We start from the raw sequence: 121896 nt of genomic DNA, 5'->3' as shown, positions 1-121896 counted from the left end.
TGCAGGTAAAATGACATCCTTTTGTTGCTCTCTTCAGCCTCTGGAATAAAAAGAAAATTGGGGGGGGGGGGTGTCTTGTCTTACAAAAAATCATGAACAAACATTGAGTTTTTAGCAGGAACATTACTGTGATGCAGTTTCCACAAGTGGTTTTTCCCACAATTCTGGTCAATTCACGCAATCAGCGCGTAACGTTCAGGAAGAATTCCTTATTGACCCTTTGGCAGAAACATGATACACTATCCCATTGTAACTGAAGAAAACAGTGAGAAGAACCTCCATGTGTGATCAAACTTGTCAAAACAAAAAAAAATTTATTTATTTTTTTTTTTTTTTTTTTTTTTTTTTTTTTTTTTTTTTTTTTTTTTTTTTTTTTTTTTTTTTGCTCTTCGTGCAGCTTCCATTAGGATGACTGGGAGGCCTTGGTTTTGATGTCATACCCATGTTGCATAAACTGCTTCACAAGTTCTGGATCATTGTCTACTTCATACAGCAATTTCTGAGCAATATTGTTGGCAAAAATTCCATAGTTTCAGAACAAACTTTACTGCTACATGTTTCATGCCCAAAACATTCTGAAAAATTGCTTGGCACAAGCCAAAGAATATGCTGACATCATCAACCACCTTTCTGATGATGATTCAGCAACTTTCTAAAACTATTTTCTGCAGTTCTTTCATAGTGTTGTCAGTAACTGATATGCCAGGGCAGTCGTCGTCTTCCATATATTCTCATTGAATATTCTCTTTGAAATGTTTATACCAGGCTTAAACTCATGTCTTACTCAGAGTAGTTTTGCCACACTCGACATTTCAAATATGGTGCTGCAATTTATTCAGTTTTTCAAGCAAACCTTAATGCAAATTCTTTGATACATCTAAAAATAAAAATGTGCCGAACAATCGAAAACGTGCATAACCTTTAAAACGGTCAACAACAAACTAAATATTTAAAACAGCTGAGAATGCAAATGTACATCAGGAACCTGCGTACCAACAAGATTTAAAAAAATTACCATAAATTGGACGTACATAAAACCCCCAAAATTAAAAAATTCCTGTTACTTTTTGATTACACCTCATACTGAGGTTTGTTTGACCTGTGGGACAGTTTCAGAGATTCTGAAGAAATTGAACCTGCAGAACATTGAAGATAGATGCAAACTGTCCTGAGAAAGCCTACAGTCATTCTTCCAGCATTCCATATGTGAAGGAAACAGGAAAAGATCTAACAACTAGTACAATGGGAAGTACCCACTGCCACGCACTTCACAATGGGTTGCATAGTGTGATTGTAGATGTAGATATATCAGTTAAGAAGCATGATCTTTTCCCTGACCGAATGTAATTCGAAAGACCTCTGTCTTTCACGATGAGTGCTCTGCGAACTGAACTATGCAAGCTCAACTCACAGCCTGCCCCCACAGCTGTACTTCTCCCAGTACCTCTCTCCTACCCTCCAATCGGCACAGAAGTTTTCTTTCAGACTTGGCATGATTATCACTCTTGGAAGAAAGAATATTTTAGAGAAGTGGGTTAACCATAACTTTGGGGGATTGTTTCCAGTAATATTTTGCACTCTGCAGTGCAATGTGTGCCAATTTGAAATTTTCTGGCAGATTAAAACTATGTATCAGAATGAGACTCGAACCTGAGATCTATGCCTTTGGTGGGCAAATGTTCTACTGACTGAGCTAGCTAAGCACAACTCATGACCCACCCTCACAACTCTACTTCTGCTACTACCTCTCTCCTACCTTCCAAACTTCATAGAGGGTCTCATGTTTGAGTTCCATCCTGGCACCCTGTTTTAATCTGTCAGGATGTTTAAAACCAGTGGTCACACTGCCGTAGAGTGAAAATTAATTCTGGAAACATTCCCCCAAGGCTATAGCTAAGCCATTTCTCTGCAGTGCATTTTCTTCCAGAAGTGGATAGTCCTGGAAGATATGCAGAAAAACTTCTGTGAAGTTTGGAAGGTAAGAGAGACCTAAATGCAAAAGCAGAGCTGTGGAGGTGGGCCATGAGTGTGCTTGGATAGCTCAGCTGGTAGAGCACTTTCCTGCAAAAGGCTAAAGTCCCACAGTTGAGTCCCAGTCTGTACATCTTTTTTAATCTGCCAGAAAGTTTTATCATCAGGCTTGTTAGCTGCAACTGAATGGTCAATACGCATTAGTTCATCGTACAGGACAGCGTTACATCCAGCTGTCTTAAGTGGTTGTAAAATTTGTTGGAGAAATCTTGTACTCTTAGATCTCTGCCTATTTGCTAATGAAGGTATTAGCATGTGTTACTGTGTCTCATGAGGTATTAATTCTTCATCCAGATACGGCAGTCAGATGTAGTCCCACTATGTTCTTGTTTTTGTGGTCTTCAGTCCTGAGACTGGTTTGATGCAGCTCTCCATGCTACTCTATCCTGTGCAAGCTGCTTCATCTCTCAGTACATACTGCAGCCTACATCCTTCTGAATCTGCTTAGTGTATTCATCTCTAGGTCTCCCTCTACGATTTTTACCCTCCATTCTGCCCTCCAATACTAAATTGGTGATCTCTTGATGCCTCAGAACATGTCCTACCAACCAATCCCTTCTTCTAATCAAGTTGTGCCACAAACTTCTCTTCTCCCCAATTCTATTCAATACCTCCTCATTAGTTATGTGATCTACCCATCTAATCTTCAGCATTCTTCCGCAGCACCACATTTCGAAAGCTTCTATTCTCTTCTTGTCCAAACTAAATACTGTCCATGTTTCACTTCCATACATGGCTACACTCCATACAAATACTTTCAGAAACGACTTCCTGACACTTAAATCTATACTCTCAGAAATGCTTTCCTTGCCATTGCCAGTCGGCATTTTATATCCTCTCTACTTCGACCATCATCAGTTATTTTGCTTCCCAAATAGCAAAACACTTTTATTACTTGAAGGGTCTCATTTCCTAATCTAATTCCCTCAGCATCACCTGATTTCTATCAGTATCTTAAGTTGTCCAGACAGTTTGTGCATTACGCGATTTTCTGTTTTCATGTTATGTTGCAGAAGTGAGTCAGTGTCATTACCTTCTGAATTCTGGGAGAACCTCCTTGAAACCTTCCTAACTTGGGCAATAATTCCATTTGTCATCTCAGACTGTATTATTTGATGCATAAGTGGATCATTCACTTGCTGGGTCACAATGAGTTGACCCTTCACACAGTGGCTGTCAGGAATGGCGGGTGATGGGTCTTGAATCTGTGTTATAACTGCTGAGGGGAGAGAAATATAAGGAGAGGGTAGTGCCACCTACTTCCGCAGTGCTGACACCATTATGTCTTATTTTGTGCTTATACAAAAGCAGAGGTGACAAATGCAGAAATATTGGCAGGGCTCAGAGAAAAATTAATATTTTCCAACTAGAGCAGATTTTCTCCACTACTGGCAGCAACAGTAAAAAGGATCAACTTACTGTGGAAAAATAGTACCTGCCAAATTCAACTTTACAATTGTAATATGCTGTATCTATTTGTCTCAGACCTTGCCCTCCTTACTTACAGGTCACATATTGTTTGTACATGACAGCACTGGGGAGTAAAATGACATGCAGCCACTCTGCCCTACCAAAGCTATATTCAAGTGCAGTAATTATCCAGTGGTTCTGTACCTGTAATTATGTTTTTGGCAATAGTTTTACCCTTCTGTGGTATTCTTCAAGAACTCTCATATTGTACGTTTATAGCATTTCCTGGTGAATATTGTACATGAAAGTCTTTTGGGCATGCAGCTTCATCATTGTAGAACATATATTTAACAGTGATAAAGTAACATCAGGATACAACTGCTGACTAATGTCTTCACCACTCCACTCCCATTCTATATGTGTACCACGCAATGCAATGGCCGTGGGGTGGGGGTGGCTTGCTCTCAGCAGTCCAGTTGTGGATGTCAGTCTGGGATCTGCCTTCATGCTGCTCAGTATTCTACTTCCACTATGCAGCTACAGTGTTAGTTTCCATGGTAAATAATTCATTCTGGATGCGTGCCTGAAAGACATTCAAGCAATTTTTTTTCTTCATTGCAATTTTTCTCTATTGCTAGTCCCCCCCGCTTCTACATTTCTAACATTTGTATCTTTACCCAAGTGGGTGTCCTCTGCTTTCACAAGTTTCCCTCTAACTACGCTTAGTTTTATTTTAAATGTTTCATGTAGCTTTATAAGTGGGTGTGTTTTAATCTTTTTCTGTCCACAACATATACCAGCCCGTAACAGGCAAAACATGGACTACCAAAGAGAGCCATTTGGGAAACAACCCACCATGTTCGAGCTATTGTGTAAACCCATTCGGTTTTTTACGTTGGCACGACTATCACCAAGTTGTTAGTGAAGATGAGCAGGCATAGGCAAAGAGTGTAAACTGACAACACACAATATTCTGTTGCAGAGCATGTTCTAAATTATGATAGTTGTGACCTTGGAGGCTGTCTTTCAACAAGTTGTTAGTGAAGATGAGCAGGCATAGGCAAAGAGTGTAAACTGACAACACACAATATTCTGTTGCAGAGCATGTTCTAAATTATGATAGTTGTGACCTTGGAGGCTGTTTCATCACACATGCCATTTCAATTCTTCCCTCAAGAGACAAGTTTCTCACTACTCTGCATGTGGGAACTGGCGTTACAACAGGTCCTTGGTACCCGCCACCCACTTGGCCTTAATTTCCATTAATTTCTTTGGACTCAGTAATCCTTTCTTCACTACCTTTAGTATCTTTTATTTTATGACCTGTCTACTTTTAAGATTTAAGTGTCAGGAAGTCTTTTCTGAAAGTATTTGTATGGAGTGTAGCCCTGTATGGAAGTGAAACATGGATGATACACCGTTTAGACAAGAAGAGAATAGAAGCTTTCAAAATGTGGTGCTACAGAAGAATGCTGAAGATTAGAGGGGTGGATCACGTAACTAATGAGAAGGTACTGAGTAGAATTGGGAAGAAGCGAAATCTGTGGCACAACTTAACTTGAGGAAGGGATCAGTTGATAGGACATGTTCTGAGGCATCAAGGAGTCACCAATTTAGTGTCTGAGGGCAGCATGGAGGATAAAAATCGTAGAGGGAGACCAAGAGATGAATACACTAAGCAGACTCAGAAGGATGTCGGTTGCAGTAGAGAGATGAAGAAGCTTGCACACGGTATAGTAACATGGAGATTCCATTAAACCAGTCTCTGGACTGAAGACCACAATTACTACTTTTCCCCATCCCCCATCTCTACATGTTAACACTCTTAGTAACACATGCACTATATTTTGTCAGGTACCTCTGTATTGCGTATTGCCCTATCTTCCACCTTTAAGCTCCCAGGTTTTCAAATCTCATCCGGTGGAGTCTCCAACAACCAATCTTTCCTTCACATGCCATCCGGTAAGCCTCCCCTGGGTAAGTTTTCCATAAACCTCCCCATTCTTTTTCCTTCATCCCTCTGTCTTCTCCTTCAACCCTCCTGCCAGAAAAGCCACTGACTCAGAAAGCTTCCAAAATTCTATACATACATGCGTTCTCCTGCTGCCACCTGGTGAGTAAACTTTTTATGTATCCAATTACATTACATTTTCAAAAGCAGGTAAATTGTTGTCATTTCTTCCTCTCTTTTTTTCTTTGTCGTTCCTTAGTTGCTTCAAAATTCACGGAGGTGTATTTTGTCTTTGCAACTAAATGAAAGTCAGTTTGGTTTTTGCCATGTGTGTTTCACCTCTTTATTTATGAAGCATCTTCAGTGGCCGGTAATAACCAAATATATGAAAATGTATTATGTAACAAGTATGTTACTATGTCACATTTTCTCATGATTTCAAGTTAGAAACAATTTCTGCAGCACAAGTTTCATGAGATTCAATTATTGTTTGGTGTTACTTATGATGAACTGTGCTATCCAAGCACATTACAATGCGTGGGATGGAGCAATATTGGGGTGAATGTTACCTGCTGCTGTAGATTTTGATTTCATGTATGCACACAGATTTGTACTTTGTAACAAGCTGCCTTTATTTTGATTATTGTTGAATTTCTATTTCACAATAAAATTATTTCATAAAACATACTCTTTCATTTCCTGCTCCCCTTGGATCTATATCCAGACTTTCCAGGTGGAGCAAAACCTTTATGAGCTGTCTTTACTAGCTGAAAAATTCTCCTATCAGAGAACAAAAAAGGCAAATATGCTCCTCTAAAGGACTCTAACAGAAAATTGGGAAATCAGCTGCCTCAATCTTCATTCTGACTTCCTCGCCAAAAATTTGGGCATGTGAACATACTTCTCCTCTTTTAACACAGAAGATCCCAAATCCTTTTAACCCAATCTCTCTTTGTAGTAACACTTCCGTTCTCAACATCTCCCTCTCACTACCATTGTCTGTATGTGTGTCTGTCCCACCGATATTTCTTCCTGTCTGTCTCTCTCTCACTGCCACTGTCTTCGGCCATTTCTCTCGCTCTCCATTACCATTGTCTTCTTCTCTGCCAAATTCACTGTCTCTCTGTCCCACTGCCACTCTCTTTGCCCCATCTTTTTCTTTCCCAGTGTCATTGTCTCTCTCTTTCTCACTTACTGTCTGCTGCCTTTCTCTTCAATCACCACTGTCTCCTCTCTACATGTGCTTGGTGATTCACCATCACTGTCTCCTCTCTCTTTTTTGTGTGTCTTCCACTGGCAGTCCCCTCTCTCTTTCACTGTCACTGTCTCTGGGCTACTCTTTTTCGGCACAAAAAGCACAAATACGATCACATGCCAAAATTTTTGGTAAAGCAGGCAGAATGTGGATCCCAGCAGTTGGTTCCCAATTTTTCTGTCAGAGTCTTTTAAAGAGGAGCACATTCGGCTTTTTGTGCTCTGGCAGCAGCATATTTCAGCTGGTTTCCTCCTTCCTGTTACGCCAGAGTGTGCTGCTTATATAAAGTGAATTCTGTCATCCAGTAAGATTTTAGATTTATGAAATCCCCAAACCACCCTCCCTACCCTCTGGCTCCTACCCTTGTAATCGCCCCCGGTGTAAAACCTGTCCAATGCACCCTCCCACCACCACCTACTCCAGTCCTGTAACCCGGAAGGTGTACACGATCAAAGGCAGAGCCACGTGTGAAAGCACCCACGTGATTTACCAACTGACCTGCCTACACTGTGAAGCTTTCTATGTGAGAATGACCAGCAACAAACTGTCCATTCGCATGAATGGACACAGGCAGACAGTGTTTGTTGGTAATGAGGATCACCCTGTGGCTAAACATGCCTTGGTGCACGGCCAGCACATCTTGGCACAGTGTTACACCGTCCGGGTTATCTGGATACTTCCCACTAACACCAACCTGTCAGAACTCCGGAGATGGGAACTTGCCCTTCAGTATATCCTCTCTTCTCGTTATCCGCCAGGCCTCAACCTCCGCTAATTTCAAGTTGCCGCCAATCATACCTCACCTGTCTTTCAACAACATCTTTGCCTCTTTACTTCTGCCTCGACTGACATCTCTGCCCAAACTCTTTGTCTTTACAAATGTCTGCTTGTGTCTGTGTATGCGCGGATGTGTGTGTGTGTGTGTGTGTGTGTGTGTGTGTGTGTGTGTGTGTGTGTGTGTGCGTGCGCGAGTGTATACCTGTCTTTTTTTTCCCCTAAGGTAAGTCTTTCCGCTTCCGGGATTGGAATGACTCCTTAGCCTCTCCCTTAAAACCCACATCCTTTCGTCTTTCCCTCTCCTTCCCTCTTTCCTGATGAAGCAACCGTTTGTTACGAAAGCTTGAATTTTGTGTGTATGTTTGTGTGTCTATCGACCTGCCAGCGCTTTTGATTGGTAAGTCTCATCATCTTTGTTTTTAGATATAAGTCAATAAATAATGTAACAGCGGAAGAACAATTCCAAATCACTTCCACTTTCAGATGCATACTGCAACGCTAATGCATTAACTTTCTCAACTAAACAAACTCTTAAGCATAAACCGATGATGAAAGGCCAACCAGTCACTTCAAACAAACAAAGGTGAGAAGTGTAACCAGGGAACTGACAAATACTTAGCTGCCAAGACTACCAGCTGGTTCTGTCCTGAAGCATGTTCCATGAGAGAAGACCACACTCGCAGGCTGCTGCACATATGATGTTGCACGAACAGCTGTCAGACAGACAGTGCCCCACATGGAAACTGGTGGAATTTTCATATCGCACAAAGTGGGACCACACAGCATGACAAACCTTCCCCCCCCCCCCCCCCCCCCCTCTCCAAGACGGACCACCACTGGTAGTCCAATTTTAAGTTTAAAGTGCAGTCCACTTATAAGAGCTTTCTCATGAAGAAGTGAGCTTGTGTTGTCATGCCTCCAACTTGTTATAATACGATCGCTTCTGGTGCCTCAAATATGCTACTCAAATACCAGTGATCCCTTTTTCTTCAGCGTATGACAACTACAGGTCAGACACACCACATGAAATGCCAAGAATAACTTTCAAATTGATTACTATACATCCCATCAGCCCAAAGAACCTAGTCTTCCATAACCTCAGCCACTCTCTGCTACCACAGAAACATGCAGAGAGTTCGGGGAAGGGGGAGTGGAGAGTTGAGTGAGTGTTTACAACTGAGGAAATTTGGGCTGACAAATTTTTTTTGTAAAATTTCTTTTTCCTTATTTCTTAAATTCCTTCTGTTTTCAAATGTGTGTCTACAGTTGGCTAGATGCAGCATCCATCCAGACACCCAATGTCCCCTCTTTGACCCAGTTGATGGAAGCAACGACCCCAGCTACTGATATGGCATCGGTGGCAATGATAGGATGCACCCCATCAGCTGCCGAAGGAGCAAGGTGCAGAGAAAGCAGAACTATCTAGCTCTGTAACAGACAACTGAATAAGTTACTAGGTCAGAACTGAATAAGTGAGTATGTGATGCGGCAAGGCACAACACCACTGTTTGATGACATAAAAAAGCCAAAGAGCAAAACATTACTTAAGCACGGGCATAAAACTTAATCAGAAAACCTGAACAAGTTCTGACTTCACTATTATTACTGGGCATTGTCTTATGATATTGAGCATTGTCTTATGCACTGCCATTAAAGTAAACCGGAACTGCATTAATGAAAACCAGGTCACAGTAAATTTTGAACACACACACACACACACACACACACACACACAGAGAGAGAGAGAGAGAGAGAGAGAGAGAGAGAGAGAGAGGGTGGGGTGGGGGGGGGGGGGTCACAAATGAGCATTCACTGTCAAACAGTAACACAGCTAACATTTCTCTACATGTCCAGTTAGTAATTCAAAGTAGTATGCAAGACAAGCAAACAGTGGGCACACCCAAGCTTACTCAAACTAGTGAACTTACAATTAGTATCTTAATTAGCTTGGCAGCACATATGACTACATCAATAGGTCCTTATAACAAACTATGTCTGTTCTTATAGGCACTCTCCTCCCTAGAATTTATGGGAATTAGGTGACTCGTGTGCGGATGTGGTGCCAACTCCCTCCAGCAACCTACCAAGTCCTCATTGCTGCCATGCGATGATTTGTCACGGCTGTTATCTGTGTCAAAGGTGGACATACTGGCTGTTAGGTAGGTGGTCATAATGTCCTGGCTGATCAGTTATCTGTAAATGTCTTCAACACATCTACCACTGTGTCTTCCAGCAGCAAATTTACTCACACACACACACACACACACACACACACACGGCTGCCGATGGATGAAGCTGCCAACTTTTCACGTGATGTTCAATTTGTTTGCATATAAATTAACACGAACAAAATATTTTTCTGTAAACAGTAACAGAATATCCGCACGTAAAATATAAGAAATTTCAATAAATCAGCAGTATGTCAGCACAGCCAAAGAACCATGGAAATATAAACTGACGGCTCAGTGAGTGCCTCTCATGCCTACTTGTATTAGTTGTTTTGTCAGCAAGGCTGTTGACATAAGAAATTGTAGCAATAATTATACTACTATTCTAGTTAATAACCCACTGCAGTACATGAAAGTGACAGCTTGATGAACAAAATGAAGTTGTTTACACAATGTAATCTCCGTTACAACAGGTGTGTTTCTTTCTAGCCCTATTTGTGACATTGCAAGCTAAGTATTAGTTACAAGATACGGCTACAGTAGCATTCATGGTAGTTAACTACACTTGATGATGATGATGATGATGACCTCATACACAATCAGCCAGAACATTATGACCATGTGTACGTGTGTGTGCGTGGGCGTGTGTGTGAGATATTTATTACCAGAGGAGTGGTGTTAACCATAAATCCATATCCAAAATTTAAATATATGGCCCTTTTTCTTGCTCTCTATTCAAGATAAACCAGACAATATTCCAAGAGCCATAGTATACACAGACTCTTCTTTTACTTCGATTGTGAAGCACAAGAATAAAGCTAGCTGTAAACGAATGTTGCAACAACATTTTTGAAATCTATTTCCTTCAACGACAAGTTTTAATCCCCCCACAAACACACACATTATCCATACAAGAAGTACTATCACTAACTCATCACTTGCAGCTTTGTGTTTTAAATAGCAGCTATCTTACAAATGTAAATAATAATCAACGTTCCTAGTACTCAGCAGATAAAAACACAAATAAAACAGGCAAATCGCAGTATAAATATTTACAATTTAGACATTGTGGTGTTCTCTGTTTTATATTTACCATGCTTAAATTATTAAATATATGGTTTTGAGTCCATGTTAAACTGTAAATCATCTATACATGGTTGGGCATGTCAGCTCAGAGGTCAATAGGCACCTTTTTTAGTCAAGCGCTGTACTATTTAAACCAACCTTCATGCTCAGGAGATCTTTACCTAGATTACCCACTTAAATAATAATTAACATGTTAATAATAAAATATTTCTGCTTTGAACTTTATTTCATTTACATCGAATGATAGATAACTTATTTAAAGAAACGGGTCTCAATTGCAAATTATACCTATGTCCCACAACATAATCAATTATAAAGAGAGAAAAAAAATATTATGAGACATGATTATAGTAAATAAACATTTATTGAACAGTTTCACTTTATGTACATAGCTTCTCTTGTTGATATTTTCCCCAAAATATTTCATATTAAAATTGTTACCAAAAATTAATAATTTGATTTATCTTACATAAATAGAAAATAATCTTTTTCTAATTTAAACAATAATATTAAAAATTAAATCCTCAAACTGGACTAAATGTACAAAAAGGCCATGTGAGATAACAAGTCCAAACATGGAGAATATATTGATGGCCAGTTACTCATAAAACTGAACATGAAGTCTAGAACACAGATGACAGAACTCCCCAAGGCACAGAAGTTAACAAATTTAGGAGAAAGGTAGCTGACATCTAGAGAAGTTATGTTTTTTAACAGTCAAATATTATCTATTCCTTAGTATTAATCTCAATTATTATAGTCTCCTCTGTGATCATTGAACATTTCTCAAGCTCCCCTTACACACATTTTTATTCCCTGCTTCTTTTATCTATCTTCTTGAAGAAGGAATGTCACAAGAATTTGAATTTTTTTTCTGTGGTCTTCCACATAGCTGTCATTTTGCTGAATAATGCATCTTACATGTACTTTCTTCTTTAATCTTGGACATTAAATTTAAAAATGGTAGCACATATTTTTAGTTGTATATTGGTGTAAAAAATTACTATACTCCACCTGTGCCTGTCATGTAGCTGTATCACTCTGTATGCGTGAAACAGCTGTCCGTACTTTCTGTATTATATCAGTCATCTTCTCATACTTTCCTGTTGAATCGGGAAGATTTTCAAAATTTATAACATCACAGATGTTGTGAGAGAATTTCTTTGGAGAGGGAAGTCTAGAGTAAGGAGACCTCCCCAATAAAACTGGTGTACCAAGTGCAACAGACTTTATTTTTCCAAGTGTGGGTGTTGCAGCTACCCGAACAGTTTCTCCAGAGCTTCCATCCTCCAGCTCTGCCAGAAGCGACTGTTTCTTTGCTTCCAAGTCAGACAATGATGGTGACTGTGGCCTGGGTGATGAAATACTGCTATGGCCCTGCAACGTAATTAATGTATAATACACTTAAATTAAAGGTTTCTTTATCATACAAAAATTAACTGTACACTGTGGACATAATGTGGCAAAGCAATGTTACACACAATTCCCAAATGTTATAAAAGTGATTTACAGACCTTATTTATAGAAACATGCATGTGGACCCTGCTATTGACATAACCAGGCAATAAACAAATTTATATCTACAAAAATCAGTTAGGTTACTTCTTCGTCTAACTTATTCTTTGGAGCACATGAAATAAATAAAGCAATATTTTTCCTCCTCATGTGTTCTTACACATATTTCACCAAAACTGCAAGTTTTCAAAGTCAGGGCATGTTTATTTAAACTAGCAATTTTTTTCTTCTAGTTATAATTTAATATGTTAATTACAGCCAGCTAACATCCAAACAGAATTAATAAATAAAAATCTAAAACTTTTAAAAGATCAAATACCTTCAGTTACAAATTACAAATGTTTAATATTCTGTGAGACGCTATAAGTCACAAAAATAATCTCTCTTCGCCAATCAGATCAGTTAGGAGTAACTACATCAAGAACAGAGAGGTAACTTTCTTATCCATCTGTGAATACAGATTTTTTCTGTCAAATTTGAATAAATCCATGCAGCTATACCATCTGTCTCATTGATACCATGCTCAGGGAAAGAACTTTTGAAGTGACTACCAGAGAAAGGATTAACTCCTCCAAAATACTCGACAATGGGCTCCCGCTGGGCTCAGTCCTTGCCCCCGCTTTTCTTCAATCTTTGTATTTCCAACGTATCCAACACATAATTCGGTAAGTTCAGCTTTGCAGATGACTGGACTATAGCCACATAACATGAATCATTCAAGCTCTCCATAAATGGGGGAAGATACCGTCTCCAAAATGTGACCATGGAGCCTAAAAGCAAACAACATGACATAGAGGAAGATATCCAAATCAAGCCAATGTGGGACCCTTCACAATTTTCCTTGCAGCAACATATGAAGTGACTGAGTATACCTGATGCTTGGGTGTTATTTTGCAACAAAGTTTGGTACCTTGGGTGTTATTTTGTAACAAAGTTTGGTACATAATATGTACATGTGCTTATGAAATCTCTGCTCATCCAGGACGTAGTATGGCTTTACAACTCTCCTTTATGGTTTTCTCCTCTGCCATTCATATCTCAAGAGTTATGTGCATATTCTCTCTTCACACACCAGCCTCCCTAAGCATTTTCTGTGCAGGTGAGTGGTGAGAAACAAAAAGTTTTTCTCCTTGCACAACACACCTCAGTTTCAACACATCGCAACAGGACTGAGTGCTTTTATTACACTGCACTTCTCAAAATGTTTCCACTGAAACGCTGAGCATCTGCCAACAATAAATTAACTACAACCGGGTTGGAATCTTCTCATAATATACTGCACCGCACTGTTATGCTTAAGTTTATAGTAGTATAATATAAATTAATCATAATTCTGTACCATGAAAAAGTTAAAAAGGAGGACTAAACATTCCAGCCCACACTTAATACAAAATGTTTATAACCTAGTATGTTTTGAAACACAGATTTTATATGGCATGTATAGTCGTTTACACTTACTGTAGAAACAGGTGAACAGGTTTCCTGGCTACGTGTCTCTCCTCCTTCTGAATCACTCTCTGAAGGAGGAGGTGGTGGTGGTGGTGGGGGCGGGGGTGGAGGAGGTGTATCCTTGGGCAGAGGTGGAATGAATCGGCAACCATCATCTGGCAGCAAGCTCACACATTCTGCAAATGGTTTTAATGACTTGTTATTTACATTATAAGACTTAAAAATCAATATAATACTTTGTAGATATTTGATTGTCAAAATTTTCTTAACAAAACAGAAAAGTGTATATTGTGTATTTTTATTTCACCTATAACCTTCTGGTTGTGCTTTCAGTTTGTGGTTATTATGGCTCAGCAATGCACCCACAGTTGTTTATGAAACACCAGCCACAGGTACCTGATATCACTATAACAGTATTTGTTTATAATTTCTATAAACTGCAACATTTGTTCTCTCTTCATTAGTACTACGAAAAAAAGAAAGAACCTTTGATGTTTAACGATAAGTTTATTAGAAACTAAGCACAAGATTCTACTTAACACAACTGGACAGGATATTAGCCATGGCTATTTTGAAGGATCAGTCATCATCAATTTACGTAAAACCATGAAAACTTGAACTTGAGTGGAAAGGGGAGGGGAATTTGTGCTCCACTTTTAGTGTCTCAGTCACTGTGTTCAAGGAATAACTAAACTTGCTATGTCTGATTGTAGCACAAACTTTACACTACTTGCTTTTAGTGCATCACTTGTTTTCATTTCTGCATGTTCCCACCAGGTGGCAGCATCTGCTCAAAAACACCTATTTATCACAGTATCAACATTTCTTCAAGAAATAAAAGTAATTTTGTTTGTTTTTAGTAATTTTGGACCAGACTGTGTTCAGAACATACTGTAGTATGCCAATATACGCTACACTAACGGATAAGGATTGTTTCATCAACAACATCTGGCATGACCTATATTTTCACATTTCAGTTTTTTTCTAACATAAATAGTGTTCACTTTAATTATGACCTAAAATTTTGGTAAATCACATCACTTTTCAAAAATAGTATTTTATTATTATTTGTTGGTTAGCTCAGTAAGACTATGGTGATTTAAAACACACACACACACACACACACACACACACACACACACACACACACACACACACTTGTGTATGGCTACTATTTAGTCAGCAAAAATAAGTCATCCAAAAGCTATCAATTTCTCAGCCTTGTTTAAGTGTCTACATTGACTCAATGAATCTGCTACTTGGATCAGTTACCTTTACTCCTAAATAATTTTACCAAGACCTTTCATTTCAGTATTAGTAATTTACTTGTCTGTCAGTTATAACTAACACACAGTTCTCTAATGTTTGTTCATAAGCTTAACAACAAACAATAATTATGTACAGCTTCTGTAGTCTTTTCAGACCTTTCAATTTTCTCTATCAATTACATCTTATGCAATGACAGAAAAGATCTGCATGTTATGAGAACTAATAGAATAATACAAATGCATGGATCCACTAGACGGTACTTACACACATTTCATTAATGCCAAGAAAGTGCTTACTGATGCAATTTTCTCTGCCTGGTGGGTCACCAGTCCTCAACTAGGGAAAGATTTTAAGGACAAACAGCTATTGCAGTCAAAGTATTTTTAAGACAGACAGTCACATCATCTTTGTCCTTAAACTTTTGTGGGTACTGAAATTTACACTAGCAATAATCACCTTTTGCTCATCTGCCACTTTAAACCCAATTTCTGGCTCAGATGGATGAAATATTTAAATCTTTGTCAGTTGTATATTTTAGCCTGGGCATTTATCTGTCCTCCACATGGAGCACTAGGCATGGCTGTAATTTCTCTCACTGGTAACACTATATGAATGATGCTAAGCTTACCCCCACTGTTCCATATCACCCACTGTGGCACTGTAAATGCTTAACCCCATTTGCAAGCAGCAAAGAAAAAGTACTGGGATAAACAAATAAGTGTGATAAGTGCAAAGATTTGGAATCAATAACCAAGTATAATTAACTGTTTAATATGGTACACATATTGCAGAAAAATCCATTTGTCCCTGCAACAAAAGTGTCCAAGTAATAATGTGCAGGCATTAATACTACAAGAACAACATAAAAAAACCTGGACACAAATGGAAGATATACAAAATCAGATTACTGAGACCAGCTTTTATGCAGCAAATTACATATTGTCTATCCATGTAATGTCTGTTACAAATGTGGAAATTGTTTCAGTAACAACCACGCAGTTATGGTGCAGTTTAAGGCTGTGAATGGCAAGAGAGATTCATTTCTTTAATATTATGGCTCTCCAAGCATTTCCACAACCTCTGTGTACATGGCCATTACTGTCAATAAAAGTAAACTGCAGTCCATGTGTCCGTGCACTTCTGCTGACAACTGATGGCAACATTCTGCACATTGGGGACATAACAGTTGCATTCTGCTGGACTTTTAGCTGATTTATAGTCTCTGCAGAATCTCTGTTGTAAATGCTACAGCTATGTGCATGTCAAAATATTATATGTCATTTCTCTGAACATAAGTTACTGTGTTGGTAAGAATGTCTTTAGGCCTTGTACTAGATACAGACTCAACAACTGAATGAACACAAACAAAATGCACTACATCTCCCAAGTTGTGCAGGCACTGGGCTTTGGAAATTGTTAACAGTGTACCACAAATATCTCAGTTCAGAGAAAATCACTGCTATCAGTGTACAGTGCTGTGGGCAATAATGTATTGAGGAGAGGGGTGGCCATAGACTATTGCAGACTGCAACTGAAGCAACAGTCGCACTCTGATTGAAATCAACAAAGTGGGCTATGAGAGGGAAGAGGGATTAGCATTCAACATCCTGACAATATCAAGGTCGTTAGACAGCATGAGCTCAGCAAATTTCAAAGATGGGGAAGGAAATTGGCTGTTCAAGGATGGGGAGTGCCCTTGCAAAGGAACCATCCTGGCATTTGCTTAGAACAATTTAGGGAAACCACAGAAAACCTAAATTACAATGGCCAATCCCCCTGAAGGCAGGCTACAAGAGTCCTGGCCTTAAAACTTCAGAATGTCTTTGTGTAAGCAGACAATTCACACAACGCCAATGTCTCAAATCCCAAAACTGTGTTATCAACACCACAACACATATGCAGTCATATGCAAGAACAGAAGCAGGAAGTGTAAGCATAACCAAGTTTGCAGTAACTGTCAGTGATAATCCACAACACTCTCACGGATAACAAATTTAAATAAAGGTGTCACAACAAACTAGCAAGTATTTTATAAAGAGTTAGCATAAATTTTAATTTGATGTCTCTGTTACCTTTATACTTCTAATAGGGAATGAAACGCCAACATAATTTCAATCTATGCTGTGGTGCCAGTTACTGAATCATGTACATTGAACATATTTCATTAATAATATTCATTAATTTGATGTTTAACTAATTGAGGAATGTTCATAAATCCTGTACATGTGCACATTTCATACAAGAAATATAATAAGTCAGTTATTTTTGGTTAAACAACACACACTAACAACATAATATTAATTTTTCATGGAACAGGTAAACTTCAATAATCTGTTCAGGCAAAATAAACACCATTACAATGAACAAGTGTGGAGGAAGCAGCTGCAGAGAAAGAAGAAATGGTTGACAATGTGAAGATGCAGTGAAGTAACCCACCAGGAAGGATATATGACATGCCTTTGGTGCTATAACAGTTGTGCCTATCACTACATAATTATGGAGAAGGAGCAACTGATCTTTAGCATTATCTAGCAATAGTACAGGCAGAATCAGATCAGCTGTGAGCTAAAGTTGGCAGCAATAAGATTAGAAAGAGAGTAGATGATTGGACTGTGCACAAATCTGCCATATCAGACGGAAGGTTTCAGAGATGCTAGCTTTAGATTCTGGAATCTGAGAAGACAGAAAAATGTACAAGTTAAGGTAAATAGTAATCAGAGAGTCAACAAGACAAATGAGGTTCTGCTGCTAAGGGAGTAGTTATAGGAGCAAAAAAAAGTACAGAACTCCCGAGGCACCGAATACCAAGTAATATTTTTTTAGCAAAGTGTAGGGTTCAACTATGTCACCGATGATTTAGCTTCTCAGAGAAAAGATCCTCCCAAATAAGACCATGTAGTAATATTCAGAGAAAGGGGGGGTGGGGGGGAGTGGGGATTATTTATTGAAAACATTGGAGAACATTGTGAACACCAATGTTTGCTGACAATACAGGGACACCAATAAAGGGAGCAAATTATCTATGCCAAATGTGATCACAAGAGTAATGGAATAGGATTACAACTGATCCAAGCAAAAAACCTTTATTCCCTATCCAACAAAAACTCATGTTAAGCAATTCCGAACAAATTAAAAAAACTTTAAGGTGCCAAAAAGTGGAGATCAACAGCACAAACTAAATGAAACGCTTATGTGTGACACCTCTTGGCAGCAAGATAGATAATAAACTGAGGAGGCCCTGGCATATGGGCAAGTTAACCAGAAATCTTAGTTCTGCTTGGTGTGCACCTAAGAATTGGTTTCTCACTATGTTGACCTTGAGCAGAACTGCAGGTACACTTTGCATACTTTCACACAATACAGTCCTATGGCATCTTGTGTGACAATGTAGCTACGGTCAAAAAAGTATGTATTCTACAGAAGCATTACGTAAGAATATTGCATAAATGTGGTAATCTAACATCTTGTAGAAGGCCCTTCAAGGACCTATGGATTCTGGCAGTCATCTGCCAATACTTTTACTCCCTATTTTTTTTTTTTTTTTGTGAGTGGCTCTAGGATGAATGTGAAATTCGCGATTACAATTCAATGTAGACTTTGGCGGCAATGTCAAAGATTTAGAATGGCGTTTTATATTCTGGTGTGAAAGCATATAACAGGTTGCTGGTAGACATTAGGCAGGAAATTGGAAATGTCCAGATATTACAAAACAAAGTGAAGGAGTATCTATTTAACCACTACTACAAATTATTAAGATCTGAGGAGCCCAGGATGTACAAACAGAATTAATTTTTACAGTACACAGACAACCGATATTGTTCTTTCTTTGAAATCAATAATACTACACAAATGCTTAGTATATAAAACTGTGTGTGTGTGTGTGTGTGTGTGTGTGTGTGTGTGTGTGTGTGTGTGTGTGTGTGTGTGTAATAAAGCAGTACATCAATTTAAAAAAAAATTGTACACTTTGGGGGTTATAACCTCCTAGATGCATAGTTTCCCAGGTGCGAGAGGGATTGTGTGCAGGTGGAAAAGTAAGAGGGGGGGGGAGTTGGATGTAATGAGGCAGAGGAGGATGTGGACAGAGAAGGAGGAAGGAGGAAGGAGGAAGATATGTTCCAAGAGAGTGCGAGAGTGCAGAAGAGATTGACAGAGAATGGGAGGAGAAAATGGGAAGACAAGAGCATGTGGAGGAGGAGACGGAAAAGATAGAAGTGGGAGGATGAGGTGGGCAGAAATGGTGTCGAGAAGAGGTGGACAGAAATGTGATCAGGGAGAGGGGGACACAGAGAGTGGGCAGGAGGAGGTGTGTGCAGTATGTTTTGAACAAGTACGCAGGCACAGGTGCGGGGAAATGGCTAGCACATGCGCACGTGTGTGTGTGTGTGTAAAGCACAATGTCACCATGTTTGTATGTACATCCAGCATCTCCTCCAAAACACCTGGATCGATTTCAATCGTATCTGAAAAACCAACAACCCCTGCATGACAGGTATTTTGTGTTGAGTAGTATCAGCCAACTTTATCGACCTGTTTTGCAGGGGTTACATGCGTGGATGGGCATGGCTGGGGAGAAGGTTGAGACGGATAGAAGGGTGGATGAAAAGAGAGGGGAGGCAGGAGAGGATGGATAGGGAGAGGGGGGCATGAGGAGAAGACGGCTACACGGAGACGGGCACGAGAAGATGGCTACAGAGAGGCAGGCAGAAGAAAATTGCTAAGGACGAGGAGATGGACAGGGACAAGAGGGGGGGGGGGAGGGGGGGGGAGACAGACATACAGAGATGGAAGGATGAGGTGAACAGAGAGAGCAGGGAGAAGAGTTGGACATAGCAAGGGGGAGGAGGATTCTCTGGTGTTTCAGCAGATATTCACAGTTTCATACTTGCAAAGCATAGTTAGAGTCAGCTCAAACAAATACTACTCATCAGGTCCTTTATGTGACACCCAGCATTGACGGAAAAAGTCAGTTAGTTTCCCATTACAAAGAAAATTATTTTTAAATCTAAATTTTACATGCTAACAGGGACAGTAAACCACTAAGAATAACCAGTACTCCATTTGCGAAAGCATAGCCATGGCACCACTTCTCTGCCACTGCTAGAGTATTTATTATTATTTGTGTTTTACTGTCCCTGTTGGTACATATCAATAACAAGAATATTGCACTAGACTAATTTGAGACTGCCCTGTCTAATGCGCACATAAAATTCTGATTTAAAGATCATTTAGTTTTTAACGGAAAACAAACCAATGCTTTCTGTCAAAACTGGGTGTCACATGAGACACATAATGAGAAGTATATGGATGGGTTGGTTGGGAAAGGAGTGAGACAGGGTTGTAGCCTTTCCCCGATGTTATTCAATCTGTATATTGAGCAAGCAGTAAAGAAAACAAAAGAAAAATTCGGAGTAGGTATTAAAATTCATGGAGAAGAAGTAAAAACTTTGAGGTTCGCCGATGACATTGTAATTCTGTCAGAGACAGCAAAGGACTTGGAAGAGCAGTTGAACGGAATGGACAGTGTCTTGAAAGGAGGATATAAGATGAACATCAACAAAAGCAAAACGAGGATAATGGAATGTAGTCAAATTAAGTCGGGTGATGCTGAGGGAATTAGATTAGGAAATGAGACACTTAGAGTCGATGGTTGAAGCAGAGAGGATATAAAATGTAGACTGGCAATGGCAAGGAAAGCGTTTCTCAAGAAGAGAAACTTGTTAACATCGAGTATAGATTTAAGTGTCAGGAAGTCGTTTCTGAAAGTATTTGTATGGAGTGTAGCCATGTATGGAAGTGAAACATGGACGATACCTAGTTTGGACAAGAAGAGAATAGAAGCTTTCGAAATGTGGTGCTACAGAAGAATGCTGAAGATAAGGTGGGTAGATCACGTAACTAATGAGGAGGTATTGAGTAGGATTGGGGAGAAGAGGAGTTTGTGGCACAGCTTGACTAGAAGAAGGGATCGGTTGGTAGGACATGTTTTGAGGCATCAAGGGATCACAAATTTAGCATTGGAGGGCACCGTGGAGGGTAAAAATCGTAGAGGGAGACCAAGAGATGAATACACTAAGCAGATTCAGAAGGATGTAGGTTGCAGTAGGTACTGGGAGATGAAGAAGCTTGCACAGGATAGAGTAGCATGGAGAGCTGCATCAAACCAGTCTCAGGACTAAAGACCACAACAACAACAACAACAACAATGGATGGGCTGACTACAACAAAAAATTGCAAGAACTAAATTGTAAATATCTGTTGAAACACCAGATAAAATTCCACCGGTGACTCATAAGAGAGACACTCAATTATTAAGCAGCGTGTGTGTGTGTGTGTGTGTGTGTGTGTGTGTGTGTGTGCGCGCGCGCGTGCCAAGCACCACCTTTCATATCCCTTAACTATTGGACCAAATTTTATACATATACAGCAAACTCCACAAGTATCAGCATTTTTGGGGTTAGAACTTCCTAGCTTCCAGAGGAATGGATATACATGTGAAAAAGGGTTTCCTCTTCGACATCTAGGCTGCCGACACAAATGCCATATCATGGGGGCAATATTGGCATGTGATGTAGGGGCTACAGGAGAAGATAGTCACAGCTGAGTAGAGAGACGGAGGAGGAGGGAATGCACACAGAGGGTTGACAGAGAGAGGGGTTTGGTGGAGATGGATGGAGAGAGGGGTGAAGAGATGATCAGAGAGAGAATGGAAGTGGCAGTGGACAGAGAAATGGGAGAACTCAGCATGCAGTACAGTAGAAGAGGAATGGACAGCTCTGTAAAGGGCAATCACAGAAGCTGGAAAGAAAACCATACGTACAAAGACAGTAAGTGCGAAGAAATCATAGGTAACAGAAGAAATACTTCAGTTGATCAATGAAAGAAGGAAGTACAAAATTTTCAGGGAAATTCAGAAATACAAGTCGCTAAGGAAGAAAATAAATAGGAAGTGCAGGGAAATGGCTGCATGGAAAATGTGAAGAAATCGAAAAAGAAATGATTGCCAGAAGGACTGACTCAGCATACAGGACAATCAAAAAAAACCTTCAGTGACAATAAAAGCAAGGGTGGTAGCATAAAGAGTGCAACAGGAATTCCACTGTTAAATGCAGAGGAGAGGACAGATAGGTGGAAAGAATACACTGAAGGCCTCTATGAGGGGGAAGATTAGTCTGATGTGATAAAAGGACAAACAGGAGTCGATTTAGAAGAGTTAGGGGATCCAGTATTAAAATCAAAATTTGAGAGAGCTTTGGAGGACTTAAGATCAAATAAGGCAAAAGGGATAAATAACATTTCATCAGAATTTCTAAAATAATTGGGGGACGTGGCAACAAAACAACTCTTAATGTTGGTGTGTGGAATGTATGAGTCTGGCGCCAAACCATCTGACTTTCGGAAAAATATCATCCACACAATTCCGAAGAATGCAAGAGCTGACAAGTGCAAGAATTATCGCACAATCAGCTTAACAGCTCATGCATCCCAGTTGCTAACAAGGATAATCTACAGAAGAATAGAAAAGAAAATTGAGGATGTGCTAAATGACGATCAGCTAGGCTTTAGAAAAGGTGAAGGCATTCGAGAGGCAATTCTTATGTTGCAGTTGATAATGCAAGCAAGACTAAAGAAAAATCTAGACACATTCACTGGATTTGTCAACCTGAAAAAAGGGTTCTACAATGTAAAATGGTGCAAGACATTTGAAATTCTGATAAAAGTAGGGGTAAGCTACAGGGAGAAAAGGGTGATATACAATATGTACAAGAGCCAAAAGAGAATAGTAAGAGTGATGACCAAGAACGAAGCACTCAGATTAAAAAGGGTGGGAGATAGGGATGTAGTCTTTCCCCCCTACTGTTCAATCTGTACATCAAAGAAGCAATGACAAAAAGAAAAGAAAGGTTCAGGAGTGGAATTATAATTCAAGGTGAAAGGATATCAAAGATACGATCTGCTGATGACGTTCCTATCCCGAGTAAAAGTGAAGAAGAATTACATGATATGCTAAATGGAATGCACAGTCTAATGAGTACAGAATATTGACTGAGAGTAAATTGAAGAAAGACGAAAGTAATGAGAAATAGCAGAAATGAGAACAGTGAGAAACTTAACATCAGGATTGATGGTCATGAAGTAGATGAAGTTAAGGGATGCAGCAAAATAACCAATGATGGACGGAGCAAGGAGGAGATCAAAAGTAGACTAGCACTGGCAAAAAGGGTATTCCTGGCCAAGAAAAGTCTACTAGTATCAAACATAGGCCTTAAATTGAAGAAGAAATTTCTGAGAATGTACGTCTGGAGTACATCATTGTATGGTAGAGAAACATGGACTGTGCGATAACCGGGAAAGAAGAGAATCAAAGCATTTAGGATGTGGTGCTAAATGTGAATGTTGAAAATTACATCAACTGAGAAGGTAAGGAATGAGGAGGTTCTGCGCAGAATCAGAGAGGAAAGGAATATGTGGAAAATACTGACAAGGAGAAGGGACAGCATGATATGACATCTGTTAAGACATCAGAGAATGACTTCCATGGTACTAGAGGGAGCTGTATAGGGCAAAATCTGTAGAGAAAGATAAAGATTGGAACACATCCAGCAAATAACTGAGGACGTAGGTAGCAACTGCTACTCTGAGACAAGGAGGGTGGCACAGGAGAGGAATTTGTGGTGGGCTGTATCAAACCAGTCAGATGACTAATGACCCCTCCCCCAAAAAATAAAAATAAAAGTAGCCTGCAGTGGCTGCTTCTGTTTGTTTAATTTATAACATAATGTATGAATGAAGAGTTAGCAACACCACCCAGTGAATCAACAGAGTAACCAACTCTGCTACAGTTGTGTGCTAATTATGAGGCAGGATCACGAGCTGTTCTGCGCAGAAAGGGATGGAGAATACTTTGCGGGGCACTAATGTGCTTTTTGCCATTAATGGACATGGCACACTTGAGCTGTTCTCCCTCCTCGCAACTGGCAACACTGGGGTAGGAACTATGTAGTAACAGTGTACGTGATTTTGATGCTTAAAAGATTATACACTCAGTGTTTCCTTGATGTCACCCGTAATAAACACTACAATGGTTGAATAGGCACACAATACCTACGCTACCATGAAAACCAACATTAAATGTTCTCTGTAATCACTCAGTAAGGCGTATTTTGCATACTAATCTAAAATTTCATCCCTACAAAATGGCCATTGTGCAAAAATTAAACCCAAGAGATTATGAACAGCATCTAAATTTTGCCCGAGAAATGGAGGCCATATTTGAGCAAAATGACCACATTATTTTGCTTATGAGTGATGAAGCTCATTTCCATATGATTGGAATGGTAAACCAGCAGAACTGTCATTATTGGGCCAGTGAAAACCCAAAACTACTGCATGAGAAACCATTACATAGTCCCAAGGTGACTGTTTGGTTGCTGTGACAGGTACAGATGTTATTGGTCCATACTTTTTCCAAGATGAGAACAGGAACACTGTAACCATAATCTCTGAACGATATAGAGAGATGATCACTGAATTCTTCCTACCTAAATTAAGAAGAAAACATATTCCTATCCGGCGAGTGTGGTTTCAGCAGAATGGAGCTACATCTCACACGGCAAGATTGACTATGGAAGCAATTAAGACTGTTTTTCGTGGTAGAGTTATTTCTCAGTTCAGGGACATTCATTGGCCGCCTCAATCCCCTGATCTATCCATGTGTGACTACTTTTTGCGGGGTTGCTTCAAATCATGTGTGTACCTGCATAAACCATGTACACTTGAAGAACTAAAGGAAGCTGTTCGTGTGAAAATCGTCCACATAGACAGAGGCATGTTGCAGAGAGTTGACACCAACTTCCGAGAGCGCCTTGAGAAGTGCATTGCTGAAAATGGCCGTCACCTAGGAGATGTTGTTTTCAAGCATTAATTTTGTTAAACGGCAACATTATTTGAGTGTTATTCTGTAATTAAAAATGCTTTTAAAGCACTCCTAACGATGTATTGCTGATTTGAATATAGTTCATCCTGTATGCCTCACGCTGTACTAGATAAAAAGGGTGCCTTTACTCACTATTGTTCTCCAAACAAATGTGTTTGCCGCTCTGGTACCGCACACCACGGAATTTGAATCCCCGCCAGACGTCATGGACATTGAAGACCCCTAAGAGGTCTCTGCACCATCATGCTGCAAGCTGTGGCAGCGCGCGCCTCCTGGCCCGCATTTAGGGTGAAGGCACCACAGTGGAACTCTTGGTTGCAGTGGCCAATAGCGGCGTCCCCGATAGAGTACTTAAGCGCTTGCGTCTCGCTCAGCCGGCCAGTCTAACCTTGCGTACATCTCAGGACATGTCGCCTCGCCTTAGACAGTGTATTTACTTTCGTGTTTTGTTTACGAGTGTACGTGGTTGTCTAGTTAGGTTTTCTTGACTCTGTTGTTTCGTTCTTGTTGTTGTCATAAGGTCCTTCATTGGTTGTGTCCGTTCTCTCCCGTTGTGTTGTTGTTTGGGGGGCCGCTCTGCGGGTCCCGCCGTGTTTTCCGTCACTTCAACCCCGTGACTGTTCCAGTCGCCTTTACAACAGCCACTTCTAACAAGTGGCAAGTATTTTCCATCAAAATAAATAATTATGCCATACTGTAAAAGTCTACATTCACGTGACATTTAACAAGAAATAACTGCAAAACAACATCAATAAGAGAAAAGTACTAAACAGGGTGATTATATTACGTGCAACTTCTTCCACTTCCATGTCTGCTGGAGTTACAGTAACTTCCTTTGGCTCTGTTGCCACAGGTGTGATTTTCAGCTTTCTCTTTTTGTACGCAGGACTTGCCTGCAACTGTGACAGCATAGCTTCCTTACTTTGATGGAATGCCATCGGTGGAGAATTATAATGCTCGAACTCCTGCATGAAGAAAGATGCTATATGAACTAGCAATTAATGTACATATTAATGGAACTACAATGTTACATATAAAGTTACTTGACAGTTATCATTGCCATTAGAATTAACAGTACATGCAAACATTGCAATACAGTAAATAGACCAAGAATAAATTAGCATTATCAGCAGGTGCCCACACATTATACACTAAATTATAAGCAATGGGTTAAGGAGTCTGTAAGAATGGCAGACAAAAGCTGAGAAAATAAATATATGACTAAACCTTCTCCCTCAGCCACAAGAATACACATGTTTATTCTCAGTGGAACAAAGTACTTTCAAAACTGCATTAAGTTACTCATAAAAAATTTCATTACAATAAAAAGTTTCCCTACATTCATTTGAGAAAATTAATTCTAATAGTATTTGCAGACATGCTAATTTTCTGAATGATAGCAACTGGCCACACTGACTGAATGGTTGGATTAAAGGATCCTTGTATTTTGTATTCATCAGCACTGCACAATTTCGGCTTTGTTGAATGGTGTTTTGGTAACCACCCTTCTATATGTGCAATATTGAGCCCCTCTGTTAAAAATAATTTCTCATAGATCTCGCTAACAAAAAAACTGTGCCGAGTACTTAGAAGAAAGCACAAGTCACATCCGTCTACAAGAAGGGTAGCAGATGTGATACACAAACTAGTGTCCAATATCCTTGACATCTATTTGTTATGGAATCTTAGAACATACTCTGAGCTCAAAAGTAATGAGTTATCTCCATATCAATGATCTGCTCCTCAAGATCCAAATTTTTGGTAAAATAAAGTCTCATGACATATTTATTGTTAAGCTGAATGCTGCAGTTTCGCAATAACAGTGTTCCTGCTCAAGATGATAGACTGTACAAAATAAGTTCAGTTGTTTCTTACCCGAGAGGGAAGTTCAGAACAGCACTCACTCCACCCAAAAAGTTGGTATTGAAGGAAATCTCCAATTGTTTGAGGGTGCCTGACTCAAAAATTACACTCCATCTAAAAGATGTTGTTCTGGTATAAAAATATTTGTTCTGTGACTCTGTGAAATGGGATTTACACTTGACTTTTTAGTTTATACTGGATAAAAGTGTGATATAGTAGTCAGTGAACACTATTTGGGAATTAGTGGCAATATTAATTGTATGTTGGATTACAATGAGTCTATGGGTGCAGTCGACAAATAAGACTTGCTACTTGACTCAACAGAATGTATTGTGAAACAACGAAATGGTACAAAAAGCTCTTTTTCCATACCTTAAAAATGTGCATACTGAATTAACATGTTATTGACAAGGTTCATACCTGAATGAATACTTCAATCACTGAATTACATCTCACAAGGGAAGGTACCCAGTGGTGTGGGATCGAGTTTTTAAATAATCTATACAGTGGTGTAGGTTAAGGTTCCAGGTATCATACCCTGCAGATGCTCTACAGTTTTAAAAAAGCAAACTTTAACAGACTGGTTGCACAGCACAACATTTAAGGTCCAGGCTTCACATGCAAAGATCGTGGGTTCAAAGTTCGTCAGGCGGTTTGAAAATTTTTATTTTTAATCTTTTACTGAAATGCTGCTAGTCATTGCTTTTATTTAATTACTTGGGTTAAATGTAAAATCTCTATTTCTATTGCTTTGTCACATCATTTTAGTCATCATATTAATTTTTTAATTTGCTCTCATTTTTCTTTCTAGCATTATTTTTACACTTAGACTCTTTGTTTATGAAATTTTAATTACTGATATGTATTAACTTCAATTTAATTTCTTCTGTTTCATCATCCTATATTTTAGTACATATTACAGCATTCAGTATTTCCATTCCTAATTTTCTTTTATTTATAACCCCTTCTTTCATTTAAATCTTCATCTGTGTTGATTTGTCCATAGTGCAATAAGAATTTATGTTTTCAATGTTTGTATAATAATTACCATCCACAAAAATGTACGTCGTGTAAAGGAAAATTCCTTTTGACACCATTATACAGTCAACATAAAAATGAGCATTTGAAAAAGTTAATATATTTGATTAAAATGATGTGACAAAGGAATAGAAATAAAGAAAAATACACTTACAACTCAGATAACTAAATAAAAATAACTACCAAAGTTATTTGTATAAAGATTTAAAAATAAAAAAGTTCAAAGCACCTGACAAAATACAAACCCACAACCTTTCGCGTGAAAGACCAGTTCCTTAACTGTTACACTTCACAACCAGTCTTTTAAACATTGCTTTTCTTCAAACTGTAGAGCCTCACCTGAAATTCGGAAGTTTTTTTAGTCAATTACTCACAAACGAGGGCACACCAGCATGAATGGCTGCAGGTGGGACATTAACCTGCATCACCATACAGACTATTTTAAAAAGTCAATCTCATTGCTAGGGGGTGCTCTCCCTGTCAGTCTCCTTAGTGAGATTTTAAAGACATACCACAAAGAAAGGAAATCATCAGAAGGTCATCAAACACATGAAGAAAATTCATTGTGGCTTCAAGAAAGGCACTTACTAAGCATCATTGAATCATCAGTAAAACAATATGAATTTGTAAGAAAATGCTCCACATGCAGCAAGAACAAAAACTGAAAGGAATCACATTACTGCTGTAAACAAACTGATGTGGAACTTTGTGTTACACCTCATTTCGAAATATATCACACAACACGAGAGAGAGAGAGAGAGAGAGAGAGAGAGAGAGAGAGAGAGAGAGAGAGAGAGAGATACTGACTTTCTGAAATTTGCTACTTTGTAATGTCATCTAGTTTTAGGAACTGCAACAGTGAAGAAAGTTCAAAGTACACTTTATTTTGAGAGCTTACTGGTAGAATAAATATAGAAGAGCCTCCAACAATGATAACCCAGTGCAGCAGGCACTGCAGTGCTCAGTCCAATATTGTGCCCAGCACAGCAGGCACTACCACATCAAGTGTCCCAGCTGCACACAGATGTCCACACTGTTACAGCAAAGTCAGCAGTGAAAGGGTTAATGATTGCCATCCCAGCTCACTTATATCACTGATACTCACTTCCCTATTTTGCAATAACACAAAAAGATCCATCGGTCCTTTGAACTTTTTCAATGTCCTCCATCAATCCTATCTGTCAAGGAGCCCATGTGATAAAAATTTAACTCTTCAAATTCACTCTCATATCACATATCATCATAACTTACGAACTGTAAACCAAGTCTCAAGTGCTCAGCTCACTTGTGCTGAATTCGCAGTAGTCTGAAGACTTTCAAGCCCCAGCTCCCTATTGAGTTGGGCCACAAAAAAGCAATGCATTGTGGAGAAGAAAATTTTTTAGACCTACAGCAATTAAAATACTCAACAACATTCTGTAATCATGAAAATGTGGAAGTATACCCACCAACAATCATTTGCAATCAGAGATTTGACGTTCCTGGATACAATGTAAAAGTTTTGATCCACCCCCCCCCCCCCCCAAAAAAAAGAAAAAGTAAAGTCACATCATCACTAATATTTTCTTTGTTTACAGACACATGTCTGAAGTCCTGGTATACACTGAAATCCCTGTAGCACACCGCTACAGCAACTGAAGCTATATGTGGCAGCCCACTGATGAAGTGAAGACTCTGTTTTGGTTTCTCTAACTGTGGCATGAGGATTTCAGCATGCACCAGGATTGCAGACTGCAAATAAACAAGAAAAATTACATAACTATATTTTCTTGCAGTTATAATTACAACTGCATGTTTACCGTGCCATGAAATCATTAAGAATCTAAACTATATGAACTACAATATTAGCTAGAAAACCTTAATTTCAGTATGGATCTGGTTAATGAACACCGGCTGTCCCTCAATGAATAATGTGTACCATAAGGCTTCGTTAACAAAAAGTTGGAACTATGAAATGATATTATACATGTAAATAATCTTCAAAGGAGGAAAACACTGTGGCTGCAGAGTATTGTTCCTAAAACTAGAAACAAATGCTCTCTCTCTCTCTCTCTCTCTCTCTCTCTCTCTCTCTCTAATATCACCCTCCTAAGTACAATGAAGACTTCTTTATAGAAACACTTGAGGAACTGGTAAAACTACTGATTATGAATAAAAATAAGTTACACAATTTAATGATGTTAATACAGATGTAAGGTTTAAAAGTAGAACTGTAAGCTATTTACTAAATATATTAAAGTCATTCAATTTTTACCATGTAGATGATAAACCCATCAGGTTAATGTCATGTTTCGATAACATTCAGTAACACAGAAGGCAAACTCTATTAAAGTAAGTATCTAAGATTGTGATGGGCTGTGGCTCCAACAACTAGTAAATAATAAAATAAATAGCTGTTACACTCACGATGTAACATTAATCTGAACTATTAATTATTAAAAAACTATTATCAAAAATTAAATGCACAAAAAATCAGATTAAAATTAACAAAATGTAGCAAAAATATCAAACAAGATATGAATGCTAATGCCCCGTAATTTAATTCTCAAAGGTGTTAAAGGAAACTTTTGATTAAACATATTCTACATATTACAAGAACCATTGTTAGAAGTAGCCTCCACCTAAAACTAAAATTCTAGACAATAAATACACAGCAATTAAATAATACAAGAGCACTGACGCTCCTGTGATTCAATAAATCACATCATGATAAATATACAGCTTGGAGGAAGACGTGAGCAAAGCAGAATGGTAACTATAAACAGTAATGGAAGACAAGACAAGCTAAGACAAACAGGTACCCAAGTCAACAAATCTGTAACCAAATGGAGCAACTCAAAAGCCACAGATTATTACAGTGTCTAAACTTCTGTAATCAAATGAATAAAGAAATCATAATGTCATTAATAAATCTCAGAAATAACGACATTAGACGAAGGTGCGAATCCAGAAGGATTAAAAATCTCAGTAATCAAACATGCTTATAAAACAGGAAACATAACCAAATAATTACTGACTCATTTCATTTATTACAATAATATGTAGAAGATAATCAAGTACTGTATGCAGCAAGAGCATAGCCAGAATTCTGAACATAATAACCTCCTCAGTTCTGTACAGTATGGGTTCTGACCTATCTTTGCCACTACCAAAGCTGTAGGCAGTAAAGCTGTGAGGACAGGTTGTGAGTTGTGTTTGGGTGGCTCAGTTGGTAGAACACTTGCCTGCAAAAGGCAAAGGCCCCGAGTTCGAGTTCCAGATTGGACACTGTTTTAATCCATTAGGAAATTTTATTATCAGCACACACTCTGCTGCCACATGAAAAATTCATTCTGGAAACAACCTCCCAGGCCATGACTAAGCCATGTCTCTGAAATATACTTTCTTCTACGAATGCTAGTCCTGTAAGACATGGAGGAGACCTTCTGTGAAGTCTGGAAAGTAGGAGACAATGTACTGGTGCAAGTAAAGCTGTGACAACAGGTCTTGAGTCATGCTTGGATAGCTCAGTTCATAGAGCACTTGCCCGCAAAAGGCAAAGGTCCCGGGTTTGAGTCCCAGTCCGACATACAGTTTTGATCTGCCAGGGAGTTTCAATACCAGTGCAAATTCTGCTGCAAAGTGAAAAATTCATTCTGATCAGATTACATTAAAGTACTCACCCACTTAGTAGATTTCTGAAAATATGATCATGTTAAATTTATCACATTCATCTACAAGTGTTTAGTGTCGAGCCAGAGCCAACGATAGCATCATTGACCTGAACAGGATAGGTTAGAAAATTGCTTAGAAATGGATTGGCACTACTGAAGGTGCGATAAAGCTTACTCTGCTTTGGCTATTTTGATGTAAACAATTGTAATAGTAGGCTTCAGTTGTAGTTTCTCTGGCAACAGATAAATTTTAAAACTTAAGTAGGTGATCACATCCAGAGAGTAGTCTACAAGCACCAACATGCGAACAAGTGTGCCCCATTTTCCAGTAGACGTCATACACTGATTTTAATCCTCTCACTGATGAAGACATGTTCTCTGCTTTCCATGCTGAGGGCAGCTTCTGTAATGGCTGAACCCGCTCGCCTGATGCTGGTGCCTATGCTATAGATGGCGTTCCAGCTGTTATGAGTAATTTTCATCCATTTTTTTGAGAACTATTAGGTGAAAAAATTCGATTTTTACACATCTTACAGTCTGATACCTTCACTCGAAAAATAACTGTATTTCTTTCAACTATCCATCATACTCACTGCACTGCATCAAATTTAGTAAAACATTGCATGAAATTTTAAAGATTTTGCAGAGATACAAATTCACTGCGTAACTTCGTGTTATGGTTGATTTTTAGCTCATACATTGCAGTGAATGACATGTAGATATCGAAATTTTATTTAAAACTGAGAGAAGAACGATATCTCATTTCATTCTTCAGTTATTGGGTTTTACATCTGATGGATGGTCGCACACAACACACCCTTTCATGTCCTTGCGCATCGCAAATCATATGGTCATAACAATCGTCATCTCATGTACATGATTTACGACATCGAAATGACAGCACACAATAAGGCACATATGTTGCATGATAAATACTTGAAACTTTTTTATTCACCAAGATATGGAAGTAACTTGTCCACAGCAATGGGAAGTCAGCAGCTCAGGATGCATACAGATGTCCATAGCACTGTAGGAAGACCCAAGCAGTGTACATATACACATCCACAGCACACAACGAGTCTTGAGAACATGTTTTTCCATAATGGGGACCAGAACTCTTGGTCTTCAAAACATAAATAGACTCAAAGAGATTCACTGGACATGGATGACCTTAACTATGTTCTACTTTTCTTCAAAAGGCTGAAAACACATTCACATTCTACATACTATGGGCTATGGTGAGAATAGAGAGCAGTACTCTAGAAATTCAATTATATTTAAGAAGTCCATCAGCTCCACAAATTCTTTATATTTGCGCCCAGCTGGAATCGCTTGCAGCATCTTGATTTACAGCCAAATTGTCACCTGCCTGAAGAGATGTGAACTGTATCTGAAGCTCGTTTACCACTTCATATGTAATTTCATTCTCTTCCTTGCATAACATGATAGGCAACTTTTCCAATAAAAAATTAATGGAAGAAAACTGTTCCTCTTTAATTTTGTGTAACCTAGCAACTTCCGCATGCTTTAACACATCATCTTGAGTAGAAACTTGTTGATGTAGTCACAGGCAGGACAAAAGTAGTTTCTCACTGATGAAAAGACAAGGGATGTATCTGTATCCTGGAGATCATTCACTATGTTCGAAGTCTGAATGCCAATAACTAACTCATCATCACTTCTTTGATTTTGAATCAAGTTGTACTCAGCGTCAAGAAATTAGGAGCTTTTGATAATTTTGGGCTTAAGAAACTTGGTGAACAACTGCTTTAGCAAATCCAATAGAAGCTCTAATAAAAAGTAAACTTCTTGGGAAGAAGTCTGACGGGCAACATTCAATTTGTCAAATACATGAACAAAGTGCAAAAGGCCTTGTTCAAGTTTGAAGACAGGAACATAAACAATTTATCTGCACATTTTGTAGCAGAAATCTTACTTTTTGGGATGAGTTGGTCACATTTGGAAGGATGTGATAGTCTTTTAGGGGCATGTGTAGTAGCAAACTCAAGAATTCTCATCTTCTGATAATCTTTAATCCACTTTGTGTTCAACTCTAGGTATTCTAAAAGATGTCAAGCTTGTAAAAATGTTTTGGGTTCATAGTATTACTTCCTCTTTCAAGAAAGAAAGCAGCAGATCCCACTGGCACAGTAGTCTAGCCAAACATCTGCCTAAAGGTAATAACCTAGTACATACATGCTTCAGAGTTTTCTTTGTCTGTGCAAGTTCTGCGATTTCTGAAAATATTCTTTCTTTTAACACTCTTCACTAAGAAATAAAATATGTCAACAAGGATCTCATCCACTTTAAGTGGTAATCTTCCAGCACCTTTTTCAGCTGCTAGATTAATCAGGTGACAAATGCAACCTATGATGGCAATACATGGTTGAATTCCCTTCAAAACTGCTGAAATCCCATTTTTGTGTCCTATCATAACAGGAGCATTGTTGGAGCAGAAAGCCACACAGTGTTCAGTTGATATGTTGTGGCAATTCAGCTCTGATAACATTAGGTTACTTATGTTTCACCCTGTTGAATTCCCAACTAACGCTGGTATGGATAGCACAGTGCTCACTACTTTTTCTTGCACAATATCACAGAATGTAACAACAACAGCAGGATACAATTTGGCATTTGTATCATTGCTCCCTCCCGTTGCCAAAGAAAATCGTCCATTCTGAAGGCACTTAATAACTTCAGATGGTGCATTTTTTGCCATTTTATTTACAATGCATGTCGTTTTCGTGTGACCACAGCTATATTTCTTTGCAAATTCTGATGTGGGAAACATCATCTTAAATAAAGCAAATACGGAAGTGGTATGATTATCGAATGTCAATGTTTCAAATTTTTGTCTGCAAAGTCGTAAGATAACACCACCCATCCATGAAACTGTAAAACGCTGCGATTTCTGTAAAATCTCCAGATAAAATGTGAAAGTTGGCAGGTTTGTAAACGGTAATCTTCTCTATGTCTATTCATAAGAATAACTAACAGATGACAGTAAAAGAAGCAAAGCAACATATTAGGAAATGTGTGGCTACAATAATCTGAAGAAGAATCGCAGTAGAGGATATTAATAAATTTGGCTAGCATACATTTGTGCACTGAGTGTAAAGACAATGATAACATTCAGTTACTGCCTTCCAAGAATGGAACAGCTAACATTGTAGGAACTTGAAAACAAAAATGTCAACAGAAAGTCACAAAATTGAAGACTAAATTGGAGTTCTGTAGCCTTGATCGTCTAGCAGGTAGGGCACCATATTCCAGTCCTGGAAGCCTCGGGTTCAATAACAGATGGGAATGAGGCTTTTTCATCTTTCCAGTCCCTCCAGGATGACCTCAAGCCAACTCAGCCCACTGTAAAATGGGTACTGGGGATCTTTCCCAGGAGTAAAAGGCAGCCACTGTGATGGGCCTGCCACTCACTCAATCCTCATGCAGTGACGAAGAATGTCTGCACTTTACCTACTGACGGGCAAATAGCCTGGTCAAAAGTTTGCACCACGTACTTCACTTTTACACTTACCTTTATACTTTGGGTGTATGCATATTGATTGCCCGCAATGTGGGCAATAAACTCAAAAGGCAAGACAACTAAAACTTTCAGACTTTAAATCCAAATCCTAAGGCACCTGGAATGTATTAAACTGAGTGGAAATGAGTTAATATTATCATCAGCCAATCAAATCACCATCAATAGTGTTACAATCTATAGAATACAGCAGTGAAGTCTAGGATTTAACCCAGGACATTGGTACCAAGTCTGCTGATCCAGAAACATACACCACTACCAGTCCTCCCCTTGCTAGACAAATAATTATGAATAAAATTTCTTGACCAACCAGATTTGAAGGATGAAGAAAAATTAAGATTTAATGTCCTGTTCAGAGTGAGGTTGATTGATACATTGCACTAACTTGAATTCAACAAGAATCAGAAATGAAATGAGGTGGACTTTTCACAGAAATTGTCCTGGCATTTACTGCAAGCAATTTGGGAAACCCATATAAAATCTAAATCTAGATGGTCAGATGTGTACAATGACCATATATCTCCTACAGTAAATGAGGTACATTACCCAAGACAAACTTGTTACCTCAAAGATAAGCATTACTGCTTTAATGATTTCAGTTAAAATGCCAAGCTAAGTACGTACTTATATCTCTACAATTACTTTAATTCACTGCAAAAGTGGCACCTTAAAACTGCAAACCACAAACAACAATCGGAACAAAAGCAAAGAAATTTTGACATTCTAGCAAATTAGTCTTAAATATCCTCTCCAGGTTGTTCTTCATTGGTGGATAAGTAAGACACACACGTATACTGTTTATTTCTCTAATGCATTCAGTTTTTCTAGAAAAAAAGTGTCGAGGAGGAAGAAGTGAACAACAACAAGATGAAAATACAAACAGAAATTTCATGTTTTAAAACAACATACAGGATTTGTCTGAGTACTGGGACTGCAAAAACAAAAAGAAATTTATCCGAGATATACAAAGAGTTAATATTCTTCAAAAATGAATTTCTTGCATAATAGACAACCAACAGTTTTTTATGATCTTTGTATGCATCCTGAAAGCTGGCAACAAGTGTGTTCTCAGCTACCCCACGACAGCTATTTGGATGGCCTGAATCTTTTAAAACCAACTTCGTGACTGGCCTTATGGGTGAAATTCTATGTGTGGCAGATTGTTTGCATTCCACTACCGTATTTACTCAAATCTAAGCCACACTCAAATCTAAGCCGCACCTGAAAAATGAGACTCGAAATCAAGGAAAAAAATTTTCCCGAATCTTAAGCCGTGCCTGAAATTTGAGACTCGAAATTCAAGGGGGGGAGAAAAGTTTTAGGCCGCACCTCCAAATCGAAACAAAGTTGGTCCATTGTAATATGAGACACAATTTAGGTCGAATGAATGACAATACAGCTAGAGTAGTTTGGTTCGAGATGTAAGCTTAGCAGTTAGGCTTTACCAGGTAGCCATTGCTATGTGTCAGGCGCTCCGTCCGTATTTATATGGGTACCCTTCCTTTTTCACGTGCTTTGTCTGGTTTGAATTGATTGCTTATTTTTCTTTGATCTGATAAGTGCCGTTCTATTTGTTGTAGGTGTTTACGTCACTCTAAGCTGAAGATGCATTACTGTACTGTGTCATGCATTGTTTGTCGCTGCTATTTGTTGTTACTTACATTGCTGCTTTCTTTGATAATGATCAACAAGAACCAAATAATAGGCTGCTTATGATAGAAGATGTTCTGAATGAGAGTTTAGTGAAAATTTTTCTCTGTTTGAAAATCATTGCAGACGCCTCTTTAGTACATTAAATTCTGCACAGAAATTAGAGTCATCTTAGATTTAAAAATCTAGTCAATTGCCGTGCTTCATTTCTGACTGTATTGCTATTATGCATAAGAATAATAAGAATATAAACATGACATGATATGTATATTCTTCCGCGTTTGCTGTTGTCTCACTCTAGTTTCGTAGTTTATTAGGCAGACAGAATTTAAATGAGATAGCAGCAAACACGAAATAATACGTGGCAAAATGTTTATATTCATATTATTCTTATGGTGAAGAGAATACTGCATGTGATTCACAATTCATAAAAAGTTCCTATTAGCAACCATCTCGTCTCGCAGGTAGGAAAAAATTCACACCATAGAGTTGGCCATATTTATAAACATCCCTAACAGTCTTGCCAGTCAGATTTTCATAGTACATTGAAACGCTGCAACATTCGAAGATGAACAATACGTAATTTGTATTTACTTCGATGGATAATGTATGAAAATGCAGTGGTCGAAACTCGGGGCGGAGGAAAAAAAGCTCGTCTTCCATCTTTTTTTTTTTTAATTTATTTACTGACGCAGAGATTTTGGGGCCAGTATTTATCTTTGTGCCTACAAAGCATGCCTGTGTAGAGCTACATATATTTGACGGCAGAAGTTAGCTGTGGCGGCATCTACCAACATTTTTCATAACTTCCGCTTACTTTGCACTCGATTCTAAGCCGCAGGTGGTCTTTTGGATTACAAAAACCGGGAAAAAAGTGCAGCTTAGATTTGAGTAAATATGGTATATTCAAAGATGTTAAATATCCATCTTGAATCGATGACATAAATCAGCAGGACTCGATTTGGCCATTAAATATTGAAATCACTCTAATAATTCCTAGAATGGGGTTAAATCTTCAGTACTCATGCTTACTGAGCACATTCGGTATGAACACAAAATGGGTACATATAGAGTGTCATTACCAGCAGATGTGCTATTTTCAATATTTCCTCATTAACTACTTAAACATTTCTGATTTAACGCATTATGATCTTACTTTTTCCGCCAATGACACAGTGCTTTGCTCTTTTATGCAATTTATTATCAAAGGAATGAATTGCTGATATCATATTAAATTTCATGAAGCCACACTGAAAAGTGCCAAATTGTGGTTCAGTTAATAACCATAGTTGCTTAATGAAATATTTCCATAAAAACTTTCATTTCCTATATCATCCCCATAGGAGTTGAGTTTGAGAAACACTGAAATATGTTTCTTTTTTTTTAATTTTATTTGTAATCAAGAAGTCAAATACCAATTTTCACAGCTTTGGCTTCAAAAATGCTTGCATAATGAAATATTTCCATAAAAATAGTTTAATTTACATTTAAAATAATAGGGTGTCTAATCCTAGTTTATTATTTAAGTTTCACAATTCATAAAAAGAACGTTCACCCTCACAGGGGTTAAAGTTCCAAAAATGCTGAAACATATATTTCATTATCTGTGACTGAATTTGACTCATTATTTTTGAAAAAGTGGTTTTGGCTGGGCAATGATAGTCAGTCAGTCAGGATATTGCCAATGACACACACACACACACACACACACACACACACACACACACACACAAAATGAAATACATGTTTCAGCAATTTTGGAATTTAACCCCTATGGCGATGAACATTTTAATGGAAATACTTCAACATAAAGCATTTTTGAAGCTAAGGATGTGAAATTTTGTATTTCACTTCTTGATTACAAACAAAATTTTTTAAAAAAAGTTTCAGTGTTTTTGGAAATTCAATCACTAAGTGGATGAAATAGGGAATGAAAATTACGCACATATTTTTGAAGCTAAAGGCACGAAAATATGTATTTGGCTTCTCTACTAGAAATAAAAAATTCACATTTCACTGTTTTCACAAATTCAACCCCTAAGGGGTTGAAATGCGGGGTGAAATGTTTTATGAAATGACTTTCATTGTGAAAGCATTTTTAAAGCTAAATCTTTGAAAACTGATATTTGGCTTCTTGGTTAGAATCGAAAAAATATATGTTGCACTATGTTTGGAAATTCACCCCCTATGGACTTGACACAGGGCCAGACTGATTCATTAGCTCAGCATCACCCAGCCCAAATCACTAAGGAAAGAAACTTGAAATTTGGAGAAGGTGTAGATCTTGCAGTGTAGGCATCGTTTAAGAAGGGATTATTCAAAATTCCAAAAAGGGGGTGAAATAGGGGATGAAAGGCTGTTTGAATATATATATGACAATTCTGAAGCCAGAACTATGGAAACTGGTATTTGGTTTCTCAGTCAGAAATAAAAAACATACGTGTTGCAGCATTTTTTGGAAATTCGATCACCAAGGGAATAAAATAATGAGTGGAAGTATTTTGAAAATAAACCGTCATTAAACAATCACTACGGTATTTTTAAAGCTAGATCTATGAAAATTGGTATTTCGCTTCTCAGTTATATATATAAATAAATGAAATGAAATGAAATGTCGTGTGACGAGGGTCTCCCGTCGGGTAGATGTTTAGGGGATGAATGTTCCTATGGAAATATTATCGCAAGAACACAAAGGACATGATTAACAAAAACCTTTGACTCCAATTACCAAGACTCACTTTTTGGTCAAATGTATATTCAGAAGAGACCATGCCTCTATGGCCTTAGTGTGAAAAGTTCAGGTGTTACAATTCGTGAACAACATAAAAATTCGATTAAAATAAAAAATCTGTGCAGACCATACAGTCTACGCGAGCAAGCAGCTGGTGCTAAGCTAGTTTCTAATAACACGAAATAACCCCAAACTTGCTACAAAAAATATTAATTCTATCACTACAGAACTTACATCAATAATATCTGGACTGCAGGGTACATTGAAACCAGGATAACTGATGATTTTTTTCATGTCATATGTATCTTTTGATCCCTTAGGAACAATTTCTCCATCCTCATCTTCAGGATCAGCAACTTCTAAACAATCAAATAGTTTAATATCAATTATCTTTCTATGACTGAGTTAATTCTAATAATCAGTGGACAATGATCTTGGAATTTCAGTAAAACAGCCTGTCAGAATTACCAAATGTATAAAGCCTTTAAAGTGAGAGGAGAGCAACAACAAAATAAAACTACAAATCTTAATGGCAAAAAAAAAAAAAAAAAAAAAAAAAAAAAAAAAAAAAAAAAAAAAAATTAAACAGCTAACATACGAAATAGTTATGAAAACAGCCTCAATGTTATAGCCATCCGATATAAATATTAATACATTAACAATACATCAGACAATAATTAACATCAAATTACAAACAATAAAAATAAATGTCCTACGAGTCTCAGTATGGATCTAGCCTTGTTTCAATGGTTTGTGTTTTGATGTCACTGCTCAAGTAATCAAACACCTTGCTAATTAGCCTTATGAGGTCAAGAGGACCCATAGCAACGCTTCCAACCCCAGAAAATTCAAGGTGGTCTCTGGGAACTGAACTCAGGATAGTCAGTCAGCGATGAAAATCACTAAATCACTAGGCCATGACTACACAGGTTGTATACGTAGACAAGGAAAAAAAAAAAAATATATCCCAATTAAAAATACACTTTTTCCGTGTTAAGTGATGGTATACTTTCCCTCGGGACTCTAAAACTTATCAATCCTATGACTGGTTGAGTTTTATACACCGGCGTAGAACTTTCCGGCATTTTAGAGAGAGAGAGAGAGAGAGAGAGAGAGAGAGAGAGAGAGAGAGAGTGCTGCATATTTTCATATTACAAAACAATAAATTCACATTCCATACAACACAGCACATTAGTTTCCGAAGCACTGAAATTGATTTTGTTGATGTGCCATTGTAGGCTAATCATAGCTCATGTCACCTGATCTCACAAGCCGATGACAGCAGATATTCAGAACTTATGCCACACGATGTGGTCAGTCAATAGCAACATCACTCTTAAGTAGCGCAAACACAAATACAGAAAAGTTTATGGTTTAAATTAATACACTTAGTGTACACATAGTATACATATAATATTGGTGATTTTTTGTGTGTGTTACACTTTAAGACACATCACATAAATGTGCTGGTAAAATTTTAAATAATGAATAAATGTCTGGTCTTCTGGGCTTGAAATTCTTCTAAGCAGCTGGTCCTCAAAGTGTTAAGTTTTAAATTAGAGTCAAACGCTCTGTGACTTACGAAATTCATCCAACATTCTCACACGTAACGTAATTCATCTTGCGTAAAACTAAATTTACTTTGATACTAACACTTCTTGAACCACCATTCGTAATAGTTCCCTGCAACCTGTTAGAAACAGATTCATTTCAGCAGCTGCCAGAGAGCATCAGAAAACAGGCATCACTGTGCATATGCAGCTACCATGACATACTTACATTATGTCTTAAAGAAACAGGAAATTAGCGGCTACTGCAAGAGCATCAGAATTTGCTAAATGATACTAAAATACATAATTCGGCTTAAAGTGCACATTCGTATGTCCAGATTCACAAGGAAGTAGGCCCCAACCTGATACTAATCTTTTCAGTGTGGTTTTTGGTACGTAAAATTTCTTGGTGTACCACAACTATGTTAGATTTTTTATTATGGCATAATGCCATACCTGCCAGAAGGTGAAAATATGCACTTGCAATTCAGCGAACAGTTGAAACTAGCTAACAGTTTGGGCTGAAACACTTCGTTTCAAATAAATTGACTGTCTTTAGCAAGCCGACAAAAATAACTTCATTGTTCTGCAAGGTACTTTATGCTTGACAGCCAAAAACATGGAAATAAAATAAAATCAGGAAACAAACTAATAAAAATTATAGTCTTCTGTAATTATGTTAATGTATTTTAATTCACTTGATAGCTCCCAGCCACAGAAATCCATTTTGTTTTCATTTGATGAAGAAGAAACAGCAAAATCAGTAACAGACACACTTCAAGTAGCCAGAGGCAGGAGAAGGTACTGCTCATATGCGACTCAACTACGCATGCGAGTGAACCCGCTGGCAAGTGCTTAAATGAACCTAATGCAAACCAAGGCCTATGAGCAAGAAAGGCTGCAGCACTTACGTCACAAAGGTAGGCCTGAGTTAGCTATCCAGCTCGCTTGCTCAGCTCAGCAGACAAACTACGTATTTATACCTGTTAACTCTTAACTAGACATGCATGTACAAATGAGAATAGCATCTTCTGCTAGAATCCGCCATTATGGAGTCTTACTGTTATTAGTCCTACAATGATAGGAAGTCCACAGGGCTACAATTTGTTATGGCTGTACTGGGGTACAATAAAATTAAAATCATGCCAAAATGATTATCAATTGCATAAGGCATCACTTCTTGAACGAGATGAGGACCGTTAAGCAGAAGAGATAAATGCTATGAACAAGTTGTCATTCCATTTATGTCAAGTATTGCTCTTCAATTAAATTTTGTTGTAGCACTGTTAATCAGTAGGATTTAATAATAGCAGATTCCAGTAGCAGATGCAATTCTTGTTAGTATGTACACACCCAGCTGTAAATTAACAGGTTTAGAAAAGCATTTTATCTGCTGAGCTGGGCAACTGGATGAGCAAGTTCAGGCCTACCTTCATGACGTACGCGCCACGGCCTAACTTTCTCTTGGGCCTTGATGCAAACAATTGTGATGTCACGTTCATCATACGCAATTTGTTGTTATGAAGTATTGCACAGTCTTCGTACTAAAGCCTTTGACACATTTTGCTGTTGACAGATGTTAGAATGTCAGTTCTTACCAGCCAAAATTACAAAAAGTGAAAACTAGAACACTGAAAAATTCCTGAAATTCTGAAAAATTCTTGGCTTTTTCCCAGTATTCACCCAAATGAAAAAATTCCCAGGTTTTTCCCAGATTTGCTGGGGCGTATACACCCTGCCACAGGACCATGTGACAGGACCACAAAGACAATATACTACATCACTAATATACCCATTCACATGTATGATATTACATTTATTCTTAAATGATCAGCATACGAAATGTAGCTGAGGGTGCATAGTGTACCAGTATAATCTAATTCCTTCATGGATAGGCCATTTCACAGCGAAGAATGAGCCAAAATTGTTAGAATTTTATCACTGTTTTCACTGATGTAATATGTTCAAATTATTAAGTTATCCATCCACTTCTCCTGGAAGTGGTTTCCTGGACATTTAACACTTTTTTATGAACACCGCTGACTGAGCAAACGCATAACGAACTGTGCAATAAAACTACTAGTGGTATTCTTAAACAAAGGATCAAAATTACCAAAGTATTTGACTATCATAAAACTAAGCTCATTTTTGCCAGTATCTAATCCCACTTAATATCACATCTTTTCTCTTATTCAGTGCTTCTATCAAACAAACAGCAAACATATTTCTCAAATCATAACCTAATGGAATACCTTGTCCTTCTGAATCAAATAATGAAATCCCGGAATGTGATATCCTTGCCTCTTCCATCCACCCTGGTGGATAGCCCAGTCGCCTCATACGATATATATGACGAGGGAGCTGATGTTTTGATAAACCTAATGCTTTCCGCAAACTGCGACTTATTTCTCCTGGTCGGAAACGGGCAAACCTTTGCTCTTCATCCATATGATAACGGCTGAAATCACAAAGATACAGAATTACATAAATTTAACACCAGTAACAAACAACACTATCCACAATTTATTTAATATAATAAACCCATAATTAACATTATACAGTGATCTACATCTATGCACATATTCCACGAGCCATTGTACAGTGCATGCAGAGGGTACCACATTCCACTACTACTCCTTTCCTTGCCTGTTCCACTTACAAATAGAACTACAGAAAACTGGATGTCTATGTCTATGTTTCTGTAAGAGCTTAATTTCTCTCGTCTTATGTTCATGCTCCTTACACGAAACATACATTAGCAGCAATAGAATCATTTTGCAGTCAGCTGCAAATGCTGGTTCTCTGAACTTCTGCCACAGTGCCTTGTGAATAGTGTGTCAGGATAATTCCATGTCAATTCAACACAGAAAAGTAACATTTTCAACCCACCACCTCACAATGATTTCAAATCTGGTGCATTCAGTGATCCAGTTACGATGAGGAAAACTACTAATTTGCCAGGGTATGTGACAACTGTGAAGAGTTACACGTCTGCAAAGTTTGGAAATTGTGTGAAATTTACATGTACCTGTCTCAATACAAATAATTATAATTCTCGTTTTAATACAAACACAGCATTGAAACTTCATCATTGAAAAGCTAATGAGCAGAACTTTCCAAATGCATTATGCTCAAAAATTTATTTTATGTGCATCAGAACACTACAATATGCAGAAGGTAGGAAATAAACACAAAATACAAATTATTAAAAAATATATTACTTAATATTGTACAAAAACATGGTTTATAAACCTGCAGTGGTATTATGAATCATTTACAGTGTAGCTTCAATGAAAAGGCATTAAAAAGGAGATACATCTCATTTCACAAATACCCAATTACGTTGTTAATGTTCAACGCATCTGATGCAAGAAGACAGAATGTCCTTCTAATTGATGCCACTATATCCACTCTTGTGAGAATTTCCCCTCCTGTGATAACAGAAGTGCCTGGTACAGCAGGAAACACAACTGATGGATATGGTCAATGTGGATGCAAGAAGCTGGCCCGTACTTCATAAGTTTGAATGTTCTATGCAGTCCACCAATGACTGTCATACATACAGACAACAAATACATGTATGTCTATTAACAGCATTTCCATCCATACAGCAATCACAGACTCTTCTCTGTTCACTAAAGTAGAATGTGTGTGTGTGTTTTTGCAATACCACTGTCAATATATATTACGTAATACAGCTTATGGGTTTCTGAAATCACACTTGTATTATTGAAACATTGCTTCAGCTTGGCAATGTCTTGATCATGATGGGAAACCAATATATCGTCCAAGACACGTGAAGGAATATTTTCTTTGCACCAATGAAACATCTGTCATTGAGTCAAAATATTGTTTCCATGAGGTTGCTTGAGACTGGCAAGAGTGGCTAACCTCTTTACAGCCCCAGCACAAGGTCATTTACTATGTGCTGCGGAAAAAATGCAATTCAAAATCTTCCTGGTGGTAAGAAAGTTTCATGACTTTCTTTCTGTTTCTGTATTGGAAAACACATCCACTCAAAAACCTGTAAATGTGCTTTGGAATTAATGGAATTGTGTCTGTATCATGCTCAAAGTAGTCAGACATTTCCACATATCACACATGGGGTAATTGCGTACTTGTAGCAAGCTACAAATGGGTGAAATTTTACCTCTGAATTATTCCAGTGAATCTTTATACTTCTTGTGATGAAGAAGTAACACTACACAAAATCACAAACAACAAGATAGTCATTTACTTGAGTTCTTCTTTAGTGATTTCTGTGACTGATGCTGAGTGATACTTGTGTGTGGTAGGAGCTATTTTAAACTTCATGCAGATACCTCAATGAAATGATTTGTTAATTTTGTTACAGTCTCAAGAACTACCCTACCTGTAGTTAACCAATACATGTATGTAATTTCGTCAAAGCAGTTCATATTAAACAGTTCAAACAGAAATCAGTCAATCTTGTCAAACTTTGACAATACGGACATGCACCTAAAAAACAAAAACATGCTGAAAGTGTACGATTGTATGTAACAAATGTGTGTTCTCCACACTTCATTAGGTCCTTCAATTTACATCCGTCAACCATTAACTTAAAAGTCTGATGTGAGACACACTACCAAATAGCATGGGTTTCACTGCCATAGGCAAGAACACAGTGCTTTCGCTGAAACTCACATTTTGAGAATCTAATATTTACAGATGGGTATGTATCTATGAAATATGCATATAATAGGATTGCCCAATTCTAGCTCTCCTCCTTATGTAATTGAATTCTATTTTCTTTCGCAGATGCACAGTCTTTTCTTCCTGACATCACACAGCTCACTTATGATCACAGCAAAAATCGTGCACATAATGAACAGTTTTTTCACAACATGCTGCCTGGTTTAGGACTGGTCTCACTGATATTCTATTTTCTGATACTAACTGTTTTGCTCTTCGTGCCATCTGAAGCGGAATAACTGTTTGATGGTTTTGCTTACACTCCACCTCTTTGGAAGTATTATCAAAATTTGTATTTTTTCATGCACAAGTTCTGTAGTGTGAAACTTTTCTTTCAGTTGGGCTGTGATTTCTCTTTCTCCATTTTTTTTTCACACTCTTCTTTCTCCAATTGCGCCACACAAGTATGCTCCAACTCTGAGGCTATTTTTTTCAATTTTTGGTTTGGGTACTTTTCCTCACAAGAGATCCTCATAAAAACTGAATGCTAGTAATCACAGAATCCAGTGCCATATCTAATGCAATTTCATCTTCATTTAACGTCCTATCTGGAAGTACCCAGCACAGCTGAGGCACTACCTGCAGAGGTTAATAGGTTTTTGTGATATTTGTTTTTTACATTTTCTGCAAATTTTTCTGCCTAGCAATACATTAGGAAACTTATATACCTGCCTGCTGTTCAATGCTGCCTCTTCTAGGTCATGAGTAACAATCTACTCTAATATTTATACTGCTACACAAGGGTTAAAAATTGCCATATTCAAATTATTGAAAGCAAATAATTTAAAATCTATTCTTGGTCTCTTTACAAGCCAAACTGCCTGCTTGCTCCCACACTCTGGGAGAAGCATGTGCTATGTTATTCTCAACTAAAAGTTGTTTAAATTGGATCACAAATGGCTTTTTGGCTCACAGGCAGTCAAGCAACAGTCACATTGCTGGAGGGTGAGCAATGACAGTGGATACTGAAGACTTTTTGATCAACTTGAATTTGAAGACATACTGCATGGTGAAAAGCTGGCATCAAATATTAGGCTGCTGCATATGTTGGTATTCCAGTTGTTTATTAATTAATTGTCATTTGGAGGTAGTAAGTGGAGCCGGTAGATGCTAGAAAATATGAGTGCCAGGTGTAGAAATCTGAATATTTCCGATATATTTTTCTGTTTGAGTTCAACAGAGGAGTGGCAGCTAAGCTGACAGAAACATTTGCACCATGTATGGGGATATGCCATTCGACAGAGCATGGCAGGAAAATGATTTTCTCATTTTAAGGAGGATCGTTTTGAGATTAGTGACTCTCCAAGTTCAAGAAGACCTTTGGAGTTTGATGAAGATCATTTAAACGCATTAATCCACAATGATCCACATCAGTGTACTTGAGAACTGGCAAATGTGATGAACTGTGATCATTATTCCACAATTTTGTGACATTTGCATGCAATGGGAAAAGCTCAAAGATTGGGTGTATGGGTACAGCATGCTCTATGCCAAAATCATAAAAATCAGATGGTGGCAATATGTGCATCTTTGCTTACTCACCATCAATTGTCTCACGAACAACACCAATCAGTCCTATTCTGTATAATTACTGGTGAACAGAAATGGTGTCTTTATAACATAAGGAAAATAAAGGAATGGCTGAGCCCAAACAAAGCAGTAACTCCTCATACAAAACCTGCGTGCATCCACAAAAGATATACGCATCTGGTGGAACATCAATGGTGTCATGTAATACGAACGGCTTCACCGAGGTGTAATCATCACTGGTGACATTTATTGTCAACAACTGAGACATCGTGCAGACGCAGTCCAGGAACGACGACCAGGAAGACTGAATGAAAGGCTGATACTCCACTATAGAAAGGCTGCTACTCCACTATAAAGCCCACATGCATTCTGCTAGACTAAACAAAAAACACCATACAAGAGCTGGGTTTGAGAAGTGATTCCACATCCACCTTATGCACCTGATCTCGCCCACTCAGATTTTCATCTTTTCTGTTTTCTATTTAAAAGCCTTCAAGGAACTTCCTTCCCATGTGATAATGGGCTCTGAACATGAGGTCTTCACACATGACTTCTACAGTCACAGAATCAAGAAGTTACTCCAGCATTGGCAGACTGTTGTAAATAGTTAAGGAGAATACATGAAAAAACAGATTGTTACTTGCCGTCTGTAAGAAGACACATCTAGTTGCAGACAGGCACAATTAAAGGACACTTATATAAAGCTTTCAGCCAAAGCCTTCATCATCAGTAAAACAGGCGCACACACTATTCACACAAACAATCAAGCACACCTCATGCACACATGACCACCAACTCCAGCATCTCAGGGCAGAATGCCAAAGCTGGAGTTGGCAGTCGTGTGTGCATGACGTGTACTTACTTGTGTGTGTGAATGTTGTGAGTGTCTCTCTTTTACTGATGAAGGCTGTAGTCACAAGCTTCATTTGTGTCCTTTAATTGTGCCTGTCTGCAACCAGATGTGTCTTCCTTACGGTAACAGTCTGTCTTTTCCTATATTGTTGATATTCCTACCTGGAGTTTCCATTGTTTACAGAGGACACATTATCGATAACTAATGCCTTTGTTATGTGTATTGTTGCATTTATTAACTTACAGAGAAATGCTATGAACTTATGTAGCAATCCAATAGTAAGTGGTGGTTCATTAGCTTCAGCACAGAGGCTAGGAATTGGTGTAGGACTTTTACTGCCAGACTCTGGTGCCAGTTTGATGTCTGTATCCATCTATAGAAGATATGAAGTTCAGACTGAACCACAAATGATGTTCCCGTAGTCGATGAGGGACCACGCAATTGCTTAGAAAAGTTATTGTAGACAGTATTTGTCAGCACTGCAGATCTTTCCACTGAGACACTATAAAATCTGCAAGGCTTAAGGAGCTCGTAGTTAACTGCATGGAGAGAATACACTTCCTATTGAACTACGTATTTGTGTTCCTTCCCATTCCATTCACATGTGGATTATGGAAAGAAGGAATACTTAAATGCCTCTGCGTGCACTGCAATTAGTTGAATCTTGTCTCCACAGTACAGGATCAATACTTACGTGGCTTTAGCAAATTTCTAGATCTCTCACTTAAAAGTGGTTCTCAACAATTTATAAGCAAGCTTTTGCAGAATAGCTGACATCGATATTCAAATGTCTGTCAAGTTACATTTTTCCACATTTCTATGACAAAGAATAAATTAAACTTGTGACCACTGGTATTATCATGCTTTGTATGCAATCAATATCCTTTGTTAGACCTATTTTGTATGAGCCACATACACTTTAAAAATATTCTAGGACTTGCCATACAGGTGATTTTAAGCAATCGTCTTTAAAGACTCGCATTTTGCCAGAATCCTATCAATGAAGATAAGTACACCTGCTGGTTTACCTATGACTGAGCATTTGTGACCATTCCATTTCATATTCTCACAAATTGTAGCATCCAGACATTTGTGCGTATTGGCTGATTCCAATAGTGACTCACTGATATTTACAGTCACAAGAACATATGTTTTTGCATTTTGTGAAGTAACCAATTTACATTTCTGAACATTTACAGGAAGCTGCCAATCTTTACACCACTTTGGAATCTTATTAAGTCTGAATGAATATTTGTGCAAGATTTTTCAGATAGTACTTCATTACAGAAAGGTGAATCATCACCAAAACATCTGAGTTTACAGTTACTATTGTCGGCCGAGTCATTAACATACTGAATCAATAGCAATATTCTCAATACACCTCTCTCTGGTACGTTGGAAGTTACTTTGTATCTACTAATAACGTTACATCCAAGATAATATGTAGTGTCCTCCCTACTGAGAAATTTCAATCCAGTTATAAATTTTGTTGGATGACACATCAATACTCGGCTTGGTACTTTGTCAACTGCTTTATAGAAGTAAAAAACTACAATCATAGTATGGGCTTAATCCGTAGCTTTCAGGATGTAATATGAGTAAATCATGAGTTTTGCTTTGCATGAATGATGTTTTCAGAATCCATGGAGGTTGGCACAGAGAAGGTCTTCTGTTCAAGCTACTTTATATCTTTATAGCTCATAATATGGTCTAAGATGGTTGGCTGTGAGGGTTAAGGGACTAAATGATGAGCTCACCAGTCCCGTGGTCATGAGAGGTCATGGGGAGAGTTCCACCTGCACAATGCAGAAATGTCTGAATTTTGCAGGTGAAAACTCCCTCTAAAATGTATTTTCTGTTCCTGTACACCTCAGAGTCCTTTCCCCTTCTCTGCCTTTCTCCTCTTCTCTTTTCTCCCCAGGTACAGCCTCTGGTACTGCATCTACCTAACAGCCCACCATGTCCCTACATATTCCTACATGTAGCAATACAGCACCTTCCCCAACCCCAACCCTGCTATCTCTCCAACCTCCCTGGCTCCACACTTCCTCTGTAACTGCACTACCTAACACAGCCGAGATCTTTGCTCACCTTCTTGCCTGGAAACAACAGTGATCACATGTGTTGTGCATGTATAGATGTGTATTTTCTGTCTGAGGAAAGACTTTTGTCCAACAGCTTAGTCTACTTCTAAATGTACTTTAAATGTGCCTCTGTATCACTCAATGAGGTGAGTAGCAATCTATTCTATTTCAGTATTGTTAATTCATCAGAGATTTTCCTGTTTGCTCCTAACTTTAAGAGCTCTCTTCATTGGTTGGGTGTTAGTACGCCCTTATGGTCCACCCCTATATTGTGAGTTTGATCAGTAAGAATCATTTTGTTCCCTCAAACTGCTAGGGAAATACACTATGTGATCAAAAGTATCCGGACACCTGGCTGAAAATGACTTACAAGTTTTGGCGTCATCCATCGGTAATGCTGGAATTCAATGTGGTGTTGGCCCACACTTAGCCTTGATGACAGCTTCCACTCTTGCAGGCATACGTTCAATCAGGTGCTTTGGAAGGTTTCTTGGGGAATGGCAACCCGTTCTTCACGGAGTGCTGCACTGAAGAGAGGTATAGATGTCAGTCAGTGAGGCCTGGCACGAAGTTGGCGTTCCAGAACATGTGTACTATACGATTCGGGTCAGGACTCTGTGCAGGCCAGTCCATTATAGGGATGTTATTGTCATATAACCACTCCACCACAGGCTGTGCATAATGAATAATGAATAGGTGCTCGGTCGTGTTGAAAGATGCAGTAGCCAACCTGAACTGCTCTTCAACAGTGGGAAGCAAGAAGGTGCTTAAAACATCAATGTAGGCCCCTGCTGTGATAGTGCCACGCAAAACAACAAGGGTTGCAAGCCCCCTCCATGAAAAACATGACCCCCACCATAGCACCACCATCTCCGAATTTTACTGTTGGCAGATAACATTTTCCCGGCATTTGCCATACCCACACCCTGCCATCGGATTACCACATTATGTACCTTGATTCGTCACTCCACACAATGTTTTTCCACTGCTCAATCGTCCAATGTTTCCACACCTTACACCAAGCGAGGCGTCATTTGGCATTTACTGGCAAGATGTGTGGCTTATGAGCAGCTGCTCAACCATGAAATCCGAGTTTTCTCACCTCCCATCTAACTGTCATAGTACTTGCAGTGGGTCCTGATGCAGTTTGGAATTCCTGTGTCTGGATAGATGTCTGCCTATTACACATCACGACCTTCTTCAACTGTTGGCGGTCTCTCTCTCTCAGTCAATAGACGAGGTTGGCTGTACGCTTTTGTGCTGCACATGTCCTTTCACGTTTCCACTTCACTATCACATCAGAAACAGCGGACCTAGGCATATTTAGGAGTGTGGATATCTTGCGTGCAGACATACGACACTAGTGACACCCAATCACCTGACCACATTCGAAGTCTATGAGTTCTACGGAGCACTCCCTTCTGCTCTCTCACGATGTCTAGTGACTACTGATGTCGTCAGTATGGAATACCTGGCAGTAGGTGGCAGTACACTGCACCTAATATGAAAAACATATGTTTTTGGGAATGTCTGGATACTTTTGATCACATAGTGTAAACGTTTGCACAGCCAGAGCTCTGCTGGGCTGGATAAGTCTTATAAAACTGTGGTGCTGCAGATGCTCCACAGGTTACCTACTAGTGATCTGACATGTAGAATATCTTGAGGTTGAGTGATTTTTAACACATCTTTACCATCACCGTAATTTGTGCAATTAAGCCAAGCTCCCAACTCTTCCAAATACACAGTGTTCCACCTCCATGCCCACCATGGTTGCTGAAGCAAGCAAAGAGTTTACAGCAGCAGATGACTGACAGTCACTAACAGCCCGCCGCTTGGGAACCCCATAACTTCTAGGCCTGTACTCAGCCATTACTCACTGCAGCCCTAAAGAAAAGGAACTGGAAAGAAGGTAGCCTTCGAGAACGGATAGGGAAGCAGAATCACAAAAGGTTGGGGCCCACAACTGCTTATCATCAGTTATGTGCACAGAAAAGGGTTGAAGGGCCCTTTGGGGAAGAAAAAAACATGCTGAAGTCCAAGTTCTGCAGGAATGGTTACATTTCAGTGTAGTGGTCAGCATACTAGTTTTACAGGGGATTCTCAAATTAACTAACCTACATGAATCAAAGTTAGAAGTTGTGCAGAGAGACTAGTAGGGAAACATCCAATTGAAAAATAACTGTTACACTTGTTTCCAAATACGATACCAGCTGATTAATGTAGTTATGATACTAAGACAACAAAGGATATGGGCTACAATTAATTGCTACACAGGAAAAACGAAGTAAATGGAAAGATGAAAAACTAATTAAATGGAAAGAAATTGGAACAATTGTCCATACCTGACTTTTGGAGTGTTACCATGTTTGTTCATGAAATCTCTCCTATTTCTTGCAATTGTAGCAGGGCGACGAGGTTCTGGACAGTCTCTCAAACAGTGATTCCCCAGACAGTTGAAACATGTTTGCACTGATGCATTTGGTGTATTCTTCTCATCTGACTTTTCTTCTTGTTTCTGAAGAACTTCGTTAAATTTCTGCAGAATGATAAATACAGTGAGAAGGATGGATTTTAATTATGCAGATTCTTTTTCTCACTAATTGCAAAATATAAACACCTCAAGAGACTTTTTACACAAAAGAAAATTTTGCAATATATCAAACAAAAAACACACTACTTAGAAGTTTACAGTATATTGAAAAGCTTTAGATTCAAGTACAAAGAAGAATATAGAATGGGGCGAAAACAGTAGTTCAAAATGATTACTGTACATATTTTATAATTATGGAAAACCAAGAATTGGGTCAATTACAAAAAATGAGGAAAGGCAACCACTAACCTAAATATGTACATAGTTAATAGCACAGAAAATCTCACTAATCTTTGAGAGAGCTAGTTCCAGTTTAAATACATATGCTGAAACAAAATTCTTGATTTGACCACCTATAAAGAGAAAATGAATAATTTATTGCACATCTCACCTGATTATATGCAGGAATGTCTAAGTCATCCTTCATGGATGGATGAGTATCAACCATAAAGAGATGTGACACATCGAGTTGGTCATCATCATCTGCTTCTTCAAGTGATTCTTCCCAAATATCTAACTCTAAGTCCGATGAGCCACCATCTTCCGAATCTGTTAGTTGCTTTGAAATAAGATCTTTCAAAAAGTCCTTAATTTTCTTCTGGTATTTCCTGTGAAACCCAGAAAACAGAATTAATACCACAGCAAGTTTTCACCATTCCTCTACATACTGTACTGAATTAAACAAATAATTAATCTGCTGCCAACAAGGAACTATTTTTTCCAACAATATTCAGGGCATTTAGCTTTCAAATTTTCATATACAGTTTGATATACCTTTTGTACCATAGATTCACAGTGAGGAAATCCTCAAGCCTGTGGAACATGTCATTAAAACAAACATACATGACTCACATTTACTGAAGGAGACACATTCTCATTCCCTGTTAGCACATCTTACATAAAATGATTCCCAATGACATGGATTAGGTAAAAAAATCCGAAACATATTTCCATTTAAAATTCAATGGCAAACTCATCACAAGTACATAAATTTATATACAATGCTTGTTTTGTAAACAAAACTGCCTTTTATTGCTGCAACTTAATTTATTTTTCCCAGGCACATTTCGCCTCTTTCTCGTTCTAAGGCATCTTCAGTGGGATATATAACATTACAGTTTTGTTATTTTTAGATTATTAAACAATTCACGTCACCTTTTTTATGTAAACAAGTAATTACAGTTTGCTGAGACCTGTGCTTCCTCTCATCTGGTCTCGAGATCGCACTACCACTTTTATTTCCGACACATAAGCACAGTTTTGTATTCAAAACTTTTTCACACTGTTCACCGTGTTTCTAAAAATAATAAAACAGTATCATTGTAGATTCCACAGAAGATGCCTTAGAGCAAGAAAATGGGAAAAAATTACAGGGAAAAATAAATTAAGTTGCAGCAAGGTAAGGTGGTTTTACAAAACAAGTATTTCTGTGCTTGCTGCAGAGGATGGCCACGCAAACAAACTTGTTATATACAATGAACTGCATAAGATCTCATGTGTACATTATAGCAATTACAGAACAAACTTTACAGAAGTTAAACAACCTGTAACTGTGCACTGCAGATGTTCACAGGTCAAATTTTACAAAACACCTACATTATTTCATATTATTAATAGCATATAAATTTATGAGTGGTATTAAAAAATGGCGAATGGTGTAGGAGGTGGTCATTAATACATTCCTTTGAACTCTTCATAAACTGAAGTCTGTCAGTATCTGAGACCTTTTATAGCAGCTGGCAATTTTATATAAAACGTGTGTTCCTGAGATAATAGGACTCCTTTCAGAACCAAAGTAAGTGACTAAGTTTTTATGAAGCTTATCCTTAATTTTAGAGCTAATTCCATTAATCATGACAAATTTCATTATATATTGGGAAGCAGTGGTTTGCAACTGGGGCCTCTGCAGGAAGTTCTTGAGTACACACCAAAAACAGTTCATACTTTTGAAACTATAAAGCCTGGACTTGGCTCAGAAGCTACTACGCAATATGATCCCGTACAACATTAAGTAAGTAAGTAAGTAAGTAAGTAAGTAAGTAAGTATGACATTAAGCAAGCAAAATATGTTAGATTTTTCTATTTTTATATCTCCCATGTCTGACAAAATAATGATTTTAGGTGTTGTAGCAGTTCTGTGGTATGTTCCTCTCAACAGAAACTAGTATGAAGTTTTAATACAAGAATTTAACAGCATCAACCTCTTCTACGCACTTATCATATTTTAGACATATGCTGACTGGAAACCTCTTACATGTTATTAAGTGAAAGTAGTGTGCCTTTTCAAAGTTCAGTGACACGGAATTGGGCTGAAAGCATGTATTAATACCCATGGAAGTTTTATTAACAGCACTATCTAAAACAATACTCGATAAGTTATTGTCTCAATATTCGCAGTACCTGCACACATAACAAACTAAGTATCTGGTAATGTTATGAACTGAATGTGGCGTGAATTCAGAAACCAAGGCTTGTTCATAGAACTGAGGATGCTAACATCTGCTTTCAAGTATAAAGTGAAATTGGTAGTAAAGAATATGTCCTTTTCACAAATCCACAGCTCAGGTTATGGAATCAATAGTAAAAATATGAATAATCTTCAAAAAGATTTAAAGTCTTTTACTCTGGTCCAGAAAGGTGTCCATTATCCAGGAACACACATTAGCCATGGACCTTGTCAAAGTACGCTGGCTTGTGTGTCTCTCTAATACAGATAGCTGTACCACACATGCAACAAAAATGAAGGGATATCTGTGGAAACGTCAGACCAGAGGGTGGGATCTGAAGAGGGCTAACATACTATTCAGTAGTTGCACGGCAATAGTCTAAATGATTGACTGATTTGGTCCTGTTACACAGTCATTATTTTTCCCACAGGCAAGCACCTGCACCAGTACCATACAGTAGTTCACAAGCCTCTATACGGTACATGGCAGAGGGTACCCTGTATAACTACCAGTCATTTTCTTTTTGGTTCCATTCACAAACAGACTGAAGGAGAAATGACTGTCTATATGCCTTCAGGTGAGCCCTCATTTCTCTTATCTTCGTGGTCCTGATGCGAAATGTATGTTTGTGGCAGCAGAATCATTTTGCAGTCAGCATCAAATGGGAGTTATCTAAGTATTCTCAATAGTGTTTCTCGAAAAGAATATTGCCTTCCGTCTAGGCCAGTGGTTCTCAGCCTTTCTGAGACTACTTCCTCTGGGTGAAACCAGATATTGGCTAATACCCAACCCCGTTCCCCTACCATCAGCAACATTAGGGCCTAACTAAACTTTAGAATGAAAAACAATTTCTTTGAACACCTTTATTTTTTAAATGATGGAAAATAAATAATATTTAGTTTTTTATATATCTTATTAAATCCTGAAGTAATGAGTCAGTGAGACAATTGGTAACACTTAATTCTAACAACATTTTATTTACACGGTGGATGTTCCATTTTACATTCTCTGATTTTACATTTTTCATGAATCTACGGCATAAATTCGTAGTCCCTGTAAAAAACCCATAAGATCAATGCTAAAATTTCCCCAGTTTTACATTTAGTCCTAATAAGGTTTACCTCAATTCTAAGTACTTACTTGACATCTCGCTCGACTTTGTCCCGTTTCCTTCCCATTGATGTTTGATGTGGCTGAACAAGTTTTAAGTAGCACAAAATGCAGCTGGTTCGCACCATGAGTGGTGACGGGATTAAGGGAATATTTTAGGTCGTTGTTGAGAGGGGAGATGTGAAACAGGAAATGCTGACGTAATCCAAGATCAGTGTTGCCAACACAACTTGCAACATTTAGCTTCACTGCGTAAATTATGATACACCTACTGCTAGGTTGCAGCATTATTGGAAAGACAAGACAGTCGACACAAATTGTTCTGGACCGAGCCAATATATGATGAAGGGACCCAGTCACTACCTTTTTTTTTGTGCCACTTATAACTCAGTCTCATATTTTTGCATGTATTTCCGAAGTACTGTATCCAGCAACAAAATCAATCATCAACCTCTTACATTCAAACACCGAGTCATGATGAATATGCTCAGTCATAATTGAGGAAACATTGTCCATTTCTGGCTAGTGATTTGTTAAGTCACCCGATAGCCAGCGCAAGCACACCACACTAACACACATAAAATGAGCTCACCTACTGGATGTGTGGAGAGAGGGAATGACCCTTCAACCACAGGAGTGCAGGTAGGGGTGAAAGCCTTTTGTGAAGTGCTGAAAATATACTTTTCATTCAGACGATGTGCTATGACAGAGGTGTCACATGGAAATAAAACAAGGATTTTGCATGCATTTTAAAGACTTTTGTGTTCAAATCTGACATGATACAGTTGCAACAAGTACATACACTACCCCTGTGTACACTTTGCACCACACACTGTAGACTGTAAAGACTGCTAGCAGTGGTAGAGGGCATGAAACTGTAACACCTGAGCTTTCTTTCAAATTTGCATTTTACACAGTGTGCATAAATTCACACTTCTAATAAATTTGTAACATCAACTGGGGAAGCAAACTCATTTTTTCACTTCTCTGTTTCTCTCATCACGCCTAAAATAACACTTCAACAGTGCTGTGCATATCAAGTGCAGCTCATAAAAGCATTGAACAATAACAGCATGGTGACTAAGTTTGTCATTAAGCACATGCCTGCATTTATGGTTTAACCATTTAGCTGCTGTGATGTTTTTGGTTTAATACTGAATCAATTTTTGCTTTTTTCTATGTGAGCACAAAGATGATCTCCCAAAAACACGTGTTTTGAATGTATAATTTGAGGTCGTAGCAAGCCGGAAAATAGCTTGGTTGCCTTGTACCCAGATACCAATATTTTTGACAAGTTTTTACTTGCTGTTATACATCTGTGATTTTTTTAATAACTTATGAAATTCATTACCACAAGTTATTGCATAAACACTGTATTGTATGTTTAATTTCCTTCACAGATTTTATACAAAGTATTGGAGGATTGCGATTTTTAATCATATACGTCTATTACATGTGTTTCTGCCCAAATTTTTGATAGTTTTAACACTTTATTCAATCCTGCATTTGCCTCAATTATGCGTTCTTTTTTTTTTGGTCTGGACAGAACGAAAAAGTAAAAAAGTAAGATAGGGGTTTCACTGTACTTATAGAAAGATGATGTAATCCTCAGTCCATTGCGAATGCTACCTACAACTCCTTCGCAGAAAAGAAAGCTAATTATCCACATTGATAGTAAATATTTATTACAAAACATGCTTCCTCTGCACCACTCCTCTCCCGAGTGACATTTGCTGCACTCACACACTGCAACCTCATTTTAAAATCAGCCAAAGCAAAGAGTGTACGTTATAGCTACTAGTTGCGTACCCCATTATTGCCGAAATTGTAGAAATTGGAAAATTAGGCTGCCAATGCTTTGCATCTGACCACTGCTGCACACCAACATAGTAACCATTACCTAATTATAGCTGTTTTGTGGGGTCAACTGAAACGTCCGATCCCACCCGTCGGCTTTGACCCATGACATAAGGCTGTTATGGTGTGTGACGTCATGACGCCGCGGAGTTTCATTTGTGAGTGTGGCGTGTTTGTAGGTGTCGTCGTGTTGCGGTTCAGGGTGCCCTCTGGTGATGTGTTTAGGGGTTTCGTGTTGTGTGGTGCATTGAGTTCAGCTTGGTGTTACCGATTCTAGTGGTTGGTTCTCGTTTTGGCTGTGTTTGGAGCAGAACTGGTTTCAGTGATTTAACGATTTAGTGGTTTGGTGTGAAAGTTATTATAGTGCTGTTCGCTGTAGGTCGTGTGTTACTGTGAGTAAATTAATTTGTTGTTGCTCTTGTTAGGTATGGATACGACCAATAAAATGAATAGTGTGCGACTCTGTTGAAGCTGATCAAATTTCTACAGCTTTTCAGGTTGATCGCAGAGGTGGTTAAGTGTGCTGTCTGTCAGAATGAAATGAGATTGGCAAAAGTTTTGGCATCTCGGACCAGGGATGGTTATATGTGGCAGTGCCTTAAGGATAATCTATGGCACTCCGTACGTCGCGGTTCCTGGTTCGAGAAGTCTAGTTTGGGCATGTGCGAGATTGTTTTGTTGACGTATTACTTTTGTTATTTATCCTCTAAAAGTTTTTGCGCGCATGAGACTGGCATGTTTTGCAGTGAAGTATATTCTGAGTTTATTACGTACAGGGGTAAGTTGGGTGGGTTGTGGTGGAGGTGGACAGTCACAGTTTGGGAAAAGGAAGTATGGGAGGGGTAAGTCTGTGGTCGGTCTCTGCATGTAGGGGGGCTGTTGTACTAGGGGGTGGGTGTTCGGAATGTGTTTTTAGGGTTGTGGAGGGGCGGTCTAAAGCGGAATTAGTGGGGTTAATTGAGGAGTTCAAAGAAATGGGTATTACTGTAGTTTCCGATGCTTTTTCTTCTTATGGGGGGTTGGGTGAGAGGAAGTACAATCATTTAGTTGTTAACCATAGTTTAAGAGTTAAAAATTATGAGACGAGGGCTTGTATGAATATTATAGAGTGGATGTGGGGGGGGGGGGGGGGTCATTAAGTCAGTTCTTGGGACGGAGAAGAGGCGCTCTTCTAACCTTCAGTCTCATTTAGATGAGTACTGTTGGCGGAAGAGCGTCCCTGAGGGCTGTTTCCCCCCCCCCCCCCCCCCCCCCCCGGGGATTTTTTAAGGGCTATTAGTAAGATGAACAGGCCGAAGGTGGTTAGTTAGGGTAGTTTGGGTGGGCGGGTGGCTGCGGCTCGGGGGGGGGGGGGGGGGGGGGGGTGTTAGGTTTTTGGTACTGTTTATGAGGGGGGGGGGGGGTGTTAGGTTTGTGATTTAGTTGTGCAGGATCTATTTTGTTGCAGTTCTTGCTGAGTTGTAGTGTGTGATTGAGATTTTTTTATTTTGCGTTTGGTTTTCGTTTAGGGGTATTTTTGGGGTGAGGGGGGAGGTTGGGTTGGGGGGGTGGGTTGGGTCTTTCTTTGTTGTTTTTTTTTGTGTGTGTGTGTGTGTGTGTGTGTGTGTGTGTGTGTGTGTGTGTGTGTGTGTGTGTGTGTGAGAATGGGGGTTGTGGTGGCCAACCTAGGTTGCGGCACCGGAACATTGTTGTGGTAAATTTTTATTTTTCTTGTTCTTAGTGTATTTGTTGTGTGTTGGGGTCGAGGGAAGTGTTCAATTCCAATTTGTGGAATCTGGAGGTCCTGAGCTATATAGGTCATGGGAAGTGTTCGATTCCAATTTGTGGGATCGGGAGCTGATATTGAGCTATATAGGTCTAGGGAAATGTCCGATTCCAGAGGATATTGTGTTTAGTGGAATTTGGGTTTTGTGTTGTCGGTTTTTTTCATCATTTTGTGTGGTCTGGTATGGAGGTGTGTGTCCAAATTTGTTTATATTTACTTTGTCCTCCCCCTCCCCCAATTTCCCATGCTTGTCCCATTTGTGTCATTAGGCTTTTTTTGTGGAACATGTGTGTTAGTTTTTTCGATGTATTTTCGTGTTTGTTATCGTGGTTACGTAACGACGTCATGGGTGCCATATTGGAGTCGTGGTGTATGGTCGTTTCCGCCATATTTGTGACATCATGGGTCAAAGCAGATGGGAGGAATCGGACACTTCTGTATTTCCGTTTTGTGACTCAAGTTACATTGTTTATTGTTGTGAAGTGAAGAATGAAGCAGTTTCTGGTCCATTGTGAGAACTACAAACAACTTGGAGAAGGTATATATGATATACTTAAGCATATGTGTATCAGTTTCACAGTCACAGATAGGTTAGACAAAGTATATGTGCAGTAGGTGAGGAACATTTCACACGCTGTAACCTCCACCACATTGTCTCACATGCTAATAAAAAATGCCATTGTTGGTAACTTATGTAACTAATATTACAGTTTTATGAAGTAGTGATAATTAATACTAATGATCTTTTGAAAACAGTTCAATTTTGAGACACATACAATACTGAATCATTTTTTTTACCCTTAGAAAATTTCATTTTACCCCTCAGGAGTAATTATCCTCAGGTTGGGAACCATTGCTCTAGGAATTCCCATCTGTGTTCCCGAAGCATCTCTGTAATACTTGTGAGTTGTTTGAACCTTCTGGTAACAAATCTTGCAGCCCGTCCCTGAACTGCTTAATGTCTTCCTTTAATCCGACATGGTGGGGATCCCAAACACTCAAGCAGCATTCCAGAAAGGGTCGAACTAGTGTTCTATATGCAGTCTCCATTACAGATGAACCACACTTTGCTAAAATTCTACCAGTAAGCTGTAGTAGACCATCCGTCATCTCCCTTCTACAATCCTTACATGCTTGTTCCATTTCATATCGCTTTTCAATGTTATGCCGATATACTTATATTTTTCTACATTCATCACATCAACTATAAATATTGTCTAAGTCCTCTTGCACTCTTCTACAGTCACTTAACACCTTACCGAACACCACACCATCATCATCATCATCATCATCATCAACAACAACAACAGCTGCAGATTGCTGCTCACCCAGTCTGCCAGATAAGTTATCTTTTTGGAAAATTACACCAATCCTACCACTCTTCACTGGAGCACTTCCAACGACACCCTTGTCTCTGCTGAACTCTTGCCATCTAGGGCAATGTACTTAGATCTGTTATTTAAGAAGTCTTCGAGCCACTCACGTATCTGGGAACCTATTTTGTATGCTTGTACCTTCATTAACATTCTGCAGTGGGACACAGTGCCAAATGCTTTTCAGAAAGCTAGGAATATGATATCTGCCTGTTGCCCTTCATCCATAGTTTGCAGGATATCTTGTGTGTAAAGGGCAAGCTGAGTTTCATATGAGTGATGCTCTCTAAAACTGTGCCAATTCATGAACAGAAGTTTTTCCATCTCAAGGAAATTTACTACCTTCAAATCGAAATTACGTTCAAAAATTCTGAGCAAACCCATGCTGAGGATACTGGTCTGTGATTTTGCAGGTCTGTTCTTTTACTCTTCATATGTAGAAGATTCACTTGCACTTTTTTCCCAGTCACTTAGGACTCTGTGCTGTGTGAGAGATTTGCAATAAATGCAAGCTAAGTAAGGGGCCAGCACTGTAGGGTACCCTTTGTAAAACTAAACTGTGGTTCCATGTGGACCAGCTGACTTATTCTCTTTCAACTTTTTCAGTTGTGTCTCTATGCAAGGGATGCTTATTAGTGTCCTCCATACGATAATTGTGCGAAGGTCAATCGGTAATATGATTGTATGATTCTCGTGCGTGAATGACTTCTTAAACACGAAATTTAAAAATTTGGCTTTCCTTTCGCTTTCTTCTATTGCCACACCATAGTGGTCAATGAGTGACTGTGCAGAAGCCTTAAACAGCTGTAGCAATTTTATGTAGGACTAGAACTTTTTCGGGTTCTCAGCAAGATCTTCTGCCAATGTATGACGGAAGTTTTATGCTCCATGCATCAATCTTTCTACAGTCATACAAATCTCTAACTTTACCCTGCTATCATTTGTGCTTTCCCTTTTGAATTGAGTGTGCAACAACCTGCATTTTCTGAATTTCATTGTTAAAGCATGGTAGATCTTTTCTGTCCTTAATCCACTTACTTGGCACATACTTTTCTGTAGCACCATTTACAATCTGCTTACATTTTACCCGTCATTCCTCTATCATACAGGATACTAACAGGTGCTTATCTGCTCTTTCTAGCCTTCTTGAGTGATTTATTAACTTCAGTAATCATAGTTGCCATGATGAAATCATGGTCAGTAATCTCCATCTCTATACTGATGCTGTCAATAATGTCAGGCTTGTTTGTAGCTACAAGGTCTAAAATGTTTCCATTGTGTGGGGCTGGCGAACTAGCTGCCCAGGACAGTTTTTGGAAAACAGTGTTCAAAAGTACATTGAGAGACTGACTGACTGTCTGTACACCCTGCAATGAATCCACATACATACCAGTCTGTATCTGGTAGGTTGCCTGAAACTAATATTGCACAATCTGGGTATTTCCAAAACTACTGGCCATAGACTATCTTTGAATGATACTAAACCTGTCACAGTGGAATCAAGTGGGAAAAAAATTAACTTGGTTTCATCTAGACCTATTATACATGAGCAGATAACTTCACTAACACTCAAATTCAAACTCAAGAGACGTCTTGGCTAAAATATTTCGAAGGTCAAACAGTCCCCCATTTGGATTCAGGCAGGGGCTACTCATGAGGATACTGTCATTACCAAAAACAAAACTGGCCTCCTACGGGTCAGAATGTGGAATGTTAGCGCCCTTAATGGGGTAGGTAGGTTACAGAATTTAAAAAAGGAAATGGGTAGGTAGAAATTACAGGGTGTTTCAAAAATGACTGGTATATTTGAAACGGCAATAAAAACTAAACGAGCAGCGATAGAAATACACCGTTTGTTGCAATATGCTTGGGACAACAGTACATTTTCAGGCAGACAAACTTTCGAAATTACAGTAGTTACAATTCTCAACAACAGATGGCGCTGCGGTCTGGGAAACTCTATAGTACGATATTTTCCACATATCCACCATGCGTAGCAATAATATGGCGTAGTCTCTGAATGAAATTACCCGAAACCTTTGACAACGTGTCTGGCGGAATGGCTTCACATGCAGATGAGATGTACTGCTTCAGCTGTTCAATTGTTTCTGGATTCTGGCGGTACACCTGGTCTTTCAAGTGTCCCCACAGAAAGAAGTCACAGGGGTTCATGTCTGGCGAATAGGGAGGCCAATCCACGCCGCCTCCTGTATGTTTTGGATAGCCCAAAGCAATCACACGATCATCGAAATATTCATTCAGGAAATTAAAGACGTCGGCCGTGCGATGTGGCCGGGCACCATCTTGCATAAACCACGAGGTGTTCGCAGTGTCGTCTAAGGCAGTTTGTACCACCACAAATTCACGAAGAATGCCCAGATAGCGTGATGCAGTAATCATTTCGGATCTGAAAAATGGGCCAATGATTCCTTTGGAAGAAATGGCGGCCCAGACCAGTACTTTTTGAGGATGCAGGGACGACGGGACTGCAACATGGGGCTTTTCGGTTCCCCATATGCGCCAGTTCTGTTTATTGACGAAGACGTCCAGGTAAAAATAAGCTTCGTCAGTAAACCAAATGCTGCCCACATGCATATCGCCGTCATCAATCCTGTGCACTATATCGTTAGCGAATGTCTCTCGTGCAGCAATGGTAGCGGCGCGGAGGGGTTGCCGCGTTTGAATTTTGTATGGATAGAGGTGTAAACTCTGGCGCATGAGACGATATGTGGACGTTGGCGTCATTTGGACCGCAGCTGCAACACGGCGAACGGAAACCCAAGGCCGCTGTTGGATCACCTGCTGCACTAGCTGCGCGTTGCCCTCTGTGGTTGCCGTACACGGTCGCCCTACCTTTCCAGCACGTTCATCCGTCACGTTCCCAGTCCGTTGAAATTTTTCAAACAGATCCTTTATTATATCGCTTTTCGGTCCTTTGGTTACATTAAACCTCCGTTGAAAACTTCGTCTTGTTGCAACAACACCGTGTTCTGGGCGGTGGAATTCCAACACCAGAAAAATCCTCTGTTCTAAGGAATAAACCATGTTGTCTACAGCACACTTGCACGTTGTGAACAGCACATGCTTACAGCAGAAAGACGACTTACAGAATGGCGCACCCACAGACTGCGTTGTCTTCTATATCTTTCACATCACTTGCAGCGCCATCTGTTGTTGAAAATTGTAACTACTGTAATTTCGAAAGTTTGTCCGCCTGGAAATGTACTGTTGTCCCAAGCATATTGCAACAAACGGTGTATTTCTATCGCTGCTCGTTTAGTTTTTATTGCCGTTTCAAATATACCGGTCATTTTTGAAACACCCTGTAGATGCAGTAAGAATTAGTGCAATGTAGTGCCAGGAAGTACAGGACTTCTGTCAAGTCAGTAAAGGTTATCAACACAAAATAACATTGAGATAATGCAGAGGTAAGCCTAATAATGAGTAAGAAAATAAGAATGTGGGTAAGCTATTATAACCAGTATAGTGAATGCATTATCATAGCAAAGATAGACACAAAGCCAACATCAACCACAGTTATACAAGTTTATATGCCAACTAGCTCTGTGGATGACGAAAAAATTGAAAGAACATGTGATGATATGAAGGATATTATTCAGATGGTTACAGGATACGAGAATTTTTGATGGGTGACTAGCATTCAGTAGACGGAAGGGCAAGAGAAGGAAAAATGGTAGGCGAACATGGACTGGGGGAAAGGAATGAAAGAGAAAGCCACCTGGATGAACTTTGCACGGAGAATGATTTATTCATCACCAACAATTTGTTGAAGGGTTATGAAAGAAGGTTGCATATGTGGAAGTGCATTGAGAATGATTTAATCATCACTAACAATTTGTTGAAGAGTCATGAAAGAAGGTTGTATATGTAGAAGATATCTTGGACACTGGACAGTTGCAGATGGATTACATAACAGGAAGACAGATTTCAAAACAAGATTTTAAACTGTACGACATTTCCAGAGGTGGGTCTGTATTTTAACCATTGTTTAGTGGCTGTTAACTGCAGACTAAAACAAAATAAATTAGACAAATGCAGAAATTTAAGGAGATGGGACCTGGATATACTGAATGAACCAGAAGTTATTGAGTGTTTCAGAGAAAGCATTAGGCAACATGTTACTGAAAAAGGTAAAAGAAATGCAACAGAAGACAACTGGGCAGGTCTGAGAGATGAAATTGGGAAGGCAGAAGAGAATCACATACATAAAAAGAAAACGCCTAGTAGAAATCCCTGTATAACACACGAGGTATTCAATTTAATTAATGAAAGAAGAGAAAAATGCGGTAAATTAAGCTGCTGAAAGGGAACAGAGACAAAGCAGTCATACGTATATCGTTGTAAGTTCGTAGAGAACCGGTAGAAAACACACACAAGCAGGCAAGAAAGAAAAATTAATATAGGCCTATATGGTGTCTCTGGACTGCCAGAAGAAAACACAAACAATGGAAGACATTAGAACAAACAATCCGTTGTCTTTAATACAAACAGACTACGAACTACACTACAAGCTAAAGATCGCCAATATGTAACTGTCGAAAAGCTGGCAGTCTAACAAAATAAACACAAACAAATACAAACACTAACCTTGCCGTCCCTTGATCCCTAAACCTTATACTGAATATGGGTTCTTTTTTTCTCACGGCATCTCCCTTCAGATTACTACTTGAGCAGCTGGATCGATCACTTGCGTCTGTTAAATCGACTAAGGGACACATAGGTTTCAATGCATCACATCTATTTGCAGAATCCTCGTCAACATTAATAACCATCGTTGGAGACTGTTTCAGGGAGGTTTCCGTGGCAACGCATTCATCAGAGCAACTTCCATTAAAATCGGAATCAATGCTGTCACTTATACTCATACAAAAACGATCATGAAACTACACACATAAACAAAACATAGAAAACCGTTTCCTCCTATCACAGTCCCTCAACTTCACACGAACAAAGCACACAGCACAGTTATTCCGCAGTGCTACCAAACGGCATCGATCTCGGTCGATATCACTTGACGTGTCGCGTCTCTCTCCAAGTAGGCGAAGAATTCTCTAGAAGATATATTCATTAAGCTATATTTGAAACTACAAACCAATATTTCATTTTCCACTGATTTTAGTGTAAATCGCGAGTATGATATTCCTGCTGGTAAACAAAGAAATTGCGAGAAAAAGTGTCTGAAGTTCAAACAATACAGCGTTCACCGTGAAAATAAGTGCCTCGTGTGTTATATTACCAAAACAAGAGCAATATATACATAAAAACGAAAAAAAAGAGATTGCTTGCGTACCAACCACGTCCTATAACAGTAATGTGGACATATTTGTCGAGACTGGATATTACTACTGTGAAAAGCGAGCTCATAAAGGTATTGCATGTGTCAAATGTAAAACAATATTACATTTTGAGCGTGCAGACGCAACTTCAAAATGAAAAATACGGTTGTATGCAAAATGTGACCAAAATGAATTGAACAGAAAAAGGTAAAATGGATACCAAAAAATAAATTATTTTGCCACTAATAGAAGATACGCATAGGTTAAAGTGTGATGAACTTTCGAATACTATGATGGAAAATCGGAGTACAACAGAACTAAGTGAAAGTGTGTGCTGTAACTTAGACATAGTGTAAGCAAACGTGTGGAAAAATCCACGAAAAGTACACGCGAATGTGGCTACACGAGCCAAATGCCCCTCTATCAGAAATATGGAAACTAGTAATATTTGCAGATTGTATCAATTTAAATCAAAAGGACTGGGTAATTCTAGTAGGCGAATTGAACGACATATACAGAAATGAAAAGCAAGTAACTGCAAGTAATTTAAAAAAGTGTCTAGCTGTCTTACTCATAACTATGTTATTGTTTGGAACGTACGATTTACAAGAGTGATCTTCTGTAAACATGGAAATAAAAAAATTGCATAGGCTTCCGCATCCAGAGCCAATCGACATAAAAGTTTTCTGGGTGTGATACCGCATCATAATGTATAAAACTACCGCTGGAGAGAAACCAACGTTTCGGCAACGGTTGTAGCGGCCTTCTTCTGGGTCTACGCAGACACCCAGAAAACTGTTATGTCAAAGGAAATAACAGTTCCAAATAATATATTCAACAGCGTTTGCAGTGAATGCGAAACACCTCAAGGCGGTTTACCGAGTACAGATGTAGAATTCAGAGACGTTGAAATTGTGGACATAATCTGTATTGGTCGCAGTTTTCATACTTGGCGTTGTCTGCATGTAAATTGGATAAACGACTGGCAGCCGAAATAATAGCCAACATTGTGACCAAAAACCAATACAAATACTCTCTGCATCATCAGCTAATCTCGTGACTGAGACTGAATCCCGCAAGTACACAGATTCAACAAAAATAATACCAAGAGTTCAGAAAATAACTTCACCAAGAGAAAAAAGAAACAACTACAGGTGGAGCAACTGCTCGACAAATGAATGCCTTACGACAAGCTGCAGCTCAAATGGATGCCGCACCAGAAGCTGCAGAACAAGTCGATGCCTCACCAAAAGCTACAGAACAAGTCGATGCTCCACCAAAAGACGCAGAACCGGTGGATGCCTACGAGAAGTGGAGCAGTCAGCATTGGAAAACTCATCAAATGATCGTCCACTTAGGAAGAGGAAAGCAGCAGTTCCATTCCACTTCACTGATTTTTTTTTCCAAAGCGCTACAGGAAAACCACAGCAAGATATGTGCACATGTAATATTTTTACATATTAATGTGCAGGCTCTTAAGAATAAACTTAATGAAAGCCAATACTGGCTGGAAAAGTTAAACTGCTCTGTGATTTTAATAACTGAACATTGACTTAGCAATGAACTAAAATTAAGTCTGTTGTTTGGATATGAACTGGCAGCCAGTTACTGTAAAACAAGTGTTAAACATGGTGGTGTATCAGTATATTTTAAAAATAGTGTAAACCTAAGCTATGACGTTATAGATGTTGGTGGAGTGTGCATAGAAGCAAAACTGGAAGCTACAGCCATAATTTTGCCAAAACAGGAAATTATACTAGCTTCAGTATACTGCCCCAGATACACAATGAAGAAATGTTTGTGAAGCTTCTGGGAAAACTAATAATCTTGCTACTCTAACAGAAAGATCATAGAATACTATATTGATAGCAATATAGGCATTAGGTTTAAGAACATAAATGTTGATCATTTCCTAATTGCATTAAGAAACCTTAACTTCCATTGCACAAATGACAAACACACAAGGAAGGAAGCAGGTCTAGATAATATGATATGTAATTTTCATATACACAAAATAGAATTTGTAACAATCAAACTATGCTTTACTGAGCATGAGGGACTATGGCTCAGATAACTCTTAGCAGTAAAATCATTGAAACTTCCACTAAACATAGAAAAATTGTAAGACCAGTCAATGAATCAAATCTAAACAAGTTGACAAGTAAACTGAATTTAATACAGTTGGATAAAATAATAATCACTGCTGATGCAAATGAAACTACCAAAAAATTTTTAAAAATGTTAATTTGAAGCATATTGTCCTAAACACTACAAGAAAATATTGAAGCAAAATCGCTGCACCAAATTGCAAAATTTAAAAAACTGGTACACCCGAAATCAAAGTAGAATAACGATCATAATGCTACTCTGTCACGACTGATGTCAGCGTAATTATGCTGAAAAGGAAATGTATGTGAAGTGGAGAAAGATTTACAGGTCATACATACATATTGAACTCAGTGAATAAATGCAGAGACGCATGGGAAATTATTAAAACATAAATACAGTGTGTTGACAAAGTATACCAGATACCAATACCACCTGATATTCTAAACGCACATTTTGTCAGTCCTCAGGCAGATGACACCATTACGAAGGATGCGAGTTAAGCAATGGCACTGCTGCCAGAAATGAACAGTAAGTGGACAGAAAGCTTTCGGTTATTAAATATATCAGAAATCAAATTGTAATGCCAGTGACCAAACTAATCAAGAAAATTTTAAATTAAGATATTCATCCAGCATGTTTAAAAATATCTGTAGTTAAACAAGTGCATAAGAAAGGAGATATAGCATCTCCAGGTAACTATTGACCTATATCACTTATACTCATAATATTAAAAATAAAAGATACTGCATACATAAACAGATGAATCAATATTTTAAACATAATTATGTATACAGACGGGCAAAATTAAACCAACAAACCACTATTTCCCCCATCCTCTGTCTAATTCACCATACAATCATACAAACTGTCAATAGATGTCTGTACGATCGTATCCTACACGGAAAATGGAATTCTGGCCAATGGACATTCACACCAACAATGATGTCAGGACACCTATCAAATGGGATAGTGTTTGCTGGGTAGTCCCACATTTGCAATCGCTGGGTACACAGTCATAGACGGCGCAGTATGGCACAGAGAAGATGCCGACCAGGCTTTCCATGATGGAGAGCCATGGGAAGAATGGAAGCAGGACAATTGCAAACTGATGTGGTCCAATGGCTTAATGTGAGTCGTTTTGTTGTTTTTCGGATGTGGCGACAGTTTATAAAGATCGAAACTATCCTAAAGACCAGGATGTGGCTGATCACGTGTAACATCAGAAAGAGAGAACCATTATTTGGCTGTTAGGGCCAACAGTATCGCCTTAATAAGACACAGCAACTGGCATCTGACCTCACGGCATCCAGTGGACGTGTTGTAGCGAGCAAACAGTGTACAGAAGACTTCGGCAAAATCGCCTTTATTGTCGAAGACCTGCTGTATGTGTACCTCTGACGCATCTTCACAGAAGGGAACGTCTAGAGTGGAGCCATCAACATGCCACCTAGACGGTCGAACAGTGGGCCAATGTTCTTTTCACAGATGAGTCCCAATTTGATCTGAACAGTGATACACGCCAGATTCACATTTGGAAGGAACGTGGAACACGATTTTGGGATCCAAGTACTGTGGAAAGACTCTGATTTCAAGGATGATCTCTATTGGTGTGGCCAGGGATTATGGTGACCACTTCATGAAATTGTACAGTTAAATCAACAAGGTTTTACTGCTGTGATGTATTGTGACAAGATCTTGGTACCTCATGTGTGGTTGTTGTGAGGTGCTGCAGCCCAGACTTCATGGTGCTGGACGATAATGCTCGACTTCATAGAGCATGAGTGGTTGATGTTTTCTTGGAAACGGAAGATATTACATGCATGGCGTGGCCTGCTTGCTCTCCCGATTTGAATCCCTAGTGCGCATCTGAGCTGCACTAGGGACAAGGGTTGCATCATCTCACCGTTCACCAACCCCTCTCCAAGACTTATGAGCAGCGCTGCAATAAGAATGGGCATTATTGCCTCAACATGGGATTCATGGCATTATTCACAGAATGCCCCATCGTTTGTTAGGCTTGTATTGCTGCCAGAGGTGGTCGTACCCCATACTGAGGGGATTAACCAGAGGCCGAATTCTGTGTGTAAATCTGTTAAGTTGGAAAAAACGAAGACAATTTTTGTATGCCATTATGAATGTTGTAGTTGTTTATCTTCTGCATTCTTTATATGGTTTCTGCTTTCTACCACCTGATTATATCGTTTTGTGCCAAAATAAAATAATTCGGTTTGTTGCTTTAATTTTGAACACCAGTGTACTTACCTCCTCACAGTATGGTTTCAGATCCAGCCTTTCTACAGTCAAAGCAGTTGAGAGCTTGGTAGGAAAAATATACAACTTTTGAAAATAAAGATTTTATCTGTGCTACACTGTGGGACCTCAGGAAAGCTTTTGATATGATCTCCCACAATATTCTCATAAAAAACTCTACCAGTACAGAGTGAGAGAGAATGCTCTATGCCTAATGCACTTGAACTCTGAAAGTAAAAAAACAGTTAGTTACAGTAAATAATCAAATGTCAGAATGTCTTCCAGTTGCAAAATGTGAACCTCAAGGATCTGTTATTGGACATTTCTTTGTCGTTATTTAGGTTGGTTTGGGGGGGGGGGGGGGGAACCAAACATTAAGGTCATCAGTTCCATCTGATTAGGGAAGGATGCAGAAGGAAATCGGCCATGCCCTTTCAAAGGAACCATCCCACCATTTGCCTGAAGCAATTTAGGCAAATCATGGAAAATCTAAATCCATACAGCTGGATGCAGTTTTGAGCAATCGTCTTCTTGAATGTAAGTCCAATGTGCTAACCACTGCGCCAGCTCGCTTGGTGTCATTATTTACACAAACAATTTACCCATAGTTGTACCATGTGATGCAGAGCTATAGGCATATGACATAACACTCATCACATGTGGTACCAACCTTGATGATGATGATGTTTGATTTGTGGGGCGCTCAATTGCGTGGTCATCAGAGCCCATACAAAATCCCAATTTTTACATAGTCCATTTTCTTTTCATAATCCAATATATTCACTCTCACAAATGATGATAATGATGATGAAATGATGAGGACAATACAAATACCCAGTCCCCAGGAAGATAAAATCCCCAACCTGGCTGGGAATTGAACCTGGGACCCCACGAACCAGAGGCAGCAGTGCTAGGCCCTAGACCACGAGCTGTGGACAGGTACCAACCTTGAAGATGTGCAATATTGCATTGCAGTGGCAGTGGACAGATGTACTATTTGGTCTGAGGTAAATGTACTGCAGAAGAATAATAGTAAAACTGAAGACATTGTATTCATTCTGAATGCCCGCAGTCAAGAGAACAAAACAGTCAAATTATTAAGATTTCACACAGATCAAAACCTCAGCTGGGATACCTATACAGGGAAATTATGTGGAAGACAAGCACATGTCATCTGTCTGCTGCACAAGCTGAGGAGCAGTGTCAGTAAAGAACTTCTATTAAATGCATGTTTTGCATTCTTCCATTCAGACGTGAGTTATGGAATACTATTGTGGATGAATTCTGTTGGCTCAAAATTAGTGTTTAAATGGCAAAAGAAAGCTGTAAGGTGCATTGCAGGACTTAGTCCACGTGAATCGTGTCGAGATTATTTTAAGCAGCTAAATATAATGACACTGCCTAGACTGTATATTTACAACTGCTCTGTATTTGTTAAAGAGAATCTAAGTAAATTTGACCTAAGGAGGACTGTTCATAACCAATCTAACACAAGAAGTGGACATACAATTAATGTGCGATATGCTAGGCTTACAAAGACTGGTAACAGTTACAGATATCTTGGATATGTTTACTTCAACAAATTGCCTGAAATACTTACATAGTGCCAGTAAATAAATTTAAAACTAGTCTTTCAAGATGGATGAAAAGTAAAGTACTTTACACTGCTCAAGACTTTCTTGAGTGTGTGTCAAATGACCCACTTTTCTTATGACAAGGAAGAATAAATTAACTACAAACTGCGCATTGTAACCTTCTTTAAAAGATAATAATTTTTGGATACTTAGGAAAATTATTCTGCTTTGTATGGAATACACTGAATGATGGCGAGTGCATACAAATATTTATATTGTCTAACCTCTAAAGCAGCAATGGTGGAATGTGATATATTCTGGTCTCTCATACAAAAATAAAAATATGCTAGCTACAGGCTCAGCATCGTGCAATGCTGGCCATAATACTTTGAAATGTACTTGAAATTCTTTTGGCTGTTAAATGAAAACATTTAAGAAAATCCAACTTCTATAAAGAACATATGACCTGGACAAAGTCGGTACTGATTGTGGTGAATTACTAACATTGATTTCTTTTTAGCAAAATTATACTGCAAGTTAAGTTTGTCTTTTCAAAAACATTTGACAATTGAAGTTACATTTGTTAGAATAATATATCATATTTACTGTCTGATCTGCAAGCAATGAAATTTTTTACAGCAAATATTATCCAACCTCAATAAACCAGCAAAAGTACAAATCATCAAATTACATATAACTGTGTTAACAAATCTTAGAAATATTGCAAATGTGAAATGTCTATTTAGCCTTTTTATAAATAAGTTTACATAAATTATGGGGTTACTCAACAATTAACAATCATCAGCTAACTCATATATATTAACGCACTGGCAAAACGAAAACCATAATTATTTAACATCTTTGCCTTGCTTGCATGAAGACTTCAGCTTTGATGTTCTCGTAATTCCTATATTAATCTAACACTTGGCGGCTTCACTGAGCACACCACAAAAACTGCCTACTCCATATATTTTGCTCACAGACAGCTACCTACAACTGTGCGCCAAGCACTTTTCTTACTCCAAAACTAAGTCTCAGACCAGAAGCAGTATCTTTGGCTCTGAGGTCGTGCACAGTCAGCGATCCACATTATAAAACCTATCAGAGACATACATTGTTTATAAAATCATAGTTCCATTTTAATTTACATTAATATTATTGTCATACTGGGGTGCCACATACAAGTTTGCCCCAGCAGATTCCTTTCACAACTCTTTAGCAGGGTTTAATAAATATGACACATATTTGGATGTGCATTGTACAACAAATGTGTGGTAAATTTATCTCACTACTGACAAGCAGAAACTTTGAGTAGTATTAAACCATTACAGTGCAAACCTAAGGACCATTATAAAGCAACCTGTCATGATTGTACAAAAAATCTAACTGTATAACATCATTAAACTTGAAAGAATTGCTTGTGTTCAGGTGCACTAGCATGAATTATAATCTGATTATAATATGAGTAAATTGTCTCATAAACAAGGTTGCTGACAAGTAAATCATTTAGGGCAAAATCAGTATACTACCCTAATTGTCAAGATAATGATATAGGATTGAGCAAGGGAAAGGAAGAGCATGGCTGAAGCCTAAGAGCATATTGAAGTGACTGCATCATAAAGTGCATTTCATTTTCTTTTGTACAGGTTCAACAAATGAATAGTGACCAATGTGGATTGCATTCAGTGTACCAAGACATCTGAAACTCGTTATTATGTTCCTCAGTCATTTGTAGAGATACAATAGGTACTCAGCAACAGATTACCAACAAACACAACTGGCGATTATCATAATGTCAATAATGTGATCATTTGCATCGTCACTGTTCTTCATAGTGGAGATTCATCTGAGATCCAAAAGACATACATATAGTCACTTATGTTGAATTATGCATACCAATAATAAATTGCTCCAATACCCATGAACAGAGGTAGGGGACTGGATAATGGAAGGTATGAAAAGGTAACAAAGGTAAGGTAGTAGAACATGACCATTTCTACCTAATGTCAACATAGAGTAATCTACCTGATCAGAAAAAGTTCAGTATCTTAATGAAATTTCATACTGGATGACACAACAATGCTTTACATCACAGTGAATAGGCAAAACTGAAAGTGAACTCTGAATATGACAAAATCAATAACTGTGGCATCAGGCTGCCAATTAGACATAGAATAATCTAACACAACAGAGAACATCACTGGTTCATAGCATTATGCTATGGCTCTCAGTGGCCTTGTATATGAAATATTGAGACATAATTACTTAAGAAAACCTAACTGTAAAATCATGAACTGAATGGCGCCAGGTGACTTTGTACTTGGAATACATGCAAATCTTAATAAAAAACAATTGTATAGAAAATATCAATCAGAGGCACCAAGATGCCTTTCCATATACATAAATGCTGGCCGTAGTAGCTCAAAAATGCTACAGAAATCATCTTTGTGGCCCAAAGTGGCCTAGTTTTATATGAAATAAATGCTGACCTTAATAGCTAAAATGTGACAGGAATCATCCTTGAGGCTGAAAGTCTGCCTAGTTTAAAATGAAATAAATACTGCCCTTAATAGCTAAAATGTGGCTCAAAGTGGCCTAGTTTTACATGAAATAAACATCAAAGCTTAGAAAGTATAATAAAATATCTCTTACCTATAACTTTATGTGGTACTCAGAGGCCTATGCATAATTCTGAATGAGAATATGCAACTCAATATGGCTTTTAGAAGTACAAAGTGCATAAATAGTAGTATGTGAAAGTATGGGTATGTATGGTCTTTATGAGTATGTATTAGACAAATAGAGTCATGGAATCAATGTATAGTACCATATGAGTAAAGACACAATATTTATAGGTTGTATAGCACCCTCAGGCATTCATGAATTTCAGTCTATTAAATAATCTGTATCTCTAACAATGTGCATATCTACAGGGCAGGATATGGGAACGATTGATGAGGGCAGTGCACTTTATCTGTAAAGAAAATGATTTGCAGTCAATTGTCAATTGTCTTCAGTCAAGGAAGGAAAAAATATGATTATAGTATATGCAAGCGTAAAAACAGGAATAATAAGTGCAATATAGCTTGCTGACTAGGTAAATTTAACATATTCTAATAAATCATGAGACAAATGTGCAAAGATGAGGGTGACTTGCAGAAATAGTAGAACCTGGAAATGTGATTATTAACCGGGAAAAAAATCAGTCATGTATGATAACATAAGAAGGCAGTGTCATATGCAATCTCATAAGGAATGGTGAAAAAATGATCCTAGGTGTAAAGCTTCTGTGATAGTTTTCCACAAACACATCCAATCATGTGGCACAAGGTAAGAAAGCTTTTCCTAGAAAGGACACAACATACACAAAATATATATCAACATCATACAATATCATTACAGAAAACTCATCAATATATTAATATAATCTTTATTATTGGAGTGCAGCTCATGGCATGAACACTGAAAATTGGTGCAGCTCAGGGCATGAACACTCAGTAAATATTCTAATAATACTCTTATACCTAACAAAAATGCAGAGAAAAATATCTTAAATCCTAAACATTATAGGCAATCTGCCTAATTTACCTAATGCACTAACAGGAAATGTTTATAAAAGCCAGCCAGGAACCAGGTGAGCAGTGTCAGTGGTGTTTAATATTCCATATAAGTTACTTACATCATGCTTTCTATGTAATGCATTTCCTGTACACCTTTATGGGTGGCACAGTTCACACTTTCTTGTGCTTCTATTTATGAGCATAATGGCTCATTTGGATACAATGAGACTTTGGTATTTTGGTTCTACAAAATATACAAAATGGATGAGTATGTGCAATGGACATGATTTCTTAAATCTACATAGGTGAAAGCAAGTAAACTAGTGACATCATCAATTACAAAAGATATATTGCAAAATAGCACACAAGACTGGTCATAAATGGTAACATCATAAAATACAAAGAGTGAATAATCCAATAAAAAGTAGTAATAATTAATCAGGCAATAGCATAAATTTCAGCATAGCATCAGAAAAAAAGCACATTACATGGCATCAGCAAAGTCAAAATAGTACCAGAAATAAATCAACGTAAGATATTTAGAGGTTATATACCAAAGAAAACAAATTCTTATTATGAAAAAAAAATGTTTGCGTTACAATTTGCAGTGACCAGACCACCCAAGGGATGTGATCTACTAGACATATGTCAAAATAAATTGTGTCTCTTTCAGTTATTGTTTCATGCACATGCATATGAAAACAGAAAAACGTGCAAGATTTAAACTTAAGTTAAGAGAACCAACTTGCAAGACCCTCCCTACTGAGCACATCGCCAGCTAAATAAAGTGCTAAATAATCAAGGAATCATCAAAACAAGGTACCAATATAATTTGTATAAACATGGGAAATGTGTCAAATAAAAGGTCTGGTGTGTCTTACAGATATGTGGACTTGCATGTAAAACCAAAATAAGTGTAAATTGAGATTTACTGGTAATGCAAATAGCGACTTTTGCAAAACAAATGCCAAGTATCATATTTCCTGAAAAGTAACAAAAAAATTATTGAAAGCTGAAAGGGAAAAAGAAATAGTTGCGGTATGTGACCACCAAACTTCTACCAAGCGACATGTATTGAACCAAAGCAAAAGTTATTCTTTAAAGTGCTTGACATTGTTGGTGTGATGATTGCCCCACGATTTTCTTTTCCATAAGTTTTTAATATGAACCACATTGGGATGGCGAAGATTATGTATCGAAAACTAAAAGGTCCGGAATATGAAAGTTCAAATTTACTGCAACTACATTTTCCTCTGTTGCATAAGTAGCGAGTGTGTACCAACAGTTTTTGTCCTATGCGAAATTCCTGGAGGTTACTAACCTGTTTTTGTTGACATTTGCGGCACTGTGGTGCACGCTTTATATTGCTGTGTGCCATGTCTATAATCTTTTTGTGGTAGGAAAAGAAACAATTTCACGAATTTTATTAGGTGGATCTACAGTTTTCAACACAAGATACGGCGAAAGCATAGTGGAGATGTTTGCTATGGAACGGATGACGCCATGAAAATTGTAATTTACTTGTCCCAATCACTATGTTTTTTTTTGTGACAGTAGGTACGACAAAGTTCTCCAATCTATTTCATTATGCGCTGTGATGGGTTGGAAGAAGCACTGAATCTGGAAATAAAAATGGATGTAATATTTCTAGCTTGCAGATACTGATCGAAATTGCGGTCCATTGTCGGAGATTACCTTCTGAACATGTCCAACATGAAGCAAAAAAATATTTAGTAAAAGCATTAGAAACAGTTCTACCTGTGGCTTTTCGTAATGGAGTGAAAGGTACAATTTCGAAGTTGGTTCTACAGCAACAAATATGCAACACAAACCTTTATTAGTTCTTGCAATGGATCCAAATAGGTCAGCAGCTGCCATATGTCTTAATTTTGCGGGCACAATGAGGTACAGAGGGGCAATGTGAGATGCTGTAGAAGATTTAACTTTTTGGAAAAATTTGAAAGTTGCCAAGACTCCTCAAATATGCTTTTCCATATTTTTAAAGTAACAGTTCTGTCGTAGGATCAAAAAACATTTGCGGGCACCATGATGGGCGTAGCTCAAGTGTGTATACCAGATTAATTTATTGACAAGTTCTTCAGGTATGCAGAAAGTGCAATTATCACTGTCAGGGCGAGCGCGGTGAAACAGAATGTTATTGTGCATGGTGTAGTAAGTTCTGATTGTTGTAACGCCACAGAAGTTTGATCTCTTTCCAGACGTCGTCTTTGCTCTGCTTTCTGGCGATGTCCTTTAATGATTCTGAAACAAAACTTTAAAAAGCTACCTGTTTAATGTAGAGGAGGCTGAAATTGGTTTGACAGAGATTAGCGGCGATATGTTGCTGGTGACCGTGCAGAGAGCATGAAAGTGCATCTGCTACAGTATTCTGGTTTCCTGAGATGTGGAGAATCGTAAAATCAAATTCCTGCAAATAAAGTTTCCAACGACTAAGTCTGCCATGTGTGAATTTAGCTGATAAAAGAAACTGAATAGCTCTGTGATCTGTGTAAACTGTTGTGCGTCTGCTGTAGAGAAAGAAGCGAAATTTAGTGAAAGCCCAAACAGTACATAACGTTTCGACTTCGGTGATAGAATAATTTTTTTCAGCCGATGTGAGGATGCGACTAGCAAACGCGATGTTTTTCTTAACAGGTGCACTATTTTCTTCTATTTCCTGAAATACATAAACACCAAGAGCAATCGTGGAGCTGTCTGCAGCAATCGATAAATTCTTTGTCGGGTCAGGATCTGATAGAAGAGGACCGTTAAGGAAAGCATTTTTTAGATTGGGAAACTCGGACTGTACTTGGTCATCCTACGACCAGATAGTATTTTTACCAGTAACGTAACATAATTTAGCGGTGTATGAAACGGCGAAAAAACTGATCAAACCGAGGAAGCTGCGAAGTTGTTTTTTGGTAGACGAAGTTGAAATTTCACAGATGGCTTGTAGTTGGGCGGGATCGGGCGTAATGCCGTCTGCCAAAATTACGTGACCTAGCCTTACGAAAATGAGATTTACTTAGGTTCACAGTAACACCTTCTCTAAGAAAAGTTTGCAATAGCATGCGAAGAACATAATTGTGTTCCAATCAAGAATGTTGTCATTGTATGTGATGATTCTGTCTTTTAATTCATTTGGAAGAATAGTATTCGTCGCACAGATGAATGGAGCGGAGCTAATTGTTAACCCAAAAGGCAATTTACCAAATTGCTAGCAGTTACCGAAACAAAGGAAAGCAGTGTATTTTCTGCAGTTAGGATGAAGTTGAATTTGCCAGAATCCATATTTTAGGTCCAAAGTAGAAAACATTGACGTTCTGTGAAATTTTTCAAAGAGTTCTTCCTGTGTTCGCAGACGATCGGTTTCAGTAACGATGATTTCGTTGATCTGACGTGAATTCAATACAAGACGAAGTGAGCCATCATTCTTGTTAACAATGTGAAAAGGATTAATATATTGACTAACAGCTGGTTCAATGATACCTTGGTCTAACATACCTTGTAATTCTTGCTTGGCTTGATCTCTGTAGATGAATGGAATGGAATAATGAAACTTCCTGGCAGATTAAAACTGTGTGCTAGACCGTGACTCGAACTCGGGACCGTTGCCTTTCGCGGGTTCGCAGGAGAGCTTCTGTAAATTTTGGAAGGTAGGAGACAAAGTACTGGCGGAAGTAAAGCTTTGAGGACGGGGCTTGAGGCGTGCTTGGGTAGCTCAGTTGATGCCGGCATGCTAACTCAGCGTGTTCGCTGCCCTCTGTAATAAAAAAACTGAGTTAATGGATCAACGACGAACGGAGACAGGTGTCTTGTGACGTCCGCCCCGACCAGATACAACGAACGAAAACGAACAAAATGAGATTTTTTAAAAAAGTTGGTAGAGCACTTGCCCATGAAAGGCAAAGGTCCCGAGTTCGAGTCTCGGCCCTGCACACAGTTTTAATCTGCCAGGAAGTTTCATATCAGCGCACACTCCGCTGCAGAGTGAAAATTTCATTCTGGAATGGAATAACGTTTTGCCTTAAATGTATCATGTGGCTTTACTTGGAATTCGTAAACAAAATTGGACATGTTTCCTGGAACATTGTTCAATACTTTAGAGTGATGCAAAAAAGTATTTTGTGACTGTTGGCGTTCTTCGTCGCTCGAAGCTTTACATTTATTTACCTGTTGTTGATCGTCTGTACAACGTCGTAGTCAAATTTATCAGGGATATTGTTACTACGGGCATACGTGTATGTAAAAAATGTTGTATGCCAATGAGTATTCTTACATGCTGAAGTGACCTCTACTCTGTTAATGTCTCGCTACTCAGCTGGCAAAGTGGAAAGGTAGGACAGGTATTCTCGGTGTTACATTTTTGAAATGCTGTTTCATTTATCACTGTTACTGGTAAACCAGAGTCGATCACTGCAGAAAATAAATACAAGCCAATTTTAATTCCAACTATGGGATGAGAAATATTCTTTTGAGTCTGGCGTCTCTCTTGCAGTAGAGTGTCCCTAATATCGTCGTAAGTTGTGACGTTTTGCTCAACGGTATTATGAGTAGCAGAATGGAATTGTACGTTTTCTGATTGATCAGCGTCGGTAGTTTCTAGTCATGCATTACTAGTGAGCTTATTGGTGGCAGAAGATTGCTGCGGTAGTTCTATTATTTGTACCGTATGGTTGTTTTGATCTGTAGAGTGCTGCGGTAGATGGAAACGAACATTAGGTCCACTAAGGGTGAACTGACACTGCTGAGGTTGATTCTGATGAAAGTTACTGTTTCCGAAATTACGTTTAAATTGTTGGTTATGCCCTTTATGTTTGTAGTGAAAATTACTTTTCTGTTGATCGTTTCTATGTGACTGCAGCCATTGGTTTTTGTGGGAGAAGTTATTCCCTTGCAGTTGCGTCAAATTATTGGACTGGGCTGTACTGGCAAAGCTGGGCGGTGACACATTGACCTTCGGTTGAGCTTGTAAGACCGTATTGTTGAATATTTCCAGACTGCTGCGACAAGAATTGCGGCTGGTAACTGTGATTGGCGTCAAAATTCTGATATAGATGTTGCTGCTGAATACATTGGTTATCAAAATGTTATCTCTTATTAGAATGTCTATGAAAACCATTATCGGAACCACATCTTTTATGTATTTTGTTATGGAATGGGCATAATTGCTCGTTGTAACCGAACGAGTTATGCCCTTGATTGCTGTTATTAAAGATCTTATTGACAAAAGAGTAGTCCGATTGCTGAATTTCTAGTAATTGTAAGAAGTCCCTGAGTGCTGAAATGCTTTCCTTTTGCTGTCCGGTGAGAAAGGAAACTCGCAATGAACACGGAAGTTTTGAGCTGCATAATTGTATGAGCATAGATTGGCTATACAGTTCGATCAGGTATTGGTTTTGTTGGACCATATATTCAAAAAACTGAGTGATAGTGGGAAAACTGGAGTGTTCAAAATCGGGTAAAATGATGAGCTGATCCTTAATGCCTCGCTGAGTCGTTTCCGATCGATACGCAGGTAGAAACGCATTTTAGAACTCTCCGACGGAGTGACATAACCTTGCTATGGGTCTCATTCGCATCGAAGGTTCTCAGAAAACTTCGAGCTTATGTGTCCCTCGCCAGTTTGGTGGCAACGAAAATGAAATATTTCTGCACTCAATCAAGGGGATGCAGGTCTGTGCAGTTATTTCTAAACCCCTTGAATTTCTTTATAGGTAAGAATTGTTTATAGTCGAATCCTTCGCGTTGTAGATTTTGAGAACGTTCGGTGGCGTAAATAACTGATTGCTTCAATGTCACGCACTCTGCTCATACACTACAGTAGTCGGGCAACCTTCGTGTCAGCTCACTCTGCATTGTAAATAGTCTTCACGGGTGTGCCGCCGGATGACGTTGTGCAAATCCCACAATATTTCCTTGGAGCAACTGTCCGACATCATCAGGTGGTTAAACTTCGCTGGTGGCTAGGTACGACTGACAAGATCCGCATGTCGACGCCGCTGTATATAGAGCACGCGCGTGGAGATTGCGCAGGCGCGCGAACCACGCATGCGCAAAAATTTGCAGATAGATGGCGCGAGACTCAAACGCCCTCTGCCGGGAAACGCAGAGCGGCCGTTCTGCGCGTGCGCTGACGCTGTGTTTACTAACATGCTGCCAAAGTTATGACGGGTCTATTATCGAAAGCTCTTTGCTTTCTCGTCGTGATTTAACAGCAGCCAATGCAGGGTTCCAGGCTGTACTCAATTGAAGTCCCACATCCCTGTTGATAAGGTTATCAGCTGTACAGTTATGTATTGCTTCCTTAATGACGCAATCCCAGAAAGAGGATGCTGGGGATAACACTTCCGTCTTTTCGTAAATCATGTGATGTCCTGTGTTCAGACAGTTTTCTGCAATTGCCGACTTCTCTGGCTGGCGTGTGCGTGTATGATGCTGATGTTCATCGCAACGTTCTTGTACTGTGCGACATGTCTGACCTATATATGGCGCCCCACACTGACAAGGAATCTTGTACACACCACGTTTCCTCAGACCGAGATCATCCTTAACCGAACCTAACAGGTTCCTCAGTTTTGCAGATGGTCGGAAAACACACGTGATGTCATATCTTTCGAGGACTCTTCCGATTCTTGACGACATGGCACCAAAGTAAGGCAAAAGGCCAAGGTGGCGGGTGTCTTCGTATCTTCATTCTGCTCCATAGATTGAACTCGCTTGGGCCTGAATGCATTACGTATCTGTCTCTCAGAATAACCGTTTTCACGGAAGACTGCCTTCGAATGTTGCATCTCACTCGGCAGGCTTTCAGAGTCAGATACCACACGTGCTCTATGAACTAGCGTACGTAATGTACTACCACATTGTGCTGGATGATGGCAGCTTGTGGCCTGCAAATATAGATCTGTATGCGTTGGCTTGCGGTATACGCTGTGTCCCAAGGTCCGTCTGCATAACACAAAATAGCGAAGCTTGATGATCATGTCCCAACATCATGTAACTTTAAGGGTATAAAAGGAGGGATGGTAAGCGCGGCAGGATGCCTTGCTTTGTTGTTATTACTGGAGACTTTAGATGATATTGTTACGAAATATCGGTAATATACTTTGCATCGAATATGTTATGCTCTTTATCAGGATGAATTTAAACGTGCTTACATCCCCTACAGAATCGTTTTGCGAAGAGTTTTTCGCTATTTGCAGGGCTTTAGCACTATCGAAAGTAACGTACAAGCGTTTGAAATGGAGACTTTGCGATTGGTAATATGAATGCATGGTCTCTATATGTACGTGTGTAGAGCTTTCAGTAGCGGACGGTTGTGGTTTGAAAGCATAACTTAGTTTGTCACACTTTTATACAAAGCATCAAGCATATACGACACTCACACCAATATTCAAAGCCTGGTCCATATTTACCACCTCCACCTTGAATTAAATATTATTACCATTGCCATAACATTCTGCCAGCGCTAGATTTGGACCTATTTTTCCGCTCTTAACTGTTGTCACTAGCGGCCGAATATCAATATCTATAGATTGCATAAATTTCCACATAAAAAAAATCTCGCCCCGCCATTTAGAGACTCCTATATCCGAACATACAGCATCATTCAACAACTATCACTTGCTCTTATCTAATAACTCGTCCATCAGGACTGGAGGCAACATCACCCCTTTCTTTCTTTCTTTCGTTCAGCAGCGGACACCTATTTTTTTTACAGGGGTAGCTAAATTGCGCCATCAACTTAACATCACCAATCGTGGAACATATCTTCAAATACATAAACACTCTTACTCAATTACACAGCAGTCTCGCTGAGGACATGACCTTCAGTATTACAGTTCTTAATCCAATAGCCACCAAAACAAGTGCTAAATGCTCAAACTAATCCCATAGCGCCTTACAAAGCGAGCGTCCGAACGCCGCCGGCGGCATGTCAAAGCCACATAGCTGTCCATCTAAACAGCCGTCCATTCAGCCCCAGGACCAGCATGCTGAAGTGGGCTCTCTCCATACCTGCTCTCCAGCTATTGTGTAACAACATACAGTGCACAAATGGATTCCTGAATAGCACAGATCTCTATCTCCCCTTGCATCCCCAACAGGACATGTAAACAGTGTCTCCCCCAGCCAGCGAACCCGACGTCATTCACCCTTCGCTGACAATTTCCACTCACAAATCTTAAACACTTGCATATATAAAACCATATTCACTCCTCCCAAAACTCGCTTAATAATAAAAAAGTATTCTCCCTTTCTAAGCATAGATGAGTATGCATTTATCTTCACCCATCTGATCTCTGCAATTTAAGTCAGAGAAAGATATATCTATTACCTTCTGCAACCTGTCTATAAACAGAACAATCTCAGTTACTACAACAGGACCTTGTTTTGACCATTCGCCGGAAATGCGTGCAATGTTGTATGCCCCAAACTAGGTACAAGTACAACAGATCCTCAACACCCTATCATCTTTATCCTCTACCATCAAACAGTGAAAAAGTCACGAAGGCACCAACGCGATCCACCTGCAGCGCGGACAATCGGAATTCACAATACTCTCCCCGAATAACTCAGAGTGCGACCATCCAAGAATTCGTAACAGCTCGCTAAGTCCGACACCTCAAACAACAGATACCTATATGAACAAGATCATATTAAATATACACATGCTGCAGAGACCCCTTTAAAGTTTGATCACCCATACTCTAAGCGAATGAGAAGCTGCCTCTGACCCTTGTTCAAACAGTGTTTTCTAATACCCTTTTGCACACTGCCGCACATTTCGTCTTTCTGCCGTGACTTCGAAGTCAGTGTCTGATTCTAAACAGACATTAATATGGACTGATGTACGGCCTCTCACGGGAAACTATACCTTGCACCTTGTAAATCATATTCTTACAGTCGATAGTATAACACTGAATGATTTTAAATAAAGGACAGCCACAACACAAGGAAACTAGAAGAGCCTGGTGGCGTTGTAGCGACTTCCCTCGAAAGTGATTGACCACGTCTACATTTAAACTCATATGTCGCAGTGACCGAATAACTGGTAGTAACCCCGGAAGTTGCGGTCCATCAACCAAGATTCGTCCCCCAACTCAAACAAGCATTGTCAGTCAATCATTATGTCGTACCCAATCCACAGATGTGATGATAAGACACCACCAATCTACTGTAATATTATCCATCACAGCTGATATCGCGAAAAATTGTACAGTAAGTCCAACACTGGCCAATCATGTGACAGCTTGTTTTCCTAATTTCAGTATCATAACTAAACCATACATCCTCTACTTTGCAAGTGTCATTGCAAGCATTCATAGATGACTGCTCAGCATGTCCATTCCATTCACACTTAATTCTCAAACATATAAAAACTATCAAATTATACCAGACAACGCTATACATATTTCTAAAACCTTGCGCATAGTACTCGATCAATCAAATGCGGCGCTACATGAGTCGACAGACAAGCTCTCTGATGTGTTGTAGGATTTCACAGATTTGTTTCCAGACTACTAGTTTCCAATTTTCTCAACACATTGAGTGTCATCTGGGTACAAGGCGAGTATTACTATACTTTTCATGAGCTTCCTGTCCAAAATGCCTGCATATAGATCGTTGGGAACATGGGAACTCTTAAGACTTTTAGTAGGCTGGTGTATAGGACATGCAAATATCCTTGTATAAAATCAAACAACTCATGGGTATGCTGGCAATATGACCAAACCTATACAGAAAAATATTAAAAAAAACACGAAGAATGATATAAAAGTCAAGGTAAACCAGGTATAATTACTACAAATTGTTTGGAAATACGTAAAACTGAGGGAAATACGAAGAAATACGTAACATTGCAAAAAACTAGCACAATTACGAAAACAAAATTAGAGAAAAAGTACCACAAAAGTGGGGAATTGACATGAGTTGGAGGTACCCAGACACTCTAGGCCGAGAAAAGCTTAAAAATTATATGCTCTGGCTGCTTTTAACCCTCCCCAAGCCCCTGTAAACTATGAGGGTTTTCGAAACACATACTTCAACAAAGGCAACATAAGTATTATGCGTGAGCGCTCTATTGAAACAGGCAAAATGTATGTACCCTAATCCGTAACTGTATTATCACACATGCAATCGAATATAGATGGTACCGAATTACGGTTGGTTCTCACAAACAATGTAATTCCTTAAATATTAAGGAGAAGAGTCAATGCGTTTATCAGACTTAAGCCATTCCCTAGAACGTTCTATAGGAGAGTGTACTGATGCCACTTACTAGTGTGAGGGAGGTGTACTCGAGAGATGTGGTGTTAGGACGAAATTGTTATATAATCCTAGACATGAGCAAAACTACCTAACATCAGACCAGGACTTCCATGTGCACAAGGAATGCTACCAGAGCTGTGGTGATGCTACTGTAAACAGCAATAATACTATTACATCTCCTTTGGCTGCTGATCTTGGTCCTTACTCCCCCATAAGAAGTTGCTACTTCTTCGTGTGCATTTTCATGCAGCAGGACGTGGGCGTTACCTCAAGTAAAAGCTGTCCAAAGCATTCATATCAGTTTCTCCTTGCTCTATTTCCTAGTGAGACATGGCCAAATCTTTCAAAACCGATACTACTACTACTACTAATGATAAGCACGACTGATGCAGGAAATGTGATTGAGGGTATGTACGTTTCTGACTTAAAAAGAGGTATGAAACCCATTAGTTTCCTAAGAGACAGAACAGCAGTTTCTTGACTTCGTTTTAGTTGGTTTATAAGCAGCTCGAGAGGCGGATATACACTGGTGATGCCTTCCTAGAACACAAAAATAGTGTAGAAGGAAGTAGTTTTAAGTTTGTCACTGTAGTGATTGGGATAGGAAACTTCTGGGGTGATTGTATGTCTGACGTCGGACAAACATATCCTGCATTAGAGTATTAAGAGCTTTGCATCCCACACGACTAATACTTTGTTAACCATATGGCTTTAACAATACAGCGTTTTTAGGTGCAGAACTGTGTAACCATAGGAGTGTGTGTTTATGATCATTTCTCTTATGCTGGTACCTTTCTGGTACTATCTCAAGACAGTGCAATAATGCTTCAGAATTGATAGCACGTTTGATTTACGTGTAATGTTTCAAACTCCATCCATCTGGAGCTCCATCATGAAAAACCACACGTTTCCTCTTAACCATCTGTTATATTACCGCAATTCTCTCACGCAAACTTACACAAATAAGAGGTGGTACCCTGTTTGACATTCTCACACCTGGAGAGATCTTGTGCATTTGGATGGGTGCCATGGGTAAGAGTGGTGCAGCACAGTCTTTGCTGAACAGCAGTTACGGACACAACTCGCCCTGTTCCTTCACAAGACATGGAATGGAATAGGTGTAGGATCCTAACACTCCTGGTCAGTTGTAGATTAAGTTCGCGATCGTGTTGCAGGGAGTATTGGTCAAGGACAATGTGGGACATACCTATCAAACTCTGACTTTAGCCTACGAACGCGACAATTCTCTGTGGCGCCCATCCACACAGGGAAAGATGGCCAGCTGTAATCGTAAATTCTGCAGTAAGATTGGTCTGCTGAATATATTTAGATAATCTACTTGCATTGGTATAGGACGCTGTCTGGTATACTTTGGTGTATATGGCCGAATGGATGTATTGCACAATCATCTACCTACATTCGCAAATTAGTACATGATACTTGTAAAGTAGTGGAGGGGTGATTTCGAGATGATGCAGAAATTGTGTAGCATTCAGCTGCGTCATTGGCTGGCACTGTAATTGCGGAGCAGCTTGTATAGTTTGGTGTATAGGGCTGAATTGACATACTGCATAGACATCTATCCGCATTCGCAATCTACTATATGGTGTATATGACCGAATGGACGTACTGCACAGATGTCTTACTGCATTTTCAATCTAGTGTATGGTACTAGCAAGGTAGTGGAGGGGTGATTTAGCGACGAGACAGACATTGTGAAGCAATTTCTTGTGTCACTGGATGGTAATGAAATTACAGTATAACTGGTAAAATTGCTAAAATTGATCATGCTGTCATCTGTGGTGGGTATTGCAGTACATCATCATACACTCCTGGAAATTGAAATAAGAACACCGTGAATTCATTGTCCCAGGAAGGGGAAACTTTATTGACGCATTCCTGGGGTCAGATACATCACATGATCACACTGACAGAACCACAGGCACATAGACACAGGCAACAGAGCATGCACAATGTCGGCACTAGTACAGTGTATATCCACCTTTCGCAGCAATGCAGGCTGCTATTCTCCCATGGAGACGATCGTAGAGATTCTGGACGTAGTCCTGTGGAATGGCTTGCCATGCCATTTCCACCTGGCGCCTCAGTTGGACCAGCGTTCGTGCTGGACGTGCAGACCCCGTGAGGCGACGCTTCATCCAGTCCCAAACATGCTCAATGGGGGACAGATCCGGAGATCTTGCTGGCCAGGGTAGTTGACTTACACCTTCTAGAGCACGTTGGGTGGCACGGGATACATGCGGACGTGCATTGTCCTGTTGGAACAGCAAGTTCCTTGCCGGTGTAGGAATGGTAGAACGATGGGTTCGATGACGGTTTGGATGTACCGTGCACTATTCAGTGTCCCCTCGACGATCACCAGTGGTGTACGGCCAGTGTAGGAGATCGCTCCCCACACCATGATGCCGGGTGTTGGCCCTGTGTGCCTCGGTCGTATGCAGTCCTGATTGTGGCGCTCACCTGCACGACGCCAAACACGCATACGACCATCATTGGCACCAAGGCAGAAGCGACTCTCATCGCTGAAGACGACACGTCTCCATTCGTCCCTCCATTCACGCCTGTCGCGACACCACTGGAGGCGGGCTGCACGATGTTGGGGCGTGAGCGGAAGACGGCCTAACGGTGTGCGGGACCGTAGCCCAGCTTCATGGAGACGGTTGCGAATGGTCCTCGCCGATACCCCAGGAGCAACAGTGCCCCTAATTTGCTGGGAAGTGGCGGTGCGGTCCCCTACGGCACTGCGTAGAATCCTACGGTCTTGGCGTGCATCCGTGCGTCGCTGCGGTCCGGTCCCAGGTCGACGGGCACGTGCACCTTCCGCCGACCACTGGCGACAACATCGATGTACTGTGGAGACCTCACGCCCCACGTGTTGAGCAATTCGGCGGTACGTCCACCCGGCCTCCCGCATGCCCACTATATGCCCTCGCTCAAAGTCCGTCAACTGCACATACGGTTCACGTCCACGCTGTCGCGGCATGCTACCAGTGTTAAAGACTGCGATGGAGCTCCGTATGCCACGGCAAACTGGCTGACACTGACGGCGGCGGTGCACAAATGCTGCGCAGCTAGCGCCATTCGACGGCCAACACCGCGGTTCCTGGTGTGTCCGCTGTGCCGTGCGTGTGATCATTGCTTGTACAGCCCTCTCGCAGTGTCCGGAGCAGGTATGGTGGGTCTGACACACCGGTGTCAATGTGTTCTTTTTTCCATTTCCAGGAGTGTATATCAACGGTGTCCTTCCCATCCCATACGTCCACTGATATACTGTTGATCACCATGTAATGATTGACTGACACCACTTGTTTGAGATGGAGAGAGGCTTGCCAGAACACTCGATTACCTGGGCCTAGATGTAGAGGGATTAAACTTCAGACAGTTGTTTGGAAGCGTTCCTAAATGCTGCAGGCTGGTCCTTTCCATATGCTGCGATGCTCCCACAAGCTTTTTTCACCAATAAAATAACAGTACCTCTTTTATTTCTGTTACATCATGGGTGCTTCACATTTTTGTCAGTGAGAAACATCGCCTCTGTGTTTCATTTCTACTAACATGTGTGTTTTGGGAGCTGCATAATTTACACCATTTGATGTTCAGCTTTGTGTGAGAGTCAATGGATCAAAATGTATTAATGTCAGTTTAGCACCCGTCACAGACCTCAAAGGCATGGTAGAAAAAATGTAGGGCTGTGTAGAAAGGTGTTGTTGTACCCTGCTTGGATGTGTTACAACTGAAAAAACAATGTATTACACTGCTTATGAAGGAACAGTATAGGAACTCTTTCTTGTGATTGATTGTTTGTTGGAAATGTCTTCCTCTGTACAGTCGACAAAACATTGCACAGATCTGTGCAACTGACTTCCACCACTGGAGTAATAAATGTATATGTAATATGCTCGATGTCAACATGCAGATGGTATTTGTTTTTCGATATACTGTAAGAGAGAGAAATGTAATATTTAATAGGAGGTTCTATTACATGGAGTGGTATAACTTGCAGAGTTTGAATACATATACTTCTCTCAAGACTGAACCGAATTTGCTCGTAAAACTAATAGAAATCGGATATATCTGTTCTCTTGGAATCATTATTGTTTTCATTGTTATTGTCACGATTTTGTGTTTAAAAATAGGTGTTACCATAAGTCCTCCGTTATTTCAAAGTTCATAACCTCTAACTGAATTATAGCTCGTTGTGGAACCTAGAAATGATAGTGTTTTCCCAAACATGTGAGTAGACTGCATGGAACGTTCTGTGATGACCAAACTGCTTACTAAACTGGAACACAAGAATCTGCTTCTACTGCGATTGATTGTCTTCTGTATGATAGAAACTTTACAGACAGATCAATAGAGGTGAGTTTTGGAGCAAAAATGTCAAATGTAAGCATACAGACGGTAATTGGTTTTGATGTATCAGACGAGATAGACACAGTAAAGTCTTATAAGGGGTTTGATTACAAGACAGGCTCTCACGATTTGTTTAGTAGACGCCAGTGTGATATAGAATTGCATTGATAAAATGGGACCTGCCATTGTGTACAAAGCAGGAACATATTCTTGAATTGTAGCTTCTTGTTGTCGAATGTAAAATGTTGTGTTTTTTCCGATATGTGAGCAAATGATTTGAAAGGCTGTATTCTGTAATGTTGTTCCACATACCTGAAATGTTTGTAATACACATGAGCATGACAGTATTTAAAGACACTGATTTGAATGTGAGGGACACTCTCAGGTCACGTAATTTGTCCATCAAGTTATAAGAAATTGCTTAACATAGATGTTTTTTTTCCTCCAGAGTCGAAATGCTCGCTTGTTCCTTAATCCAATGACGGTTTCGAAATATTTAGGACACTCTGCTGTGACTAGTAGTTTTCACAGCAAAATAGTGGACGTCTTTTTTTCCCATTTTATGCATTTGCATGTATAAACTTCTGTAATTGTTCATTTGTGATCGGCGGCGGCGCTGTAGATTTTTTCACTATGTTGGATGTTGCAAAATAATGAGATGCATATTGTATCCTGCAGTCAAACATGAAAACTATACCGATTTTTTTCATAAAACTAAAAGAATTGACTGACCTATTTTCGTGGAAAGAGGACATTTATTATCGTCACAAGTGGTTTTTTTCTTTTTTAGATGCTCGAATATAAGAGATGCATTGCCGTTGAATACAATTGTTACAGTGCAGTGTCTTCACATTCTGAACAGCAGGCATTCGCTGGTGCAGTGTGTGTGGTCGCCTTAGACAGCTGTGCCCCAGCCAGGGGACAATATGTGGGGCAGGGCGATGGCATTACATTTTAAACGAATGCACGAAGTGCACTTGGGACGGCCCTCATTTATCTCATATTGTTTAGTTGACTTTAGTAGTAGTAGTAGCTTTATTCATCCATAGATCGCTTTTTATAAGGATATAGGACATGTCAAAGTATTTATAAGTTTAGATCAATTTAAAATAAGCCAATTCATATACATGTATATTTACAAACAATCATTAGATTTACTCCTGGTGTACAATACTTTTTTTACAAATAACTTATTAAATAATGTAATGCCACACTGCTCACTCATATCTCACTATCAGTCACTTCACACACTATATACACATTGTTTCATAACACTTCACTCACTACACACACACACACACACACACACACACACACACACACACACACACACACACACACACATTGGTGATCTCAGGGTCATTTTCTGTACCACAACTTCCCATTTGCTAACCTGAAAAACTGATTCAGCATCCCTCCATAGTGAGTGAGAGGTTGAGCTCAGAAAGAGGAAGAGGGGTTAGTATTGTGCTATGAATAGCTTGGGGGTGAGTATTTCTAGAAAGGAAAAAAGAAGGAAAAACACATAAAGTGAAGGTCTTATGTGGAATATTGGATGTTTTAGAATCAGTATTATTATTATTTATTTGTATAACATTTTTTATCAAATCCCTACTCTATTTTATCTAAGTAATCCTACAATGTATAAAATGTATTGCATAACAGGTACTTTTTAGCTGCCTTTTTAAATAAGTGTATTTTTGCAATTTCTTTAGTCGCTTTTGATAATTTATTGTACAGTTTTATTCCTTGGTAGAAAATGCTGTTTTGAGTTTTATGTTTATTTTTTCTTGATAAATGTAAGATGAGTCTACCTCTTGTTGCATGGTCATGGACAGAGCTGTTTGTAAAGTAATTACCAATGTTATTTCCGATGTGTACAACTAACTGGTAAATGTATTCACATGGAGCAGTTAAAATCCCCAGTGTCTTGAACAGATCTTTACAATGAGCTTGACTAGTATTTTTGGTTATTATTCTTATGGCTCTTTTCTGGAGTTTGAAAGTTGTGTTCATATTTTGTGCATTTGTTCCCCCCAAAAAAATGCCATAGCCAAGAACTGAGGTAATATGTAACTAAAAGATACTGCATGTTACACACTGATGATAGCATTCTAAGGGCATAATATGCTGCTGAAATTCTGTCTGCAAGTACCTTTGTGTGTTCACACCACTTCAACTGAGAATCAATATTGATTCCTAGCAATTCTGCATTTGTTACACAGTCTATAGATGTGCCATTTACATTTAATTTAACATTGTCATTTTTCCTCTTCAAACTGAAATTTATGGAATTGGTTTTTTTATGTTCAATGTCACTATTGCTTATTGACCAATCATAAACTTCCTTGAGAGTTTCATTTGCTTGTTCAGCAAGGAGTTCTCTTGTTTTCTCAGTGACTATAATATTGCTGTCATCAGTGAAGAGAATTTTTTCACCATGAGTAACACTACTGGGAGAGTCATTGATGTATATCAGGAACAGTATTGGTCCTACTATGCTGCCTTGTGGAAAGCCTATATTAATGTATTCTGATTCTGATAAGTGTTTCACTAAATATTTAGACCTATTTGAAGTATGTGTTATCTCTACTCTTTGTACCCTATCTGTTAGGTATGGTCGAAACCAGTCATTAGCTACCCCTCTTACTCCTAATGCTTCTAATTTTTTTAATAGAATCTTGTGGTCGACTGTATCAAACGCCTTAGAAAGATCCAAAAATATGCCTGTGACACACTTATCGTTATCAAGAGCACCAAGTACAACTTTTGTCAATTCTACTATGACTGACTCTGTATTTTTGCCACTTTGGAAACCAAACTGTGATTCACTTAAAATATTGTATTTATTCAAGTTATTCATTAATCTTCGTTTCATAATTGCTTCTATTATTTTCGAGAATGCTGACAGCAGGGAAATGGGTGGGTAATTTTCTATGTCTTCTGCATTACCTTTCCTAAGTCAGAAAACAGATGGTAGTTTTATAGCAAAAAGGGGAAAGGTCCAGGAAATAAAAGCAGGCACACCCCAGGAATCCATACTGAGTCCATTACTGTTTGTGTATCACAAAACGACATGTCATGTAAGATAACATCAGAAAGAAATTTTGTATGCTGATGACTCAACAGCAGTAGTCTGTTGTAAAAGCAATGAAGATCCGCACAGAATATGAAAAAAAATTTCCAAGAAATTGACACTTGGATAAATAATAATGTTATGAAATTGAATCTTACAAAAACACAAATTGTACATTTCAGGACTAAATAAACTCCTGAATATGTATCATGGATCAGTTATGAGGGCACAGAACTGATTTCTGCAGACTCTTTTCAATGAACAGAAACTTGACTTTGACTAATCTTGTAGATTTATTTCTGCAATGAGAAATCTATATGAAGTAACTGACGTAGCTGTGCAGAAAATTGTTTATCATACATATTTTATATCAGTTGTTAGATATGGAATAATTTTTGGGGTGCTGAAAAAGAAATCTGCTCAGAGTGTTCAAGCTACAGAAAGAAACCATCAGAGCTATTATGGGAACAAGCAATAGGCAATAATGCAAACTGTTAACCAAAAGCCTTGACTTAATGACAATTTTTTGTGTATTTATATATGAAATACTACTCTCTGAGATAAATAGCCTACAGCTTTTCAAAGGAAATTCTTTTACACATGCTTGTCTAGCAAGTAATTGCTCAGACCACATTTTGTTTTCTTACAGATGTAGCTTGTTTGAAAATATCATGTATTAAATGGCTTTGACATTTAACATTACAGTATGCTCCATGTTAAGAATTGCAAGCTAGAAACTACAGGAGTAAACACTGAAAAAAACTTAAAATTCAAATGTTGTTGCAGAGTGGAAGACTTTATAAATGAGAAAGGCAAGTAGCAAGTATTAACTTTTGTGTGTGTTGTCTATTTAAATGGAGGAATGTGTTCTTTTTATATATTCTCTATTTATAAACTATATAAACAAACACCAAAGTACACTTAGACAGGAAATATTATTTCATTCTGAAAAATTCAAAAAAGAAGAGCACATGTAAAACGTACATTTAGCTTTTTGTGTTGTCTGAATGTGCATACCCTTTCTTTTGACATATGTAAATGCTGTTTTTAATATATAACTATCTAGGCATACTTCAGTATTAATTGCTAATTGTTTGAATCAAATGGTCATGTATGACATGTCATATAACAATAAATATTCCTCTTTATTATTTCCTATTGTATGTCTGAACAGAAGAGGTCACTGGACCAACGATTTGGAAAGAAGCTTACTTGCCAATATTTAGTAGTGGTTATTGAACGGTTCATAAATGGTAATATTCTCATTCTTAATGTGTGTTCTTGAGTGACCACTGCTTTTCTTTCCAACTGCCTCATTAACAAGTTCCCGTAACCTGCCTGCTGCACAATTTCTTGGCTTTGCAAATAACTCCATTGAGAATTTATATGCAGTCCGAAATATTAGTGAAATAACTTATTGTCCATAGTTCTTTTATATACATACAAGCAATTACCTTTTATTTTTGCTAGGTATTTGTGTTCCAGAGTTAACCCTCATTAGCTTTCTTACATCAGTGTTGTGTAGATGTAAATCTGGCTTTCAATGCTACATCATAACAGAATTGCAGAGCACTTACCAGTTCATCTATTGTACTGTTAGTGTCACACTCTATTAACACCCCTACAGTCAGCTTTATGGAGCAGATGTGTGGAAGTCAGTACACGTTCCTGTTGACCACTGATTCTTATTTGTATACATGTTGATATGTTTCTGTCTCTTATCTGTGTTTGGCAATGCTATGTTCGATATCAAACAATTACGATTAGAAATGCTATTAAAATATTGTTTAATGTTCATAATGATAATATGTTTGGTATTTACAGTTATTCATGTAGGCCTGTGGTTCATGTTTTCAATGTTATAACTTTATACTATTTTAACACATTCAATAGTTTTTGCCAAGCTGTGGACTTTTTTAAAAAAGAACCTGGGCTAATATCACCATTCAACAAAGTATTAAGATACTTTCAGTTCTAGAGTTCTAGCACTTTGTTTAGTTTTGAAATAAATGCTGGAATGTTATCATCAAATGGTTATCAGAAGCATATAACTGTAAGTTACATGCATTTATCTTTACTGCTAGATGTTCAGAATGTTATTCACAGTTCAGTTGTTTTGTTTTAAGCACAGAATTACACTCTACATTGCCTCTGGCAAGTATTAAACAACCAGTTTATTTTTATCAATTCTGCAAAAATGTGTAACACAGTGGTAGCCTTGAAGGGGAAAATATCCAAGTTCATTGTTTTTTAGCCAAGTTCAGCTACAGTAAGTAAATTTACAGTTTTTGTGTTTCTAAGAATGCCTGTAGTTTTAAACTTTTATTACTTATCATTTACAGATTGTGATGTTTTTGTAAGTTGGATTGCTCTTCATTGATGTTTCTCCTGTATGTAATCACTTTTAATGTGGTGTGGGTTATTTGTAAATTATAAATTCTAGAAAGTTGGATTTATTTGTGCTCTAACTTGTGCTAAATTTGGATTCTTTTTGAGACTGGATACAAAAAATCCTTTTTTTGCACCAGGCAATCATGGGTATAAACATTTTCCTTTCATCATTTTGTGTGGGATGTCAGTGAGAAGATGTTTCGTAAATGTTTGAAGTTATGTGTAAAGTAGGTTGCAAGTCGACAAGTGCTCTCATTCTCAAATACTGGATGAATATAGTTACACTACCTGAAGACAGATACACTAGCTGTAATACTTGTCTTACTGTGTTAAGCCTTTAATATGCAACTGTGACCTTTAATGTAAGGTTATGACAGCATTTTAAGTGTGTAAATTAGGTCCATAATAATATGAAATATTGAAGATCAAATTTTAGTTGTCGCTGGAAGCTGTTAGATAGGCAGCCTGCTACTGGAACCGTGAACCATGTACTAGGTTAGATAACACCAAACTAAATGTCTAAATATAAGATCAAAGAATAAACAAGACTCAACAATAACACTGCAGTGCATTAGCGATATAGCAGCTTTAACACATTTCACCACTCCCCAAATCCTGACGATTTCCTATTGATTTAAACATGGTATCCAGATCACATGGCGACAGGTGATGGGGTGTCGGCTCTCCCAGTCTCCATTAGATTCATCAGACGTTTTACCTCGAGTCCATTGCATATTGTCCATGAGGATTGGCAGAGGCATGAATGGGTTGGTAATTCTACCAAGTCCTTCATAAATTCATCAGGAATTTTGTCCAACATCCGACATGGCTTGTCATTTTTGCAGGTACCAGTGTAGGAGCTGCAGAAAGCAGGTTTAAGGTGATTGATTGAAATTTTGGTTGAGGTACCATTGATAACGACTTTAAATATCTTCCCATCTAGATTAAGAACTGTGCATTGTCTGTCATATGGTGTCTGCAGAGGTGTGTACAAGGCGTCTTGCCTAACACGAACCTGGTTACACTTTCAAATGTCAGTGACAATGAAAGGGTGGAGAGTGCACTGCTCTCTCAGCGCAACTCGACATAGTGGGTGAAAGTGTGAACATAATTTTTTAACATAATCAGATGCATCATTCAGGCTAAATAATTGGTTGGGTGACCATAAACCAGTTTTGCTCCTGTCACGTTATCTTCTTTATTGGAACTGAAGAGACACAATAGCATAATTGGCAGTTTCTGTCCAGTCAGCGGGACATTTTGGTAAAAAACGGGACTGTCCCGGGAAAAACGGGACGAATGGACACCCTAGACTAGGGAAAAATTATACGGCAACATAAATAAGGACGATGTCAGTGAGGCTGAGGATGTACCTGAGACATATACTAACACTAGAAAATACCACAAAAAATTTCGTAGGTGTATGCAAATGTGGGTTAGATGGCGCCACGGTTGAGTGATCTGTGGTGGTATCGTGGCTTAAGTCGCACATCTTAGTGGCAGACCAGAAACGAAGATGCTTCAATGTCACCAAACATTTGCCAAAGCGACGAATGGGTTTTTCCCGCCAGTATATTCCAGTCAGCTAACAACACAGTTAACTAAAGTGCCTTACAGATCGTTTAAATAATAATATCATTTAACTGTGTAATTTTATAAACTAATAAATTATAACCTAATTGTTATAGCTCACGGTGAAATTATTTATTAAAGTGCATTCTCATTTAACCTCAATGTATAATGCGCTTTTGCGCATCCTTGTGACTTCCTAGAGCGAAATAAAATTATATCATATCATATATTTTAATCCATATTAAGCATTCACGCATTGCGGTACATCTTATTTCACCCCCCCCCCTTTCCAGCACGGCTTACTTGATAAATGTAAGAGGTTTGAAAGCGAAAGTACGAAATTTTTAGTTGTTTATAAACAAAGAAAAAAGTTCTATGGTTGGAAACCCTGATGGATATGCGCATTTCAGGGCTGCCCACCATAAACCCTTAACTGATGCACATGCTCTCTCATCGCTGAATGCAACTGCACTTGTATTAGTTTCAAGCGTTAGTTCGTCCAGAGGTGAGTCGGCTAAAGCAGAAATAATCACCCTGATATTGGCCAGTAATCTGGCCAGCCAGGAGATCCGCAATAATTGTTCAGATAACAGCCAACGCACTTAGCGACAGTAAAATGTAAGAAGGGAAGCAAGTCAACTCTATAAACTTGTGCAGACGTGATTCTGGTAACAGAACATGGCACTACAACAAGAGCTCTTTGAGCACTGTATATGATTGTTGTTGCTGTACATCGTCGATCTGCTCCATCACATTAAGGTCCAACTGTGACACAACCACTGTAATCGATCTGAATCAGCACTACTTCCCAAGCTGGCGAAAGATGTATTCCACTTGCTTGAACCACAGCCATACTTTCATGGGCCAGAATGCTGCAAGCTTATTGTTGATCCTATTGAGCAACCTGCGTGTTGACTGTCGTCCGATGTTTGATCATAGTGTCATTATCATTCTCCATTGTTGGACACACTTGAAAATAATAACGGAATGTTGTTTTATGAAGCAGTTCAGTCTGAGATCACCACTATCCCTGGTGTCAGTTGGGTATTTATCGAAATCCCCACATGCTTTACTTATTGCAAGCGCTAAAATAAGAAGGATTAGCAATACCTACATCAACAAACACTACAGAGTATTAAAATCGTATAAGGGTGGTGTGTATCTAGATCCATCTGACTACCAAAAAGATCTGTTTCTGAAATTTAAGTAGCAAATGTATAGTTGCAAATAACATAAATTGAAGTAGAAAGATAGTGTCACTTACTTTTGTGTATATTTAGAATAAAAATCCCATATCTTCTTTAAAATATAAATGAGACAGATTGTGGAAGTCAGATAAAAATAATTTTATTACTGCATTTAAGTCAATACAGAAAATTTATCATTTCTTGGTTGATGATAAGTGCCCAGCTGTCATGACAACAAAATGATGAAGAATACGATTTAATTCTGTATAAGTAAAAAATAACTCTGACAGAGTGACATGTATGTTTTATTCTAAAAGGTATGTGTCTTCAACAGTAACAACAGAGTGTTTATTTTTACAGGGACACAATATCAGCTTTCTACATTCAAGTTTGCTGGTAGCTAAAGGTTTTACTATTGCAGTTATAAAGCACATAATGGTTAACTGACATGGTGAAAGTATGTAATGTTTATATCGTAACATGCGTAGGTAAGATGTTTGTGAGTAAGCAAGTATTATTGAATAATGAGTGGCAAGTGATTGTTAGTTTCATACGAACTCACTTAACTCTACAAATGATGAAAATTATTGCAATACTGGCAGTATATTCATCAGATTTTAGTACTGCCAACATAAATGCACTTAGGCATCTGTCCAGTGGATTTGAGAATGGAAGTAACAAAGTTTCTGGTGGCAGTATAATTTACACATGACTGTAGCTTTTAATAATGGAATATGAATAACCAACCTCCACTTATATAAAAACAACTTTTAGTGTACAAATACAGAGCATAACCCAGAAATTCATATGGAATAATTTCGATATTTCGTCTGGTTTCACCGATGTGAGATGCTAGAATGAAAATATTAACTTTTGTATAAATCTTCAGAGTATGTTAAATAGCATCCTAGACCTCATATAAGAATATTAAAATTATGTTTTTGTGGGTTTCGTACACATGTTCAAAAGATGACACACATTTACCAGATGTGAACTATCGAAGTGTTACTTGTACTCTCACTTGAATCAGCATTGCACCTCTAATGCATCCAGTTTTCTAATAGAGCTCAACTAGTGAAATGAAATTTGCTTTCATTATTCGAAAGTAATTTGCAAATGGATCTTCATTTATGAATGCTACTACTTTATAACTTTGTTTGATGCCCCTTTGTTATTTATGCATAAAATTCACTTTCAAATGCAACGTTTATGCTTTGTCATATTCTTTCTGGATTTTTGGTTCAATTCTAATGTTTAAACGTGCATGACAGCACCAATGTCTGTGTGAATAATGTCAGCTGATGTGATATTATAAACAGTGCCACCGGTATGTTATGTTAACAGGGGCATGTAAAAAGTAGGACTGGCTCCTCTGCTGTAATGTCATTTGTTGTGATGTCATGTTAGTTACATGTGGAAATAAAGCCATTTTTCCACATGTTACAAAAGTCACACCACTGGGCCGCCACATGAGTGGTGTCACCAAAGCGGTTTTGCTAAACCATTGTGGCGAAATAAATAAAAAACATTTTACATTTTAAATTCCACGTCATTGTTGATTTAATCAGAGTTCTCACCTTAGACGTAGAATTAGTCCTTCTCCCACAATATTAATTCATTAGTCGCCATCGATGTTCTTCTCTTTGTTGACCGTGTGTACCATCATGAGTCGGCATCGGTTCACTTCACGAAGACAGTGGAAACCAAGGAATACTATGCTATGTCGCTATAAATAATTTTCGTAACACTTCGATACTTTGCACTATTTTTTTATTCACAACACAATAAGACTTGCTGTGCTCGTCGCACAAACCATAATTACCAACCAAATGGCTGCCTTTCCGCACAATCCAAAAATCACGTCCATCCTCCACAAGGCAACAATCGAAAGTGTCCCTTAGCTCCTTAGAGTATCAAACAAAAGAGAATCCAATGTGAACTTTACAAAGATTATAATATACATGCCTCTCAGTTTATCTTTGGCGCAGCTTTTAAGATATTGTATGCCTCTGCATAGGAATGTGTCATTACAACTGCCCCCCTACTGTATACTGTCACTAGAAAATTTTATTTGATTGACAGGATACAGTAGTCGACCTTGCAATTGATAGGTTTGGGGGTCTTTTATTTACACATTTCATTTTTATTGTCTCATTTTCATGGCACTGTGAATTCTTTGGTATTTCTGAGTGTGTGTCAGTTTTTTGGTATACTTATGCTAATATTTACAAACCTTAATCCTAATATACAAAGTTCTGGTTAATACTGAGAAAATGACATCATGTAGTAAAGTTTGTACAATAAAATATACACTGAATACAACGTTACATACAAATGTTTCCTTCCTCATCAGAGGTGAAAATTAAGTCCTTGTATTGCTTTCTGTATTTATTCTGGGGCGACGAGCTTTGTTCGCTAGCCCGTGTTGAATATGGGCGGGTGATACGCGCGCCTGATTGTTTGGTCGTCCGTTAGCGGGCGACGTTGGTTGAATGCGCGCGCCAGTGCACTGAATATACACCGACGTGCGGGTACCGTCGAGACTTCCGAACCTCAGTATGCGTGTGCTTTTTGTAGTTCCTTCCAGTACTTAGACTGGATACGACGAGGTACATTGGAATATGTGCCCCGAAGAACACACCACACTATGTGCGAGGCGGAGGACGATCCCGTCGATTCAGCTCCTGGTAAGAAGCGTACCATGTCAAACTTGTTTGGCATTGTCCTTTCCTACTGTGACGCCATGGGTCGTTTGACGATACAAGCTTCAATTTTCGATTTCACTTGTTTAGGCTCGCTGACACTTGCAACGTAGCACTACTTTGCACAATTTTAATTTCTACACACACCACTTTAACCGCGAGTATTGCGATCGAAACTTCCTTTTCACTACACTTTTTTTTTTTCTTCGCATTAACCCCTTTTACCTATTGTACTGAGATTCATTCCCCTCAATACTTCTGGTCAATGCACATAATTTGTAAGTCACGGGACTTGGCATGAAATACAAAATACATCACATACAATGGAATAACATATAATACATCCAATACATTGTTTTCATTAACTACAGGAAAAAACTATCGACTAAAATTGAAAAAATTTTTGACCACTCATAGTGGCTTCTTCGTCTTGGATTTTACTGACACACACACTCGCCTTTTTCCATTAATCTGTTAGAAGGAACAAGTCCTTTGTTTTCCTTCTTGAACTCGAGTATAAGTTAAGGTTTACCTCCGTTACGTATTCTTCACACGCAACGACATGCATCAGCATGCAGAGAATACACCTGTAGCCGCTCCACTGAAGCTTGGGAAGGGAATTTTCTACCTTCTACTTAGGGTAGTGGCAACGACTACGTGTATGCTACGGTTTTTTGCGTATAAAATCTGAAAATGCACGAAATAATCATTTATATGCAGCATAACCCTAATATGTACAGTGTTTTGTGCTTAAGCACGTTCTGGTGTGCTTGTAAATCATTACCTCTAATAAAATTTCCTACATTAACATAGACATATAAACATACAATCTTGAAGTTCAGGGTCTAGCTACTATTAATATGTACAGTGTTTCATAATAGCGGCACGCCCTTGTGTGCGTGTATCATCTTCAATTAAAGTGCGCTTATAGGCGTCTTGTGTTATCATGGGAGAAAAAATAGACATTTTAATGCATCGGTTGTCATGAAAATCTACGTACACGAATAATCACACTTTCATAGCTTCAGTGCAGCATGAAATTCTTTATGACCTTTTTTTTTTCATAGTTTATTTTATAGACGATTCCTTTGCTTACAGGTCGCCGATCACACTACTTACCTGTTTCTCGTATAGCGGCGATGTCATTTTCATTCTTTGTGACCGTAAATCGTTATATGTATGAAAGATATAATTTTGACATGATTTTTCCTTTCATGTTTCAAGTGGGTAAAGTAATTCATACCTTCCTTTAGCATACATGAGTGAAGCATCGCTAATGTTGCACTTTGTATCAGGTTTTTCGCATTTTCTCGTAAACTCGTAGAGTCTTACGGTTTTAATTAAGTTGTTTCTTGACGTTAGGTATACCTGTTTATACGCGGTTGTCTTAGAGTTTAATTTTCCTTAAACACTTCTATGTTGTTTAGGTTCCGTACCTGTACAGAGCTTCTTTCGCCTTTCACACATTCATACATACGTTTATACACAAAAAAATATCTACCACTATAATATACACTTTGCTGGTGGGGCCCCTTTTCGGTACCCTGCACCATTCTTTCAATATTCCAAAATAATTCAGGGTGTGCTGAGCATCGTCCCCTATACTAATAATACTTACAACTAAATATTTCTTCTTACATACATAACTGCCTTACAGTCCATTAATGTGCAACATTCCCTATTTTCCTCCTTTACACTTTAGCTTTCGTACATGTACCCTCGTGTATAGCTTATATATTCTACAAAGTTGTTTGCTGAGTGCTTCAGGTGTTTCCTAACGTTAATGTGTGTCTCTCTCTCTATAAACCCTAGGTATTTGTTTTGAGAGCGATTCAGTTCATTACTCACGCTGCATAGGTCTGTTTATTATTACCCTATTTTAAAGCTTGTGTCACTCTTTTCCTTAGTCACAAAAATTCCCGCGTTTACCTTGTTGTTCATTCTGAAAATCGCTAGCTACTGTGTAATGTAAATGTATGCGTTATCTATTTGATTTCCTCTTTGCTGCTTTTTTCCTATATGTAATTGTGTGCTGTTCTCGTGTACATAGCCTTTCTTCCGGTTATATATCTGCATTATTTATTTATTTATTTATTTTTCTATTTTCTTTCTCCTTCCGTACAAGCTAAGATTTTACTCAGTATAATATAATATTACAATACCGTCCATGACCAGTATGTACTTGTATGTTCACTTTTATTACGTAATACCAGCTTATAATTAAATTTTCTAAGTTACTATTTACAAGACTTGTGTACCCTTTCCTTTCTTGTTTTTGAATGACTTTCGTGTCTGTGTCTCATAGTAAGAGTGGTCTCAAAACTTTTAAACTTTCCGCGTATGCGCGCTTACGTACCACGACTGGACTGTAGGTGCGGGGAAAACTCTGCATTGTTGGTGAACATTATTCGTGATAGCCACCACCGTGTAATAGTCACGTGACACCTGGACTCGACCGCGCATGCGCCTTTGCGCTTTGTATACGCTCAGCTGATCGGACATGGAAGGGGGGAAGATTTCTCCCCGGCTCGCTGCCTACAGCGTGGCCAATGACCTCGTCTTGACATGCAGCTATCGCGTGCTCATGAGCTGAGCGTTGGATTGCAACTTCGACGTGTGGTTTGTTGCTCGTCTCAAGCGAACAAACTCTGACCTTCGTGCTAATTTGTCTTTGTTCCCCTCTCTTAAATAACTGAGTTAGACTACAAAAGTACTGTATGGTTTATTTTATAGTGTTAAGACTCACAGTAACACATGTTTCATTAGGTTTGGTTAAATATGCGTTTTTAAGCTGGCATATGCCCCCAGTTGTTCGCAAGTTTCTTAGGTTAATGACAGCAATTTTACTATGTGATCCAAGGTTGTACAATTTCAATTTTGCTAAAATAACATATAACCTTTAATGAAAAAATTCCTTGATGTCCTTGTGGGGGTATAACCCTTTCACCTTGCCCGTTCGTGTGTTACCTAACAGATAACATCCTGGGTGAGGTTTGTCTATTATAATGAAAGGGCCATCATACAACAACTGCCACTTAATACTTTTTGACTTGTTACTACAGCTGTCAAGATTTTACAATTTTCCGTTGGCAACACTGGTTCTTTTAATGCTTTCGAAACTTCTTTAAATAAACTGTTAGAAATAATATTCGTAGATGCGCCTGTATCTAAAATTACGTTGGTAATTATAGTTCCTATCTTTGCTGTTATTACAGCCTGCACGAGGTCACTTACCTTGTCCGGTGCTTTCATCTCTTCTTCACATAGATCATCTTCTACGGTCGCATCCTGATCATATCTTAAAAATAATTGTCTAAGATGTAATGTGTGCTTGTTTGTGCCCCCTGTTGTCAAATCGGTCGGCCGGTGGGGGCTCATTACGACCGATTGTTGTTTACCGGGGGAGACAAAGGCGTTGCTTCAGTACTGTCCGTTACCTCTACAAAGTGTACTGAGTGGTTATTCTGTCGCCAATTAGTTTCCGGGCCGCTGCGTGCAACATTTTCTTGCGACCGGCCGTCGCTATTCCTCCTTGGTCTATCATTCCTATTACTGTAACTATTGTAATTTTCATTTGTGTGCCGCCTTTCATCACGCGGGCCTGACCAATCATTCACGTGATTTCTATCATTTCCATACCGGCGTGGACCGTAATCTGTACTATACCTTCGGTCTTCACGTCTCTGTGGCGCCGAATTCCTCCGATTCCCGTAATTCCAGGTTCCATTATTTGGCCTTGTCGCATACGGATGCCAACTGTGTGGGTTTTGTCCACTGCCATTAAAATGATATCCGTTACCGTTGTTTTGATTGGTTCCGGAATATTCATTCCGATTACTTGTGCTCGGCTCTTCGTATATTAGATCAATTGAGTCAAGCACGGAAAGAAAGTAGTCAAGGTCGTTTTCCGGTATGGTTACCAATTTTTCGCGTAAATTCGCGGGTAGTCTGTTTTTCAGAATTTTGAGAACGTCTACGTGCGGTATTGGATTGTTCCAATAGCGCGTCTTATTCAAGTACTTTTCGAAATACTTTCTCAACCCGCCGTTTTTTAGGTTGAACGGTTGTGGGTTGAATACCTCACGTCGCAGTCTTTCTTGGACCCCAGCAGACCAATATTTCTCCAAGAAAGCCCGTTCAAATTGTTCGTAGGTGACGCACTGTTCAGCCATGTCTGTGGCCCACAAAAGTGCGTCGCCTTGTGTGAAGCCTACTATATATCTAATCTTCTGTGCCTCAGTCCAGTTTCTTGGTAAGACATTTTTAAATGCTCTTACGAATACGACTGGATGAGTTTTTCTGGATTCTGTGGAGAAAACTGGAAACTGTCTATGTTTCAACAGGCTCTCATCGACTAGAATCGTCGAGATGCAAGGCGACACACCTACTGCCTGTTGCAGCACCGCGTTTGGCGAATAGCCATTGTTTGCCTGTGCCGGTGCGTGCACATACGCCGGACTGGGCGCCTGATGTTCTGCGTTATTGACATCGTAATCTGGCACGGGCGTATAAGTGTCGCGCTGCCTGCTGCTTGACGTAGGCAAGTCATTTGAAACATTCAGTCTACCAGCAATTTCCTTGCGTATTCTGTCCTCGGCTACTTTGATTTCATTACCTAATTTTTCAAAAAGTTTTGTTTCCCGGTCAGTTATTGATTCATTTACATTACCGTTTTCTAAAGTTTCATTTATTTTGATAATGTCCGCGTTGATACGTCGAGTCTCCTGTTTCAGAAAACCGACTTCTTCGTTAACTTTATTAACTTGGTCAGGTATTTCTTCACATGCGGACTGTACTCTTGTTAAATTTAATTGAATAGCCTGTACGTTTTCATGTATTTCTTTTTGTACGGTTTGTGTTTGATTGTGTGTTTCTACTATTTCTGCCAGTTCCTGTTCCTGTTTGTTTGTAAGATCTGACAATTTCTTTTCTAAATCATTTGCCAATACATCGTATACACTATTGACGGTTTTGATGACTTTGTCTTCGATCTTTTGATCGATTTCATTGGTGAGTTTATTTAAGCGTTGATCGAAATGTCTGTGCATGTTCGCCAGTTTTGTGTTCGTTGTGTTGTGACTGATCTTTAAATCAGATAATTGCTCGCTCACATTTGACATCAGACTATATAATGCCTCAAGCGTAACTGACGAAGCTTGTGTGTTTGTATTTATGCCATTATTTGTTGCCATTGTTTCTCTGCCACGGTCTGATTGAATCGAAACCGGGCTAGGTTCACTGATTTCACGCGAAATATTTTCATCTGATCTGGTAATCGATGCTTCATCGACTGTGCACAAGGTTTCATTTGCAAGTGGTTCGTTATTGTTAATCCCTGTGGAGTGCAATTGAATTGTTTTTACTTCTACATTATGTTGTGCTGAAAAACTAATTGCGTCATCATTTACGTCACTATTGTCAGAATCGGTGACGTGTCCATGTACATTTGTTAAATTAAAGTTCTCCGATTCCATTGTGAAGATATTATTTTTATCTGTACTTTACTGTTAATCTAAATCTTTAAATTCTCTCGCAGTTGAATTAATAAAAATATCTCGCGATTGTTATTTGTTGCGCGTCTGAAATTTACAAGATGGCGCACTACGTCTTCTAATTCTGCGAATGTTGAACATAAAAAAGTAATTTTCAAAGTGTAATTGCGTGTTGCCACAAACACTACCAGGATTTTAATATGGACAGGAAAAGGTTCTGCTTTAAGTGGAGCTAAGCCAAGGTGCAGCCACTGCATGCGTTTGCGCTTTCCTACCTTAATTACGGCTGAGCTGCGTCACTCACGATTACGTTAGGTTTGTAAATCCTTGTCCTTGTTCCTTCTGGTTATTGTGCCATCCGTTTATACAGTTAATATTGTTTCACCTTATTCGTCATTTTCCATGTGCGTCATGTAACAGAGAAACAGTAATTAGTACAAGTACATTTGTAGCACAACAATGAAGTACTTACTCTTTGTTCCACCAGCACTGTCCCTGTCAGCGGTCGCCAGTGTGGCGATATAAATAAAAAACCTTTTTACATTTGAAATTCCACGTCATTGTTGATTTAATCAGAGTTCTCACCTTAGACGTAGAATTAGTCCTTCTCCCACAATATTAATTCATTAGTCGCCATCGATGTTCTTCTCTTTGTCGACCGTGTGTACCATCATGAGTCGGCATCGGTTCACTTCACGAAGACGGTGGAAACCAAGGAATACTATGCTACGTCGCTATAAATAATTTTCGTAACACTTCGATACTTTGCACTATTTTTTATTCACAACACAATAAGACTTGCTGTGCTCGTCGCACAAACCATAATTACCAACCATATGGCTGCCTTTCCGCACAGTCCAAAAATCACGTCCATCCTCCACAAGGCAACAATCGAAAGTGTCCCTTAGCTCCTTAGAGTATCAAACAAAAGAGAATCCAATGTGAACTTTACAAAGATTATAATATACATGCCTCTCAGTTTATCTTTGGCGCAGCTTTTAAGATATTGTATGTCTCTGCATAGGAATGTGTCATTACACCATTCATATATCGGTTTTATTATTAGTGGTTCTTTCACAAATATGGCTTCTGGAAATTGGTTGTTCTGGTTTTTGATTAGCACAATTGCTGTTTCTCTTCAGTTAAATATCAGTGGCAGGCGACTTTTACTCAGTCTAATATGTCTGCTTCTCCTTCATTGTGCAAACACTCACTCCATCCTCATTAGCCAATTGTTTTAAAAAACAAGACATAACCTGCTAACACAAGAACATTTCAAAAACGGATATGCATTTATACAGAAGAGAAAATCAACTGTGGAAGAAGAAATCTAGCAGCTAGATCCACATTTACAGAATCGATATTGTGTGTTTACGTAACCAACTAGTATGGTGCAGGGAAATCTGTTTACAAAAGCCATACCCAACATCACAAGTAATTACTGATATTTAGAATTTCTTAATCAGTTCCCAGAGATCACTCTGGTGCTACCCATGCCAGCATTTGTACACCACTCAAAAATGTATTACATTCTAACAATGCAGGACTATTGATTCACAGGCGACCTCGTCAGTTATCAGCCGAGCAATTGAAGTTAGTGAAGAAAGAATTTTCTTTATGCTCAGACAGGGGATGTCATCAGTCAGACACCAGCTCAGCCTCGCCTCTCCAAGTAGTTCCAAAGAAGACCACCGGATGGCGACCTTGTGATGACTTTCAGCAACTTAAAGCCATAATAATAAACTCCTGATAGGTGTCCTCTTACGTAAATTGAAAGTTTCTCATTTTGCATCTACACGATAGATGTTAGCTCCACATTAGATGTGTCAGGTGCTTTCTATCAAGTAAGTACCCATTGTTCCTGAGGACATACCTAAAGCTGCTGTCTATACTCCATTCAGCTTATTCGAGTTAACTAAGATGTCTTATGAATTATCCAACACTGCACAAATGTTCCAGAGTTTTATGGATGAAGTCACACATGATCTTGGCTTATATTACATTTATACTGACGATAGTTCAAGGATGTTCAGCTCTGAAACGTAATATCTGGGATATTTATGGCAAATCTTCATTCGGCTCCATTCACATGGTTTACTCATCAATCCATCAAAGTGCATATTTGTAGCATCAGAAGTTTAATTCCTGGGTTATGCAATTAACAACTAAGGAATTCAGCTATTGCAGGAGAGAGTGGAAGCTATAAACAACTTTCCACAGCCTTTGACAGTTCGTGAGTTGTGAAGAGTTCTCAGTCTTGCTAACTATTCTCATCCTTTTGTGTGCAGCCATACACTTCTGGCTTCGGGCAATCTTGTCGCTGCATGATGTGTTTCACCCCAGGGACCTGCGTACAATGCTTTTTTAGTAAGTTTTTGTGATACCAAATATGGACAGAGATTGGAAAGCTTTTGTGCACCACTTGGTGGCCTGTCAACGTAGTAAGATCACATGCCTCATCAGTATGTCTCTTGGCACTTTTGTCCCACCTAATCAATGATTCGAACATGTGCACATAGACATTGTTGACTTTTACCGTCATCTGAAGGATACACCTACTGTGTAACTGCCAACGGCTGCTTTACTTGTTGTCGTGAAGTTTTTCCTCTGGTCGACGCCGCCTCCTTTTTTCGCGGAAAGATCACGAATTTTGGTGTGCCTCTCCACATCGCCACCGAGAAATGCAGGCAATTTGAGTCGTGTCTATTCAACTCATTCACTCTTCTATTAGGCATGAAGTATATTCAAACTGCAGTTTATCATCATGCATTAATTGGGCTACTGGGGTCTTTGCACTGCCAGTTAAAAGTATCTATACAATGACATGACAGAAACTGCTGCAGCAAGATAGTAATCATCTTCATCAAAGTCTTGATGGTCTTGCACAGGGTTTCTTGAGAGACAGTTGGCGTCTTGGTGTTTTCTTCCACTCTTGTGCACTATGGTAATGTCATACTCTTGAAGAGGTAGTGCCCACCTGGCGAGTCGTCCTGTTGGATTCTTAAGACCTGTCAGCCAACAAAGTGAATGACGGTCTGAAACAACAGTGAATGGCCTTCCATAGAGATACTGTCGAAATCTGCACATGGCGCAGATCACTGCAAGACATTCTCTTTCTGTATTTGGATAGTTTCTCTCGGCTTTTGTAAGTGTCCAAGAAGCATAAGCTATAACCTTCTCTTTTCCATCAGAAATTTGCACCAGAGCAGCACAGATCCCATAACTACTGGCATCTGCGCGTAGTTCAAGGTACTCTCTCATCATACAGACCAAGTTCAGGTTCAGTCGTCAGAGCTTTTCGCAGCACATCAAAATAATCTTGTTGAGCACCACCCCTAGTAAATTTAGCACAGCTTTTAACAAGTCTTGGAGTGGACTGACATTGATACAAAAGTCTTTCATAAAACGACAGTAATAAGAACATAATCCGAGGAAGCTTCTCACATCTCTAACACTTTTAGCAATAGGAAATTCCGTTATAGATCTCACCTTTTCTGGGTCTGGCCGCACAGCATCGTTTGACACAAGGTGTCCAAGTATTCTGATTTATTTTGCTCCAAAGGGACACTTTCTTGGATTAAGTTTCAGTCCGCTTTGTTGGAGACACTTATGAACGGCCCTCAGTCTTTTTATATGTTCATTAAATGTCTCTGAGAACACTATAATGTCATCTAAATGACAAAGACACATCGTCCACTTCAGGTGACGTAGAAGATTATCTATCATCCGTTCAAAAGTTGCTGGTGCGTTACACAAACCAAACGGCATTACCCTAAACTCATACAGGCCCTCAGGGGTGATGAATGCAGTTTTCTCACGATCAGCCTCATCTACTTCGATCTGCCAGTATCCCGAGTGCATGTCCACGGTTGAGAAAAACTTAGCCCCCTTCAGACAATTTAGTGTATCGTCAGTTCGTGGAAGACGGTAAACTTCCCTTTTAGTTATCTTATTAAGCTTCCTGTAATCAACACAAAAGCGCCAACTGCCATCCTTCTTCCAGACCAGGACCACTGGTGACGACCACGGGCTCTGCGAAGGCTGAATGATGTCATTCTTCCTCATTTTCTCTACCTCGTCGCGAATTATTCGACGTTCTGTTGCTGACACACGATATGCTCTGTGTCCTTTTGGTTGATGGTCACCAGTGCTAACCCGGTGCTTCACCGTCGATTTGTCTAATTTGCTCCTCACCTGTGGATTTAAGCATTCAGAGAACTCTTGAAGAATGGCAAGTAGCTTCCACTGTTGTTCCTTGGTGAGATCTGGTGATAGTCGAGCTAGAAGATCTTGTCTCGTAGTGGTAGCGCTAATTTCGCCTACAGACACAGTATGGGAGGTTTCTATGATGCTCAGCTGTTCTTCAATTAATGGCTCAATGTTTGCTATGCACATGCGTCTTGAAAGGATCTGAGGTTCTCGGCGACAGTTAACTATCCACAATTCACGGAATCCATTCTTAAACGAGACGACAGAGGCTGGGATGACCAAGTTATTCTTCAGTGGTAAGCTTCGTTTACATTCCACTACAAGATCCATGGCTTGATGCATGACATGACACGTGACAGTTACCTTTCTAGCGCTGACTGCAGGAATGATCACTTCATCCAGCACACGTAGTCTCCACACACTCGGATGCGCATCTTCCTGTCCATAGTATCTCATCTTGTCTAGCATAATCTTCGAGCGACCACAATCTATAATTGCCTGAGAAGCTTTCAAAAAGTCCCATGCGAGAATGACGTCATGACTACACTCCTGTAAGACGATGAATTCTAAGAGCTGTGTATGGCCACTTATACCTACACAAACGGTACATCTCCCTGCAGGTTTTACATATTTCCCATTAGTCACCTTCAGCAGAGATGTTTTGTTGTCGACAAATACGGTTTTCTGCAACTGGCGACAGTACTTCTCCGAAATGACTGAATATGATGCTCCAGACTCCACAAGAGCTTGGGCTGGTTGGCCATCTATGAGGATATCGACGTAGTTTCCTATCATTTTTGTTGTGATGGACGGCGGAGAATTTTTCTGTTCGGGGGCCTCACCTCCAAGGAAGGCCTTCAGGAGTAGGGCTTGATACATGTCCTCAGCAACACCCTTCATGTGATGTGCAACCTTATCTTCCTCCTTCATTCTATGATTCACTATTATACACAGCTCCAAGACGTCTTGAATGTAGGATGCTGTGGTTTTTCCTGGACGCTGTGCCCTGCAGTTTAATTTATCTTCAGCCTTGCACTTCTGTCGTTGTGTGTCGCCGAAATACTTAGGCAGTTCCGCTTGGAATACTTCCCACCTTGTGAATTTCTCTTCGTTGTTCTCATATCATTGCTTGGCAGTGCCTCCAAGTAGAAAATACGTTAGCCAAACACACGGTGTCATCCCATTTGTTAAATTTGGCTATACGCTCACATACCTTCAGCCACTTGTTTGGATCTGGGCCATCGTCACCAGAGAACCCGGAAGGATGTCTCATGGGAAGGCACATCATTGCTGTCGTGCAACAGTTTTGTATCATAACCACTATACTGCGGTGCTACTCAGCTTCTTCTGTGACAATATCATCAGCATCGGATTTTACCTTAAAAACTTTGTGCAACTCCCAAAATGGGTTACAAATTTTATGAGCTTCTTGATCAAAATAGCGTACCACATCGCAAGCTGTTTTCACCGTTGACATGTCGGTTGTCTCGTCCGTCATGACCGAAAATATATTTTTCTCGTAGTTTTTGGGCTAATTCTGCTTTATGACCTTCTCCAAGAACGTTCCTTACCACTCCTGTTACTTTAATTCCTTTGAACTCTGCCAAGCGGAGCGTCCGAGCGGTTTGAGTCGCCATGTCACGGAGGTTCGAGTCCTCCCTTGGTCATGGGTGTGTGTGTTGTTCTTAGCGTGAGTTAGTGTAAGTAGTGTGTAAGTCTACGGACCGATGACTTCAGCAGTTTGGTCCCTTAGGAATGCATACACATCTGAACATTTGAACTTTGAGCTCTATTTCCTTAATTAATTTAGAATCCGTCACAACGTCTTTTAATAAAGGTATTAAAACGGTCAGCAACCGAAAAAGCAATGTTACCCTATGCAAAAAAAAGCAGCAAGTTTAATTTCTGCACTTGCTTTTTCTTTATTTTGTGGAGTTAAATTTTTTTGGAATCAAAGGGATTTTGATGTTTACGTTTTTGTACTAGAACCAGGTTTGTTATTTGTATGCTTTTTGGTAGTGGCGTGAGTTTTCAGATGAGATATTTCAGCTACCATCGATGTTCCTGGGCAAAATGCACACTTAGCTTTAGTTGAATCATTGGTGTCTGGCAAAAGCCAGTCCTTGAAAGCCGGATCCTTAAACCACTGACGTCTAAAATTTTGTGAGCCATGCTGTGATGATGTGCTACCTTCCTTTTTTCTTGTCCAGCCGTCTTTTTTGGGTATTTTTCTTGGTTGAGTAAAAGTACGCGAACGGTCACTGTGTTGCTCACAATCACTCATAATTATAGATAAATAGGTAGCACAAACAACTACACAAGAGACACGAAACTACACGTATCGAACAGAAAAAGGTAGATACTACATACGGCGAGGCGAGGTATTGTCAGTGGCGGAAACACACCAGTGCTGGACTGTTGATGCACTGTGCGCTCAGAGCCCCTGATTTCGTTACAGAGCGTTTCATATATGTTCATGTTCAAATGTGTGGCTACTTCAGTATGAAACACCTATTGAAAACATACCGCACCACGCATTGCTAGACTGCATATGTTGGCAGCCCTACGATTTCAGTTCGGTAATTGTCGCTAAGCATCGGAGGATGGGGCCATCTATTCTTGGCTGAGTAGTACTTTCGCTTTTGTGATAGTCAGAGACGACAATTATGAAGAAGAACGGAATTTGTTGCTCGCGCATTTCCCGGCTAACTAATCATAGAGTAGACTGTTTTTTCTTTTAAATGATGACATGTTTATTTAGGGATTGTGAACTAACAAAATTGTAACTTACGACATACAACAAAATTTGTCTGTGAAACCGGTGTAACTAATTATGGATGAGTAGAAGATACGCATTATTTATGTAATAGTATCTATATATGTTAACCTTTTGTATAATCATTTGTATAACCATCTGTAGAATTATGCAGCTACCCTTTGTATAATTTGTGTAACCAACTGTATAATTATGTAACAAATGAAGATGCCTTATACAGCACAACAGTTGTTCTACAGGCAAATATCCTAAAAAAAAAAGAAAAAAAGACACTAGGCATTCAGTATAGGATTACAATTGTTACTTCGATTTTTGCGGTTTGAAGGCCTGAAACGAAAATTAAAATCAACGAGAAAAAAATTATTTTATTTCCATTGGACTTACTCATTCTCATTGTCACATACGTGTGCAAAATTCGAAACTTAATTAAAATGAAATCAAGAGATAGGCTTTATCAAGTAATTATTTTTTACAAATCGCAAATAAATAAAGATTGATTTATGTCACTATTAGAATAAAACATTAAATTTCTTTAGTAATAGGAAGTCACAGACATGTTGCATTTATGTCAAAATTTTAGAAATTTAAATGGTAACTAAAAAGTACAAAAATCTACCAACAGAAGCGCTAATTTTAGAGAACATTGCGCCATATTTAGGAAATGAACGAGTCTAATGTATTACCACGGAGAATAGATCTTTTCTCCTTGAGTGTTACATTTAACAGTTTTTGAATTGCTGAGAAACCATCTGTCACGCATGTGTCATTTCCATGCAAATTAGAAGTATAACTTACATGGGAATGGGCCACTATTCCTTGTAAAGCTTTTCCAGTTTCCTGGGATGAGGAGGAAGCGCGGCAAGGAGGAACGAAAGCAAAAACCAATGCTTAACAGCAGAATGGATTCTTCACAGTATTGCCAACGGGCATGCAGTCCTCGCTTATTTTGTGTAAACAGCACGAAAAACACATTTTCTGAAAGAACATATTTGTGCAAGTTTGTATTAAGTTACAGTAGCTTTTTATATGAATGAATACGAAATATATCATCATCATCATCATCATCACTGTCATCCTCATTAACACTATCGCGTCCACTGCACACTGAACTTCTGTTCATTGTAGTGCTGCACACTGCAAATCGCATTCGTTGGCAGCAGTGCGTAAAACTACGGAACGTTCCGGACTCTGTCGACGAGCTCCGAGGGAGCTAAGGGAAGAAGGAAAGCTTTAAAAGGTACATTAACAGGCAAAAAAAAAAAAAAATAAATAAAATAAAATAAAATAAAATTCGTGGACATACCCAATGCATCTACTTTTCATGCAGCACACCCAATGTGGCCAAAGTGTAAAGAACCATTTCCGCTATTAATTGTTTACCACAATAAAAAAAGCATGTTATAAAATTTCCTATGTCAGAATCTCGTACATAATTGTACGAGACTGACCGTGTCCTTGTACCTCGTACAGCAGACCACAAATCTCGTATTTGTACGAGGAACCACATACGTTTGGCACCCCTTATATCCATGCACACAGATGCAAACGGCCCTGAGCTAGGCATAGCAAACACAGCGCCATCTTTTAGCCAACTGGCCGCAGAGTTAAGAAGACTGAGTGTTAGGCTGAAACGACGTGAGGGTGAAAGAAGGTGCAGTGTACCGGTACCAAAGAACAATAAACGCGTCGCCTTCATCTGATGTTGTTACCACAGGCGTTTAGGCAACGCAGCCAGGCAATGTGCAAGATCCTCCCACTACCCAAACTTTAATGACGAGTGCTGGAAGGTGTGTATGCTCGTCAAATGAAGAATAAGCGCCTTAAAAGTTATAAGAACGCCATCGGGTCTGCAGTAAACAGTTCATGTCGTCGTTTTGTGCAGGACATCATGACTGGTGAACATTTCGTTATCTACACTGGATCGGAAATTAGTGTGTGCCGTAAGGGCCCACTGAGCTCCCAACAAAAATGGCACTTTCTCTGCACACAGTGGCTACTGATTCTTGGACTTCCGCATTTTAAAGGAAAGAGTTGACACTTCACATAGACGAAGATTTCCGCCCTAAGTGGACTTCTGTAGTTGCCGAAGTAAGCGGTGTTATTATTGGCGCCGACTTTTTCCGTCATTTTCGCCTAATATCACTATTAATAAATCATTATTTAGTGAAAATGACGTACTCTCAATGCCTGTCTCCAACGTCGGAACCCAAGTTGCACAATAGCGCTGTCACACATGGCACGAAGATATTTGGGCATACCATGGCATCAGCATCTGTACTGCAAGATTCGCTGCCGCTCTCGACAAAATGCGGAACACACACGTGTTCGTTACGCGATTAGATTAGATTAGTTTTTTGTTCCATAGATCCGTGCTGAGGATATCCTCGTGGATGTCGAAAATGTCAATTTTTTTTTAAAGCTGAAATAACAGTACTAATAGTATGAATATATACCATACATCATTTGTTTCTATTAAAAAATTCGTCAATGGAGTAGAAGGAGTTGGCCACTAGTAAGTCTTTCAGGCTCCTTTTAAACTGATCTTTATTTGTAACTAAATTTTTTATGTTTGCTGGCAAATTATTGAAGATGAGTGTTCCTGAGTAGTGGACTCCTTTTTGAACGAAAGTAAGTGCTTTTAAGTTCTTGTGCAGATCATTTTTGTTCCTGTTATTGTATGTATGAACTGAGCTGTTTGTTGGAAAAAGAGATATATGACTTAGGACAAATTTCATTAAGGAGTAAATATACTGAGAGGCAGTAGTTAGTATACCCAGTTCTTTGAAGAGGTTTCTACAGGACGTCCATGAATTTACTCCACAAATAATAGGTATTACATGCTTTTGGACTCTGAAAACTTTTCTTTGACTCGAAGAGTTACCCCAAAATGTTATACCATATGACATTATGGAATGAAAGTAGGCAAAGTATGCAAGCTTTTTCATTTTTATGTCGCCTATGTCTGCTAACACTCGAATTGCAAGTACAGATTTGTTAAGGCATTTCTGCAATTCTGTGGTGTGCTGCACCCAACTGAATTTATTATCAAGTTGTAATCCCAGGAATTTAAGACTATCAACCTCTTCTATCTGCTCTTCTTCATACTTCATGCATATACTGGGTGAAAACCTCTTACAGGTTCTGAATTGCATATAGTGAGTCTTTTCGAAGTTTAATGTCAGTGAGTTGGCTTTAAACCATTTATTAATATCCATGAAAATATCATAAGCAGATCTTTCTAGAACTACACTCGACATACTATTTATTGCAATACTTGTGTCATCCGCAAACAAAACGAACTCTGCTTCTGGCAGTGTAACTGATGAGAGATCATTAATGTACACAAGAAAAAGCAATGGCGCTAAGATGAATCCTTGTGGGACACCACATGTAATTTCTGTCTATTCTGATGATGACTAATGACTTAAATCATTAGTCCCTTGCACTGACACCCTTTGTTTCCTGTTAGCGAGGTATGACTTGAACCATTTTGCAGCCCTGCCCGTGACGCCATAGAATTCTAAGGATGTTGTGGTTCACACAATCGAATGCCTTTGACAAATCACAGAAAATATCTGCTGCTTGTAACTTGTTATTTAATGAATTAAGTACGAGGGCAGTTCAATAAGTAATGCAACACATTTTTTTCTGAAACTGGGGTTGTTTTATTCAGCATTGAAATACACCAGGTTATTCTCCAATCTTTTAGCTACACAACACTACTTTTCAACGTAATCTCCATTCAATGCTACGGCCTTACGCCACCTTGAAATGAGGGCCTGTATGCCTGCACGGTACCATTCCACTGGTCGATGTTGGAGCCAACGTCATACTGCATCAATAACTTCTTCATCATCCGCGTAGTGCCTCCCACGGATTGCGTCCATCATTGGGCCAAACATATGGAAATCCGACGGTGCGAGATCGGGGCTGTAGGGTGCATGAGGAAGAACAGTCCACCGAAGTTTTGTGAGCTCCTCTCGGGTGCGAAGACTTGTGAGAGATCATGCGTTGTCATGAAGAAGGAGAAGTTCGTTCAGATTTTTGTGCCTACGAACACGCTGAAGTCGTTTCTTCAATTTCTGAAGAGTAGCACAATACACTTCAGAGTTGATCGTTTGACCATGGGGAAGGACATCGAACAGAATAACCCCTTCAGCGTCCCAGAAGACTGTAACCATGACTTTACCGGCTGAGGGTATGGCTTTAAACTTTTTCTTGGTAGGGGAGTGGGTGTGGCGCCACTCCATTGATTGCCGTTTTGTTTCAGGTTCGAAGTGATGAACCCATGTTTCATCGCCTGTAACAATCTTTGACAAGAAATTGTCACCCTCAGCCACATGACGAGCAAGCAATTCCGCACAGATGGTTCTCCTTTGCTCTTTATGGTGTTCGGTTAGACAACGAGGGACCCAGCGGGAACAAACCTTTGAATATCCCAACTGGTGAACAATTGAGACAGCACTACCAACAGAGATGTCAAGTTGAGCACTGAGTTGTTTGATGGTGATCCGTTGATCATCTCGAACGAGTGTGTTCGCACGCTCCGCCATTGCAGGAGTCGCAGCTGTGCACGGCCGGCCCGCACGCAGGAGATCAGACAGTCTTGCTTGACCTTGCGGCGATGATGACACACGCTTTGCCCAACGACTCACCGTGCTTTTGTCCACTGCCAGATCACCGTAGACAATCTGCAAGCGCCTATGAATATCTGAGATGCCCTGGTTTTCCACCAAAAGAAACTCGATCACTGCCCGTTGTTTGCAACGCACATCCGTTACAGACGCCATTGTAACAGCCCCGTACAGCGCTGCCACCTGTCGGAAGTCAATGAAACTATACGAGACGAAGCGGGAATGTTTGAAAATATTCCACAAGAAATTTCCGGTTTTTTCAACCAAAATTGGCCGAGAAAAAAAATGTGTTGCATTACTTATTGAACTGCCCTCGTACATTTTCACTGTAGGTGTACATAGCCTTCTCGATATCGGAACCCTTCAGAAATCCAAACTGTGTGCTTGATAATATGTTATTTGTGGTCAGGTGGTTGAGCAGCTGTCTGTACATTACTTTTTCTAAGATTTTTGAGAATGCTGGCAAAAGCGAAATCGGTCTGTAGTTTGATGGTATCTCTTTATCCGCTTTCTTGAAAATAGGCTTAACATCCGCATATTTTAGCCAGTCAGGAAATGTCCCAGTTATAAGTGACTGGTTACACAAGTAACTTAGAATTGTACTAAACTCACAAGAACATGCCTTAATTAACTTTGTTGATATTTCACTGTAACCACTAGAATGTTTTTTTTAAGATTTTATTATGGAAGATATTTCTTTTGGTGAAGTGAGTGACATATTCATGTACTTGAAGCTATTTGTAAAGACTTGTTTCAGATAATTAAGGGCATTGTTTACTGATCCTGACAGTGTCATCTACTAATGTGTCTACTAAAGTGTCATCTACCCTTAGTGCTATTTGCTCCTGTTCCTTTCTGGTTCTACCAGTCTCCTCTTTCACTATATCCCATATTGTTTTTATTTTGTTCCCTGACATTGCTATCTTCTTCTCATAGTGCATTTGTTTAGATGTCTGAATTACTTTTTTTAATATTTTACAGTATTCCTTGTATTTAGCTAAATCATCAGCATTGGAGCTATTTTTGATCGACAGATACATTTTCCTTTTTGTCTGACAGGAAACCTTTATTCCTTGTGTAATCCATGGTTTTATTTTAGACTTCTGTTCAATTTGAGTAACTTTTAGAGGAAAATAGTTTTCAAACATGGTACTGACATTGTTCATGAATGTGTCATATTTTTCATTCATGTCATGAGCACTATAAACATCTTTCCAGTTCATATCTTTGAGCAGTTTTCTAAAACACTCAATTTTTGGTTGATTGACCACTCTCCTGTACTCAGATTTAGCAGTCTTGATCATCTGCTTAGAATTTACATCTAGAACAAGGAGCTGCATGTCATGATCCGATAGTTCATTTATAACTGGTTTTATGATATGATTTGTCTATAAAAATGTTATCAATGGCTGTCCTTGAGGATTGGTGATCCTAGTTGGAAAGTTTACAGTGTGAGTTAGATTGAAAGACAACATTACTAACTGTAGTGAATGTTTACTGGAAGATTGCGTTAGAAAATCTGTATTAAGATCACCAGCAATCAAAATTTCTTTGTTTCTTCCTGTTATATAATCCAAAAGAGCTTCTAGATGATTTATGAATAAATTATAATTTCCTGCAGGTGCTCAGTAAATAGTTACTGTTATATAGGATCTGTTATGGAACTCTACTTCTGTTGCACATGCTTCTAGATGCTGCTCTAAACAGAATTTATTAATGTCAATGTTCTTGGATTTATGGCAGTTTTTAATAAATGTGGCAACTCCTCCTCCATCCATATCTACTTTGCAGAAGTAGGAAGCTGGCTTAAATCCTGAAATGTCTAACATGTCTATACCAGTGGTCACTTGATGTTCAGAGAGGCAGATTATGTCAATTTGGTTAGATGGATTCATTTCATCGATACAAATGAGTAGTTCATCAACTTTATTTCTGAGTCCCGGATGTTCTGGTGTAATAAAGATAACTGATCTGCATACTAATGTGATTATAATTGCTTTGGCGAAGATGAACTGGCAGTTTCTGATTACTTTCTGTCAAACATTGTTTAAATGGAGGCTGCATGCTAAAACCTGACTCCTGTTCATCTGTTTTCTCAAACTGAGTGTGTTTGCCAATCTCTCTTAAAACTCGTTTTCTTTCCCCCTTCCCAATCCTAAAAAAGGCATCCCTCTGACACTTGTGACCACTGGTATTTTTCGATTTGTGACAGTGTCCCCCCTTAATTTTTCTGCAATCAACCCAGACAGTTTTCCCTTCTCTTTCCCATTGAGGTGAAGGCCATGCCTAGTGTAGTCCCACCTAGCGATAGCATCCACAGGAATCAAACCAATATTGGACCCTATATCTGTCCTAAGCAGCCACCTCAACTCCAAGTTCACCCTCCCTACGGAAGAGTTCAAATGAGGCCGATCATGGCGTCTCAACACAGACACAAATCCCACACTCGTATGCTTCGTTGCTGATGCTATCTTCACCAGGTCAGTCTCTATGAAATATTCAGAGTCTCTGTCAATGCTATTTCCCGGACCACCCACTATAACCACGGCATCCTCCTTTGTGAAACCCTTGCATAAAGAACCTACATCCTCTGTTACCTGACCCAGATCTGCACTAGGCTTGAAAAAGTTTGTGACCTGGTACTCTGGACCTAGATTTTCCTGCAGTAGTTTGCCAACACCTCTACCATGGGAACTACCTAACAACAGAACTTTATTTCTATTTACAAATTTCCCTACCTTTTGCAAGTCCTGAAAGCTTGTTGTGCCCTTTCTACAGCTTCAGCTACATGAGGCTTATCCGATTCTGACTGAGGCAACAGGTCAAATCTATTTTCAAGGTTTATGACAAACCTGTCTGATGCTCTCCTTTGCCTGTTCCCCCTATTATCTGTTGCCACTTCCCACCTCTGTTCACCCTTCTCCCTCTTTAACCTGGACAGATCCTCCTTTGCCTTGTCTAGGTCAGCTTGAAGAGCTGCAATTTTCCCTTCCTGTTCCACTATTTTCCTACTCTACTGCAGATCTTAAAATAGCACTGGTGAGGCACATTTATGTCCCCATTTCACACGCCACTACATTCGCCCCAATGAAAGAAACTACAGCACCCATCACACGATACCCTGGAACTAATGATCCTACGGCATGTCACACACTTCTCACTCATGGTAAAAACAGAAATCTTATAAACTGATTTAAGTGCTGACTAAAACGTAAACAAAGGACC

General features: G+C 39.0%; 1 protein-coding gene across 1 annotated transcript; it reads right to left on the bottom strand.

Moving 5' to 3' along the window:
• Nucleotides 1-11023: 11023 nt before the first annotated feature.
• Nucleotides 11024-66192, bottom strand: LOC126416201 (zinc finger CCHC domain-containing protein 8 homolog). Its single transcript, XM_050083796.1, has 8 exons — nucleotides 65805-66192; nucleotides 53036-53252; nucleotides 52397-52590; nucleotides 43124-43329; nucleotides 39556-39680; nucleotides 25636-25813; nucleotides 13652-13818; nucleotides 11024-12055 (listed from the first exon to the last, which is right to left on the bottom strand). The coding sequence occupies exons 1-8, from the start codon at nucleotides 66080-66082 to the stop codon at nucleotides 11702-11704; spliced, it is 1719 nt and encodes a 572-aa protein (XP_049939753.1). The 5' UTR covers nucleotides 66083-66192; the 3' UTR covers nucleotides 11024-11701.
• Between the last annotated feature and the right edge of the window lie 55704 nt (nucleotides 66193-121896).

The sequence above is a fragment of the Schistocerca serialis genome, chromosome 1 (genome assembly GCF_023864345.2).
Source record: "Schistocerca serialis cubense isolate TAMUIC-IGC-003099 chromosome 1, iqSchSeri2.2, whole genome shotgun sequence".
NCBI lineage: Eukaryota > Metazoa > Arthropoda > Insecta > Orthoptera > Acrididae > Schistocerca > Schistocerca serialis.
The sequence above is the reverse complement of the archived record's forward strand: the minus strand, read 5'-3'. Positions and strand labels throughout refer to the sequence as shown.

Excerpts from the sequence above, each read along its gene's own strand:
- LOC126416201 (XM_050083796.1), bottom strand. The coding sequence starts at position 66,082 with ATGAGTATAAGTGACAGCATTGATTCCGATTTTAATGGAAGTTGCTCT. Across the intron at positions 53,253-65,804 it reads AGGGATCAAGGGACGGCAAG|GAAATACCAGAAGAAAATTA; the intron begins GTTAGTGTTTGT and ends TGGGTTTCACAG. Across the intron at positions 13,819-25,635 it reads GGAAGTGGAAGAAGTTGCAC|AATGTGTGAGCTTGCTGCCA; the intron begins GTAATATAATCA and ends AACCATTTGCAG.